We start from the raw sequence: 144,179 nt of genomic DNA on the forward strand, positions 1-144,179 counted from the left end.
TCGGTCTATTGAAATTGAATCAAACGGACTATTCTGTTAAACCACAAATGAAATGTAAAACGCAAAGCTGAAAAATTTACCAAATCACGAAAACTTCGGAGGATTCGTGAGTCTCCCCTACACGCGGGAAAAATTCTGGTTTTTCTATTCCGTAGGATCGCCAATTGTAACTAATGGCCGGCTAGCCCAGTAACAAGACCCTCTATAGCTTCACAGGGTCGGCCACCGCGTTAGGGAAAACTCACCTGAACACTAACCAGGATTTGGTTTCAACCTGAAAACAATTTCAAAGGCGCACGCAAGAAATGTGGCAAACAGAAAAGTCGAACAACCAATTTAATTTAAAAGAAACTACTATTTATTGAAACGAGGAATGAGAAAACTTTTATTAACTTACTGGTCACTGCGTTGATTCGTCGACGATGGCTGCTTCCACGTGTTGCTGCTGCTGATGCTGTCCGTGTGTTTCGCCGGCCGATGGCCACCGGTCTTCGTCGATGTCTTACCGCGTGGCTTGCTCGTCCAACGCTTTCGCCGGGAACTTCCCCCGGCCTTCCGTTGGCTTCACTCAGATAAACGTGGTCGTATGTTGACGGACGACCGTTCGACACTTCTGAGCCGCTGCCACTTTTCTTCGGAAGAATCTGGCCTGAATTTTGGCTGACGGGAGGTCCAGATTTTCCAGCACCGAGAGTCACTTTATTCACTCAAACTATGTGCAAATATTGTCACTTCGAACTTACGGCGGATAACTGTGCCGATTTATAAAATTCCGGGAATTGTAACGGCTTCCGGAACCAAATAGCTAAGATAATTATATATCTTTATAAAACTGTCGAATTTAATTCACTATGTGGCTTTCACGGACTCAGGAAATGAGAGAGCTTAACTATGTGGTACAGGAGTTTATATAGCCTGAGGGATTCACTCGGGCGGTTTCCCTTCGGGTGCTGGCGCAAAGGTATAGCCTTCATTCGGCTGCAAATGGTGGCTCGGCAGAACACGCGATCATCTTCCCGTCCGATCATCAGGCGTGATACGTAGTTTCGTTTGCGGGTTGTGAACTCGGCTACTTCGATACGCATACAACCAGCGAGTTGCCTAGCATCCCTATTCTTGCAAAGCTTCGAATTTCGAAGGGATTAATTCACCTAGCTAGCTCCTGATTGGCTGTCCGTATTAGTGAATGGCTCCACTTGACGACACATCAAATATTTTTGTCGCTCTGCTCGTTTATGAGAGTTTGGGTTTTTTTTTCTCAAATGGGCATGGTGGCGAAACACTAATATGGATGCCTTTTACTTGTGAATGCATGAGTGGTCTCACTTGACGGTACAGAAAGTAAGAATCTTCTAGAACCTAGCTGTAGTATGGGAAACGAAACGCAACAAACTGTTTCGTAACGCCTATCTACTCGATTCATTATGCTATACCTAACTGTCCTGTGCTACAGTGAAGTCTCACTACCTCGTATGAATCTAATTCAAAAGCTGGCGCAAACATACCACCCGCCTTGAAAGACGGATCTTTCAACAAATCCTGAGATGTACTATTCAGTTCTGTGCTATGTTATGCTAATAATGAATTCACTTCTTATTGCTAATATTATACTAAGTCTGCTGCTGTTGAGATGTTTGAAGATTAGTGGAGTACCTTGGGCGTCGAGGACGGGAGACTTGAGTTCGACTCCGTCAACTACTATGCAGCCACTTACGTTCCTGCTGCTACTTCGATGTGTGTATGGTGGACTCTATAAACTGGTAGACTCGATAGGATGAATGCACGATTCCGTTGGTTCAGCGACTGAGCTGCTGGATGGCTGATGTCGTCGTCGATAGTACAGCGGACCTGTGCCGCCGACTGGCTAAAATCGTCTTCGATACTGCAGCGAATCTGTGCCGCCGACTGGCTGATGTCATCGTCTTTTTAAAAGGAAAAATGATTCAAAAAAATGACGTCCCTGGAAACGAAGGCCAGATGGCCTCCGCGGTCGCCCTTGGCGACGATGACGTCGTCTGTTACGACAGATACGATGATGATGATGATCCTGAACTGATCCTGGTGATCCCTGAACTGTTATCCGTTCGAAGCTAGGAGCGGTAAGCCGTGGTGGTCCGGCCTTTCCGAAGTACTTGTTGAAGTGTGAAATTTCCAGATGCCGACATGTGAAGAGGTTTTGATTAGGGTGTTTTTTTACAATGGAGAAGACATTTACGTCCTAGTTTAGTACACGTGCTATCGGTAGGTGTCCAAGCTACCACACGGGGTGTACTGGGGGCGTGTCGGGTGTCTGTTACGACAGATACGATGATGATGATGATCCTGAGCTGATCCTGGTGATCCCTGAACTGTTATCCGTTCGAAGCTAGGAGCGGTAAGCCGTGGTGGTCCGGCCTTTCCGAAGTACTTGTTGAAGTGTGAAATTTCCAGATGCCGACATGTGAAGAGGTTTTGATTAGGGTGTTTTTTTACAATGGAGAAGACATTTACGTCCTAGTTTAGTACACGTGCTATCGGTAGGTGTCCAAGCTACCACACGGGGTGTACTGGGGGCGTGTCGGGCTCGAATGATGACGCTGGCATTAATACCGTCTAAACTCCATTGGGCTCCGCCATCGTTCCCCCCCAGGAACTACCTCTCGGTATTACTTCTGGGGGGATGGCTGTACTTAATGTACTCATTCACTCTCACTCACGCGTTCATACGTCCTATATGAGACTTACTTGGGTGCTCTCTCTATCGCACCTTGATTCACTCTCAAACACTCCACATGAGGCTGACTTTTGTGCTCACCTTTTTCGTTCCTTGCGAGGCTGACTTGTATGCTCACCTTACTCATTCCTTGCTAGGCTTACTTTTGTGCTCGCCTCACCCATACCATGTGAGGCTGACTTGGGTGCTCACCCTATCACCTGGTTCACTCTCGATCGTGCCACTCTATTATACCTCTGTCACTCCCCCTGGCATCCCATGTGGGACATTTTCTTAGGCCCCACTTTTAACATACCATGCGAGGCTGACTTGTGTGCTCACCTTTCTCATTCCTTGCTAGGCTTATATTTGTGCTAGCCTCTACCACACCATGTGAGGCTGACTATTGTGCTCACCCTTAACATACCTTGTGAGACTGACTTGGATGCTCACCCTTTCACTCCTCTGCCACGCCACGAGGCATCGATAGCTAAGTCCCAACATACTACGATACGACCCTCCCATCTTGGCATGAGGCAGTCCACTTATACGTCTATACACTCGCTCTTCTGGCTTGCTTCGGGGTGGCTGGGTTTATCCCTTACGCGGTTGCCAGTCGCTGCGCCAAACCTGCCTCAGCATGAACAGACCATTCACTCCCTTTTTTGCCCTCGGCCTTTTTCGCTTCAACTAACCAATCACTAGTTAGCCGTGCCCGTCGTCTGTTGCTCGGTTCGTCAGATTACCTGTAGCCTACAGGCAATCTGGGTGGTAGCAGCCGAGACTGTGTTCCTCTTCTCCACCGATTGACACATCCGCTGAATAAGGGTATCAGGGGTTGTGTCCCAGCCACAGACGTCAAGCATTGTTCTTCTTTAGACGTCGAACCGAGGACATACGAACAGTATGTGTTCGGCAGTTTCGTCTACACCTGGGCAGTCCGGGCAGGCTGGGACCTCTGGGTGCCCGAACCTGTGGAGGTACTGTCGGAGACAGCCATGGCCTGACAGGAATTGTGTCAGGTGGAAGTGAACTTCCCCATGGGGTCTTCCCACCCAGCTCGATATGCTAGGTATCAGCAGGTGGGTCCACCTACCTTTCGAGGAGTTATCCCACACACGCTGCCATCTGGCGACCGAGGTCACCCTGGTGCGCTCGCGGGCTCCTCTATTTCCACGTAGCTCGAAACACTCCTTATCTTCCCGAATGACCAGCCCGACTGGCATCATGCTCGCTATCACGCAGGATGCATCGTATGATACCGTGCGGTAGGCAGATATCACTCTGAGGCACATCACGCGGTAGGTGCTCTCCATGTTCTGTAGGTAACGTGTTACCATCAGTGCTCTTGACCATGACGGGCCGCCGTACCTGAGGATAGATACGGCAACGCCTGCCAGTAGCCTACGTCTACTGGCGCACACCTTTGAGCTGTTGGACATCATCCTCGATAGAGCCGCAACAGCAGTCGACGCTCTCGTGCATGTATAGTCGACATGGCTGCCGAAGGTCAGCTTGTAGTTTATAATGATCGCGACTTTTCCCACATGGATAACTGCATGTTGTGCCGACTTGCGGTTGTTGACGATAACTACTTCCGATGATCCGACTACTTATGATGAGCGAGCTCCAGGCCTCTCGCGCTCATCCATTCCTCCACCGTGTTGATCGCGTGTTCTGTGGTTAGTTCTACCTCAGGGATTGACTCCCCGTAGACCTCCAAGGTTACGTCGTCGGGAAAGCCGACGATCTTGACCCCAGGAGGGAACTTCAGTCTCAGAACCCCGTCATGCATGAGGTTCCATAGCACCGGGTCTAGGATCGAGCCCTGCGGGACTCCGGCGGTAATTGGAACCCTTTTCTGACCGGCATCGGTCTCGTATAGCAGTACGCGGTTCTGGAAGTAACTTTCCAGGATCCGGTACAGACCCACCGGTAGGCTAAGCCGGTGTAACGAGAGCGTGATGGCATCCCAGCTTGCGCTGTTGAATGCGTTCTTCACGTCAAGTGTCACTAACGCACAGTATCGAATGCCTCGCTTTTTTCGTTGGATCGCTATCTCGGCAGTCTTTATCACTGAGTTGAGAGCGTCCACTGTGGACTTACCCTTCCGAAAGCCAAACTGGTTACTTGATAGGCCGTCCGTACCTTCTGCGTACGGGGTTAGCCTGTTGAGGATAATCCTCTTAAGCATGTTACATGGACGACTGTCGAGGGGGAATCAAAAACCTCGAGCAGTCTCGGAAAGCTCAGAAAATGCGCTCTAAAAACTGAAAACACAACAAATCTTCATATTCAACATAAAACTTTATTGGCGCTGCTTCGCCCTTCTCCTCTAACTCAAATTCACCTTCATTTTCCTTCTTTTCTCTACTCTCCTCCTTTCTATTTCCTATTAAACTGCATCTCGCTCCTTTCTCTACTCTGTTTTTACGCGTTACGCACATATTGTATTTTACTCACTGCTTTCTTCCGGGGCGCTCCTCTACGCATAAACAATACCGCTCATTTCCTCAATTCTTCCTCTCCCGTCGCCTTCGCCTTCGCGGCCTGTTACACAGCGTCCCGGTTCAATTCTCCGTTGTTGGTTCACTCCGCCGCATGCGAACTCCGAAACTGTACCCCAGTTTCTCGGCTGGCTTCTCGACCGTAGGGGATGGCGAGACTTGTGGATTGAAACTCCGTTTTGTCAGATGGCTGAATGGAGAAAATCTGTAATTAAAACAAAAACCCTGCGACGCAAAGCGATCAGCTTCATTGCATGTGTTCAAGCCTAGCGGGAAACTTACTTCCGATGGAAGGCTTTTGTTCTGCTTTTATCCTTAGTCTGCTTTGGTCCGAAAAATGTATCTCGCGGTCTGTTGAATTGCGCGGGGTGGCGTTACTTTTTCGCGAATATCAAACTGTCCAGGTACGGCTAGTTGCCCAGTGAGCAGAATGAAATCTGTGACAAACATAATCGATTTCATTTATCAAGCTGTACATTCAGCAACGCGCTTGGTTCAGGCTCACCATTGTCTGTGCCGGGTGTTCTTTCCCGGCTTCTTTACAAGATGGCGGTGCTAGCGTCCACGCTCTGACTGGAATTTTTCCTAAGCCGTCAAAGTTTAATTTAGCACGGTATAAATACAGTTTGATACAGGCTTACCTTACGTTGCCTTGGGTGACTTTGCTGCGGAAAATTGTGCAAAAGCGGATGCTCTTCCCGCTGACGAGATAATTTTCTGCCGTACTTTTAACTGCCGTCCCTTCAAACCGGATGACACTGACCGGCGACGGTCTATTGCGTGCAGCGTTGTGTGCGAACTGGTTAAAACTGATCATGCTCTTGGTCGCAATCGTATGCTCACCCCTTAGATGAGATGTATAATGAGAATGAGCGAATGACGAAAGTAGGCTCTCCGCTCTAGCAACGGTACGATGGTCTGATTTTGCTTGCCTCCCATTTCATCGCCGTGAATGTTTATTCTCTGAGCGAAGGCTCTCCTATTTGCCAATGGGGGTGAGTGAGAATTTGCAGCATAGTTTGACTGAATGAGACAGCTACACGTTTGTTGGTCGATGGGTAAAATAAGAAATCTTCGCTCAGGGTTGTGCGCGATGCGGTTTGCGTAGGGATGCGTATGTTTCCACTTTTGGGTTTACAATTTATTCTTATGATACTAAACGTATTCTAATTATTGCAGCAAACTTAAACGTAAAACAACTCTACCGTAGCGGAAGAATTTTTCATAAATCGGTGATCGAACGATTTATGAAAAATTCACAAAATCTTAGCTCATCCTTTGGGATAATGGTCAGAGACAAATCGGTTAACTAAACTCTTGAGTAGACCTCAAGTTACTTCTGCATCCTGAACATAACATATACGCAAGCCTAACATACTTGCCAAATCAAATCTCCTAAACCCTTAATCTTAATATGATCATCATCTAATCGCGCCAGCTGTATCTGGCAAAATTGTTTAACCTCTCAAGTCGTCTCTGATCCAAAGTCCTTATATGCCTTTCACAAATCCGAGCCAACTATGGCAAAACATACAAATCGGATTCTAGTCTATTGTATTGGCTAAAATAGACTTAATCTCACACGAAACAATTAGGTGCTATATATACAAGGACAAAATCGGTTTATTTTGGTTTGTGCGGTTCACTGAGAAATGAAGCATTTCCGCGACTTAATCGTCATGAGCTCAATAATAGGGTTTTACCGCGCCCTGGTTCGAGTTGCTTTGGGTTGAAGATTTCATGACGATCCCCAGATCATTAACCCTTGGCCACGCATTCGATCTTACTGGAAACACTGAGGGGGTTTGTTTACATCAATCCAGCCGTGGATGTGTTTGTTGTGTCGATATCGTGTTTTGAATTGTTGGAAGCTGATGCAACTCATAGCTTTGTAATGTGCGTAGTCCTATCCCATTCTGTTCACTCTTAGTACCACACCCATGATATTCTGCTGTGCCTGATAGTGGCCGTAAGCATTGACTCCGCGTCGAACCGACTTGCCGTCGTCGATCTTCGGGTCTCCGCTCCTCCTATCCAGAAAATTATATGGTGTACTGCTGAGTTCCCTGCAACCCGCTCACAGTCTGTAGGGTACGATTTCTCCCGATTCGTGAACGGAACGCCTGCTAAGGCTTCTGCTTTCCCGAAATGCGTTTTCTCCCGTTTCGCTAACGGCGTGCCTGTGGCTGGCAGGTTTCTGTCCTTGTTGGTGGAAGTCCTGTCCCGTCCCTCACGTCTCGACAGCTCCTTGCTGCGACTGCGAGTTGTCGTGGGCCTTCCAAGACAGCTCCTCGAATCCAACTGACGCTGGCTAATGTGCCGTGGTGGGGAGGTAGTTTGAAAAATTTGTTGCTCGCCGCACCATGACAGGGCACGATTTATCCCGATCGGTTAACGGTGTTTTTGAGGCACAATGCTCGTGGTTAGCAGGGTTAACCTGCCGACATAGCTGGACTTTGTTCGTTTAGTCGGCTTTGATATCCTTCGCGTGATATCTGCCTTTCTTTCCACCGAGGATTTCCTTGATGATGGCCGGAACAAATTTCGGTTCTAGTGTACTGTTTATCTGTTCTGCTTTCGACGATAGTACAAATGAGCGTCTCCATACCAGATCTCCGACCTTGAATGCTACCGATCTCGTGCGAAGGTTGTACCGCTGTTTTGCTCGTTGGTGGCTGTTTTTGATTCGTTCAACCAGCATCTTCTGAATCCGGCGAATGGTCGACAGTCTCATTTCCTGCGCCACCTTAGGATCTTCTGGCGTGTTAAGTTCTTGTTGCGTGTAGAGGTCCGTATGCAACAATAGGTTCCGTCCGAAATTGGCTTCGTGTGGACTTACGCCCGTTGCTTCGTGCCTTGCTGCGTTTATTGCCGCCGTGATTGCCGGTAACTTTTCATCCCACTCTCGATGATCGCCATCCAGCAGCGCTCGGATGCAAGTAACTACGACTCGGTTGACGCGTTCGACGTTATTGACCTGCGGACAATAGAATGCTGTTTTCATATGGCCGATCTTGTGTCTCGCAAGCCAGGATTTGAAAACCATAGATTGAAACTACTTTCCATTGTCGGATAATATTAGCCATGGGCGTGAGAATTTAAGGCATACCTCTTCTTCTAAAAACATTTTCTGCGAATCTGTTTGCCGCATTGGCTTGACGATCACGTATTTGCTGATCCAGTCTACTACTACCAACAACACCGTGTTTCCTCGCTTGGAACGTGTGAGTGGGCCGACAAAGTCAACCGATATCATCTCCCATGGAATTTGCGCTGGCTTCAGATTCCCCATTTGCGGCATCATTCTCGTTGCCGGTGCTTTGCATTCCTTGCAGGTTGCACAAAGTAGCTGATCGGATGTTCTTCGCCTCTAAACTTCTGCGTTATCACTGCTCCGATCGCCATATCGCTGGCATCACATGCAATCGCAAACGGTTTTGTGTAGTCCGGCATGGCTAAAACCGGGGCCGAAACTAGAGCTGCTTTTAACTTGAGGAAAGCTTCTTCTTTGTCTTCCCCGATGTCAGGTTCGTGAGTGGAGCTGTTAGCTGTGAGAATCCCGCGATAAACCGTCGGTACCAGTTGCAAACACCTAGGAAACGCTGTACTTCTTTCCGTGTAGTCGGAGTTGGAAACTGTGTGATGGCCTGGATTTTTTCGTCATCTACTCGCCAACCTTGTTCATCGATTACGTAGCTGAGGTATTTCATGCTCTTCCTACAAAACATCGACTTCTCCGATGAAATCGTGAGCTTTGCCTGTTGCAGCCGGCGGGCCACTTCTTCGAGCAGGGCTATGTGCTCTTCGAAAGTTTCCGAGCAGATAATTATGTCGTCTAGGTAATGGAATACCAGTGGTTCCAGATCGGCGAAGAGGTGCGTCATGAGACGCGCCAAGGCCTGGGTGGCTGTGCGCAATCCGAAAGGCACGACCTTGAATTGAAAATGGCCTCTGGAAGGAACGGTGAAAGCCGTCAGCGGCCTCGATTCGAGCTGAAGTGGCAATTGCCAGAAGGCGCCTTTCAGATCAATCGATGAAATGTATTTGCTGCTTCGGAGATTGTTGGTGATCGCTGCAATCTGAGGGATTGGGTAGCCTTCGTTCATCATGATAGAATTGAGGTGACGGGCATCCAAGCAGACACGATACTGTCCTGTCTTCTTTCTGACGGCGACTAACGGGTTGTTCCATGGCGAAAACTGAGCCTCCTCGATGACATCTAGTGCGATCATTCGATCGATCTCCTTATTCACTTCCTTTAGAACATACGATGACATGGGATAATGCCGTTGCTTGCGGGGTGGTGCGTTTCCAACATCAATGCGATGCTCGTACAATTTCGTCCTACCCAGTTTTCCTTCTTGTCCTTTCGGAAATTTTTGAATAGTTTGCTCCAACCGCTTCTTCTGTTCCGATGTAAGCTGCTTCATCTCTTGATCGTCATTTATTTTCTGCTTCTCTTTACTCTCCGCCTCAATTGCGCAACACACTGCCTTTATGCCAAACTTGTCCCAGAAATTCATTCCCAAAATGATACAGTCCGGGATTGATGGTGCCAACAACAACAACACGGGTAGAACATCGTTGCGGTTGTTGTACACGATGGGAAGATACACAAAATTTGAGATTCTATGCTTCGTACCGTCTGCCGTTTTTATTCCGCCACTGACAGCTCCTTTTTGTAGACCGTATTTCTCTGCCAGTTCGACTCTCCTTCCTCCTAACAGAGAACAGTTTGCTCCGCTGTCGAGTAAAGCGATTAACTCTTTCCCTAACACTGATATGACGGCATGCGGACGGTTGTCGCTTCCGGGATTAATAATGATAGAATTGAGGTCTTTGAATTCAGGAATGTCGAAGGGTTGTCCAAAAGTGCGCGAAGAACTGCTCCCCTCTATAGCTGGTTCTCCGCTGGGTAGTTTGACGTATCTGTGCGACATGTGAAAAAACTTCGAAGCGAATACCCCTTTCGTCCGCAACGGTAACAGAAAAGAATTGCCTGTGGTTTGGGACAGTCCATAAACCGATGACCCTCTTCGTCACAGTTCCAGCACACGATTGCTGATCGTTGGTTGTTCAGTTGCCCCTCTTCATATTGGACTTCTTCCTACCTTTCTGGCGCTTGCTGCGACCGGTTACTTCGTTGGTTGTTGCCGCTCGATTCTTCCATCGCGGTTTGAGTCCACCGCCTTGGTTGCCAGCCTTGTACTCTCGATTGGACTATCTGCTGCTGCGATTGACGCGGTTGACTTTGCATTACCTACGACTGTTGATGCTGAGCGGGTGACTGTTGATGCTGAACGAACGATTGATCTGCTTCTCTGCTATGCTGCTGCTCCATGCAGAGTCGGTTGAACCTATTTGCGAACCTATGCTGCGGCTCCTTATGCATTGTGAAGTTTGGTCGCACTGTTTTACTCTCCAGGCTCTTTTCAACGCGTTAACCTGCTCGACGAGTTCGTCGATGCTGTGCTGCCATTTGTCCTCAACATCTTCTTCTCCTGCTTCACTCTCGGGAAAACCTTCAACCTCCACCGAATGAACTCTGTTGACCCGGTATGGTTGCTGTTGTTGTGATACCGGCATCGGTCTGTTTGTTGTTACAGGGGTAGCGAAGCTCGGTTCAAGTAACGCACTGTGGGGAATCGGAATCCTGCGTTGTCTGTTGTGAAGCATTCTCATCTCATTATATCCAGTACATACTTCGACCATTTCTTCTAATGTTCGTGGCCTTGCTGCCGTTACGATAGCAGCATAGTTTTCGTTCATATTCTTTTTTACTACGAAAAACTTTTCGTCGTCCGGGATTGGAGGTTCCACGAAGCGAAAGAGCGCTGCAATGTCCCGATAGTATTTCGCAAACGACTCATCTTTCCCTTGGTATCTGAAGCTGGCTTCCAGACGAAGGATCTGCGAATAACCACTTGGCAGCAACTCTCTTCGAATTTCACGCTTGAAGTCATTCCATGTATGCAGCAGGCGCTGTGAAGTTGCTCGTGCGTACCAATCGATGGCGTCTTCTTGAAGTAAATGCTTGATGGAGCTCAGAAGCATTGCATCGCTCATGCCTTCCGACTTAGCAAAGGTTTCTACGCGGTCCAGGAAAACGTTGTGTGAGGTCGTATCCTTGTCGCCTCGAAATTTAAATGGCCAATTGTGTACGGCTTTCTGCATCGTACGTTCCTCTCCCCGTTCTGGCGTTGGTCTTTCTCGACGGATTAGACGCTCCAACTCGTTTCGCATCATGCAGAGTTCTTCTCGATTCTGTTCCTCTCTGTCCTGTACCTCCCTTATCCTTGCCTCCAACAAGCGAGCTTCTGATACTGCTGCCTCCCTTGCGGGACGATATCCCCTTTCATCTCTACTTGGAATATAGGGTGGTGGTAGTGAATTATTCCACCCGTCTAAATCTGTGTGTTTTCTGTAATTCTCATCACGTGTCCCGCAGTTCACCCTTGCACTGAATTAATCTTAATCGATCGCGGTAATGGTTAAGACGTGTTATGATTTGGTTCAAAGCTGCACTATCGGCTGTGCGAATGGCCGATTCAGTGCTAAGGTGCAGTTGTTGAACCCGAGATTCACACAGTTCAATGTTGGACTGTGGACTCATTGCATGGTCTGAACAAGTGGGTTTAAAATCTCTCAAGGATTCTTCTTGAATAACAGCCTTGAGACGAATCACCTTCCCTCTATGTGTGGTGGGACCTAAGTTGACAACGTGACGTAGAGCCAACTCATAAGCACTTCTTCGTATGTTAATAATGTGTAATCCATTTCGAAAAAATATGCGTAAGGGTTAAAATAACATTATCCTAGGCCAGATAATAATATGCACAAAACCAAAATCTTAAACCAAAAAATATTTCGCTAAACGGTGGTATACTTTTGTGGATTTTCAGTTGGGCGCCAATGTTACATGGGCGACTGTCGAGGGGGAATCAAAAACCTCGAGCAGTCCCCGAAAGCTCAGAAAATGCGCTCACAAAACTGAAAACACAACAAATCTTCATAGCCAACATAAAACTTTATTGGCGCTGCTTCGCCCTTCTCCTCTAACTCAAATTCACCTTCATTTTCCTTCTTTTCTCTACTCTCCTCCTTTCTATTTCCTATTCAACTGCATCTCGCTCCTTTCTCTACTCTGTTCTTACACGTTACGCACATATTGTATTTTACTCACTGCTTTCTTCCGGGGCGCCCCTCTACGCATAAACAATACCGCTCATTTCTTCCATTCCTCCTCTCCTGACGCCTTCGCGACCTGTTACACAGCGTCCCGGTTCAATTCTCCGTTGTTGGCTTACTCCGCCGCATGCGAACTCCGAAACTGTACCCCAGCTTCTTTTCGTGACAATGAAAGTATGATGGTCGTCTCGGCTGGCTTCTGGACCGTAGGGGATGGCGAGACTTGTGGATTGAAACTTCGTTTTGTCAGATGGCTGCTTGCTGACGAAAATCTGTAATTAAAACAAAAATCCTGCGACGCAAAGCGATCAGCTTCATTGCAGGTGCTCAAGCCTAGCGGGAAACTTACTTCCGATGGAAGGCTTTTGTTCTGCTTTTAACCTTAGTCTGCCACGTGCTTTGATCCGAAAAATGTATCTCACGGTCTGTTGAATTGCGCGGGGTGGCCTTACTTTTTCGTGAATATCAAACTGTCCAGGTACGGCTAGTTGCCCAGTGAGCGAAATGAAATCTGTGACAAACGATTTCATTTATCAAGCTGTACATTCAGCAACGCGCTTGGTTCAGGCTCACCTTGGCTGGCTGGCTTGTCTGTGCCGGGTGTTCTTTCCCGGCTTCTTTACAAGATGGCGGTGCTAGCGTCCACGCTCTAACTGGATTTTTTCCTAAGCCGTCAAAGTTTAATTTAGCACGGCATAAATACAGTTTGATACAGGCTTACCTTACGTTGCCTTGGGTGACTTTGCTGCGGAAAATTGTGCAAAAGCGGATGCTCTTCCCGCTGACGAGATAATTTTCTGCCGTAACTTTAACTGCCGTCCCTTCAAACCGGATGACACTGACCGGCGACGGTCTATTGCGTGCAGCGTTGTGTGCGAACTGGTTAAAACTGATCATGCTCTTGGTCGCAATCGTATGCTCACCCCTTAGATGAGATGTATAATGAGAATGAGCGAATGACGAAAGTAGGCTCTCCGCTCTAGCAACGGTACGATGGTCTGATTTTGCTTGCCTCCCTTTTCATCGCCGTGAATGTTTATTCTCTGAGCGAAGGCTCTCTTATTTGCCAATGTGGGTGAGTGAGAATTTGCAGCATAACTTGACTGAATGAGACAGCTACATGTTTGTTGGTTGATGGGTAAAATAAGAAATCTTCGCGCAGGGTTGTGCGCGATGCGGTTTGCGTAGGGATGCGTATGTTTCCACTTTTGGGTTTACAATTTATTCTTATGATACTAAACATATTCTAATTATTGCAGCAAACAAACTAAAACGTAACAAGCAGTTTGCCAGTCGTGTCGATCAGACAGAAACGGCACTCGTCAAGGCACCTCTGCATAGCTAGCCTGAATCTGTTCGGGTTCGCTATGATCGCTGCCTTGAGAGCAGCGAAGCAGTTTTCGCACAGCTCTTGGTGTTACACGAACTCCAGTCTCTTCTTGGGTCCGGTATGTTGGAAATCCGGACAGTTGAACAAGAAATGTCGTGCCTTACAAAAGTGGCATCAAGGCAATTTTCCTCCACCTTTGAAACCACCGTGACCTTGTTACCGATATTCGCTGCTCTTCGTGATTTGAGCAGCATCATTAGAAAAGCTTCTTGCAACTCCTCATTACTGCCTCGCACGACAGCAGTATCGATCGAACCGCTTTGCCGCCACCACTTTGTCAATAATGATGAAGATGCCTTCATCCAGGTTGCCTCCTCCGTTTCGATGGGGCCGCAAGTACCCAATTGCTGCGATACAGCTACTAACTTTGTCGCCATTGCGTGGTGCAATGCGAATGCTGGACGTAAATTAGGACGGTTGTCCATTTCACTTGTAGACAATTGCGCAAAATAACCGAACAGACCGACAAGAAAAAAAGTTTTGTCTATCACCACTCCACGTTAATAATGATTTTCACTCGTTTGACTTTAGCTTTGTCTTACTGACGAGCGCATGTTGTGTTGATTAGGTACAGGTTGTCGCGTTTATGATTTCTAAGACACTTGCAATACGAAACCACTATTTTCAACTCAACCACGAATACAAACAGCAAACCAGGCGAACCTTTTTAAGACACCAGCGAAACGTCGAGCATCGCAGCGAAAAGAAACCGGCTTACCATCTTCTATGTCATTTGATGGAGTTGGAGACTTCGACACTAGGGAAATTGCCAGCTGTTCTCCGACAAATTTTCAGGCGTTTTCAGCCTTTCACCCTAACGGCAGATCACTTGTGACGCATTTTTAAATAGATCTTGATGTTACACAAAAGATCCATTGTTGCCTAGCCTTCAAAATCGTAAAACAAAATAACTTTCGGTTTGAGCACGAAACGCTCCACTCGGCCATCTATGGGAGCTGTCCATCAATGTCAGCTTCTTTCTCCGAATAGCCTAGATAACCCGTGTAGTGTCGGTAGTGGTTGTTTCAACCGGCTAAGAATTACACTACGGACTACCTGTTCCGGTGGTAACACCAAACAGGGAACCCCAATTCCATAGTGTCATGCGACCCGTGCTATGGGTAAAATTGTTGAGGGGGTTTAAAATATTCTCAATGGCGAACGGAGCCTGGGAAGAGCCGGGCGAACTCCCCAGTAACTGGTTGTGGTCCACTAGGAGGTTGATAACTCTATTATCTTTCTCCGGACAAAACCAGCCTAGAGGCCGCGTGGCATCCGGCGGGTTTGAAGTATGTCAGTTATGGAAATAACTGTCAAATTCATTCGCAAAGGTGGCCGCGCCACTTATGAGGAGGCAAAGAGCTTTAGACCGATCAGTCTGACCTCCTTCCTTCTCAAATCAGTAGAACGTTTAATCGACCACTACATTCGGGATGGTAGCTTGGGCGAGCACCCGCTGCATGCAATGCAACATGCATATCAGCGGGGGAAGTCTACTACCACCCTGTTACACAATGTTGTCTACAACATTGAAAAAGCTTTTTCACAAAAGCAATCAAGTTTAGGAGTTTTTCTCGATATTGAAGGTGCTTTTGACAACGTGTCTTTCGAATCCATTTTGGAAGCAGCACGAGATCATGGAGTACCTTCATATATCACGAACTGGATACACGCAATGCTTAGCAACCGACATCTGTGCTCATCGTTAAGACAAGTAGAGATGAGGAAACTGAGTGTCTGTGGATGTCCTCAAGGTGGTGTGCTGTCACCACTTCTATGGAACCTTATCGCCGATAGCTTGTTGAGAAAATTAAATGAGCTTGGGTTTCCGACGTATGGTTTCGGCGATGATTATCACATAATGATCACCGGTATTTGCATTAACACACTTTTTGATTTGATGCAACAAGCCTTATGTGTTGTTGAGCTATCAGTTAATCCAAATAAAACCTCAATGGTGCTTTTCACGCAACGAAGGATTACAACCGGAGCTCGTCCATTGTAGTTTTTTGACTCTGAAATTATTGTCGAAGATCAAGTTAAGTACGTTGGGGTAATTCTCGACTCAAAACTTAATTGGACAGCTCACATCGATTTCAGGATCAAGAAAGCTTGCATGGCCTTTGGCCAATGTAGACGGGCTTTCGGCAAATCTTGGGGACTCAAACCCAAGTACATTCAGTGGATCTACACAACAATTGTTAGACCAATACTGGCATACGGGTGCCTTGTTTGGTGGCAGAAGGGAAAAGTCATGACAATCCAATCAAAGTTAAACCATCTTCAGAGGATGGTCTTGATGGCGATGACTGGTGCGTTCTCGACAACACCTACTGCTGCTCTCGAGGCACTCTTGAACATAAAACCACTACATGTGTTTCTGAAACAAGAAGCACTTTCTTGTGCATACCGTCTTAAGGTTACTGGGCTCTGGAACAGTAACCCACTAGATCGTGCAACTAGCCACACAAGACTGTGGCCCCAAATGGTTACTTAGGATGAATATACACTTGCTCCCAGTGACCTTACACTCACATATAGTTTTCCTTCTAGAACTTTCAATGTGAGAATTCCTCTTCGTGAGGAATGGCTGTCTGGCTGGATGGAGCGACAACTTGAAGAATACGTAGTTTGTTATACGGACGGTTCTTTGTTGGCGGGCCGAGCCGGTGCTGGTGTCTATTGTCATGAGATGAGATTAAACCAATCTCATTCACTTGGTAGATACTGTACCGTATTCCAAGCAGAAATCTTTGCGATTCTGTGTGGCGTACAATCCGCACTTCAACAGGGAATTTGCGGTAAAAGAATCTATTTTTGCTCTGACAGTCAGGCTGCCCTGAAAGCACTTAGTTCGGCAGATTCGAGATCGAAATTGTAATCGCATGTCGAACTCAAATCGAAGAACTTAGCATTTCAAATGCTATCTACCTTCTATGGGTACCCGGTCATTCCGGTATTACTGGAAATGAATGGGCGGACGAATTGGCTAGAGCTGGCGCTGCGACTGATTTCGTTGGTCCAGAACCAGTTCTACCACTGTCAATAAGTTGGATAAAGCACAAGATTCGCTCTTGGGCTGCATTCGAACATGCCAACCATTGGCGTAGCTTGCAAACTTGCGTTCAAACAAAGGCTTTTCTGCCGGATGTGAGTCCGAAAATGTCAAGAAATTTGTTGCATTTTTCCAAGCACAACTGCAGTATTCTGGTCAGGGCACTGACTGGACATTGCAAACTCAATTATCACATGGCTACTATTCAGCGCGCTGAATATTATTCATGTGATCTTTGTGAATCCGATTACGGAACATCATATCATTTGATATGCAATTGCCCTGTATTAATGCAATTGCGCATCCGGTTTTTTGGTTCTCCATACATAGATGAACCTATGTACAGAGAGCTGAAATTTAAGGATATGCTTTTGTTCCTAACCCAGTGTGGTAAAGAGCTATAGTTTTTTAGCCGTATTTGAATGACAATATCTCTTCGGGGGTGTTGTCGTTCTGTTATCTCAATATCCCCTCGGGGGTGTTGATATATCCGCTCACTGTTTGAGTAGAGGTTCTAAATCCCTCCGGGGGTTGGAAGTTTTATTCCTGCTGCTGTAGCACCTGCAGATCGTTCAGCATCACTCCGGGGGTGCAGAATGCTCTGTTTTAATTGTTCTGTGTCGTTGTTTTCCTTACCCCTAACCTTACCACTTCCCCAATCCTTCCCATCAGGAAAATGATGAAAAGACGATTCTTGGCAAGGCACAAATCTCCGATCAACATGGGGAACGTGCCATTTGAGCCAGACGCTATTGATACACAAAAGATCCATTGTTGCCTAGCCTTCAAAATCTTAAAACAAAATAACTTTCGGTTTGAGCACGAAACGCTCCACTTAAGTCTTAATTTGGAGAACAAAATGATGTCTAAATTTGGCACTTTTGTTCCATCCTTCCAGTAGTTGTTTAGATCTGAACCGCATGTGGTGCTTTTGAAGTGTTATTCGAAGTTCTGATAGACTAGGTACTAAAGACTTACATTGAAAATCTGTAAAATCTGTATTTTAGCCAAAAATCTGTAATCCATATATACAGAATCTTGATCGTCAATTATCTAGAAAAATCTGTAAAATTCAGACTAAGTATATGTGGTAACCCTGCTTGTTACGGATAGAACAATTCCTTTGTGCAATTAGCAATAAAACGCAGATGCGTAAAAGCTAATCGATGTACCAACTATACCAATCTCAAGAGAACACAATCTTGTTTTAAATAGGTAGTCTCCATTTTATTAATTTTATTCGCACTTAGCTCTAAAAGACGCTAAATTTATTTTGTCCATGATCGTTCCAGCTGTTTAGCAATTGCTTCTAAAAAGTCTTGTGTGTTGAGATACATGCCTTCCTTGATATTTTTCATTCCATGAATGCAAATTGCAAGATCTTTTGTCATATTTCCAGCTTCAACACAGTCAATGCATGCGCGCTCCAGAGCAGTAGCAAAGCGACTTAGTTCGGGAGTATTATCCAACTTTGCACGGTGTTCTAAACCCCGGGTCCATGCAAAGATGGACGCAATCGGGTTTGTTGACGTTGGTCGACCCTTTTGGTGTTCTCTGTGGGTTCAATTTGGATAACATTTATAATGATACTTATACAAATAACAAGTTTTTACCTGTAATGACGCGTAACCGTTCCATGCGCTGCTTCCGATTCGATGGTTTTACCGTCTGGACATACCAAAACCGAAGTCATCAGCCCAAGAGACCCATATCCTTGGGCTATAATATCAGACTGAACGTCTCCGTCGTAGTTCTTACAGGACCATACAAATGCACCATCCGATTTTAGAGCCTGGGCCACCATATCATCGATTAAACGATGCTCGTACCAAATTTTGGCATTGTCGAATTGCTTTTTGTAGTTCCTGAAATATTATCAAGCTACATTTTAAAAGGAAAACTATGTTGTATGTTGTACTTCTCATAAACTTCTTGGAAAATATCCTTGAAACGACCATCATATCGTTTCAAGATGGTGTTTTTGGTGGACAAATATAATGGCCATTTTTTAGCCAGTGCGATTTGGAATGACGAGTGCGCAAAGGCCGTAATTGACTCGTCGGTGTTATACATTCCCATAGCAACGCCACCTCCTGTATATTTAAAAAGTTGATACTCTTCAGAACTACCATCGTTGCCATCGAAGACTAGCTTAACGGTGCCAGGTTTAGTTATAACAAAGTCCATTGCTTTGTATTGGTCACCATGAGCGTGACGACCGATTATGATAGGTCTAGTCCACCCGGGTACCAGACGCGGAATGTTTTTGCACAGAATCGGCTCACGAAACACGGTTCCACCCAGAATGTTACGAATGGTTCCGTTAGGACTAAGCCACATCTTCTTTAATTCAAACTCCTTCACCCGTTGCTCGTCTGGAGTGATTGTAGCGCACTTGATCCCTACATTGTGTTTCAAAACTGCATATGCAGCATCGATCGTCACCTGATCGTTAGTTTGATCTCTGTACGGTAGACCTAGATCGTAGTAGAGACATTCAACCTTTACGTAGGGGAAAATCAGCTTCTCTTTGATGAATTGCCAAATGATTCTTGTCATCTCATCACCGTCCATCTCGACGACGGGCTTGACGGCTTGAATTCTTGCATCTGAACCTGTAGGAAAAAAATCGAAATGTTAGGTAATTCAAATGTTGCTGTGCTAGTAGATTGAATACACGTTGGTTTCACTAAAAAAATCTTATTGTGCTAAAAGTACTATAGCCACCAAGGAGCGAGACCCATCCCTAAAAACTTATTCGTTTCCGAGCCTTGGATATTGCAACATATTGCGTTAGCAATTGATGGTCAGTCTTTGTGCGTTTTGTTTGGCCCTGCTCCGTCGACGCTGTGCATCGAATTCGCTGTTCTCGCCGGAGCTGGATGATCACCGTGTTGATAAATTGCATACTTTTTTCCTTCCACACTTCCCATTGAAAATACAATCCCGTTTGCACAACGTGCTATCCTCGTGCATAAATAACCGAAGGCGATATGCTCGTAACTCCTGATTTCAAAAAATAATCCGTAAACTCAGATAGACCATGGGTAGTGTATTTTTGAACCGGAGTAAAAATTTCTGAAGTGGTGAATTTTGCAAAACATGTTTTAATTTTATTGTTTAGGTACCCCCAAACATCTTCGTGAAATATTTTGTCGTTATTCGAAATATTTCTAATAGTTTTAGTTAATTGAAAATTTAGACACCTTTTACATTTCTTATAAAAGAAATGTATAGAATTCGCTCAAACTTTCAAGATTTTTTCCGAGGCCCGGAGGGCCGAGTCTTATATACCAATCGACTCAGCTCGACGATTTGGGACAATGTCTGTGTGTGTGTGTGTGTGTCTGTGTGTGTGTGTGTATGTAACGGACAAATTCTCATTCGTGTTTCTCAGCAATGGCTGAACCGATCTTATCCAAACCAATTTTAAATGAAAGAACTAAAAAACAGTATGAACGCTATTAATTTGTTTTTGATTCTGATGTTTAGTTTCCAAGATATGAATGTTTGAATGCGTAAAAATGGCGTTTTTTGCAGTTTTTTTGAATTATCTGCCGAAATTGACAATATAGAATAGCAAATCATATGTTTTTAGACAGCTTTAACGAATACCTTTCGAACAAGCTACAGATTGTTGAAATCAGACTATTATCAAAAGAGATATTTAACATTAAATGCGGACGAAAGATTTTTATCATTTCCCATTGCCAGAAATATTACCAAAAACATGTAATCTATTTTTAACGCCAAAACGGCTTATTTTAGGTCAATAGTATCTTCGGTGAATTTAATGGAGGCAATATGCCCTTTCTTTTGATATTGTGCTTTTGCTGATTAATCCCCCTATGAGTGAGATATTTTCCCAAATTTTCTTGGAAGTGATTATATCGAAATGATGCCTTCAGCAAATTTGTAGCTCTTACTTTTGTAAATAACTTTACTGAAGACTTCAAATATCTATTTTGAATACTTTAAAAGTTATGGCTTGTTGTTTGTGGATTACTTTTTGTCGCCTATTTATTGTTCAATATATTAATAATCCATTGAAATAAGCCAAACATTATTTCGATAAAACGAATTTTGTATTTCATTTTTCTATCTACAACCGCTAGAAATAATCACCGAACACTTCCAAGTTGTCTGGAAGGAACTTGATAACTTATCAGTGCAAAAATGTTCATTTGTGCGAATCTTCTGACTGCAATTTTTCTAATTCATGACCATCGGATCGATCTGAAACATATTGGAAAATGAAAAGCGAAATAACTAACTCCAAGCAACGGCGTAGCCAAGAGAAGGTTTTGGGGTTTAACACCATACAACGCCCCCCCCCCCCCCACCACACCCACAAAAAAATTGGATTGAAGTTGAAAATTTATTGATGCTGACTGATTTAATTTGATATTCTGTTGTTGCAAACATCATGAGGACTTTTGATAAATTGTCGGAATGGGGTCCTGATATGTAACTGATCTTTTGGTCTTGATTTCACAGTTGTCTAATTGCATCAATATCAAAATCCTGCCTGAAAACATTCCAATAGAAAATTCCAGAGTTCTGTTTTCAATCATGATCCTCAGATTTCTTTTCAAATTGAGCTCGTTTTTGTAGAGATGTACTGTAATAAGGGTCTTTATTTAATAGGAAGCGAAGTAAAAATTGATTTAATGTCTATGAAACATAGAACTGCGCACCAAAAAATGCATAACTTTCAATATTTGCTAAAAATGTTTTTGCCTTTCTCATTCACTCTAAAATTCGTCAATCTAATCCCGACCGGGAGGGCCGAGTGTCATATGCCAATCGACTCAGTTCATCGAGATCGGAAAATGTCTGTGTGTATGTATGTGTGTATGTGGAAAAATATGTCACCTCTGTTTCTCAGAGATGGCTGGATCGATTTGCACAAAGTTAGTCTCAAATGAAAGGTACAACCTTCCCATCGGCTGCAATTGATTTTTTATTGATTGGACTTCCGGTTCCGGAGTTACGAGTTGAAGAGTGCAATCACACAGCAAATTCCCATATAAACTGAAATGAAAAATTTTCAAAATCAAATTTGTATTTTTGATGCCAAATGACTTTATAATGCATGAAACATCGAGATTTGATGTAAACTCGAAAAAAATAATGTTTGACAAAAATTGATTTTTTTGGACTTTGGTACATTTTTGCCTTTCTTTTTTTTTTATTTCGATTATAGAGGTTTTAACCTTAAGGTCATTCGCCTCTTCGGGTTAGAAAAATCTCTTGTGAAAAATTTCGAACCCTATGTGCGGGGTCGGGACTCGAACCCAGGTGCGCTGCGTACAAGGCAATCGATTTACCAACTACGCCACGCCCACCCCCTTTTGCCTTTCTCATACAGAAAGGTTATGCAATCAATCTAAAAATCGTCAATCATACCGGCCCGGAGGGAGTATGCAGTGAGTGGTTGCTACTTTAAAAATAAAACTAGTTTAAAATTTCTTAACAAGTTGAATATTTTCGGCAGGACCCGGACCTCCCGGATCTTACTATGTGATACTGAAACATCGCTTGAAACCAGCGGCGGTCAAGCGATGTTTCAGTATCACATAGTATCTCAAGATCGTGGCTGTCGATCCATTGTATGTATGTGCAAATCGTACTGAACATGAAATATTCATTTCCACCATTTTATTGAACATAACCATCGTAGTCTGGACAAGTGAGACAAGCACAATTGCACCACTAGGTGGATTAAAACAGGTTTATATTTTGGGAATGCGTCGAGTTGAGACGCAAACGTAATATGATTAATAACGAGGATAACACTTTCCGAATGTAGAGAGAAATTTATGAAAAATGACGATTTCCATTCGATTCTAGCAGGTCCTGATCGATTTTGATGAGAATTTGATTTTTGTTGTATGACCAATTATATGTATAGGTTAAATGTTCAAAAACAGTAATTTAAGGTCAAGATAACATCATTTTTAAACCGCCAATTTCGGAGGTTTAGTATCTTCGATGAGTTTTACAAACGTTAAACAGCGCATCATTTGATAAAATAATTTTGGCGGTATATCGTCCAAGAAGTATTTATGGTGAATTTTCTCAGGTTAATATTCATGACTACAATAAAGTCTCAACAAATTCGCTAGACACGAACTCTGTTACTATTTTCTGAAAAATTAATTCTGCATAATTTTAAAACTTCAAAAATTACGGTTTCGGAATTATGCCGTTTAGACATTAAGATCGATTTTCACCAAACCCCCACCAATTGTAAAATTGGTATTGTAAAAAAACGTAAGGGCGATACTTCAATGCTGATAGGTGGGACCGAAAAAGTAAACTATTGCCAAAGGGACTATATACTATATATACAATCATTTTGTCAATTTCAATAGCAAACACAAATTTTAATTTAATAATTTCAAATACTTCATGAAGTTTTGGGTTTCGATCACTGAATCATGCAATCTAGGATGTAAAAAACACAATAGTTCTTAAATAGGAAATAAAACCAAGTCTGGAAATATTCACTGTTGATTTTCTTTGAATGGTGTCACTGCTAGTGTCGCTTTTTTCCAGAAAAAGCGTTGATTTTTAGGTCTCAGTCGCGTTGGAAATTTGAGTAAAGTATAAACTTCATTTCGATTAAAAAAAAAATCAATTTTTTGGCTCAGTACAATATACATAACCCCTTTAGGAAAATTCAGTTTTCCCACCACAATGCATTGATTGAGGAATTTAGATATTTTATTAACAGAGCATTAGCAATAATTCGTTTTGTATGTCTATTTTATGGGCCATTTTTTCGCTTTCCTATTGATTTGGTTTGAGATTTCTAGCACTGATGTTGTCCTATGCTGATTTGAGCGATTCTCTGTGTCCTGCCACAATCCCATGTAGTATGTGTTATCAAAAACATCGCGAAGCATCAAGTTTTAAATGTTCTCATACGATATAATATCAGAAGAGAGTGATAAGAGTTATAAGAAATGTCTCATCACACTGTTAGGTGGATTAAAAGCGTTTTTATTATATTTTTTACAGCCAAAGCTTAATTTCGAATTGCACCAAACTTCACGAGTGGTTTAACAAATGTTTAGTCTAGAAAATGTCGAAAAAAGTTTTAACAAATATTAACTATTTCTACTATTTTTTAAACAATTTTTCAGAAAAATGCGGGTTTTAATGGTTTCTTCACGCGATATTCATACCGTTTAAGTTGTAAAATGTTGCATATTTTATCAGCTTTCAATTTCAAGAAAAAAATTTTGAGCAAACATAAGGTTTTTAACATATTTGATTTTTTGTGTTACCCGGCAAGCGAAAAACAACGCGCTAGCGAAACAGTCGCTGGTCGCCACGGCACGCTTGGGCCAACATCGCATGAGCGAGTCGGTGGGAGCTCGCCAAGACTCTGATCACATCAAATGCAAAGCTAGAGAATGAGTTTCGTTGCGATAGTCTTATCGATAATACCCAGTGTAACACATCCTGTGTCATCTGAAAATTTACCATCTAATTTACCTTCATCAATTGTTATTGCATTTCCAGGACAAGTTTTTTTGCTGAGAAGCGTGAATGTCATAGTTCAAAATAGAGAATCAATATTTTTGAAATAACTATTAGTCCAATCAAATCATTGTAATTTTATTATAATTGTACAAACAGTATAATGTATAATCAGTACAAACTAGCTTTATACGCGATAATTTATTTATTGCTTCATTGAAGATCTGTTCTTGCTCACGGGAGAAAAACCATTTCTTTAGCATATGTAAATATCAATTCGATTGCATATTTGCAATCCAAATTTCATTTATTTTAATTTATGCGTATGAACGGAAAGATTTTCCCTCGAGCATTGGTTATGTTTTTTTTATTTTATGAAAATAATTACTGTACTCTTCCGGGTGACCTATCAACCACAGAACTCAACAAACGAAAACGATGAAGTAATAAACAGTATGTACAAACAATATAAACAGTATGTATGTATCAAGTATAATCGCATCAACTGGTCTCCTAAAACTGATTGACTGAGTCCGTCACACGCCATTTGTCAACCGAAACTCATTATTGCCAACTTTTATACTTCAAGCAAACTTATTGAAAAGGTCCTATGTGCAAATGAGAGCCTCTCTTTGTTTACTTTCTCTTCCGCTAATAACACGGTCGCATTTGCGTTTTCTGCTTAACTCTTTGCATAATATGCTAGTCGAAATCACACTTTACCAATATGTACAGGAACATTTTTGGAAAAATTAATGGTGAAGCCGTGATAATCGAATGAGAAAGTAAACAAAGAGAGGCTCTCTTTTGCACATAGGTCCATTTCAAAAAGTACGCGAGACTTGTCTAAACGCGTCGCGGAGCGTACGGCAGGTTCGCTAGTGCAATGTTGGTCCAAGCGTGCCGTGGCGACCAGCGACTGTTTCGCTCGCACGTTGTTTTTCGCATGCCGGGTAACACAAAAAATCAAATATTTTAAAACCTCATGTATGCTCAAATTTTTTTTCTTGGAATTGAAAGCTGATAATATATGCAATATTTTACAACTTAAACGGTATGAATATCGCGTGAAGAAACCATTTAAAACAGCATTTTTTTGAAAAATTCTTTAAAAAATAGTAGAAATAGTTAACATTTGTTTAAACTTTTTTCGACATTTTCTAGACTAAACATTTGTTAAACCACCAGTGAAATTTGGTGCAATTCGAAATTAAGCTTTGGCTGTAAAAAATATTATAATAAAGAGGGGTATAAATTTTCAATTAACTAAAACTATTAGAAATATTTCGAATAACGACAAAATATTTCACGAAGATGTTTGGGGGTACCTAAACAATAAAATTAAAACATATTTTGCAAAATTCACTACTTTGTGAAAAATGTGGGGGTGGGGGAATTTCACTTCAGAAATTTTTACTCACCGGATAGAAATCGGTAAATTTATTGAAAATTTCTCGAGACGAGACAGCTCAGGTGTAGCATTAGTATTTGATAGTAATCGTAATTACATTTGTGAAACAAAAATACAGCGTAGTAATTGCATTATCGGTAGTTACACGAAGAAATGAGAGCAGATTTCTTACAGTGCAGGAACTACCACGGTGCTATGCGCAAGCCTCTCGGTGGACAGGTGCATGGAAATCAAAAGCTACAGAGGAATTATCTTGAAAATCACTCGATAAACCTCGAGCAACTGGAATGACGACAGTGAGAGAACGATTTAAGGAAAATGCAGAAGAATAATACAATCGAGTTGGTTAGGCGTACCGTATGCGCTTCGAGCAAAACTGCTTCGGTACTGACATAAGTTCAAGTGAGCGAGAAACGGTAACCCGCCAAACCGAAGGCGTGTGTAGCAATTCTCGGGTTGAAATCAGCAGCGGCAAACTCATCTGACCATCATCGTTTTAGACGGGCAAAACCATCGGAATGACTTTCCACCATCGGTGTGTGATTGCTCGAACAAGGTAAAATATGCATAACTCGGAGCAGATAGAACTAACTCACATACGACAATTCTATTGAGACATCACCTCTGCATAGGTTCATCACTCGATCTGCGCGACGGGTACCCCAGACGATGGAGCGGGTCATCATTATCGTCCAGCAGGATCGAGTGCATCGGTTGGAAGTCGATATTGCCACGTGAGATACAACACCTTCGTTCTGTCACGAACTTGGCGCAGTTATGTCAACCTTCCGGCAGTCGCGCTAGTGCACTAAGTGCACGCTACTCTGAAAAACTAGCGAAATCGTCTTAGAGCATCAGCTGCTGCTCGTTCAGTGGCCCATATGCGCGACTTCCGGAGGGTTAAATAAGCTCTATTCTATTCGTAGATTCCACATTCATTTGGATCTTTGATCAAGGAAGGTTTCCACGTTATAAGAAGCCACGGAAAACCTGTTGCCGACGAATCGGGAACAATAAAGGGAAACAATGATATATTCCACAAAAGCAGGTCAAATAATCATATAGCGAATTTACTGTAGATTGTAAAAATTAAAATTGTGGCATAAGAATGTAATTTTGAAAACTTAAGTGAAATCCCTCGATAAGCTCATTAATCTGCTTTTCTAACCCTAATTACCACTAAGGTTACGAGGACGACATATATGGCTCACATCTCTACCGTATGAGCATCACCTATCACGATTGTGGTACCCCTGATCTCTGGTGACAGTTCCGGGAAAAGAAAGGAGAAGAAAAGAGCGAGGAGGAAGGGAATACGTGGAGACAGAAAAGCTTGGGAGAAAGTGTTGGATAGCGGTCACGAAAGGACGTCCGCCAAACCGGTCCCGAAAAAATGTAATCCGGTCGTAAGAAAAGGTCACGCGGAAGAAGCCGAAGAAACGAAGAGTGACAAATCAGGACGAGTGGCGGTTTAAGGTTTTTTGGTGACCCCGGTGAGAGATCCGGCGTAGACGGTTATCGAAACGACCTCTTGCCCGAGACAGGATGAAACTACGCGCGTCGAACGAAGTGATCCAAAATCCAAGGAGTTCCCCGTTTCACTTTACCACGAGGAAAGTCGGCGACCCCCGTGCTGGTGACCGACGAGAGCCCGTTATTGTCGAGCCACACACTACGGGAGGACGGTAGCCCCAGTATTGAAGGTGAGGGCTCTAGTAAGGTCCGGCGGGAGCTCCTCCGCTTGCTAGAGTTCAATATCCGATTCGCTGCCGCCCCGTCAGTGAGCACGTGGGACGTCGTATGCCAACAAAAGGAGTAATCGGATCGACTAGGAGAGTGAACACTAGAGTGGCTCGAAAATGACATTTTTCAGCACAGCACTTTTTGAGTTCCTTTTGTGATCCAAATGCCTGTGCAAAGTTTGGGAGCGGTCGGTTGCTTCCCGGGTTTGGGCATTGCGTTTAAAGTTTGTATGGGATTTTATGTGGGGAAATCAATTATTTTGCATTTACGTTAAACGATCGCTATTTTACTCAATATGAAAAACCACGCCTTTATAAAACGATAATTCAAACCTTGGTTAACAACTTTGTCGAAGACGGTAACTAGCTACGAGTTTTCAAAAAATAGTCATAACGATTTTAAAACTTATGGTAAAATCCAAATGCAGAAATTCATTATTTCTTCCAACACTGTCAGTACACCACGACACCGATACTTTAAACTTAAATAAATGAGAATATATTCTTCACAGAGACTTGGTACCTTTGAATGAAATGCTCAGAATGAATTTGTGAATAACATAGACGTAGTAAGAAATTGAAAACAAGAGGGGGTGTGGTTTGTGTACTCCCCAGTTCCCTGTTTAGATAGTTTAGTATAACATAAGGAGCACATCTTCTTGTTTGAGTGCTACTATTTAAGGGCTCTACTGTTATCTCATTTAAAATGGTACAGCGGTTTATAAGTTTTACATATTTTAAAACCCTCTTTCATAGTCGTTCAGAGTCAAAATTAAAAAAAATGATTAGATTATTTGAAGTCTTGGAACTGTTCCTATTGACGTTTTCGTTTGAGAATCTAGAAACGCAACCAGGATAGTTATTTCAAACAAGCGTTTTCAATGAAATTGAGTTAGGTTCACGCAAAATAGTGGTGATATTGGCGAACCAGAAATATACTTCAGGTTAGAACCCAACGCGATTTCCAGACCTGAGTTAGTTTTTGCCCCAAGCAATTAAATTCTAAATATTGTAAATTGTTATTTCCCTCAACAAAGATTGTAGTATGATTCATATTTGGGTCTATCAAAATATTAAGAAAGTTCAGCCGTTGACATTTTCAAGGACGTAATGATTCTTTGTCTTATACAAAACAATCTAAAAAGGGACTGGGGAGTACACATGCCCCCTTCTCTTCTTTTCATTTTCTGACTACGTCTATGATAGTCAGGAATTCAATCTGAACATTTCATTCAAAGGTACCAAGTCTCTGCGATGAATATATTCTCGTTCATTTAAGTTTTTAATGTCGATGTCGGTGGTGTACCGGCAGTGTTGGAAAAAGTAATCAATTTCTGCATTTGGATTTTACCATAAGTTTTAAAATCATTATAACCATTTTTTGAAAACTCGTAGCTAGTTACGGTCTTCGACAAAGTTGAACTATAGTTTTATAAAGCTGGGTTTTTATATTGAGTGAAATAGCGATCTTTATTAGCGTAAATGCAAAATAATTGATTTCCCCATAGGGATGATCCATAAATGACGTAGCATTTTTTGAGTGATTTTTAACACCCCCCTCCCCCATCGTAGCATTTCGTCACAAAATTCCATATAACCCCCCCCCCCCCGATAATTACGTAGCTTGACGGGAACCCTCACCCCCCTCGTTGTCCCCGTAAAAAATTTAAAAAGTATCGAAAACGATGTTAGTTAGATGAAACGGGTAAGATTGTCGTGACATCAGGTCAACCCCTATTCCCCTTTAAAAAAGCTACGTAGCATGACATGACCCCCTACCCCCCCTGTCGTCACACATCATCACAAAATACAAAACTCCCCCCTCCTCCATATAATGCTACGTCATTTATGGATGGTCCCATATAAAATCCCATGCAAACTTTGACCGCAATGCGCAAACTCGGGAAGCAACCAATCGCCACCAAATTTTGCACAGGCATTTGGGACTACAAAAGGAACTCAAAAAGTGGTGTGCCCACTAGTTTAAATCACTTTGAAGTTTTCCCATACAACCGCAAGCCACTCTAGTGAACACGTATCCAACACTCTTGCTAGGGATCAAATCCGGGAAGCCAGTAAGGCCACTTCAACGTCAAGCAGAGTAAGAAAGACAAAGAGCACGTGGTCGACTGGTGAATCCAGAATACGAAGCGTTCCGGCAATCAAAAGGATGTCCAGAAACGTCGCCGAAGCAGTCACCGGTCACCTCAGGCTGAATTGTCAGCGTGGCAAGTGATTCACCTGTCGTCCTTCTTCCCCTCTCCGGAAGCCACCGCTCCTTTTCGACCGTAACGAATCCTCTCCCTATCCCCATTTCCCCTTACAATGTGAAATCTCAATAAATTAAGAAGAATGTTTAACTAACTTTCATGTGTTTCGTGCCACATTTCTTTTATGATATTAGGTGGCCCTTTCGTGAGTCTACTTTCGCTTTACGCACGTTGATATATTCGGATGGTTAAGGTAAGTGAGTCCTCCTAAAGCAAGCCAGAACGTCGATCCTGAGTGGGTATAGCCGTGAGCTAGTCGGTATTAACAAACCGAGCAATGTTAATTCCAGTAGCGCACGTGAACGTACCCGCACACATAACCTTGCACAGTAACAAGGAATGCCCTCACTACAGGTACGTTGGATTGCCGAAAAGGACTAACTGAATTTATTACGGGTCAGTTTTGGAGTGGATTCTTCAGTTCGGAATAGTTCGTCTCAGTTTCGGTGCAGGTTTCGGAGCGGACTTCTCAAGTTCCCAGGCAGGTCAGCATAGGGGAGATTAGACCGTAAGCGATAGTGTGCACACAATATACACAACAGTAGATTTATTGTTTTGCTTTCATGTTTGGTTCGTTTGTCTTGATTATGAACTAGCTTTAAATATTACAGTGTACATTTTTTTATTTCGATTATAGAGGTTTTAAGGCCATTCACCTCGCGGGTTAGAAAAATCTTTTATGAAAAATTTCTAACCCTATGTGCAGGGTCGGGACTCGAACCCAGGTGCGCGGCGTACAAGGCAATCGATTTACCAACTACGCTAAGCCCACCCCCTACACAGTATACAGTCGTAACACAGATAATATGTATTCGAGCAAACAAGTTGCGGGTAATAGTGAATTATCTTAAACAAGCAAACAATATTTGATGCTGCGACCGTTTTACGCGGAACGCATTCACGTGCTGGTGCATACAGTGAAGTCTGAAGTGCGACCTGTTGAAGGGTGACGTTGTTTTAAGGACTCTCGATTTCAACAGGCGAAGATTTTGGATTCCAAGGAATTACATGCAGCAAAATCGCAGGCAATAAGATTCCTTCCTACCTGATCAGAAGGGAATTACACAATTATAGCTCAGAGTATCTGTAGGGGAGACCGGGGCTAGTTGGCGATGTTTTCAGTTTTCATATTTTACCACCTTGATTTGGGAAGATCTTGCAAAATAGAACACGTTGCATACAAGGTTAGACTGTTGGCAACATCTCTGAATTTTATCGAAGTGTTTGTTGCATTGTTTTTGTTTTTATAGACAACAATATGTGACGCGGAAAACCCGCCTATCTATAGATACGCCATAAAATAAGCAAGCAAATGGAAATTCAATTACTTCAGGGGTCCTTATGGAATGTGCTGAATGTCTTTTTAAGAAAACTGTACAATAACCGACATTTTCCATTTTATTTCAGTCTCCATACCCCGGCATTTTGATTTCGACGCGTACTCCATATTCGAAAGCCATTTTTTGAAATTCTACATGTAATTGTCCAAAGTAAATGTCCACTGGATTGACGAGATACACAAGAAAAAAGATTTTCTTACTTTGGAGTGAATTCTATAAATAAATTTTTTTGACGACTATTTTTGCACTGTAAACAGTACCGTTAACTTACCCTGCGTGCATCGTCGCCAACTTACCCCAACCGCATATTTTTTAAAAACTTAAAATTTTAAAAATTTACTTTGTATGCTTGAAAACACAATACCACCCACATCTTCTACAAAACAAAATATTTTGCAACAAAAATACATTGGATAATATATGTCTAATTGAAACGGAGAAAAAGGCATTTCGGCAACTTACCCCAACCGCCAACTAGCCCGGGCTCCCCTACTGCTATATATATATATATATATATATATATATATATATATATATATATATATATATATATATATATATATATATATATATATATATATATATATATATATATATATATATATATATATATATATATATATATATATATATATATATATATATATATATATATATATATATATATATATATATATATATATATATATATATATATATATATATATATATATATATATATATATATATATATATATATATATATATATATATATATATATATATATATATATATATATATATATATATATATATATATATATATATTTGAAACACAGTTCTAAACGTGTTGTAAATCAACCCCTTCATCCCCATGTTGTTTATCAACAAAGTTTTTAAACAGCTAAAAACTTTTCGTTTAGGCAAGATTGGCACACAAAAATAAGTGAGCGATTGAAAGTAAAAATCGCAAGGATCACAAAACCCGCTTCAAATATATAAAAATGTAAAAATCGAAAAAAAGGTTGAAACATAAAAATCGGATTGAGATCCTTCAGTAACAGAATGGCTTAAAAAACTCGGAAAGTGAACTTCCAGTATAAGAATCGGATAAAAATAAATAATTCGAACGCGGGACGTTACATTCAAGACAAGTCGGCTAACCATTCGTAACCGAGCGCCCTTTCAGTTTACACACGCGCGTTGTTTGTTGTAACATTACCTTGAGTTAGGCGATATCGGTGAAGGTGTTTATCCCAGCAAGGGCTGGAGTATAAACATTATAAACGTGAAATTGTGTCAAGTAGTGCAGTGTAGTGCGGTACTAAACAGTTTTCTTGCCTGAAAGACGGCTTTGTTTAGACGAGCTATACCAGCTCTCTACTGTGTGACGGTCACGCTGGTGACGGACAAAAGAAACGAAGGATCAATTCACCTACCAGCTCGTCAGGAACTTATCGATTTTTTTATTATTGTTTGGGACCATCCATAAATGAGGTAGCATTATATAGGGGAGGGGGGAGTTTTGCATTTTGTGATGATGTGTGACGACAGGGGGTAGGGGGTCATGTCATGCTACGTAGCCTTTTTGAAGGGGAATAGGGGTTGACCTGATGTCACGACAACCTTACCCGTTTCATCTAACTAACATCGTTTTTTATTTTTTTTTTAATTTTTGCGGGAAAAGGGGGGGGGAGTTACCGTCAAGCTACGTAATTACCAGGGGGTATTGAGAGTTTTGTGATGAAATGCTACGATGAGGGAGGGAGGTGTTAAAAATCACTCAATAAATGCTACGTCATTTATGGATGACCCCTTTTTGATTTTATTATTTTGATTTAAGTTAAATAGTACGGTCGAGCGTGTTGCTCTGACTCGGAGACAGATGATGTTATGGGCGATCCACTTCCCCCACTTTCCCCCAATGTCTCACAGCGACCCCGCCCCGCCCCCCTCGAGTTAAGGTTTACTAGGATGGATCCGCTGGTCCTTGGGTGGTATACTTTCGGCCCAAAAATAAACCGTTAAACAGCATAACTGTTGCACGGGAGCTAAAATAACGTTACTCGGCCGTAACCGAGATTAAAAAGGTTCAGTCAGATAAACTGCGCGTAGTCGTTACTGACTTGAAACAGGTCAATGGTATTGTTAGCAATAGCCTCTTTACGCTGGAGTATCGCGTCTACATTCCTTCTCGTGATGTGGAGATCGATGGTGTGGTAAGTGATGCGGGTCTAACTGTCGATGATCTGATGAATGATGGGGTTGGCCGCTTTAAGGACCCTAACCTTCAAGTAGTAAAGATTTTGGAGTGCAAGTAATTGCACTCAAAGTCCATCGAAGATGGGAATTACTATCCATCAGACTCGTTTCGCGTAGCCTTCGCCTGATCTGCACTTCCGAGCTACGTTTAAGTGGGAGGAGCTCGTCTACCTGTGCGTCTGTTTTTACTGCGGGTCATGAATTGTTCCAATTGCAAGCAGCTAGGTCACACGGCCACCTACTGTAGCAATAAGCAACGGTGCGGTAAATGTGGGGAACGCCATGCGGATGATACTTGCAGTAGGCTCGCTGAGAAGTGTGTTTACTGTGGGGAGAATCCGCATGACCTTTTGACATGCCCAACGTACAAACTTCGCGCGGATAAACTGAAGCGATCCGCCCAAGATCGCTCCAGACGCTCTTAAGCAGAAATGCTTAAAAGAGCTGTTCCACTTATCTCCGAAAACCTATTCGTTCTCTTGCCAACTGACGATAATGCCACTAACGACCCTTGCGAGGGGCATTCTTTGGCTCTGCTTGGAAACTCTAGAAAAAGACCTAATCAAAACTCACCTGAACTTATGCAATAAAATTGGACTAAACCGTTTTGCGCGTAAAGGGCACAAGACCTAATATAAATTAAGTTTTGCTTTTTTATGTTTCGAATTCATCTCGTCAGTAACTAGCACCATCTGGGTGTCTAGTTAGACGATGTATCTAAACTAGTACCCAAATTAGCACTTGGACGCAAAAAATTCTCAACAATTCACACGACATATGTGAACGCCTAAAGCCACATGTCCCTAGTGATGTCCCGGGAAGCAAATATAGCTTTGGTTTGCTGACGAGAAAGCGAAGACGAACTCTTGTCGCCTGGTATTTTAGACACCCAGATGGTGCTAGTTACTGACGAGATGAATTCGAAACACAAAAAAGCAAAACTTAATTCACTTGAACTTCTTCGTAAGGGTCGTAAGGGTTGTTGATCACCTTCCCTCGCTCCGCCTGCTTCTTGGAGACTTTAACTCTCACGGTACAGAGTGGGGATGTCTGTACGACGATAATCGATCCTCGACAATTCAAGACCTTTGTGACAACTTCAATATGACAATTCTCAACACAGGGGAAATGACACGGATTCTTGGACCACTAGCGCAAGCAAGTGCACTGGACATATCTCTAGGCTCGACATCACTACGCACTATGGGATAACTAGGCCAAAAAGCTAGACAAAATTGTTTTCTGCTGTTCTATATATTATTTTGCAATTATAATTCAAGCGAAGCTTAAATATTTGATGTTGAGCACATTTTACATTAAAAAAAAATCCACCTAACAGTGTGGAATTTGTTTTCTTCTAATATTTCTTCAAAAACTTCTAAATGAAACCATTGTGATTGGTGGATTTTCTAACGTATTTTATTATGTTTGTCTTGGTATTGGGGACAATACATAAACTAGCTTGTTTTGCTGATAATCATTCCAAACCTTGTTATGTTATTTTTCTCAAAGAAGAAGTAATATTTTTAAAGGAGACGATAGTTAACTAAATACTACAAAAACAACGGCTTTGTATGGATGCCGTCAGTGGCGGATCCAGGGGGAGGGTTCTGGGGGTCCGGACCCCCCCTCCGAAAATTTTTAACTTCTTGAGAAACTTTAAAATAGTTTCTATTTTAAATTGGTTCTAAATTCAAAATCAGATTCAACCACCGAAACTGATTTTCATTAAATGAGGGTATTACACATTACGTATCGTACAATGAACATTTCAACATCGAAATTTTGGACCCCCTCTGAAATTTTTTTCTGGATCCGCATGCAGTCAATATTACAGTCACAATAATACTGTTCGTCATTGTTTAAGTATGTTTTATTCAAAGATTGAGATGCGGATGTAAATTACTACATGACCCAACAAAAATATTTGTGTAGACGTTGTTGATAAACTACGATAGGAATCTAATTCTCTTGGTAAAAAGTACATTACAGAAAAATAAACACTCTTTCAGTTCATCAGCTTTGAATGAAAGCAATAAAACACTTTTTTTCGGAAGTGCTACTATATACTGAAGAAAAGTGTGTACGTTAACATTTTTCGATGACTCTTTGTTCCTCATCTACAAGTTCAACTGCTGGTTTGAAAAGGCGAGGAGAGAGGGAGGTGAGGGTTTGTGATCGAAAATATATGACTCCTATAAATGGTAAACAATTTACGAAACTGATAAGAAATCTTAGCAGGCGACACATCTAAATAAGACTTATAGTTGCTTATAATGTTCGATAAAAGGCACCAAAATTATGAAAAAAAGTACAATTTTCAAATTGCTCTCAAACCAACGGTCGGACGCGGTTGGATGATTTTATTTATTTATTTATTTATTTATTTATTGGGCTTTAACCACACAGGGTCATTCGCCGTCAGAAAGGAGATAGTTGTAATACATATCAATGATTTAGTTTTTCTTCTTTGAGATCAATTGGCTATTGAATTGATGAGGTGTTGAGCTCCGGAATGAAGGCAGCTTGCCAGGGCCGAGGGAGAGCCTCCCCAGCGCCCGGTTTTGGTATGTCAGTGGACCCACTGAACGATGGTGGTGGGTGACTTGTTTATTCGCGGTTAGACGAGAGACCTCCCCAGCATCCGGTTTGGATGTGGCGGGAGGTCCGTTGAGCGTTCCTGATTGATGAGTTGGCAGATTGTCGCTGTCGAAGGGCCGCGGGAGAACCTCCTCAGCACCCGGTCCGGGTGTGGCGAAGGGCCCCACTGGGCGGTGGTGGTAGTTGGGCTGACGGGTTGCCATTGTAGAAGGGCCGCGAGAGAACCTCCCCAGCACCCGGTCCAAGTGTGGCGGAGGGCCCGCAGGGCGGTGGTAGTAATAGTGCTGACGGATTGCAGTATCCACCTGCGATGGTCCGACAATAGCCGATAGTTTCGAATGCTTTCAACTTTTTATTTTAATTTGACTTAATTTGATAACTTTTTCAATTGCGAAATGGTACTAAAATCACAAAACAAACGATTACCTTTTTTGTCAAAACAAAATAGTTTGACTTTTTTATTTCGATATATCCAGCATTAGAGTAGTTAGATTAGGTCATTAGCAACGTTTCCTAGTATAATAATACTTCATTGATTGTATTGTTCAATTTCAGTAGAAACTGTTTCCTAAAAACGCTTTTAATCCACCTAACAGTGTGATGAGACATTATTTCTTATAACTCTTATGACTCTCTTCGGATATTATATCGTTTGAGAACATTTAGAACTTGATGCTTCGCGATGTTTTTGATAACACATACTACATGGGATAGTGGCAGGACTCAGAGAATCGCTCGAATCAGCATAGGACAACATCAGTGCTAGAAATCTCAAACCAAATCAATGGGAAAGCGAAAAAATGGCCCATAAAATAGACATACCAACGAATTATTGTTAATGCTCTGTTAATAAAATATCTAAATTGTGGTGGGAAAACTGAATTTTCCTAAAGGGGTTATATATTGTACTGAACCAAAAAAATCGATTTTTTTTTTGAATCGATTTGAAGTTTATACTTCACTCAAATTTCCAACGCGACTGAGAACTAAGAAATCAACGCTTTTTCTTGAAAAGTGCGATACTAGTAGTGATACCATTCAAAGAAAATCAACAGTGAATATTTCCAGACTTTATTTCCTATTTAAGAACTATTGTGTTTTTTACATCCTAGATTGCATGATTCAGTGATCAGTGATCGCCCTGTTTGTTTGCATGGAGCGTGGAGGGCGAAACTTTAAATAAACAAACAAAAATACAGTTTCGCCCGTTGTATTTTTTGCTGTAGTTTAAGAAAGCAATATCGTAGAATCCAAATTTTTATGTTAATTTGTTGCGTTTCAAAGCCCTCATTTGCATGTGTGAAAAAAGCGTTATGTTTACATTTGTAAGTATCGCCTTTTTCACAAAAAAAAAGCGTTGAATTGAAATCGCAGCTCCTGATATCACGCTATCTCTGAAGTGCATGCGTGCATAGTTCCAAATTTTACTTCGACATCGAGTTTTTCTAAAGGTGACTTCCCAGTAGTATCCTTGATTTGAATTATTATTGCTAATCCTAATGCCAAAGAACAAATAAAAACCTCTCGAAAACGAACCGTTTGGGAAAATCATCATCATTACTGGAATTTTCATTTTCACGAATCTTTTCGTTAACCTTCCGTCACTTGCGTTAATGCACTGGGTGCACAGTGCTCTGAAAATCTAGCGAAATCGTCTTAGGGCACCAGCGGATCTAATTCAGTTAAATCTGTAAAGAATACTAAAAATTAATTTCTATTCCATAATTTTCAGTTCAGTAATTCGAGAGATCGTGCTCATCGCAAGCCATGAAAAATAGACTACGTTGTGAAGCGATGGTCACTATTTATTAAAAAATCACGGTTAAATAAAAAATAAAACTATTAAAAAATTTCAAATAGTTTATAATTTTCACAAACTTATTAGGAAAAATTGTTTAATAAGCTTTCGTAATATTGTGTAGGAAAAAAGCTGAAAATTTCAGCATTTTCTTTATCTGCAACATATAAACCCTTAAGTATACAAATTAATTGGTATACGAATTGGAATAGGTTCGCCAAATTTTGGAAGAAGTCTGTAAAATAACCCCTTGAAAGCTACCTAAAAATTGTAGTTCGATGCAATAAAAAAATCCCCGAAAATGAAATGTATCTATAAATGTGAAACACAGTGAATAAGACATACAATAAAGACCCATTTTTATCAGTCTCATGGTGTATTTTAGGCTGACAAAATGAGGACATTGACTAAATCGGGCATTTTTTTTTTTATAATAAACTGAAGTTGTTAAAATATTCTTCCCGTCCCTTGATGTAGTCTGATAACTATTTCTGATTATGATGAACTTTTTATTTTTGCATATTTCCATTTTCATGATAAGGAGAACATGCTCAAGAAAGGATTTACTCGAATTCAGTCTTGTTCGTCTGCTAGAGCCCATCAAACATATGTTCATATTTGGATGATAAAATCGGGGTTTCAATGTATTATAATAGATATTCAGCATTCGAAGAAGTTTCTTGTGAACGAGTGTAGAACGACTATGTTTCTACTTACTTGAAGTCAGCGGCGTAGCCAGAAATTCGGTTTGGTGGGGGTTTGGTGAAAATCGATCATACTGTTCAAACGGCATAATTCCGAAACCGTAATTTTTGAAGTTTTAAAATTATGCAGAATTAATTTTTCAGAAAATAGTAACAGAATTCGTGCCTTTAGCGAATTTGTTGAGACTTTATTGTAGTCATGAATATTAACCTGAGAAAATTCACCATCAATACTTCTTGGACGATATACCGTCAAAATTATTTTATCAAATGATGCGCTGTTTAATGATACTAAACCTCCAAAATTATCGGTTTTAAAATGATGCTATCTTGACCTTAAATTACTGTTTTTAAACATTTGACCTATACATATAATTGGTCATACAACAGAAATCAAATGCTCATCAAAATCGATCAAAACCTGCTAGAGTCGAATGGAAATCGTCATTTTTCATAGATTTCTCTCTACATTCGGAAAGTGTTATCCTCGTTATTAATCATATTACGTTTTCGTCTCAACTCGACGCATTCCCAAAATAAAAACCTGTTTTAATCCACCTAGTGGTGCAATTGTGCTTGTCTCATTTGTCCAGACAACGATTCCATGGCTGGTTATGTGAAATACAATGGTGGAAATGAATATTACATGTTCAGTATGATTTGCACATACATACAATGGATCGACAGCCACGAACTTGAGATACTATGTGATACTGAATCATCGTTTGAAACCAGCGAAGGATCATGGAGAAAGATCCGGGAGGTCCAGGTCCTGCCGAAAATTTTCAACTTGTTAAGAAATTTTAAACTAGTTTTAATTTTAAAGTAGCAATCCCTCACTGCATACTCCCTCCGGGCCGGTATGATTGACGATTTTTAGAGTGATTGCATAACCTTTCTATATGAGAAAGGCAAAAATGTACCAAAGTCCAAAAAAGTCAATTTTTGTCAAACAGCTCAATGTTTCATGCATTTTAAAGTCATTTGGCATCAAAAATACAAATTTGATTTTGAAAATTTTTCATTTTAGTTTATATGGGAATTTGCTGTGTGATTGCACTCTTCAACTCGTTACTTCGGAACCGGAAGTTCCATCAATTAAAAAATCAGTAGCAGCCGATGGGAAGGTTGTACCTTTCATTTGAGACTAACTTTGTGCAAATCGGTCCAGCCATCTCTGAGAAACAAAGGTCACATTTTTTCCACATACACACATACATACAAACACAGACATTTTCCGAATTCGACGAATTCAGTCGATTGGCATACGACACTCGGCCCTCCGGGTCGGGAATAGATTCACGAATTTTAGAGTGAATGAGAAAGGCAAAAACATTTTTAGCAAATGTTGAAAGTTATGCATTTTTTTGATGAGCAGTTCTATGTTTCATAGACATTAAATCAATTTTAACTTCGCTTCCCTTATTACAGTGCATCTCTACAAAAGCGAGCTCAATTTGAAAAGAAATCTGAGCATTATGATTGAACTCCGGAATTTGCTATTGGAATGTTTTCAGGCAGGAATTTGATATTGATGCAATTAGACAACTGTGAAATCAAGACCAATAGATCAGTTACATATCAGGACCCCATTCCGACAATTTATCAAAAGTCCTCATGATGTTTACAACAACAGGTTATCAATCTACAAATCAGATAATTGTTATTGTAATATTGAATTAAATCAGTCTGCATCAATAAATTTTCAACTTCAATCCAATATTTTTTTTGGGTGTGGTGGGGGGGTTGTATGGTGTTAAACCCCAAAACCTTCTTTTGGCTACGCCGTTGTTTGAAGTTATTTATTTCGCTTTTCATTTTCAGATATGTTTCAGATCGATCAGATGGTTATAAGTTAGAAAAATTGTGGTCAGAAGGTTCGCACAAATGAACATTTTTGCACTGATAAGTGATCAAGTTCCTTCCAGACAACTTGGAAGTGTTCGGTGATTATTTCTAGCGGTTGTAGATAGAACAATGAAACACAAAATTCGTTTTATCGTAAAAATGTTTGGCTTATTTCAATGGATTATTACTATATTGAACAATAAATAGGCGACAAAAGGTAATCCACAAACAACAAGCCATAACTTTTAAAGTATTCAAAATACGTATTTGAAGTCTTCAGTAAAGTTATTCGCAACAGTAAGAGCTACAAATTTGCTGAAGACATCATTTCGATATAATCACTTTCAAGAAACTTTGTGAAAATATCTCAATCATAGGGGGATTAATCAGCAAAAGCACAATACCAAAAGAAAGGGCATATTGCGTCCATTATATTCTCCGAACATGCTATTGACCTAAAATAAGCCGTTTTGGCGTTAATAATAGATTACATGTTTTTGGTCATATTTCTGGCAATGGGAAATGATAAAACGTTTTTAATCCACCTAACAGTGTGATGAGACATTTCTTATAACTCTTATCACTCTTCGGATATTATATCGTTTGATAACATTTAGAACTTGATGCTTCGCGATGTTTTGATAACACATACTACATGGGATAGTGGCAGGACTCAGCATAGGTATAGGACAACATCAGTGCTAGAAATCTCAAACCAAATCAATGGGAAAGCGAGAAAATGGACCATAAAATAGACATACAAACGAATTATTGTTAATGCTCTGTTAATAAAATATCTATATTGTGGTGGGAAAACTGAATTTTCCTAAAGGGGTTATATATTGTACTGAGCCAAAAAAATCGAAATTTTTTTTGAATCGATTTGAAGTTTATACTTTACTCAAATTTCCAACGCGACTGAGAACTAAGAAATCAACGCTTTTTCTTGAAAAGGGCGATGCTAGCAGTGATACCATTCAAAGAAAATCAACAGTATTTCCAGACTTGGTTTTATTTCCTATTTAAGAACTAAGTGTTTTTTACATCCTAGATTGCATGATTCAGTGATCGAAACCCAAAACTTCATAAAGTATTTGAAATTATTAAATTAAAATTTGTTTTTGCTATTGAAATTGACAAAATGATAGTATCGCCCCTTCGGCGATTGTTTACTTTTTCGGTCCCACCTATCAGCATTGAAGTATCGCCCTTACGTTTTTTCACAATAACTACCATATACTATTTACAGCTGGTATTAGCTTGATAATCCTAAAAAAATACGAAAAAAACAGTTTCGCCTCTAAACTGCTAGCAAAAAAAGTATCGCCCTGTTTGTTTGCATGGAGCGTGGAGGGCGAAACTTTAAATAAACAAACAAAAATACAGTTTCGCCCGTTGTATTTTTTGCTGTAGTTTAAGAAAGAAATATCGCAGAATCAAAATTTTTAGGTTAATTTGTTGCGTTTCAAAGCCCTCATTCGCATGTATGAAAAAGCCTTATGTTTACATTTGTAAGTATCGCCCTTTTCACAAAAAAGCGTTGAAATGAAATCGCAGCTCCTGATATCACGCTATCTCTGAAGTGCATGCGTGCATAGTTTCAAATTTTACTTCGACATCGACTTTTTCTAAAGGTGACTTCCCAGTAGTATCCTTGATTTGAATTATTATCGCTAATCCTAATCGCATTGCCAAAGAACAAATAAAAACCTCTCGAAAACGAACCGTTTGGGAAAATCATCATCATTACTAGAATTTTCATTTTCACGAAACTTTTCGATAACCTTCCGTCACTTGCGTTAATGCACTAGGTGCACAGTGCTCTGAAAATCTAGCGAAATCGTCTTAGGGCACCAGCGGGTCTGTAAAGAATACTAAAAATTAATTTCTATTCCATAATTTTTAGTTCAGCAATTCGAGAGATCGTGCTCACCGCAAGCCATGAAAAATAGACTACGTTGTGAAAATCACGGTTAAATAAAAAATAAAACTATTAAAAAATTTCAAATTGTTTATAATTTTCACAAACTTATTAGGAAAAAAGCTGAAAATTTCAGTATTTTCTCTATCTGCAACATTTTAACCTTCAAGTATACCAATTAATTGGTATACGAATTGGAATAGGTTCGCCAAATTTTGGAAGAAGTCTATAAAATAACCCCTTGAAAACTACCTAAAAATTGTTGTAGTAGCAAATCTCCAAAAAAGAAATGTACCTATTAATGTGAAACACAGTGAATAATACATACAATAAAGACCCATTTTTATCAGTCTCATGGTGTATTTTAGGCTGACAAAATGGGGACATTGACTAAATCGGGCAATTTTTTTCTTTATAATAAACTGAAGCTGTTAAAATAGTCTTCTCGTCCCTTGATGTAGTCTGATAACTATTTCTGATTATGATGAACTTTTTATTTTCGCATATTTCGCATATCTTCATGATAAGGAAAACATGCTCAAGAAAGGATTTACTCGAATTCAGTCTTGTTCGTCTGCTAGAGCCCATCAAACATATGTTCATATTTATACCCAGGGATACCATAAGGGTTAGTGCATTGGGCCGGAAAAAATATGTTCATATTTGGCTGATAAAATCGGTGTTTCAATGTGTTATAATAGATATTCAGCATTCGAAGAAGTTTCTTTTGAACGAGTGTAGAACGACTTTGTTTCTACTTATTTGAAATCAGCGGCGTAGCCAGAAATTCGATTTGGTGAAAATCGATCATACTGTCCATAATTCCAAAACCGTAATTTTTGAAGTTTTAAAATTATGCAGAATTAATTTTTCAGAAAATAGTAACAGAGTTCGTGTCTTTAGCGAATTTGTTGAGACTTTATTGTAGTCATGAATATTAACCTGAGAAAATTCACCATAAATACTTCTTGGACGATATACCGTCAAAATTTTTTTATCAAATGATGCGCTGTTTAACGTTTGTAAAACTCATCGAAGATACTAAACCTCCGAAATTGGCGGTTTCAAAATGATGCTATCTTGACCTTAAATTACTGTTTTTAAACATTTGACCTATACATATAATTGGTCATATAACAAAAATTAAATGCTCATCAAAATCGATCAGGAACTGCTAGAGTCGAATGGAAATAGTCATTTTTCATAAATTTCTCTCTACATTCGGAAAGTGTTATCCTCGTTATTAATCATATTACGTTTTCGTCTCAACTCGACGCATTCCCAAAATAAAAACCTGTTTTAATCCACATAGTGGTGCAATTGTGCTTGTCTCATTTGTCCAGACTACGATTCCATGGCTGGTTATGTTCAATACAATGGTGGAAATGAATATTACATGTTCAGTACGATTTGCACATACATACAATGGATCGACAGCCACCATCTTGAGATATTATGTGATATTGAAACATCGCTTGAAATCAGCGGCGGATCATGGAGAAAGATCCAGGAGGTCCAGGTCCTGCCGAAAATTTTCAACTTGTTAAGAAATTTTAAACTAGTTTTAATTTTAAAGTAGCAATCCCTCACTGCATACTCCCTCCGGGCCGGTATGATTGACGATTTTTGGAGTGATTGCATAACCTTTCTATATGAGAAAGGCAAAAATGTACCAAAGTCTAAAAAAGTCAATTTTTGTCAAACATCTCAATGTTTCATGCATTTTAAAGTCATTTGGCATCAAAAATACAAATTTGATTTTGAAAATTTTTCATTTCAGTTTATATCGGAATTTGCTGTGTGATTGCACAGTGAACCGGAAGTCCAATCAATAAAAAATTCAATAGCAGCCGTTGGGAAGGTTGTACCTTTCATTTGAGACTAACTTTGTGCAAATCGGTTCAGCCATCTCTGAGAAACAGAGATCACATTTTTTCCACATACACACATACACACACATACATATACACACAGACATTTTCCGATCTCGACGAACTCAGTCGATTAGCATATGACACACGGCTCTCCGGGTCGGGATTAAATTGACGAACTTTAGAGTGAATGAGAAAGGCAAAAACATTTTTAGCAAATGTTGAAAGTTATGCATTTTTTGGTGAGCAGTTCTATGTTTCATAGACATTAAATCAATTTTAACTTCGCTTCCTATTAAATAAAGACCCTCATTACAATACATCTCTATAAAAACGAGCTCAATTTGAAAATAAATCTGAGGATTATGATTGATTACAGAGCTCTGGAATTTTCTATTGGAATGTTTTCAGGTAGGAATTTGATATTGATGCTATTAGACAACTGTGAAATCAAGACCAATAGATCAGTTACATATCAGGACCCCATTCCGACAATTTATCAAGTCCTCATGATGTTTACAACAAAAGGTTATCAATCTACGGATCAGATAATTATTATTGTAATATTGAATTAAATCAGTCTGCATCAATAAATTTTCAACTTCAATCCAATATTTTGTTTGGGTGTGGTGGGGTGGGGAGGGGGGGTGTTGTACTGTGTTAAACCCCAAAACCTTCTCTTGGCTACCCCGTTCCTTGGAGTTATGTATTTCGCTTTTCATTTTTCGATATGTTTCAGATCGATCCGATGGTCATAAGTTAGAAAAATAGCAGTCAGAAGGTTCGCACAAATGAACATTTTTGTACTGATAAGTTATCAAGTTCCTTCCAGACAACTTAGAAGTGTTCGGTGATTATTTCTACCGGTTGTAGATAGTAAAATGAAATACCAAATTCGTTTTATCGAAATAATGTTTAGCTTATTTCAATGGATTATTACTATATTGAACAATAAATAGGCGTCAAAGAGTAATCAACAAACAACAAGCCATAACTTTTAAAGTATTCAAAATAGATATTTAAAGTCTTCAGTAAAGTTATTCGCAAAAGTAATAGCTACAAATTTGCTGAAGACATCATTTCGATATAATCACTTCCAAGAAAATTTGTGAAAATATCTCACTCATAGGGGGATTAATCAGCAAAAGCACAATACCAAAAGAAAGGACATATTACCTTCATTAAATTCTTCGAAGATACTATTGACCTAAAATAAGCCGTTTTGGCGTTAATAATAGATTACATGTTTTTGGTCATATTTCTGGCAATGGGAAATGATAAAAATCTGTCGTCCGCATTTAATGTTAAATATCTCTTTTGATAATAGTCCGATTTCAACAATCTATAGCTTGTTCGAATGGTATTTGTTGAAGCTATCTAAAAACATATAAATTGTTACTCTATATTGTCAATTTCGGCAGATAATTCAAAAAAACTGCAAAAAACGCCATTTTTACGCATTCAAACATTCATATCTTGGAAACTAAACATCAGAATCAAAAACAAATTAATAGCGTTCATACTGTTTTTTAGTTCTTTTATTTAATATTGGATTTTAAATGAAAGAACTATGGTTTGGATAAGATCGGTTCAGCCATTGCTGAGAAACACGAATGAGAATATTTCCGTTACATACACACACAGACACACACAGACATTGTCCCAAATCGTCGAGCTGAGTCGATTGGTATATAAGACTCGGCCCTCCGGGCCTCGGAAAAAATCTTGAAAGTTTGAGCGAATTCTATACATTTCTTTTATAAGAAATGTAAAAATCTTTCGTCCGCATTTAATGGTAAATATCTCTTTTGATAATAGTCCGATTTCAACAATCTATAGCTTGTTCGAAAGGTATTCGTTATAGCTGTCTAAAAACATATAAATTGTTAACCTATATTGTCAATTTCGGCAGAAAATTCAAAAAAACTTCAGAAAACGCCATTTTTACACATTCAAACATTCATATCTTGGAAACTAAACATCAGAATCAAAAACAAATTAATAACGTTCATACTGTTTTTTAGTTCTTTCATTTAAAACTGGTTTGGATAAGATCGGTTCAGCCATTGCTGAGAAACACGAATGAGAATTTGTCCGTTACATACACACACAGACACACACAGATACACACACACAGACAGACATTGTCCCAAATCGTCGAGCTGAGTCGATTGGTATATAAAACTCGGCCCTCCGGGCCTCGGAAAAAATCTTGAATGTTTGAGCGAATTCTATACATTTCTTTTATAAGAAATGTAAAACGTGTTTATTTTTAATAATGTTTGACCGTGTGTCACAAATTTAGATCAATGTTTTTAGTTATTATTTCAATGGTACATGATGTAGAAAATATTGAAGAATGTTTAAAAAATATAGTTTGATTAAAAAGTTAGATTTTTTTTTCCCTATTTTGTCCAACTTTTTGTTCTTGCCACCCCATAGTGCTACGGTTAGATTGCAAGTGGAAGGTAATATCTGATCCCCACGGTAGTGACCACCTGCCGATTGTAATTGCAATCACCACTCGTTCAAGACCTTCGGAACCAATCAATGTTTCCTATGACAACACACGAAACATTGATTGGAATAGCTACGCTGCTGAGATATCCAAAACTATCGATTCAACACAGGTACTTCCCCCGGAGGAAGAGTATAAGTTTTTGTCCAACTCGATTCTCGATATCGCGATTCAAACTCAGACGAAACGAGTACCCGACGGGAACGCCCAAAAATGTTCTCCCAACCCGTGGTGGGACAAAGAGTGCTCAGACGTGTACGCGGAGAAGGCTGCCGCGTATAAAACCTTCCGAAACGACGGGTTTGTCGCTAGTTATCGTCTGTACGCGATATTAGAAAAGCGAATGAAAAATTTAATGAAAGCCAAGAAACGCAATTACTGGCGCCGGTTTGTCGACGGGTTAACAAGAGAAACATCGATGAGCACTCTTTGGGGCACGGCCCGACGTATGCGAAACCGAAACAGTACTAACGAGAGCGTGGAATATTCAAACCGTTGGATATTCGATTTCGCCAAGAAGGTTTGTCCGGATTCCGCCCCGGCACAGAAAATCTACCGCGCCGCGTCGCCTTACAATACCGCGAACGAACCACCGTTCTCCATGGTGGAGTTCTCATTTGCTCTCTTATCGTGTAACAATAAAGCTCCAGGGCCAGACAGAATCAAATTCAACTTGTTGAAGAATCTACCAGACTCTGCAAGAGGCGCTTGTTGAATTTATTTAATAAGTTGAGGGTAACATTGTCCCACATTATTGGTGACAAGTGAGTGTCATCGCCATCCAAAAACCAGGAAAAACAGCCTCCGACCACAACATGTCCGATTGCAATGCTATCCTGTATCCGGAAGTTATTCGAGAAAATGATCTTGTTTCGCCTCGACAATTGGGTCGAAGCAAATGGCTTACTGTCAGATACACAATTTGGCTTCCGCAAAGGCAAAGGGACGAACGATTGCCTTGCGTTGCTCTCAACAGAAATTCAAATGGCATATGCTAACAAAGAGCAGATGGCATCAGTATTCTTGGATATTACGGAGGCTTTCGATTCAGTTTCTATCAACATTCTTTATGAGAAGTTGCACCAGCATGATCTTTCATCAATTTTAGATAACTGCTAAATCTGTTGTCTGAAAAACAAATGCATTTCTCGCATGGTGATTTATCGACATCACGATTTAGCTGCATGGGCCTTCCCAAGGGCTCATGTCTAAGCCCTCTTCTCTACAATTTTTATGTGAATGACATTGACGAATGTCTTGTCAATTCCTGCACGCTAAGGCAACTTGCAGATGACGGTGTGGTCTCTATTACAGGTCCCAAGGCCGTCGGCTTGCAAGGACTACTGCAAAATACCTTGGACAATTTGTCTGCTTGAGCTCTCCAGCTGGGTATCTACGGAGAAAACTGAGCTATTCGTATTTTCAAGTAAGCGTGAACCAGCGAAACTACAGCTTCAGTTAATGGATAAAACTATTGCTCAGGTTTCAACATTCAAATATCTCGGGGTCTGGTTCGACTCTAAAGGTACCTGGGGATGTCACATTAGGTATCTGAAACAGAAGTGCCAACAAAGGATCAACTTTCTCCGTACAATAACCGGAACATGGTGGGGTGCCCACCCAGGAGACCTAATCAGGCTGTACCAAACAACTATATTATCAGTGATGGAGTACGGATGTTTCTACTTTCGCTTCGTTGCGAGCATACATTTCATCAAACTAGAGAGAATCCAGTATTGCTGTTTGCGTACTGCCCTGGGTTGCATGCACTCGACCCATACGATGAGTTTAGAAGTGCAGGCGGGCGTCCTTCCACTAAAAAATCGATTTTGGGACCTCTCGTATCGATTGCTCATTCGATGCGATATTTTGAACCCATCGGTGATTGCAAATTTCGAAAGGCTTGTCGAGCTTAATTCTCAGACCCGACTCATGTACTTGTGTTTCGATTACATGGCACAGAACATCTATTCATCTTCGTATAACGTTAACCGTGCATATCTCTTAGATACTTCTGCTCCAACTGTATTTTTCGACACATCCATGAAGGAAGAGATTTGTGGAATCCCGGATCACATTCGCCCACAAGTGGTCCCAAATATTTTCTATAACAAATACCATCAAGTCGACTGCGGCAAAATGTTCTACACTGACGGATCAAATCTCGACGGGTCCAAAGGCTTCGGTATCTTCAACGAAAATTTTGCTGCCTCATTCAAACTCAATGATCCTGCTTCAATTTACGTTACAGAATTAGCTGCCATTCAGTATACAGTTAACTCTCTCTATGTCGATATTCTCTATGTCGATATTTTTCTCTATCTCGATTATTTCGTGGGTCCCTTCAGATCGCACGTATAAAAACTCCTCTATGTCGATATTTTCTCTATCTCGATATCTCCCTATATCGATGTACCTAGCTTTACATTTGCCTGCATTATTCTCTATGTCGATGTGTTTTTGTTTTCTCTCAGGACATCACAAAGCATATACATAATGAAATGAAAATTGGTGATCAGGGCGCTAAGTCCAATATCAATATTCTGCATGTAGGGGCAGTAAAGACATGATTTGCGGAAAGTGGATATTCAATGTTTTCCTACGATACTTTGTAAAACGAATTCATCTTAATCTGCATATATCGAGGTTTTCTAGAAATTATGCATTTTTGGGTTCAAAGTTTTGACTTTGACGTGCTATAAAAATATTTAAAATGCAGCCATCTGTAGCACGGAAATCATACTTTCGTGGTCAAAAAAATTTCAATTAGGGGAACATGGGGAGATTTGACCAAGCGCAGAATTCGATTATTGGATATGACGTGTTCTATTAGGTTCTTAAATTTTTTTCAAAAATTTTTTTATGCTAGTTTCGGTCCGTTAAGGTAATTTTAAAAGTTTGGAATGAAAAATTCTTTTCTTATAGAAAAGATTCCGTATTTAATAAATTCGCGTTAAATTATGTAATTTATCAAACTTTGTATGGACATATCTACTCGCCTAATAATTACTTCTAAAATACTTATACATTATATATACTTTATGAACTAGTGAAATGATTTTACATACATCGGAATATTTAAATAGTTATTACTAAAATTTGCACGAGATTGAACGCAATAACTAATGATGGGGAGACTTGACTAAGATTTTATGGGAAGACGTGACCAAGTGGCAATAGGCCGATGAAAAATAAAATTTATCTGATATTTACTATGCTGTCGTACCTACTGTTAGTGTTAATCACCTCACAAAAAAAATCCCACATCAAACATCAGTCTATATCTTGTTGTACTAGTAAACAAAGTTAGTAGTAATGTGGCTGATTTCGTGACGTGTTAATATGCAATGTAAGCAGAACAGTTAATCCTTAAAAGGAAATGCATTAAACACAGTCGAAATTTATGAAATGCAACCCTTTTTATATTTTTTTACTGCTACCTAATGGCCTCGACAATATGGAAAAAAAGATTACAGTATTATTTGTCATTATTTTTTGTTCTGATTTTTCAAAATTCTCTTGGTCAAGTCTCCCCAGGCATTGGTCAGGTCTCCCCGCATTGGGGAGACTTGACAAAAAAAACGATCTCAAACTTTTATAACTTTTGAAAAAGTAAATTAAAAATTCCGCAAAAAATTATGAACACGAATAATACCTTTTTACATTATATCTCAATGACTTTGGAAGGATTGAAAACTTTTTTAGAGATTTATGTAGTAAACCTACATAAATCTCTAAAAAAACCTGGTCAAGTCTCCCCATGTTCCCCTACATGTGGGGCAGAATGATAAACTGCAAATAAGGGATACTTTCTCAAACGGCAAACTTGATGTTTTGCAGTGCGTGTGCACTTTACCCCGTCGGCTACTACCCTACTCCCCCAATACGAGCATCTATCTTCATTTCCCGGTATGCATTATGATGTCCTGAAGGAAAAGTTGTCTCAAAGAAAATCATTGTGTTCTATATGTCGATCTCTCCCTATGTCGATGGTCCCTTCAATATCGACATAGAGAGAGTTAACTGTACTCTCGGGATCATTGACACCCTGCCCGAAGACCATTGCTTCATCGTTTCGGACAGTCTCAGCTCCATTGAGGCCATCCGTGCGGCGAAGCTTGGAAATCACTCACCGTATTTCCTGGGGAAAATACGGGAATATCTGAGTGCTTTATCTGAAAAATCTTACCAGATTACCTTGGTTTGGGTCCCGTCACATTTTCCTATTGCGGGCAATGAGAAGGCGGACTCTTTAGCCAAGGTGGGCGCATTAGAAGGCGACACTTACGAAATACCAATTTGCTTCAATGAATTTTTAAGTATCTCTCGTCAGAGGACGCTCGAAAGTTGGCAAACTTCATGGAGCAATGGACATCTGGGACGGTGGCTACATTCTATTATCCCGAAGGTATCAACGAATGCTTGGTTTAAGGGCTTGGATGGGAACCGGGACTTTATTCGTACGATGTCAAGGCTCATGTCCAACCATTACTCGTTTGATGCGCATCTCCGTCGTATAGGGCTTGCTGACAGTAATCATTGTGTTTGTGAGAACGGCTATCACGACATCTAGCATGTTGTTTGGCTGTGCGCCGAGTACCGTGTTGCCAGGTCTCAACTAATAGATTCCCTTCGGGCCCGAGGTAGATCACCCTATGTGCCAGTCCGGGACGTCCTGGCAAGCCGTGACCACCCCTACATTTTTCTTATCTACACCTTTTTGAAAACTATTGATTTCCAAGTTTAATACATTTTCCCCTCTCATTCACAGTAGAACCTCGTCAACTTCTTCCTGTATCTACAATGTGGCATCGCTTCACGAGTCTACTATGCATTCCTTTCTTGATAACCAGTTCATCCAGAACATCATGACACATGTCACAAGAACATCATGACAGCATCGGAGTGCCAATAATCATCCGAAATATCGACCCTCACCTAGCCCCTGTGATTACAGGATGGAAACCATTACAATAAAGTGTGTATATCCACCACAATCATCAACCAGCCAACGAGAATGTAAATTTTACAAAATTTTACAATATGTATCCCACTTCCTACCTTTTTCCTTTACTAACATAAGAGGGGAACAAGCCGCCCCTAAATACGGCTTTCTCTTCCCCCACTAACACGTGCGATGTACCTTAAAAATGAGTTATCGGCCTCGTTAAGCTACCGTATTTGGGCCTAAATAAACTTAGTTATATAAAAAAGGCGGCTAACCAAAACTACTTTGTAAGCATTGGATGTATTTTTTGCGGTTGAAATCCTCCGTCCGATTTTTATGCTTGAAGTTGATTTGCGATTTTTACACTCTGATCTATTTGAAGCAGGTTTTACAAAGCTTGTTGTATCCGTGCGAATTTCATTTTCGGTCGCTCAAGTGAGGCTAATACATATTGACCTATTACCGTTCATTTGAGCACCCACAGTCATAAATATTAACAGTAAAACTGAAGTTATTGCAATTGATCTGATTGCATTTCGTTGGAGCAGTGCTGCCAGGTACAGTTTACATTAACTACGAAAAATGAAGTTTTGGTGTATCTTCGTTGTTTCGAAATATTAATAAAAACTAATAAACCCTAGACTGTCTTCGGCTACCTTTTTCGCGCAATTGAACTATTGTAAATATTTTGAGAGAATTGTATTGAACGTCCAATGACGTTCAAAATTAAAAAGCTGCTAGTACTGAGAGGAAAGCACCTATCTTTATGAAGAGGTTTTGCGTGTTTCTTGACCTCACCGATTTTAATAAACGTTAGCTTATAAACTCTATATACACTATATCTAGAAAAAAAAGTTGGGCATGAAAGAATAAGACAACAATTAGAACGGTGGTGGATACGGATTAAGAATTTTCAACAAAATTGGTAAAAGTATTAAAATAAAACGCTATACTGTGAATGGAATTATTTCAGTTCTAGTTTTGCATTGAAACACATATATAAAATTTATTGCTGCAGAACATGCATTAACTTCATTGTTTAAGTTTCAAACTGGATGCGGTTTAATTCTAAAATTGTCAAAATTTCAGATATGCACGGTGCACTACAAATTATTGAATAATTGTTGTTCGTTTAGCCATTAATCGATTAAGAAATAACATTGTTTGCCTAAGTTAATTAGGACGAACTGAATATTTTCACAGTCCACAATATGTGTTACTAGATGGATCAGCCCAATAATGTCATTTTTCCATTTGATCGATTAATAGCAAATAGATTATTTGTTACATAGTTGCTTATTTTAATCGATTAATTTTTAGAATTTTGTTACTCTTAAAGGACCATTTATAAATTATGTATTAAAGGGGAGTGTGTAACAAATTGTAATATATGGGAGCAGGAGAGTAACCTATAACGTGACGTAGCATACTTTTACTGAAGACTATATAGTCTCTAGCCCTGAGATGAGTCACTATTGTTGGTAGATCAAATTTCGTTCGTGAATTATATTGCATGCTCTTAAAAAATGCTACATTTTAATGTCACTGTGGTCGTCTTCTGCACACAACCCTTTATTTTTTTAAAGTGCAGTGCAGTCTGTAATAAAACATAACTTAACCCTCCAGTGCCCAAATTTTTTTTTGGCTTGAAAAAACTTTTGGAGGTGGGCCTCGTGATGAGAAAAACGAAAATAATGTTGAAAATTCTTGGAAGTAATGGATTTTTCATTGGGCCTCAAAATATGTAGGCCGCTTAGAGGCGGTGTTGGGCACCTGGGCGAATAAAAAACAAAAACTTTTTTTCTTCTAGTTACTTCAACATAAGCGAATACAGATGGTTTCTACATTTGGACTCCATCAGAACGCAAAATACCTAAACTGTAAGGAGTATTTCTAGTGCTTTGGTTGTTTAATTATTGACTTCTAATTTATAGTAGGGAAGTCCAGGGTCTGCTGGCGATGGTTTCACTTATCATGCTTTATGTTTTTAATTTAAGGAGTGTAAAAGTGAATGCGTTGCATAAAAGAGCGGACTGTTGTCTGCATTGTTGGGATTGTGAGAGAGATATTTTAAATATGAGGATAATAAGAGGATTTTAAATATGTGACGCGGAAATCTCGCCAATTTACGACTATATGCACAATGATGCCACCTGGTTACCTTTGATGATAAAATATGGATCGCGTGAGATATTTTTGAATAAAACTGCAAATCAATGATACTTGTTATTATTGTTCAGCCTCAATGCTCCTGCATTTTAATTGTATTCATGTATTCAAAAGCCAAATTTTCGAAATTTTTCAGGTGAAATTCCGAAGTAAACAAACAAAAAAAGCACTTGTGGTTACGTATATTACATATACGGCCAAGGAAAGTTCTTTTCGCGCGCTATCGAAAAATCTAGTCATTCGTGGAATAGCTTTGAACTCGCCCCCCTATGGCAATGAGCCTATTTTCATCATAACTATGTTAAACCGTTGGTTAGAGCGGCGTTAGCCATCTTTGTTCGACGTATTGGTTCAAATGGCGATTTTTGATATCATAATGGTTCATAAGAAGAAAGCAAATATATTGATGGCAATTCATATGCATTGCATCAATTGTATTCCGAGTAATTAATGAAATTGTGAGGCACCCTTCCTAACACGACTAAAGTAGGCTCTTCACTCTAATACGCTCGAAAACTCAATATCACTTACAACGTGTACGAAACAGAATTTAATGCAACATAAACACATAGGAGAATGGATTAAACAGTACTTGCAGTGCAGAACTAGAGACAGCGCCATATGTCTAATACAAAAGGAGAAAAAAAGATTCTGCCAACTAGCCCCAGACTCCCCTAAATATTATTAAATGATAAGAATATCCATATTCTAACTGCAACATTCACCCAAAGTTTTTGAAACATAAGTTTTTTCAGCTAAAATTGCACACAATACTAGTTTCGGTACGATAAGTAATCACTAGACTGAATTTTTTTTTCGCTCAGGTGCCCAACACCGCCTCTAGGCGGGCAAAGTATTTTACCAAAAAACCTAAACTTCCGAATTATTCCACTAAACCAATTCACATCGTCAGTGAAATGCTAGTAACAGGCTACTCAAATATATTTTTTTGGTTATTGAAATTTCCAAAAATAGTTAAACAATTTTTAAAGAAGATTACTACTAAACACAAAATAGTTTTTTTCCACGTTTTCCTCGAATTTTTAATCTTGAGCTTCTAATGCCTTTGACAGAAAGCTACGAATATTAAAATAATGTGTGTGTATGAAGGGTGTGAGCGTTAGGAAGAAATGCTAGTGCGGATGACAACATACAATCATGTTTTAGTAGTTTTATTTAGATTTTTATAGAGACCGCCTAGAGGCGGTGTTGGGAACTAGAGGGTTAAAAGTACGAGGGTGGTTTGAGAAGTCCATAATATAAAAAGGCACTTAGACCAATTTTAATTTATTTTCCAAAGTAATATTACCGGTTTTCAATACATTTTATCTAGTTTCTACGAGATTTTTTATTCCATCATTCCAATGTATTGACGAATTTTGGTGGAATTGCTCAACTGCGTTTGGCGTTCGTTCGGAATAGTAAGACCGATCCCAACCGCTGATTTCATACAAATCGCGGGTCTCATGTTCTACAAGATTAAAGCAGACAGACATAAGTCCAATATTGGCCCGACGTTGGTCTGACATCGGCCCGATGTCGGTCCAGCACTGCCCGAGATTGTTCCGACGCACAGTGGCTGGAGGCTGGCCAAAACCTCAAAAATTTATTTTTGGAATATTGATATTTTATATTTTTCCTAAATTTCTCATGTATTGAATGATGTATATTCAAAATTTTATGGACATTGGATAAGAACACGATTTTTAATATGAGTTTAAACGCAGCAAAGTCCGGACTTTTTAATGATTTTCATTGCCGAAACCACTATTGCTCTGTTCACTTCAAATGCATGCTGCTCTTTTCATTTTAGTCCGATTTTAGCACTACTAGTTTCATTGTATAGAGGAACAAAAGAACTTGGTTAGTTAATAAAATACATTTGGTAAATTTGCTTCGAACTATGACTTTTTAGTTTAAATAGGTTTGAGGTGGTCAGATCAAAAATACTTTTTTCACTAATGTATTCTGTACAAATTTCGGAATCATTTCGGAACGGTCACATAGTATACATTCTATGGTAAATAACCTCTACTTTTCGAATATCATGGTCTCGTTCTGCGCCTAGGTGCGCAAAAAGGTTTAAGGAGATTTTGAAGCTTGGTTGCTGATATGGAGGCGCATGGTGTTTTGTGTAAAATAGTTAGACAATCTACAGTAAACCAACACGTTATACAATGGATTTAAAGTAGTGTTCTTCATTTTTTATGATATTGCTGACATTGGTGAACAGTAACGGAAAATCTATCATGAAAACGGAATCATAATTATAAGAAAGGTTCAATGACACTGTATGGAAATATGCATTTAATATTTTACGACTTTTGACATCAAAAATGAGCTCAGCATCTCAAAATTAGCTTAAATTGTGATTTTCAGCCAAATTAAGTAATATTTGAGGTTTTGTCCGACTTTTGTTTAAAGACCCGCCACTGTGCGACGTTGGCCCAACCTTGGTTTAACATTCCATCTTATATCCACCATCATCGTTTTCCAATTTTCTTGCTTGCTCACTATCATTCAGTAAGTGAAATGATATTAGTGTTGAATTGATGTTCGTCCGAAAAGGTAGTAGCTCAAAACGGAAGGATATCAGCTATCAACTGATTTCACTGAAATTTTTCTGCTCTGGTCATCACGGCAAGGACGTGGTACAATAGTCTAACGAAAATGGAGTCTAATTAGTTCATTCCATTGTTTCCAGTTCCGTCCTATAGAGAAGTATTGAGCGATATTGAAGCGGAAACTTAAGATGAAAGTAGTAGTCACTAGCGGCTTGGTTTGTTGAAGAATTGGTGGAGTCAGCAAGCCGCACAGTGACTGGTGCGCGTGCGTCGGCTGATGAGCGGTTCAACAGAAAAGTGCGAGAATTTGATATAATGATGAATGTTTTTTTACAGATATTTATATAAAGTAATGAATCATGAAAATTTTATAAAACACCCATTACCTTTCGTTTATTCCTGGAAAGTATTTTGTTTGAAAGATAGTTACAGGAAATACAGGCATTTCAAAACAACCCATTTTGAAATGATCTTGGCTTTATATACAGCTTAATTTTGTGCTTCCAATTGTTCGAAAAGATCAGTATAATCTACCTCTACTACGTATTTGATCTTGCGCAACGTAAAAACCTTTTGTGTTTTCAATCTCATCATAATATATATTACATAAAACAAGCTACTCGACAAGTATGTGATTCAAAGTTCAACCGTCACTTGAAAAAATAAACCCTCTTATCAACCTCAATCTGATTATAACATTGCAAGACGTCCTGGTTATGGGTCGAACATTGGAATTATTATCTTGGAACACACCGTTGAAGCATTCAAGTCAGCTCAGTTCACGAACGGCTCAATTCAACTTAAAAATGAGTTAACTGGGGTTTTCTCATAGGTTTTAATGTGCTAAAAAATTTCATAAAGATTTGTAAACGAACATTGTAAATTCAGGAATTTCATTTCAAAAACTCGTTTTCTTGATTTTGAAAAAGTAAAGGGTTTAAATATACACATGCAATATGCTTACTGATTTTGGAATTTCCCCTCTAAAATACCGTTCGGTACAGCGTTTACTGTCAAAGAATCGTCATTTCCAACGTGGCTCATGTTTGCATAAACGTATTACAAATAAAATTGCCTAATTGGTGTGAGGAGCAGTCGAAGCAGACTCCATTTCATCCCAATAAAGTATCATTATTGTACACGGTTTGTACACTAATGTTCGATTTTTCATCAAGATAATGATGCTGGAGCCTACGTCAACATCACTCACAAGCAATTTGGCTGAGGACTAGTTGCTGTCAAATCTTGTCACTGAGAGTAATGCAACAACATCGTCGATCCCCTCGAACATGTACCAGGTAGCAGATCGATCACCCATCACATGTCAAATTCCTCGTGAGAAGAACAGTGATAAGACAAAAGCAGGCATATCGACGTTAGCAACACGTGAGGAGCTTCTTTAATTTGGAATTAAATTATTTGGATTCGTATTTGAAGTAAATAGATATTTAGAACTCTACCTAATCTGTACCCATCCCTATGTGCTGGATGCTTTGGGGGCATTTAAGAAAGTGAGGTTAGCTTTAATCTTTTAGATTGATGGGGCAAAGCGAATGAAAGTCCTTTAAGCAACATTTCACCGCAAAAATACAAGGTGTATTGCTTAAAGGACTTTCATTCGCTTTGCCCCAACAATCTAAAAGATGAAAGGATGCCATCCAAGCATGGTCGGAAGGCCCCGGCAACAAACTGCCCTGCATGCAACTCGGCGGACAATGATGAAATGGTCCAGTGCGATCGTTGTCAGATGTGGTGGCATTATGCGTGTGTGGGGGTCGGTGACAGTGTCAGCGAAAGGGATTTCGTTTGCCCTAAGTGTTCAACCCTTCCTTCGGCATTACCACCCGTTATAGAAGGTACCGAGAATACTAATGTAGATTCGCCAAACCCAAATGCCGCGGGAAGTGGCAAGAACACTCAAGCTGGCAGTTCTTCAAGATTATCTACCACTCACAGCGTTAAGGCAAAAGCTCGACTGCATCTTCAAAAACTCGAGGCACAGAAAGCGCTGTTGGATAAACAATTAGAGCTAGAATGTCGAGAACAGGATCGCAGTCATGAACAGCAAAAGTCGGAGAAGAAGGCAGAATTCGAAATGAAGCAACTGCAGCTTGACCAGGAATTTCACGATGAGACATTTCGTATAATGGAAGCGGAATTGGAAGAGGGCGATAATGATAGGCCAAGCATATGTTCTCATCAAAGTATGTTCAGCAAGGTGAACCAATGGTTAGTTGGACGATGCAAAAACCGGTAACTGCGAAACTCACGGGGTCAGTCACAGCGACAAATTGGCAAGATCAACCAAGAAATAAAGTGCCTAGCATCATGCTTGGTGGCGTTAACGTGGCGTCCCGCTATGAAGATTGACCGGCGTGCAACAATTAGTAACATTACTCCTTTTGCGCCAAGCATATCGCCAGTTCACCCAAAATCCCAACTTAATAATCAGTCAACGGGGATAATCAGGAAGCCAGCCAATCTGATGTCGACACTCGGTCCGGAATATGACTCTCGCGCGGGAGTATATGGGATGCTTCATGGACACCTTGATCGAACACCAGATGGTACAACTCCTATTCCACATCCACCTACAGTACCAATAGGACAACATATGCCTGAGTCGCCCTCACAGGAGTTAAGCTGTTTAATATCTACCCCGCCGGATGGATCGGGACCAAAACCACAACAACTGGCAGCTAGGCAGGTAATGCCACGAGAACTGCCGATCTTCACCGGGAACCCCGAGATTGACCCCTCTTTATAAGCTCGTACCATACAAGTAGTCAAGCCTGCGGGTATACAGATGCAGAAAATTTGATCAGGTTGCAACGTTGCTTAAAGGGTTCCGCTTTGAACTCGGTGCGTAGCCGGATTTTGCTGCCCGCATCCGTACCTCACGTTATCGCTACACTGCAGACGCTGTATGGACGACCGGAGCTATCAATACACACATTACTGCAAAAAGTGCGCGAGGTCTCAGCACCGAGGTCTGATAAACTCGAAACATTAATAGGATTCGGAATAACAGTGCAAACTCTTTGCGATCACCTGGAGGCTGGCGGACAGATGGCTCACCTGAATAACCCTACCTTGCTGTTTGAGTTAGTCGAAAAACTATCGGGAAATCTGAAACTTGACTGGGCACTACACAAACAGCGTTATGATGCGGTAAATCTGCAAACATTTGCTCAGTACATGACAACATTGGTTTCAGCAGCTTCTCAAGTAACACTTCACATTGACACAAAGCAACAGCGAGTGGGAAAACAGGAAAAAGGTAAAGAGAAAAGTTTTTGTGGCGCGCATGTCTCGGACGCGGTTTCGAACGCTGCTATTGATGAACGATACCTGGACACCGAGCAAAGCCGAGCTATACCCCCGGAATGCTTCGTCTGCAAGCAAGTCGATCACAGGGTAAAGAATTGTCCTCGTTTTGCCAAGATGGCCTTGGAGAGCCGCTGGAAAGCAATTAAGGAAAATAGCTTGTGTCGGATCTGCTTGAGGGCCCATGGTAGACGCCCGTGTAAAATAAAAAAGTTATGCGACATTGGTGGCTGCCAACTGAAACATCATTCTCTCCTACATACATATTTAAGTAAGCCTTATGCTAGCCAGAAAGCTGTGACGTCGGAAGCCGTCACCAATCATCACCATTCTAAAATCTCGACCTTATTCCGGATTGTGCCAGTCACCCTGTACGGAAATAATCGCTCGGTTGAAACTTTCGCCTTTCTGGATGACGGATTCTCGATGCAGTGCCTGCAGTGGACAGTAAACATGACGAGGTCGGAAAAATATTCGCAGCGTGTTTCATTGGAAATAACCGGCAGCAAGGTCGAGCAAAAATATCTGCTTTCCAATGTACGGACCGTGAACCTTTCGCGTCAGTCGATTAAATACAATCGGCTAGCAGAGCGATACCCGCACTTGAAGGGCTTACCCGTCGAGGACTATGTTGACGCTGTACCGCAGGTACTCATTGGGAATGACAACTCCCATCTGAGCGTGATGTTGAAAATCAGGGAAGGAAGTCAGACAGACCCTATTGCAGCCAAGACCCGTTTAGGATGGACGATATATGGTGCCGAGAATAATGAGCGAACCAGCTCAACATCTAGCTTCCATATTTGTCAGTGTAATGATGATCGCGCACTTCACAATCTGGTAAAAGAGTATTTTTCGATTGACAACGTGGGTGTTGCTCTAGCAGAATGTCCAGATTTTGACGACAATCGGCGAGCGGGCCGAATTCTTCGTGAAACTACTAAACGTATTGGTAACCGCTTCGAGACCGGCCTTTTGTGGAAATATGACACGTTCGAGTTTCCTGACAGCCCCCCAATGGCGATTCGACGCATGCAGTGCTTAGAAAGACGAATGGACAAAGATCTAACAATCGGCGCTAGTGTTAAAAGGCAGATGCGCGAGTATTCAGAAAAGGGATACATACGAAAAGCCACTGCTGAAGAATTCAAAGAGGCGGACCCCCGACGGACGTGGTATTTGCCTTTGGGAGTGGTATTAAATCCCAAAAAGCCAGAGAAAATAAGAATATTTTGCGACGCTGCGGCAAAAGTAGAAGGCGTTTCATTGAATGCGATGCTGCTAAAGGGACCTGATCTGATGAGTTCATTATCGACGGTGCTGTTTGGTTTTCGGGAACGAAGGGTGGCCATCTGCGCAGACATCAAAGAGATGTTCCAGCAGATATTAATTCGAAACGAGGATCGTCACGCCCAAAGACTGATTTGGCGGGATAGGTCTGATCAGACTCCTGAAGTGTATCTAATGAACGTAGCAACGTTCGGTTCTACTTGTTCGCCGTGTTCGGCTCACTATGTTAAGGACCGCAATGCAGCTGAGCATGCCGGAACGTATCCAGAAGCCGTAGTCGCCATTACTAAGAGACATTACGTCGACGACTATCTGGACAGTTTGGATGACGAGGACAAAGCAGTTCAGCTAGCACTGGATGTTAAATACGTACATTCCAGAGCTGGGTTCCACATAAGGAACTGGATCTCAAATTCTTCAAATTTTCTTCGGATTGGGAGGCCAAGGCAACTAATCCGAAAAGTCTTGATCTGGACGGAAACGGATCCACCGAACGAGTTCTGGGAATGCTGTGGAATCCTAAACCTGATGTTTTCACTTATTGTACGATAATGGCTACGGAGACAACGCACCCCACCAAGCGGCAAGTGCTACGAGCAGTTTCTGATCCACGGTAAAATTCTTATCCAGGAAATTTGGCGAGCGAAGACAGAGTAGGATGAACTGATTCCGAGACAGAAACATGACAGGTGGTTAAGATGGACCAGCAAATTTAGAGAACTGACTCAGGTACGGATAAATCGATGTTACTATCCTACTATTCCTGAGCGACAGATAACTTCTCTTCAACTGCATATCTTTGTGGATGCCAGCGAGCAAGCATATGCCTGTGTGGCGTACTTGCGAGCCGAAGTAAAGAGTGAAGTACACGTAGCATTGGTGGGGGCAAAGTCAAAAGTTGCTCCTCTAAAAACTCTTCCCGAAGCTAGAACTGCAGGCAATAGTACTTGGTGTTCGTCTTCAAAAGACGATTCAAGGATAATCGTCTGAGCTCTCGATCGAAGCAGATCGTTTTCTTGTGCTGTGCATAGAGTAATATATATATATATATATATATATATATATATATATATATATATATATATATATATATATATATATATATATATATATATATATATATATATATATATATATATATATATATATATATATATATATATATATATATATATATATATATATATATATATATATATATATATATATATATATATATATATATATATATATATATATATATATATATATATATATATATATATATATATATATATATATATATATATATATATATATATATATATATATATATATATATATATATATATATATATATATATATATATATATATATATATATATATATATATATATTTGTTCGCTTTGTTCGCCGGTGCCTAGGTTGGTGAAGTGAATAGTTGAATAATCGGACAAGCCGCTATATAAGCTAAGTATCTATTTTTTCATTTCCCTTTCCCCCGATCGGTCGCTAGATCCCTTTCCCCTGAATATAAGTTTCATCTCTCGTTTACACCACGTGCTATCCTCGTGCCTAAATGGCCGAGGGCGAAGTAACATTGGATGGGAATGATATTCCCATGGATTTACCGGATAAACCCGAAATTACTTTCTCCCCTGATTCCCCAGTCCTCCTCGTATTAAAACATACCTACTCAGTTCAAATGGACCCTGTGTGGTCTATTTCCGACCCATCACGAAATCGTTTAATATTTTAGAGATCCTACGAGAGCTGACTGCTAACTACCCGGCCGTAGCTCAGATAACACGTGTTAGAGCTAATAAGATACGCATATTAGTGAATGACCTCGACCAGGCAAACCAGATTGCTCGCAGCGAGCGTTTTACAAAGCAATTTAAGGCGTATATACCTTGTTTGGCAATGGAGATCGACGGGGTCGTCGCCGAACCGGGTTTGAAGTGCGAAGACGTGTTGAAGTACGGAGTCGGTTGCTTTAAGGACCCCTCACATCAACATGTGAAGATTCTGGAATGCAAGCAATTGTATTCAGCAAAAACTGAGAATAATAAGACAACTTATTCATTGTCAGACTCGCTTCGGGTGACTTTCTCCGGGTCTTCCCTCCCCAACTATGTTCTCCTGGATAAGGTTCGTCTACCTGTTCGCCTGTTTGTACCGCGGGTAATGAACTGCAGCAATTGCAAGCAGCTGGGCCACACAGCCACCTATTGTGGCAATAAGAAAAGGTGCGGCAAATGCGAGGGAGAAGATGGGGATGACGCTTGCGGTGGAGAAACTGAAAAGTGTATTTTTTGCGGGGGCCTTCCGCATGATCTTAAATCATGCCCCGCGTACAAACAGCGTGGGTATAAAATTAAGCGCTCCCTTAAGGAACGCTCGAAGCACTCTTATGCAAAAATTCTTAAGAATGCTTCGCCATCTGTCACTTCCGAAAACTCCTTTGCTCTTTTGGCTGGCGTTGAGCAAGAATCTGACGACCCACAAGAGGGAACATCTTTGGTTAACCCAGGGGAGTCCAGGAAGAGGAGAAATCAAGCCTCAACTAGATTGCCTCGTAAGGGTGCCAAGGTGTCGTGCACTCAGAGTGCGCCAACTACAATCATTAAATCCAACGGAAGTGATGCACTAAAGCCGAAGCAATTTGCTCCAGGATTTGGAAATTTTAATTCTAACAAGGAGTATCCACCACTTCCAGGGACACCAAAAACCCCAAGAGTTCCCTTTTTTCAAACAGATTCTCAGTCCAGTAGCGGACTAATGAAATTTTCTGACATAGTGGACTTAATTTTCACAGCTTTCAATGTTACTGATCCTCTTAAAAGCATTCTGATAAATTTTCTCCCTATGGTGCAAACATTCTTGAAACAGTTGACTGCTAAATGGCCCCTCCTTGCAGCGATCGTATCCTTCGGTGGCTAAGTCATCAAACGAGGTCACTGATTCGATCACTGTCCTACAGTGGAATTGCAGAAGTATCCTCCCGAAAATCGATTCCTTCAAATTTTTACTAAACAGTTTAAAATGTGATGCTTTCGCATTATGTGAAACTTGGTTAACTTCCGATATAAACTTCCACGACTTTAATATATTCCGTCTGGATCGAGAAAACCCTTATGGAGGAGTACTTTTGGGGATCAAAAAGTGCTATTCTTTCAACCGAATTAACGAACGAAATGTAGTGCTGTAATCGAATATGTTTTTTTTTTCATAAAACGTTTACTTGACACGGCATTTGCAAAAGCTTTTTTACGCCGGGGTTTTTTTACATATCATGTTACAAAAGTTCTTAAGACTAATAATAAAAATTCACTTTTTAATGCTAACACTGAGGGTAATCATCATTTTGAATATTTTTATTTATACTCTATTTTCTTGAATTTCATTGTAAACCTATTGATAGTTTTTCTGTAATATTTGTTTATTTTTTTTTTCTTTATTTGTATCGTTTTATCTAACTTAACTAACTGCGAGGAAATCTAAATTGTTTGTGGGTAGCAAGGGCAAAAAACTAGAAACGTTGTGGGGATAATTATATTTGAATATTTATTGTTTTCAGGAAATGATAAATATGGCCCATGTATGTAAGATCTCGTAAAGCGAGGATATCACAAACAGGAACATAGGGTGGTTTTCTTCTGGCTCGTAAGGAGTCTATTAATTGGGATCTGGCTTCACGATATTCAGTGCAAGACCAAACAACATGTTCAATATCTTCGTAACCCTCTCCGCAAGCACATTGAATATCTTCTGCGATCCCAATACGGCGGAAAATGGCATTCAACGTATAATGGTTGGACATGAGCCTAGACATCACACGAATGAAGTTTCGACTTACATCCAACCCTTTAAACCATGCCTTCGTTGATACTTTAGGGATAATTGAGTGCAACCACCGTCCCAGATCACCATTGTCCCATGATGTTTGCCAACTAGTAAGCGTCCTCTGACGAGAAGCGCTATAAAATTCATTGAAGGCAATAGGTGTTTCATAGAAGTCACCGTCCAGTGCCCCTATTTTGGCTAAATTATCCGCTCTCTCATTACCCGGTATGGAGCAATGAGCGGGAATCCACATTAAGGTAATTTGATAAGATTTATTTGTTAATTTAGTTAAGTATTCTCATATCTTCTTCAAAAAGGACGGAGCGTGATTATCAAGCTTTAAAGAGCGTAGTGCCTTAATTGTGCTGAGGCTATCTGTGAGAATGAAATAATGGCTCGGAAATAAAGTATCAATGGTTTCCAGACTATAGTGAACTGCTGCTAGTTCGGCTGTGTAAACAGAGGCAGGCTCTACAAGCTTGAAAGAGATCGAGGTGTTATTGTTGAAAATACCGAAGCCAGTAGCCTCATTGATTCGTGACCCATCAGTGTAGAACATTTTATGGCTGTCAATGTGTTGGTATTTACTTATGAATATTTTAGGGATCTCCAGAGAGCGCAGGTGGTCCGGGATTCCATGAATTTCCTCTTCCATGGACGTGTCGAAAAATAAGGTGGAATCTGGAGTATCTAGTATAATAACACATGTCATAACATAACTAGAAGGCGTTATTTCTTGTGACATGTGATTGAAATACACTGTCATGAATCTGGTTTGGGATAGAAGATCGACAAGTCTTTCAAAATTTTCAATTACTAGTGGATTCATAACCTCACATCGTATAAGTAAACGAGAGGAGAGATCCCAGAATCGATCTTTTAAGGGAAGATCTTCCGCTAGTACTTCAAGACTCATCGCATGTGTCGATTGCATGGAACCTAAGGCGATTCGTAAACAACGATACTGTATTCGTTCCAATTTAATAATGTGAGTGTTTGCAGCTGAACGGAAACAGAAGCACCCATATTCCATTACTGAAAGTATCGTTGTTTGATACAATCTTATCACGTCACTTGGATGAGCACCCCACCAAGATCCGGTTATTGTTCGGAGAAAATTTATCCTTTGTTGGCACTTCTTTATCAGATACCTAATGTGGCCTCCCCATGTACCTTTAGAATCGAACCAAATTCCGAGATATTTAAAGGTCATGACTTGGGCTATCGTTCTACTAACCAACTAAAGCTGAAGCTGAGCTGGATCACGCTTCCTTGAAAAAACAACCAACTCTGTTTTCTCCGTAGAGAAATCGATGCCTAGCTTCAATGCCCAACTTGATAAATTATCCAAACTATCTTGCAGTGGTTGTTGTAAATTTATGGCTTTTGGTCCTGTAACAGAAACCACGCCATCATCTGCAAGTTGCCTTAGAGTGCATGGGCTGACAATACAATTATCAATGTCATTCACGTAAAAATTGTAGAGAAGGGGGCTTAAACAAGAACCTTGTGGGAGGCCCATGTAACTTATTCTGAATGTTGCCAAATCGCCATATGAAAAATGCATGTGCTTTTCTGACAATAAGTTGTATAAATAATTATTTAATATTGGTGAAAGACCACATTGATGTAGTTTCTCTGAGAGAACATCAATGGAACCAGAGTCGAATGCTCATTTTATGTCTAAGAACACAGACGCCATTTGTTCTTTTTTTGCATAAGCTAGTTGGATTTCTGACGAAAGTAGCGCCAGACAATCATTCGTTCCCTTTCCCCTCCGAAAACCAAACTGGGTATCTGATAGCAAGCCGTTCGCCTCAACCCAATTGTCGAGACGTCGTAGGATAATATTTTCCAACAATTTCCTGATGCAGGATAGCATGGCAATCGGTCGATACGAGTTATGGTCGGAGGCTGGTTTTCCCGGTTTTGGAATGGCGATAACTCTCACTTGTCTCCAGTCGTGCGGAACAATGTTCTGCTCAAGAAGCTTATTGAATAAATTCAACAAGCGTCTTTTTGCTAGGTCAGGCAGATTCTTCACCAAGTTGAATTTAATTCTGTCTGGACCCGGAGCATTATTGTTGCATGAGAGGAGTGCAATTGAAAATTTCATCATTGTCAAAGGCGAATCTATGGAATCGTTACTTGTGGGAGCATCGCGAATGATTTTCTGCGCAGGAGCAGAATCTGGACAAACTTTTTTGGCAAAATTAAATATCCAGCGATTTGAAAAATCTTCGCTTTTATTAGTTACGTTTCGATTCCTCATTCTTCTGGCTGTGTTCCACAGAGTACTCATTGATGTTTCTCTTGACAAGCCATCAACGAAACGTCTCCAATAACTAGACTTTTTGGCACGACGTATACTGTCAAATTTGTTTTGCAAAATCGAATAATTTTCAAAGTTCGCACGTGTACACCCTTTCCTTTTCATAATTTCTTTGTAAGCAACTTGTTTAGCTTCATATGCATCCGAACATTCTTTGTCCCACCAGGGATTAGGAGGCCGGCTATTCATTGTCATGCCAGGATTGCATTTCGTATGGGTTTGTTCTGCTGCTTCAATAATCAAACCCGCTAGAAATTCATATTCTTCGGTAGGTGGTAGTTCTTCCGTCGAAACAAGAGAAGTGGAAATTAAAGATTGGTATTTTTTCCAATCAATATTTCGTGTCAAGTCATAAGGGACATTGATTGAATTCGTGAGGCCTAATTCACTGTTAATTGAAATAACGACTGGCAAATGATCGCTACCGTGAGGATCAGGTACAACCTTCCACGTGCAATCTAACCGAAGTGATGTCGAGCACAGAGATAGATCTAATGCACTTGGACGTGCAGGAGGTCTGGGGATGCGTGTTGTTTCGCCAGTATTTAAAACTGTCATATTAAATTCGTCACAAACATTGTATCTCAAAGAGGATCGATTATCATTGTAGAGGGAACCCCACAATACTCCGTGCGAGTTGAAGTCTCCCAGTATCAGACGCGGAGCAGCCATGGATTCCACTACCTCAAAAATTTGACGTTGTCCAATTTTAACTTTGGGAGGTATATATATATAATAATTTAATATTCGTTTGGACTGCTACAGCCTCAATGCCAGCAATCATGGAGATGGTAATTCTATAGAAAGAATAGCACTTTTTAATTCCTAGAAGCACTCCTCCATACGGGGTGTCTCGGTCTAGGCGAATAATGTTGAAATCATTCAAGTTGAAATTAATGTTTGAGGTAAGCCATGTTTCACATAGAGCAAAAGCGCGATGCGATGCGCGATTTTAAATTATGCAGTAAAATTTTTAAGGAATCAATTTTTGGTATGATACTTCTGCAATTCCACTGTAAAACAGTGATGGAGTCTTTCACCTTAGGAGTTGAATTAACCATTGAAAGATATAATTGCTGCAAGGATGGGCCATTGAGCAATCAGCTGCTCTAAAAATGTTCTAATTGTTGGGAGGAACGCTGAAAGTATACTTTTTAGTGGTTCAGAAATATTGAATGCTTTGAAAATCCAATCAACAATTTCAGAAAATTTCAATAAACCTATCCCCGGTTGAGGCTCGGAGGAAGTTGAAGTTTTATTATTTCCAGTAATGGTGTTCTGTTTGGATTGTACAATACCAAAACCGGGATTGACTGGCTTCGGTATTGCAGCGGAATTCTTTAGCTTTGGCCGCAATTTATTTGTTGGAGGACAAATTTTAAGGCCCTTGCTTGGGAAAAGAGGATTGTTTTCTTTTCCTGGATCCTCTAGGTAAAACAAATGATGTACCTTCGGACGCTTCGTCAGAGTCAGATTCTTTCGGCAATAGAATAGCGTATCTGTTTTCTGGGAGCGTGGGTTCAGGAGTAGCATTTTTCAGTATTTCTGCATAAGAGCGCTTAGACCTCTCCTTCAAGGATCGTTTAATTTTATCCTCCCGCAATTTATATATGGGACATGCAAGGAGCTCGTGTGAATTTTCTCCGCAATGTAAACATTTTTCTAAGTTTTTATCGCATGTATCCTCTTGGTGAGGCCCCCCACATTTGTCACACCGTACCTTATTGGAACAGTAAGTGGCTGTGTGGCCAAGCTGCTTACAATTGAGGCAATTCATCACACGAGGAATGAAAAGGCGAACAGGGGAGACGAATTTTATTAATAAGAACATGGCTAGGCAAAGCAGACCCAGCGAAAGTTATACGAAATGAATAGGATGGTCGGTAAACTTTTTTCTCTTCTTCAAGTAATACTGAGTACAATTGCTTACAATCGAGTATTTTAACTGTATTAAGCAGGGTGTTCTTGAAACAACCAACACCATGCTTAAGTATATCCTCGGCAGTGAGGCTGGGTTCGCGCGAAAGTATATAAACTTTATATTCACGCGTGAAGAGTTCACAGGCTACTATCTCGTTAGCTTGTCTAATGTTATCAATGCTAACTCGAAGTTTGTCTTTATTTACTTTCACGATCTCTGTTACAGCAGAAAATCGTGAAGTCAGATCCCGTGCAATTTGCACAAGGTTTAATGGCTATCCTTTCCGCCTGAAGAAAACTTGCCATGGTCCAGAAGATCCTTGAGGGTATAATTTTATTCTAGGGGGAGTTGAGGGAGAGGGATCAGAAGAATTTTGCTCTTGTGAAATGGAGGATTCCATCTCACTATCCTCCATCTCGCCTACCATACACAATAAGTTGATTAAATACTAACACTAGCTGAATTATACTAAAAATCTACCTGTCCTTCGAAGAGTTGTAGTTTCACGCTGTCTCCCTCTGTCACACGCTCGGGTTGAACACAGCGCAACCACCACTACCAAGATGGAGCCGCTGTTTACCTGTGGGTCCAGTGGTATTTCCTTACTACGCAGCGTGGCTAGGTACACAAATACACAAAAGCCCGTGTCTGCACTAGCACAGATAAATAAGTGATGATGAAGCAAGACGCTTCACCAACAAGATGCAGCTCTGTTTCACTTCGTCACAAGCGCCGACTGTGTGCAGCGCAACCACTACTACCACCAAGGTGGGGCCGCCGCTTACCTGTGGGTCCAGAGGTATTCCCCTACCACGCAGCGTGGCTAGGTACACAAATACTCAAAATCCCGTATCTGCACTAATACGGATGAATGAGTGATGATGAAGCGAGCCGCTTCACCAACCAGATGCAGCTCTGTCTCACTCCGTCGCAAGCGCCGGTTGTATGGAGTGCAACCACTACCAGCACCAAGGTGGGGCGCCGCTTACCTGAGACTTCGTTGCCTTCGCACCAACACTCGCTTATGGCGTGGTAGCTCCACCAAACGACCGCTCTCGCAGCCAACAATCCTGCCTGTCTTCGCACTAACACAGCATCAATTACTGACACGGTACACAAACTTCTAGCCTATTCACGGCTTGCACAGCTTTGGTTCACACAACCAATCAGCAACAGGGATGCCAGATTTGCAGACAAGTCTGCAAATTCGCAGACTTTTAATTTAAGCAGCAGATTTTTTCGATGACGCAGATATTTGCAGATTTTCTAGTTTGGTTGCAGATATTTGCAGATTTTTTAGTTTTGTTGCAGATATTTGCAGATTTTTGAATATAAAGGCTTTTGGTTACACTAGCTTTCCTGACATTTTTTGTTCTTCCCAGACTTTTAAAATTATTATTGCAGACATTTGAAAAAAGTACCTGGCATCTCTGATCAGCAAACACAACCTTTCAAGGCGAAGGCTAAAACTGTTGGTATGGTTAGAGTAGCACAAATTAATCTTCAGCATAAACGTACAGCAACTATGAATCTATCTCGCCTTGTGCAGGAAGGGAAAGCTTCCATAGCTTTGGCTCAAGAACCGTATTTCCATAAAGGAAACTTCTATGTTGGAAAGCTACTTAACCCCGTCTTCGCTTTCAACAAAAATGGCATGACAAATCTACGTGAAATGCCTCGTGCATGCATACTTGCGAATAGTGCAATTGACGCTTGTCTTATATCGCACCTCACAACTCGCGATATTTGTACTGTCATGGTAAATATGACTGTTGACAACAAAAACAAGAAATACGTCTATTGTTCAGCATATTTGCCGCATAATGAACCATCACCTTCTGATGATTTCAAAAGGGTTGTATCATACTGTGGTAGAAATGGGTTTCCTCTCATAATCGGCAGTGATGCAAATTCCCACCACATAATTTGGGACAGCTCTGATATCAATTTTGAGAGGCACCGAATTGATGGAATACTTAAGTAGTACAAATCTGCACATTCTTAATGCAGGAAACCGCCCAACTTTTGCACGAGCTGGCAGAGAAGAGGTGTTAGATGTAACTCTCTGCTCTGACAGTATTACGCATGAGTTGACAAACTGGCTCGTACCAAACGAGCTCGAACCGTCGTTATCTGATCATAAGTACATCGTCTTTGATCATTTAAACGTCTCGCTAGATATCGTCACCTATCGTAATCCCAAATCTACGAACTGGGACCTCTACGAAGAGGGCTTGGCGACTAGGTTTCATGGGTAGATACGATTGAATCTCCAAGTGATTTGGATGAGGTCGTGGATAAAACAAGCTCACTCATAGTAGCAGCATACCAAGAGGCTTGTCCGCTTCGAGTTATGCGTGTTTCTAGAGGAACACCTTGGTGGAATACCGAACTTGTTCGACTCAAAAAGTTATGTAGGAGAGCTTGGAATCGCAGACGCAGGGACGGGTCGGAGGCATTTAAGTTGGCTCGCAAAGCATACAGAAATGCCCTTCGATCCTCTGAGCGAAGTGGTTGGAAAAGCCTCTGCACAAATGTCTCAAGTCTCAACGAAACTAGTAGATTAAATAAGTTACTTTCGAAATCGAAAGACTTTCATGTCAGTTCCATTAGAACTGCTAATGGTGAATACTCGTCTGACGAAGATGTAGTACTCAACTGTCTTTTTGACACACACTTTCCAGGTTGTACGGAGCCATCACTGACGACTGCCTCTGAGTTCTTTTCAGGCAGTTCTGATTCTTGGGCATTTGTTCGTAGAATTGTGACAACCGAATCGATCAAATGGGCGATTGAAAGTTTTGCTCCGTATAAGTCTCCGGGAAAGGACGGAATTATTCCAGTTCTACTACAAAAAGGATATGAACACTTCAAGCATATTTTGAAAAAGGTTCTTACTTGCAGTCTTGCAACAGGATACATTCCATTAGCGTGGCGGGAAATAACTGTCAAATTCATTCCCAAAGGTGGCCGCGTCACTTATGAGGAGGCAAAGAGCTTTAGACCGATCAGTCTGACCTCCTTCCTTCTCAAATCAGTTTAATCGACCACTACTTTCGGGATGGTAGCTTGGGCGAGCACCCGCTGCATGCAATGCAACATGCATATCAGCGGAGGAAGTCTACTACCACCCTGTTACACAATGTTGTCTACAACATTGAAAAAGCTTTTTCACAAAAGAAATCAAGTTTAGGAGTTTTTCTCGATATTGAAGGTGCTTTTGACAACGTGTCTTTCGAATCCATTTTGGAAGCAGTACGAGATCATGGAGTACCTTCATATATCACGAACTGGATACACGCAATGCTTAGCAACCGACATCTGTGCTCAACGTTAAGACAAGTAGAGATGAGGAAACTGAATGTCTGCGGATGTCCTCAAGGTGGGGTGCTGTCACCACTTTTATGGAACCTTGTCGCCGATAGCTCGTTGAGAAAACTAAATGAGCTTGGGTTTCCAACGTATGGTTTCGCCGATGATTATCATATAATGATCACCGGTATTTGCATTAACACACTTTTTGATTTGATGCAACAAGCCTTATGTGTTGTTGAGCGGTGGTGTCTTCATGTTGGACTATCAGTTAATCCAAATAAAACCTCAATGGTGCTTTTCACACAACGAAGGATTACAACCGGAGCTTGTCCATTGCAGTTCTTTGACTCTGAAATTATTGTCGAAGATCAAGTTAAGTACGTTGGGGTAATTCTCGACTCAAAACTTAATTGGACAGCTCACATCGATTTCAGGATCAAGAAAGCTTGCATGGCCTTTGGCCAATGTAGACGGGCTTTCGGCAAATCTTGGGGACTCAAACCCAAGTACATTCAGTGGATCTACACAACAATTGTTAGACCAATACTGGCATACGGGTGCCTTGTTTGGTGGCAGAAGGGAGAAGTCATGACAATCCAATCAAATTTAAACCATCTTCAGAGGATGGTCTTGATGGCGATGACTGGTGCGTTCTCGACAACACCTACTGCTGCTCTCGAGGCACTCTTGAACATAAAACCACTACATATGTTTCTGAAACAAGAAGCACTTTCTTGTGCATACCGTCTTAAGGTTACTGGGCTCTGGAACAGTAACCCAATAGATCATGTAACTAGCCACACAAGACTGTGGCCCCAAATGGTTACTTGGGATGAATATACACTTGCTCCCAGTGACCTTACACTCACATATAGTTTTCCTTCTTAAACTTTCAATGTGAGAATTCCTCTTCGTGAGGAATGCCTGTCTGGCTGGATGGAGCGACAACTTGAAGAATACGTAGTTTGTTATACGGACGGTTCTTTGTTGGCGGGCCGAGCTGGTGCTGGTGTCTATTGTCATGAGATGAAAACCAATCTCATTCGCTTGGTAGATACTGTACCGTATTCCAAGCAGAAATCTTTGCGATTCTGTGTGGCGTACAATCCGCACTTCAACAGGGAATTTGCGGTAAAAGAATCTATTTTTGCTCTGACAGTCAGGCTGCCCTGAAAGCACTTAGTTCGGCAGATTCGAGATCGAAATTAGTAATCGCATGTCGAACTCAAATCGAAGAACTTAGCATTTCAAATGCTATCTACCTTCTATGGGTACCCGGTCATTCCGGTATTACTGGAAATGAATGGGCGGACGAATTGGCTAGAGCTGGCGCTGCGACTGATTTCGTTGGTCCAGAACCAGTTCTACCACTGTCAATAAGTTGGATAAAGCACAAGATTCGCTCTTGGGCTGCATTCGAACATGCCAACCATTGGCGTAGCTTGCAAACTTGCGTTCAAACAAAGGCTTTTCTGCCGGATGTGAGTCCGAAAATGTCAAGAAATTTGTTGCATTTTTCCAAGCACAACTGCAGTATTCTGGTCAGGGCATTGCAAACTCAATTATTACATGGATACTATTGTGATCTTTGTGAATCCGATTACGCAACATCATATCATTTGATATGCAATTGCCCTGTATTAATGCAATTGCGCATCCGGATTTTTGGTTCTCCATACATAGATGAACCTATGTACAGAGAGCTGAAATTTAAGGATATGCTTTTGTTCCTAACCCAGTGTGGTAAAGAGCTATATTTTTTTTTAGCCGTATTTGAATGACAATATCTCTTCGGGGGTGTTGTCGTTCTGGTATCTCATTATCCCCTCGGGGGTGTTGATATATCCGCTCACTGTTTGAGTAGAGGTTCTAAATCCCTCCGGGGGTTGGAAGTTTTATTCCTGCTGTTGTAGCACCTGCAGATCGTTCAGCATCACTCCGGGGGTGCAGAATGCTCTGTTTTAATTGTTCTGTGTCGTTGTTTTCCTTACCCCTAACCTTACCACTTCCCCAATCCTTCCCATCAGGAAAATGATGAAAAGATGATTCTTGGCAAGGCACAAATCTCCGATCAATATGGGGAACGTGCCATTTGAGCCAGACGCTACTGATTCCTGATAATTTTCACAGCTTTCAATGTTACTGATCCTCTTAAAAGCATTCTGATAAATTTTCTTCCTATGGTGCAAATATTCTTGAAACAGTTGACTGCTAAATGGCCCCTCCTTGCAGCGATCGTATCCTTTGATGGCTAAGTCATCAAACGAGGTCACTGATTCGATCACTGTCCTACAGTGGAATTGCAGAAGTATCCTCCGAAAATCGATTCCTTCAAATTTTTACTAAACAGTTTAAAATGTGATGCTTTCGCATTATGTGAAACTTGGTTAACTTCCGATATAAATCTCAACTTCCTTTAATATATTCCGTCTTGATCGAGAAAACCCTTATGGAGGAGTACTTTTGGGGACCAAAAAGTGCAATTCTTTCAACCTAATTAACCTCCCTTCGACACCAGGCATTGAAATTGTCGCTTGTCAAGTTCTAATCAAAGGTAAAGACCTTTGCATTGCTTCCATCTACATTCCACCTAGAGCCTCGGTAGGGCACCGAACGCTTTGTAATATTACGGAATCCTTACCGGCACCGCGGCTAGTTCTGGGAGACTTTAACTCGCACAGTACGGTATGGGGCTGTCTTCATGATGATAATAGATAGATAGAAATAGATCAACATTAATCCAAGATCTTTGCGACAATTTCAACATGACCATCCTAAACACGTGAGAAATGACGCGAATTCCTACACCACCAGTAGACTGCCCAGAAAAATAATGAATTTTTGAAAACACAATCGGCCCACCCCTGAGTCGATTCCTAGTCCCACCAGGAGTACTTGCTCCAAATTTGAAGCAAATCGAACAAGTCTAGCTACCGGACCAACGTGCTTGAAGTTTGTATGGGATTTTTCGACAATTTACATGGAGAAAACCCTCTTGCTCACATTTTCGCCGCTAGGTGGCACTGTATACATCAGATTATCACCAAAAGTGAAACTTAAGAAGATAATTCTATTGTCTACAACTTTGTTGAAAACTGCAAAGCGATCCGACTCAAATAGGAAAAGTTATTAAACTTTTAACGAAGTGATGTCTGAGTCAGTTTTGCATGGGGCCTAGCAGTGCATGATAGTGTATCAGTACTAGGTTCTAACAAACTAAACATTTTTGTGGATTAATGGTTAGATTTAGCTGAATAGTATGTTCGGAAGAATTGCAGTACATAATACGAGCTATGCTTTGGTTAGAAAATTTTAGTTCAATCTGTGACCGCATAGATGGCGCCATCACTAACTTTTCAACAGAGAGAGATAGAATATCGAAATGTTTGGAAGAATTACTGCAATATTCTTGTTCTACAACTTTGTAGAAGACACCTAATTTCTATCTCTCTTCGTTGAAAAGTTAGTGTTGGCGCCATCTATGCGGTCAGATGTGGAACTACAATTTTCTAACCAAAACATAACTCGTATTATGTACTACAATTCTTCCGAACATACTATTCAGCTAGATCTAACCATTATTCCATAAAAATGTTTAGTTTGTTAGAACCTAGTACTGATACACTACCATGCACTGCTAGGCCTCATGCAAAACTGACTCAAACATCACTTCGTTAAAAGTTTAATAACTTTTCCTATTGGAGTCGGATCGCTTTGCAGTCTTCAACAAAGTTGTAGATAATAAAATTATCTTCTTAAGTTTCACTTTTGGTGATAATCTGATGTATACAGTGCCACCTAGCGGCGAAAATGTGAGCAAGAGGGTTTTCTCCATGTAAATTGTCGAAAAATCCCATACAAACTTCAAGCACGTTGGTCCGGTAGCTAGACTTGTTCGATTTGGCTCAAATTTGGAGTAGACACTCCTGGTGGGACTAGGAATCGACTCAGGGGTGGGCCGATGGGGGTCAATTTTTTCTGTCACTCTAACCACCAGCCATCAGGTCTTCACATTTAAATATCTCGGGGTCTGGTTCGACTTTAAAGGTACCTAGGGATGTCACATTAGGTATCTGAAACAGAAATGCCAACAAAGGATCAATTTTCTCCGAACAATAATTGGAACATGGTGGGGTGCCCACCCAGGAGACCTGATCAGGTTATACCAAACAACGATATTGTCGGTGATGGAGTACGGGTGTTTCTGTTTCCGCTCCGCTGCGAACATACACTTCATCAAACTGGAGAGAATCCAGTATCGTTGCTTGCGCATTGCCTTGGGTTACATGCACTCGACCCATACGATGAGTCTCGAAGTGCTGGCGGGCCTTCTTCCGCAAAAAAATCGATTTTGGGAACTCTCATATCGATTGCTCATCCGATGCGACATTCTGAACCCGTTGTGATTGAAAACTTCGAGAGGCTCGTGGAGCTTAATTCTCAAACCCGATTTATGTCCTTGTACTTCGACTACATGGCACAGAGCATTAATCCTTCTTCATATACTCCCAACCGTGTTCGTTTCCTAGATACTTCTGATTCTACTGTATTCTTCGACACATACATGAAGGAAGATATTCGTGGAATCCCGAACCATATACGCCCGCAAGTGATCCCCAATATATTTCATAATAAATTCCGAGAAGTTGACTGTGACAAAATGTTCTACACTGACGGATCAAATCTCGATGGGTCCACTGGCTTCGGTATCTTCAACAATACTATCACCGCTTCATTCAAGCTCAATGATCCCGCTTCAGTTTACGTCGCAGAGTTAGCTGCAATTCAGTACACCCTTGGAATCATCGACACTCCGCCCGCAGATCACTACTTCATCATTTTGGACAGCCTCAGCTCTATCGAGGCTCTTCGTGCGATGAAGCCCAAAATGCAATTCCCATATTTCCTGGAGAAGATACGGGAGTCCTTGTGTTCGTTATCTGAAAAATCTTATCAGATTACCTTTGTTTGGGTCCCCTCTCATTGCTCTATCCCGAGCAATGAAAAGGCCGACTCATTAGCAAAGGTGGGCACATTAAATGGTGGCATATACGAAAGACAAATCTGCTTCAACGAATTTTTTAGTATTTGTCGTCAGAGGACACTCAACAGTTGGCAAACCTCGTGTAGCAATGGGGAGCTTGGACGATGGCTACATTCGATTATTCCAAAGGTATCAACGAAGCCTTGGTTCAGGGGGATGGATGTGGGTCGGGATTTTATTCGTGTAATGTCCCGACTTATGTCCAACCACTACACCTTAGATGCGCATTTGCGGCGTATTGGGCTTGCGGAAAGTAGTCTGTGCGCTTGTGACGAGGGCTATCACGACATCGAGCACGTTGTCTGGGTATGCGCCGGGTATTTGCACTCCAGGTCTCAGTTAAAGGATTCCCTTCGGATCCGAGGTAGACCACCCAATGTCCCAGTCCGAGATATGCTGGCAAATCGTGATATTCCCTATATGTCCCTTATTTATACTTTCTTAAAAACGATAAATATCCCAATTTAGCCCCTCTCTTTTTATTTCTCGTTTTTAGAAGTTTTCTCCTGCCTTGTGGAACCGATCAGCTCCAGACTGCCACTATGAAACCGCCATCGCCCTTACAACTACAGAAACTGAAGCGAGAGCGACTCGAGGTCCGATGACTTTTGAAGGATTCCCCGCGGGTCCGAAGAATACCATCCGCCAATCCGACCTACTAGACTGAGGCGCTAATTTGTTTCGCTGATCTCCTGTCTGCCCGAAAGTTGCAAGTTTTGCACTTCTCTCCCGGTCATCATCTACGCCTTCTCTACCCTGTCCTTGATACAACTGTTTCTACACCGATTTTGGAAATAAGCCTCCCTCTGAATATCTTGACCAAGCATAAGTCTCCGGTAAAAAAGTTTAAATTTGTATTCCGTATTCCTAGTTTTAAGATAGTTGTAATTTTACCTCTATGTTAAAATTATTGTCCCTCATCTTATAAATAGAATTGTATTCCTAGTTTTAAAACACCTGTGAAATTTGTCATAAATATTTGTTCCCCCTTTTGTGTACCAAACTATATTGTTAGTTTTAAGATAACTGTAAATATTTCCTAAAAAACTATTACTATTGAATTCCTTGTTTAAAAAAATTTTCATAATAAAAATGTTTTGCCCCCTCTCTTGTATATAGAATCTTATTTCTAGTCTTAAGATAGCTGTACAATTTTTCTCTTTAAAAAAAATATTTCAACATTGTAACCTCCTAGTTTTAAAATATCCAAAATGTAAAAGCAAAAGAATTTGGCACCGCCAAGCTAACGCATTTGTGCCTATCAAATTAACGAAATGAATAAAAAAAGACGATTCGAAGCACACACACACTCCCGCTAACAAAATGTGTTTTCTGGAGCGATTCTCAAACGGTGTTGGCATGGATCAATCCCGATCTCAAGAAATATCGACCGTTTGTTACTTGCAGAGTTGGCGAAATTTTGACTACGACCAATCCTGAAGATTGGCGTTGGATTCCGTCTAAGGGTAATGTGGCAGACGATGCAACCAAATGGGGAAAAGGTCGATGTTTTTCTTCCGACAGTCGTTCAGGGGGCCAAATTTTTTGTACCTTCCGGAAGATCAGTGGCCAACGAACCGAAAAGTAGTTTTGGAGACTAACGAAGAGCTTCGAGCGTGTTTCGTACATCGAGAAGATAAACGTCAGCAAATAGTTTCCTGGGAGCGCTTTTCAAAATGGAACCGACTATTGAGGACAGTGGCGTATCTGTACCGTTACACTCAAAATATTCAACGGAAGGCGAGAAAAACATCGTTAGTGCTAGGGCATCTGACTCAGAAAGAGTTGTCGACGGCCGAGTCAACTGTATGGAGATGGGTCCAAGAAGAAGAGTTTCCAGAGGATGTACCAGGTCTATCAACCGCGGTTCAACAACAAAAGACGAAGGCTGAAGGAAATAGTAAGCTGCGTGGGCTGTCTGCTTTCAAGGATACCGTAGGCGTTGTGCGAATGGACAGCCGTATTGCAGGTGCACTTTTTGTTCCATATGACACCAGGTTCCCTATCATCATGCCCAAGTAACATCGTGCTACAAGACTTCTCGCCGAATGGTACCACTGTCGATACCTACACGGAAATAGCGAGACGGTCGTCAACGAGATAAAACAACGTTTTTATATATCTCATCTTAGGTCGCTTGTTCAACAAATTGCAAAGTCCTGCGCCGTTTATCGAATTAAAAAAGCGCTCCCTGCCGTGCCTCGTATGGCACCGCTTCCTGCGGCAAGGATGATGGCGTTTGTCCGGCCATTCTCCTACGTGGGCCTGGACTATTTTGGACCGCTACCCATACGTGTAGGTAGATGTATAGTCAAGCGATGGGTGGCATTGTTCACATGCCTGACGATAGGGCAGTGCACTTCGAGGTGGTGCATTCCCTATCCACCGAATCCTGCAAAATGGCGATTAGACGTTTCGTTGCCAGACGAGGATCTCCTATCGAGATTTATAGTGACAATGGGACGAATTTTGTGGGCGCGAATAGCGACCTTCGTCGTGAGCTAAGCGTCATCAACCAGGATCTGACAGATGTATTCACTAATGCTAATACTCGATGGAACTTTAACCCACCTCAGCCCCACATATGGGTGGCTCGTGGGAACGACTCGTGAGGTCTGTGAAGACGGCTTTGGAATCAATGTATACGTGCCGAAACCCAGACGAGGAGACTTTCGCCAACTTATTACTGGAGGCGGAAAGTATAGTAAATTCTCGGCCATTGACGTTTATTCCAATTGAGTCGCCGCACCAAGAAGCCATAACTCCAAATCATTTTCTGCTCATGAACTCCAGCGGAGGCACGCAACCATCCAAGTCGTTGGAGGAGTCACAGGTATCTCCTCGCAAAAACTGGAATCTGGGTCGTGTCATGGTGGATCAGTTTTGGAGAAGGTCGGTTCGAGAGTACCTGCCCACCCTTACACGCTGTACCAAATGGTTCACAGACGTCGCGCCTGTTGCAGTAGGTGACCTTGTCATGATTGTGGAAGATTCCCGGTGCAACGAATGGATCAGAGGACGAGTTCTAGAAATGGTAATGGGATCAGACGGTAGATCGCGGAGAGTTGTCGTGAAAACCTCATCCGGTGTACTACGTCGACCAATTGCAAAGCTGGCCAAACTTGATCTGGCACAAGAACTTGGTAAAACTGGACCTGAGACCCTAGACCAGTGCTACGGCCCGGGGGATGTCACTGAGAGTAATGCAACGACATCGTCGATCCCCTCGAACATGTACCAGGTAGCAGATCGATCACCCATCACATGTCAAATTCCTCGTGAGAAGAACAGTGATAAGACAAAAGCAGGCATATCGACGTTAGCAACATGTGAGGAGCTTCTTTAATTTGAAATTAAATAATTTGGATTCGTATTTGAAGTAAATAGATATTTTGATCTCTACCTAATCTGTACCCATCCCTATATGCTGGATGCTTTGGGGGCATTTAAGAAAGTGAGGTTAGCTGCTTTAATCTTTTAGATTGTTGGGGCAAAGCGAATGAAAGTCCTGTAAGAAACATTTCACCGCAAAAATACAAGGTGTATTGCTTAAAGGACTTTCATTCGCTTTGCCCCAACAAATCTCGTTACATAAGTTTTGGAAGACTATTTAATTAAACAAGATAGGACAACAAGTCATACGGCCATTGTAACCATCGATTTATCGAAGACAATGTTTTATAAGTGAATCATACTGAAAAAGACTATTTAATTTATTGAATCAATGGTACATAGATTGGCTAGAACAAAAAAGTGAAAAAATCGCGGTTTTGACATTTTTCACAAAAATTACTATAATTTTGCAAATTTTTAACCGATTTGAAAAAAATCAAATGTTAAAAGTTTAACCCTCAAAAAGGCACGCGCGTCTTCCAGGCCCGACGGCTATCGATTTGTTAGTTACAAAGCGTTATGCATGCAATAAGAGCTTGAGCATGGAAATTCCATTAACTGAAGCTAAAATTTATTGAAAAAGTAAGATATTACGGAAATATCACGTATGGTGTGCTTCATAAAATCGAATAAACTTTTTACATGCACAAAAAGGCAAGGAGGGCTTTGCAGGCCCGCTAGGTATTCCGACATCAACTGTGCATACTGGTGATGCAAATAATATTGCTGGCACGTATGTTTGCATCCAAAAATCAATTTTGATGAATTGATTTCAATTTTTTCCAAATATTTCCTAACCTTTAACGAACTTATCTTTGATTAAGTTAAAATACATTTACCATTTATTTGTGTCCTGTAATTTTTCTCACGTAAACGCTTGCCAATGTACCCAGAACTGTGCACGCATACTAGACCGGCACCTTTTCTGAACTTTTTTCAGAAAACTGTTAAATCAAGTGTTGATTAGCTCTACAAACCATATGCCACTTATGAGCTTTTTCCTATAGCTCTAGATCACTCACAAGAGTTTTTAAGTTTCTATGGTGAAATATACCTAAGGAAAATCGGAAACAAGAAATCAAAATTCAATAAAAAATTCCCACAGTTACTCTGCATACCTCAAAACTTCAGGTGGTGTATCTTTTTAATAACGAACAACTTTGTTGAAAGTTGTATAATGATTAGAGGTTATTTAGCTTCGAAGATTAGAAGAATTTTTGAACATGTCCTATTATAAGCATGTGCGAGAAAGAGAGAAAGCATTTAACATTATAGTACAATATCATTTTACCACAAAGTTGGATCAATTTGCAGTCTTCTGCAATGTTAATCCTTTCATATTTAGTTATACATCTAAGTATTTTGGCTACATTTCTAGCCTGTGATAAAACAAGATATTGCTCGACATTTTCGAACAGTGGTAATTATGTAATTACATATTTTAACTTTTGGCTTCACCCAATGCTTACTCCAGCTAATCCCAAGGGTGAGTATTCATCAGGGATTCGTATTTTTATGAGAATTTGACTTTATTAGTATATAGCATAGCAAGTAATTACAAGCGTGAGCTTTAATTTTGAATCCTTTAAAATATTCTGAAACAATCTACTAGCCCTTCATTTTTCGCTTATATGTTGATTTTTACAGTTTATTCTACATTGTCCAAAAAATTTGAGGAGAGAAAAATCATTCAAGCGCTCGAAAAGTTCGTATTACTGAACAAAATTGATCAATATGCTTTGGATTTTTCATGCTTTTACTGTAAGAGGGTATAAAATTTTAACGGGCCTTAGAGACCCGGATTGCCTTTTAGCGTTAGTTAGCTTGCCTTCACAAGGGTCAATGAATGGTATAGAAACGGTAAAAAATAGAATTTCGACTTTTAAAAAAATGCAATCATTTGAAAGACTAAAAGTTGAAAAAATTGGGTTTGGAAAATACCACGAAATGGAATGGAAATTGAAATAAAAGAATTATTTCTGACTAGTAAATACATTGATAACACACAACGCTACTGTTACAGCAATCTGTGCACAAAATATTCTTTATTTTAATGTAGAATACATTTAAGCTTTCAATATAGGGGTCCCGTTTCAAAATATCGGCTGCGACGCCACGTCAGATTTGGAACGTTAATAACTTTTATCATACTTAACAGAATGATTTGATTTTTAGGCCAATTTGTTGAAAATATGTTCCTCTATGCTGTATTAAAATTTGAAGTATGTATAACATGCACTAATAACAAAAAAATGTGTTTTGAAAAATCTTTCGAAAATGACTCGGAAAAGTAAAAATTTTCAGCCCATCCCGCACAGAGCCGTCACTATAGTGGACCAACCGAACAATAAAATAATGAAAAGTTTATATATAGGTCCACTACATGTTTGTTCCTATGATTATTCGCATTGGGTTGCTTGACGAGAGCAGTTTGTGGGGGAAAGACGGCATATTCCTTTGGTTAGGCCATTAGAAGCCGGGCGGAAAGGAAAGGCTCATGCACGGCACGAGAACGAACGAGAAAGCGGTAGTAATGCGTATTAGCGCGATTATATAAATATCTGTCGGTCGGTTTTTCTCATCATTCGTATTCGTTCAAGCACTAGCAAGCAGCCAGTCCACCGAAGGAAAGCAGTTGGCGATGACGACGGTCGGAAAAAGTGCCCCAGCTACTGGTGACTCATCGCAACCTGATCAAGAACTGTCGCCATGCAAGAATTTCGCCCCAACTAAAGGGCAACAGAGCAACTAATCTGTAGGCTATCATTCCAGCGTCTGGTTCGTGAGATTGTACAGGACTGTAAAGTCGAGCTACGCGTACAAAGCTCAGTCGTAATAATGCCCCGAGAAGCCAACGATGCCTACTTGGTCGGTTTGTTCGAGAATGCAAAATAGTGCGCCAAGCGCATAACTTTCAGGCAAAATACATTAAACTGGTTCACCGTGTCCGCAGGGAGTGCGTCTGAATTATGCTCCCGCAATAAAACAATAAATCGTTCTTTACAGGACCAATTAATTGTGTTCTAATAAGAGTTAAACTGAAATTTACATTTTATGGTGTATAACAAATAATTTTCAGAAAGCTATATAAGAAATACGATGTGTGGAAAGAAAGAAAGAGAATTTAAATTATCCTCTCTCGCTCGTTTTCGTGCACTGCTTTTCCATTCCTTTCTGCTGCTAATACCATCATAATTAAAACGAATGTGGGTGTTCCCCCACCATCCCATGGCCAGTATCAGCGCTAACAAATAAGACAAAAGAATTTAAATTTGTGAAAATCTTTTCCTTCCTTCTTTTCAAATCTGCAATATTCTTTGAAAATATTGTTGGAATGTTGTTATCGAAAAACTGAACATGCAAGTTTGCTAGCACTGGCCACTAGATTGAAGGCGATGGAAAGACAGAATATTTGTTTTGGTTATGCTAGTATTGGTAGCCGAACGGAAAGGAAAGGCACAGGAATGGCACGAAAACGAGCGAGAGAACGATAGTAGTGCTTTCTCGAGTTTTCATATATGAATATTGGTCGGTCGGTTTTTCTCATCATTCGTATTCGTTCAAGCACTAGCAAGCACCCGAGCAAATACTCATGGGTTCAAACACCACATACCCCCTTGAAAAGACCTTGAATATGGTCCGTGACAAAATTCACAACCATAAATACACCATAAAATGGTCTCAATAACCCATAAATACACCAACATATGGTATTTTTTATGGGATCTATCGGACCATGGTGATGGTGTTTTCATGGTTTGAACCCATTTCAATCACCCATGCCAAACCCCATGACCATGGGGGTATTATGGGCTTCTCGTTTGCTCGGGCAGCCAGTCCACCGGAGGAAAGCTGTTGGCAATGATGGCGGTCCGCAAAAGTGCCCCAGCTACTGGTGGCCCATCGCAACCAACTACCGATCAGGAACTGTCGCCATGCCAGTATTTCGCCCCAACTAAAGGGCAACGGAGCAAGTAATCCGCTGGATAACATACCAGCGTCTGGTTCGTAAGGTTGTGTATTACTTCAAAGTCGAGCTACGCTTACAAAACTTAGCCGTAATGAAGCCAGTGATGCCTACTTGGTCGGTTTGTTTGAGGATACAAAATAGTGCGCCAAGTACGTAACTTTCTCGCAAAAGAAATCAAACTGGCGCACAGTGTCCGCTGGGAGGGGGCGTAAATTACAATAAAAGCAACGGTTCTTTTCAGGACCAATCAATTGTGTTCTAGTGAGAGTTAAACTGAAACTTTCATTTTAAGATGTGTAACAAATTTTCAACAAGCAACATAATACGTTGTGTGGAAAGAATTAGCTTGCACACGGAACAAAAATTTAAATTATCCTCTCACTCGTTTCGTGCACTGCTTTTCCATTCCTTTCTACTGCTATTATCAGTATTACCAAAACGAATGTGCGTGTTCCCTCACCATCCCTCTAGTGATCAGTGTTGCTTTAATTGCATGTGTTTAAGAGAAACGTTGAACTCGCATGCTTCTATTCGAGCTTTTTGTCAGCCTCCGTGAACTAACTGCATTAAATGATTTTGTGCAGCTCCGTGCTAGTAGCAAACAAAATGGCTCTACTAGTGTCTGATTCGTGAGATTGTGCAGGATTTCAAAGTCGGGCTAAGCTTATAAAGTTCAGCCGTAATGGTACCCGAAGAAGCCAGTCTTGTCGTTTTGTTCGAGGCTACAAAACAGTTCGCCAGGCACGTAACTATCATACCAAATATATCCCACGATCCAGCGCATCACCATCAATACCAACGCCGATACCAAAGGTTCTTTTCAGAACCATAGATAATTATTTGAAAATTTCCCATTCAAACGTGATTCTGTTGAATATTATTAGATTTAAATTAACGTCTCGAATTGAAATCACGACGCTCCGGTTATGTCACAGACATTACCCACCCATCTTTTTTTATTGTGACCACGACTAACAGTTTAATATAGACACCCCATTTCAATATTTCGTAAGGAACAGAAGGTCGAGATTGGAAAGTTTGTAACTTTCATTGTACTTAACCAAATTACACAATGTTCGCACTAATGATTCAGAAATATGACCAGGAATCTTCTATTTGATTTGTAAGTATGTATAATTTACACGAATAAATAAAAATTGATTTTCAGGAATCAATTATTATCTGTTCTGCCATTGGCCAGTACTATGCGACTTCCTCATGCTAACAATTCATTTCATCGTTAGCCATCTCCCTCACCAAGGCCAACAACGCCAACAAAAACGGTCCTTTTCAGGACCACCATCATTTTTGTAAAGAATAATTTGAAATATTCCTCGCCCAAATCACCTTTTGTCCGAAAATTCCAATAAGTATCAGCATATTTGAAGAACGTGTTCCTTATGTATTCTATATCTCTCCGGTTATGTCGCAGACATTACCCACCCATCTTTTTAAATTCGTTTATTTGACACGGCTCATAGCGGTAGCTTAACAGAGCCGTGAATCTTTTATATGTTTACAAATGTACAAATTATCTGGACGTCTGTTTGCTGCCGTGGTCCGTCACTTTCTGTCCATCTCGATGGCCGCCTTTTTCACTCCACCAAACAACCACTAAAAAACACACCGCCGCATAGCTGTCATTGCCATGGTACAGCATAGTTAGCAATCACTTTTACAGCGAGAGGAGAGCGGAGACCTACCTAAACCCTATGTTACTAATTCACAAACGTAAAACAAAAATTATCGTACAGATAATAAAACCGTTCACAAACGCGAAAATGAACAAAAATTTACAACTAAATGTGAACGGTACCGAACAGCGGTGAGCATAATTTTACGTAAATAATACACTCTACGGAGTGTATACGCAAAAAAGGGTATATTTCCACCCAGTGCAAAATTGTTACCCTGGCGGGTTACAACATCTTAAAATGAAAGTTTCAGTTTAACTCTCACTAGAACACAATTGATTGGTCCTGAAAAGAACCGTTGCTTTTATTGTAATTTACGTCCCCTCCCAGCGGACACTGTGAGCCAGTTTGATTTCTTTTGCGAGAAAGTTACGTACTTGGCGCACTATTTTGTATCCTCAAACAAAACGACCAAGTAGGCATCACTGGCTTCATTACGGCTAAGTTTTGTAAGCGTAGCTCGACTTTGAAGTAATACACAACCTTACGAACCAGACGCTGGTATGTTAGCCAGCGGATTACTTGCTCCGTTGCCCTTTAGTTGGGGCGAAATACTGGCATGGCGACAGTTCCTGATCGGTAGTTGGTTGCGATGGGCCACCAGTAGCTGGGGCACTTTTGCGGACCGTCATCATTGCCAACTGCTTTCCTCCGGTGGACTGGCTGCCCGAGCAAACGAGAAGCCCATAATACCCCCATGGTCATGGGGTTTTGCATGGGTGTTTGAAATGGGTTCAAACCATGAAAACACCATCACCATGGTCCGGTAGATCCCATAAAAAATACCATATGTTGGTGTATTTATGGGTTATTGAGACCATTTTATGGTGTATTTATGGTTGTGAATTTTGTCACGGACCATATTCAAGGTCTTTTCAAGGGGGTATGTGGTGTTTGAACCCATGAGTATTTGCTCGGGTGCTTGCTAGTGCTTGAACGAATACGAATGATGAGAAAAACCGACCGACCAATATTCATATATGAAAACTCGAGAAAGCACTACTATCGTTCTCTCGCTCGTTTTCGTGCCATTCCTGTGCCTTTCCTTTCCGTTCGGCTACCAATACTAGCATAACCAAAACGAATATTCTGTCTTTCTGCGGACACGGTGAACCAGTTTAATGTATTTTGCCTGAAAGTTATGCGCTTGGCGCACTATTTTGCATTCTCGAACAAAACGACCAAGTAGGCATCGTTGGCTTCTCGGGGCATCATTACGACTGAGCTTTGTACGCGTAGCTCGACTTTGCAGTCCTGTACAATCTCACGAACCAGACGCTGGAATGATAGCCTACAGATTAGTTGCTCTGTTGCCCTTTAGTTGGGGCGAAATTCTTGCAGGGCGACAGTTCCTGATCAGGTTGCGATGAGTCACCAGTAGCTGGGGCACTTTTTCCGACCGTCGTCATCGCCAACTGCTTTCCTTCGGTGGACTGGCTGCTTGCTAGTGCTTGAACGAATACGAATGATGAGAAAAACCGACCGACAGATATTTATATAATCGCGCTAATACGCACTACTATCGCATTCTCGCTCGTTCTCGTGCCGTGCATGAGCCTTTCCTTTCCGTCCGGCTTCTAATAGCCTAACCAAAGGAATATGCCGTTTTTCCCCCACCAACTGCTCTCGTCAAGCAACCCAATGCGAATAATCATAGGAACAAACATGTAGTGGACCTATATATAAACTTTTCATTATTTTATTGTTCGGTTGGTCCACTATAGTGACGGCTCTGTGTGGGATGGGCTGAAAATTTTCACTTTTCCGAGTCGTTTTCGAAAGATTTTTCAAAACACATTTTTTTGTTATTAGTGCATGTTATACATACTTCAAATTTTAATACAGCATAGAGGAACATATTTTCAACAAATTGGCCTAAAAATCAAATCATTCTGTTAAGTATGATAAAAGTTATTAACGTTCCAAATCTGACGCGGCGTCGCAGCCGATATTTTGAAACGGGACCCCTATATTGAAAGCTTAAATGTATTCTACATTAAAATAAAAATATTTACAAATGTAAAAATAAAAATATAAATAAATATTATTATAATATTGGATCTCGTGCGCGCAACTTTTTATTGCGAGCGGAGACCTTCTTTCGCGGGGTTTGCTGGCAATCTGCAAGAAGGGGGGGGGGGGGGGGGTTGGGGTCATTTAATTCTTTTTTGTTTTTCACGTCCAGGTCGAAGCCGGCTTGGTGTCCGCGATCAGATGTTTTTCTCTGTTTCTTGCACTTATTGTTGACCAGTGTAAATCTGTCTCTGTTATTGTTATCCTTGCCGATGTTGCTTACAGTTGATTTTGCGGTGCTGGATGCTTCTTTTATGGTTGTCATTATGGTCTGTGCAACTGCTGCCACAAATTTGGCCACCGTTTGTGGTTCAGGCATTGGTATTGAAAACTCTGTTTTGGGTTGGTTTGCCGTATATGAGTTGGCAATCGGTTGAGATGCGTCTTCCTCTCCCTCTTCTGCGCAAGGTTGTCTATGATATGCTGTTTGATTACAACACTTGCATGTAGGGTTTGCCCCTCATGGGTGCATAGCGTAGTTTGTTTAATTGTAGTTCCGTGAGTTTTGAGTTTTATTGTCAAGTAGGAGGGTATGGGCCTTTTGACCCGCATCCTCACTACAAAACGCCGTTAGGAGTACCCGGGAAGAAGTTTCTCCAAGTGTTAGGTGTTACGGATTCTACTTCTCCGTATTGCGACATGCATTTTGCAATTGGCTCATGAGGGATACGAGGTGATAGGTCTTTACATCTATATAATCATTTTCAATATAACCGGGAATCTTAATTCCAACGTTGTCACTTTCAACCACGTGTTTTAAGTTGTTCTGCAAAATGAAACGCTCAGCTTGTGCTAACGTGTTGAATGATATTAACACTGCACTGCGAAGATGATGATACTGAAGGTACAACACTTCCGTAAGTCTAAGTTGTATTTTTACCTTCGAAAGGTATTCCACTTCACAAAAACTCGGGCGCGTTGAACAAAATTTCAAGTCAACGACCGCGGCGTTGGGTCGAAGTAGAGCTTTTTCGTCAACTTTACTCATGGTAACAAGAATAATCCGATGCTTCCTTTGTTCTCGAGACAATGTACACTAGATCGAGAGGCCTGTTGTTCACTTGGCTCGATTGTAGGTCTGACAGCGGCAGAGGTAGAAAGTAGATTGATCAAATTATTCTTGCAAGCCATTATTTTGCAAAATTATAAAAATAGAAAGTAAAAATCTTTTTTTTCTACTTCAATTTTTAATGAAATTTATTGAATAAATTATTAAATTTGTTGAACAGATCACTGATTTCAAATTATTGCATACAAAAATTATCAAGCGAAAACGCTTTTATTTTTAAGCAAAACGTTAGAGTATTTTTCGAAGAACGATTTAAGCTAAAAATGTGGACAAATAAACAAAAAAATTCTATTCTGGCCATAGATTTGATATACTTACGCCACTATGCGACATGACAACCAGAACGATTTCGGTGAAAATTTTTGGCAACGCAACGCCGAAACAGTAGCTCCATCCGTATAATGAGTTACACATCATTACGTAACATGTCTCTCATAAAAGAACACTAATGTACTCTAGTAAAAGTCTAGACAAGATGAGTTTGACATATTCAAACGAGCAGAAGTTTTTTGTATTCAAATGAGCATGTTATATAAACGTTTCGAGTAGAAAGTACAGCGGTATTGGCTTACTTTGTGCTTAGGTTGACTTTATGAAAAGCAAATCGAAAAAACAACATTTTTCTAACAAATTGTTTGATAAACCATTCTATTTTCGTTGTTCGAGAATGAAACGAATTACGATCCGATTTCAAAGATTTTTCGTCGAAAATGCAGTCAATCTTTACAAAATATTAGATAAGGGACCATTCATTAATTAGGTAACGCAAAAATTGCCCAAAATTGACTCTTCCCTCCCCCCATGTAACAAATTGTCGCCCCCCTCCCCCTAAAAGCGTTACGCAATTTATGAATGGTCCCTAATTGTCAACTGTTCAACAAATTGAAGTTGCGTTGAAAAAATGATGAGCAGTGTTCGCCAAAAACATAGCACACCATTGGAAGTCTATTTTTCTCTCTGTCGAAAAATCGGAAACCGCAAAGATCACAAGGTGGTAGTAAATTTTGTGGTGCCCATAATTTTTTTTAGTTGTGAATCAATATCTTGAGGGTATATCCAATTACTGAAATGCAGTTTGCCTTGTATTTGACTAGACTTACTACCTATACTAGATTTCTTAAAAATATGTTTTAATTTATTGTAGCACCGCACTAATAATAGCACTAGTTGCCACTCACCCGACGATTCGGTTTGGCGCTGTTTTCGATAGTCTGAATATCCCACTGCTACTTCGATCCATTTTTTGCAACAGCAAAAACCGGTGCGTATACAGTTGACGATTTGCGTAGTGTTGCTATGTGGATGTGTCGAACTTGAAGAAAATACTCACATCTATTCCGGACCGATGTCACAGAAAGCGATGGCACAACAGTGTTGTTGAAGTTCACACTGATTAGTTTTCCAAATCTCGCCAAGGAACGAGCCATTTCCAGAAAATAACGAGTATTTTTGTGAAATAAATGCAACAATAACGAAAATTAGGGAAAATGTCGTACTTTTTATTTGAACTAAAATAATTATGAAAAGAAGTAAAAGCACAATTGATGAGTAGTGTCTGTTAACAAATATAGACGCAACAGAGTGCACGGATGAAAATTGACTGAACTAGTGGCCGCGGTAGCAATCGTGGCGAAGTGCCTTCCCCGTGCAAATCCGCGGTTACTATAGGCACTGAATAGCTGCTAGTAGTGGTGTACCAGGAGCCATGTATATCGACGTCGGCCGCTCTCTCTTTCGAGAGAGTAAAATTTATGCGTAGAACTTACACACATATGGTAGCGTGTGTTGTTTATGTGTACCGCTTTGTTTATTAAAAGACAAATGTAAGCAATGCGATCGAGAGGCCGAAATTTGCGCCAGGAATATTTAGAAGTGAAATTGTTACATGCTTACTATTAGATCGATTGCTGTCCATTAAACTTGAAAAAACAGTTTTCTTATAAGTCGAGAACTAAATTTTCACGGTCTTCATTTACGCGGATTATGAAATTTACGCGGTTTTCATGTTCGTGGATTTTGAAATTTACGCGGTATTCATTTACGCGTATTTTGAAATTTACGCGGTTTTCATTTACGCGGATTTTGAAATTTACGCGGTTTTCATTTACGCGGCCTGTATCCCCCGCGCCAAAAAAACCTGAGTGTATTTGTATGTAACCCGAAGCCAAAAAAGGCTTATTGTAAAAACAAATTGGCCGTTACTATTTATGCTGGAACGCAATAATAGGCTGCATATATCTCAATGGATCAGCCGTTATGAATGTATGTTGAATCAAAAAACTGATTTTTAATTTCCCCCACTTGCACTTTATGACTGCTCTGATAGTAGATACAGAATACTAGATTAGGATTGTCGCTAGCAGTGGTAGGAACATTATTGTTTTGATTCCGGGATACACCTGTCAAATGGGCCAAATAAAAATGCTAAAAGCTAATAATTTCTTTTAGCCAGCAAAACAATGGCCATTCTTGGCTGATGTATTTTCACTAATTAGAATGTACAAATTGTGTGAACCTGTATTGAATTTTAATGAATTTTAATTTCCTTGTAAGGTATATACATTTCATTTCATAACAATAACAGATAATAACAATAACAATAAGAGAAAATTTACACCGAGAAAATTCGTTATATTGAATACATTAATTTCACGATTGATTTTTTGAAATTTGTAGTAGCACATAAAATTATCTGTCACGCATAGATATCATGTGAAAACTAATGAAATTATAATAGTATGCCACATAAAAATTTGTTTCGTAGCAGATATCACATCATTTTTCTGTTTGCCTCTTGTTTATTCTGCTGTAAATTTTATGTATTGAACGTTTTCGGTCTTGAATGCATAAAAATCACAGCACAATGAACGAGACTAAAATGGAAAAAAAGGCAAACTCTGCATTTTACTAATTTGAAGTTTAACTAAACGGTTTGTGGATACAAGCAGGCCATATTTTTCTGTGTGTACCAGAAGTACGGACCAAAGACTTTTACTAGAGACTCGATACCTTGACAGATGTATACCAAAAGTAAAACAAATATGTTCCGAGGTAAAAACAATGGGAACACCAGCTACAATCCTAATCTAGTGTTCTGTATCTACTGTTCTGATTAATTGGTCAGTATCTTATGTAGTATAAAAGGTTTAATTCTGTGCCTGTAGTAAAGTGCACCCTCTTTAAAAAATATTTAGGTCTCGCAAGATGCATATAAATGGAGCGTTTCAATTCACTTGAATTCATATTGAAGAACATGTAAGAATATTAATCACAATGCACTAGTTTGTTCAGTCGAGCTTTACATCAAAAGAGACACAATTTTATTGTACGCGTCAAAATTCTATTATCAGGCAGAATGATAGGACAGAATGTTGTTTACGTGAGTGTAGCCTTTATGATTTATTTAAGCTAGACCAAGATGGAGAGAAAGGTGGGAACATTTGACACTTTTGATTGTATTAGTATTATACTTGCAAAATTAAGCATGGCGGCCGGGGGCCTTGAAGTAAATATAAACATCCGAACGAGCAGCCTGATTCTTTGGCGCACGATGAAAAGTGAGAAAAGGCCGAGCTTCACCTCGGATCTACCGATTAGAACACTTATGGACAATTTTACCTCGAAAAAAGCAGATTAAATTAACTATGACCGAACCGAAACTGAAAGGCCCACTACGTCTTTTGTTTGTGCTTTTCTTCTTTAGATTCTTTTGTTTTTTCGGCTCCAACAAAGAAAAATGCACACACCTGTATCCGTCTTGGAGCTAGACACTCCCGAATTTATCTAGGCTATTCTATTCATCCTATCCAGTTGAATACATTAGTCAGACCAGCGCACAGAGGAGCAACTGGTGTCGAATCTTGGCCAAAAATTTTTGCTGCTTGTGGTATTACATTGTAGATCCGATTTTATCATCCCCTGATTTTGTCTGCCCAGAATTTGTAAGCTGTAATTTTGATGAGCTCTAGTAGACGAACCAAGTCAAATCCCTTCTTAAGTTCGGTTTTCTTAAAGATCCAAAATGTGCATAAATAATTTTTTTTCACACCGTAAGGGATCAAGAGAAATTTATAAGTACTAAATAATCAAAAAGGATTATGAGGCTATGTCAAGGGGCTAAAGATAAATATTTAAACAGCTTAGATTCATTAAGAAAAAAGAAAAAATATGTCCTGATTTTAGTTTTTCGTACAATTTTGCATCTATCCACCTACCAGTGCAGAAGTCGATTTTCTGTATTTCTCTGAGGGTCCATTCATAAATTACGTAACCCTTTTAGGGAGGAGGGGAACGGTACTGAAGATAAACAAATTAAAAAAAATTGTTGCGCACTAGGTGAAGAGGGAGATAATGAAATTTATAACATGTGAGTGTGAGAAGAGGTTCTGCTATTATTTGACAATCTCAAATTTAACTGCAACCGTTGGATTTGACGAGACTTCCAATTTAGACGAGGTGTTGTCAAAATTTTTTCAAATGCTCCATCTAGCAGTAGCTGTGCCAATTTGGAAACCATGAGAGGACTTTGCTTCATTTTCAGTTGATTGAAGGACACATTTTACCATTAATTTGGATATAACAGTTGTTTTGACAATGTTTTATTTCGGGTAGACAAACAGTGTTCAATGTTTGTAATTCATTTTGTTTCAAATCGACTCATTCAGTTATTGTTGGATCTCATTGCATAGTATAGCACGAGCACCTGCACAAATCGTAGATGGAGTTACAGAATTAAGCATATCCATTGTCATATCTGATTTCGCCACGATTTACCTTGGCGTAGACCCGCTCAACTCCACACATCTTTCCACGTCATTGCAAGCGTCAGTTATCATATATGACGAAGATATCAAAAGGGGAAAAAATGTGAGCTGGCGATTATATAAACTCATATGTTACAAATACTTAAAATTCTCGTGCGAGGTTGTGTGTTATAGCATCTACTAAAATCTTGACGCTAGCTCCACAAAAACAAAACCACGTTGAATTTTTAACACAGAAATTGCTTCAAAATTGTTGCCTTGAATTATGCGACTATGACCTGCCTCTATTGACTTGGTGAGGCTGGATTTGGTAGTCTCAACGAGCCAGATGCGGCAGCTTGAGGCTAGTTAAGATACAATGAATCTGCATCATCGATTGGAATAGGATCCAATCATCTGGATGTTTTCTCATCCAAGAAGCTCACCCAAGGGTGACGGCGGCAACTGCCCAAGTTCACCAGCTTCATAACAGGCAGTTGCATCAGCGATACTGAGTAGCATGTTCGAAGCGTACAGTATGACTCTATTCTAAAGCATGATAAGAGTGTTGATCATGCTAATCCAATTTGGTAGCTGTTTGTTTCCGTAGAGAATTCAGATGTTGATGATAGTATGGTAAAAGCCAATGTCTACGTTCAACTACGCCCAGGGGTCGATTTCTGATAGTTCGGATGAGTGAATGCTTCATTTGCAATTTCTCATTTGTGGTTTTTGGTATCCCTGGAGGCGTTGGAAACTCCTTGTTTCATCCTAATTTCCAAGATCAGGAGCTATTTCATTCGGCTTTTCGTTAGAGTTTCTTCGATCTGTTAGGCTTGGTAGTCCCTCGAAGGAGACATGCTATCGTTGCCAACATTAATATGCAAAAAAAAAATGAAAACCTAAGGCAATCATTCCTGGGTTAACCGGATAAGGACAGCCAAAATAAACAGCAATGATATTCAACATAAATGTATAGAATATGTGGAACGGACTTACCGGTATCCAGCATGTACAGATGATCCAACACCCGACACTGTCAAAACGCATCCCGCATCGCTCTCGGGGGAATGACGTGGTGGAAGCGCCTTTCACTGCGCTTGTAGTCCGAGTGTTAAAGTCGAGTAATCAATCGAATAGTATGGCATCCTGGTTAATAAGATGAATAAGGGACCGTCTACCCTACATTGGTGTGCCGTAACGTAAAAGTGCAGGAAATTTATTAAAATTCAATTTCGTTATCCTAACTCAATAAAGCAGTGCTTATCTGGATGAAAACATCTGTCAAGAAAATTCTCTTATTTATAAACAACGCTGCTAACCGTATTTTATCCGGTTCATTGTTAGTAGTGTTGTGACGTCGTAGTATTCAAGACAGTTGTGCTCTTTGCGAGCTGAGTTCAAGTTCATTAACCTTACTAACAGAATGAAATTTGCCAACATGAAGGAGGTATTATAATTTTTCTCAACTGTTGCATGTACAGAAATGCTCACGCATACTGTCACGTTTGCAGAGAACACTGATATGAAAATATTGACATATTAGATATTCGTTTAAAATACAGACCAAATGTATTTTTCAATTTACGTATATGTATTACCAACGAAGTAGGAAATGTATTGTTTCGTTTTAACGTATGATGGTGTGCATGGAAGCATTGCCTGTCCGTATAAAGTGAACAAGTGTCACAAATGTATATTCTTTCGAAGAGTTTTTCGTTTTCACAACCTGATAATCCATCAGCTCACAAAATATTTTGCTCTTTCGCTTTTACTGACTATAAGTATGTCACTATTTAGCTTTTTGTATGGTTTTCGTATGATTCTGACTTGCTTGACTTGCTAATTGAGTGACATAAACATAACGTATATAAAAAGCAGTGGCAATAGGAAAACAGAATGGTAGAGAGGAATATTTTTTCACGGCTTTTCATTCCCGCTGTTCCAGTTGTTCATTTTTCGATCTGTTTTCCTGATATCACTACTTTTTATACTTACTCGCTGTAGACCCGGTGCGCTTCGCTGCACCCATCGGAACAATTTATAAGAAATAGGGTATTTCGGGAGAGATGCTGCATAGTTCTAAAAATCAATCCGGCATCAAGGCAAACCATTCAATATTTGATGAAAGCGTTATATTTTTACCAATTGCGACAAGTATCTAAAGTACACTGAAATGGTTTATGCCATGAAAAAAATGCAAATTTCCACGAACATTTAAAAAAAGGTCAGTTAGGGAGAGATGTCGTGTGTGGATGAGACCGCACCGTGGTCACAAACTGAAAAATGGTGAACAAAATTATTTTAGCTCTCGTTGATAATTTCGTGATTTTAGGTGTCTTCAGCTAAGTTTCATGAAGTTTAATTACGCCCATAAATCGGCTAGCACCTTCATTTAAGGACGTACTCCCAATTCCAGAAACATTTTGTTCTTGAACGATATAAAAATATTTTGCTTTAGCAACTTTGTGTAACGGTTAAGTTAGAGTAACTTTATTAAGGGTACTATGGGTACTATTTATCTCTATTGTTTGTACGAGTGATATATATATATATATATATATATATATATATATATATATATATATATATATATATATATATATATATATATATATATATATATATATATATATATATATATATATATATATATATATATATATATATATATATATATATATATATATATATATATATATATATATATATATATATATATATATATATATATATATATATATATATATATATATATATATATATATATATGTGTGTGTGTGTGTGTTGGTAGGATCTCTAAAAGCAGTTTTTGATTGTTTCTCCGTTCAATGAATTTATATCACTTAGGTTTATTCTTGAAAACTTCGTTTTGAAAAATGCATCAATTCGTTGAAATTTTCGTTTTTATCCCAAAATTGACATCAATACAAATTAATTCGTTCGCGAAAATTAGTACCTCAAATTTTAAAAATAAACCGAAGTGACGATACATGTCACCCGTTCAAATATATAGACAAATAGACTAATAATCCTTTATGTTAGGTCCGTTAGTTTATTACTATACCTTATTAATAACTAGAATAACACGAAAGTAGTGGGAAAATTATGAAAAATGGCGTTTTCCGTTCGACTCTAGTAGATCCTGATCGATTTTTGTTAGCATTTGATTTTTATTGTACTACCAATTAGGTAAAAAAAAGTTCGAGAACACTAATTTAAGAAAAAGATCATATGATTTTGAAATCACCAATTTTGTTGGATATTAGAGTAAACGCTATTGAGAGTATGAACTTCAAATTGATTCAAAAAAAAATTGGCTCAGCACAACAAATATAACCCCTTTAGGAAAATTCAGTTTTCCCTAAACAATGGAAAAATTTAGATATGTTATTAACAGAGCATTAGCAATAATTCGTTTGTATGTCTATTTTATGGGCTATTTTCCGCTTTTCCATTGATTTAGTTTGAGATTTCTAGTACTGATGTTGTCCTATGTTGAATCCTGCCACTATCCCATGTAGCATGTGTTATCGCGAAGCATCAAGTTCTAAATGTTCTCAATCGATATAATATCCGAAATGGATGATAAGAGTTATAAGAAATGTCTCATCACACTGTTAGGTGGATTAAAAGCGTTTTCAATTCTTTTTACATTTCTTACAAAAGAAATATATAGGATTCGCTCAAACTTTGAAAACTTTGTCCTAGGCCCGGAAGGCCGAGTCTCATATACCAATCGACTCAGCTCGACAAATTGGAACAGTGTCTGTATATATGTGTGTGTGTTCACTAATGCCATGTAATTATCTCGACATTCAAATGAAAGGCCTAACGTGACAGTTTGACACTATTATTTTATTTTCAGAGCTTCAATATGGAGTCATTGTTGCTATACGTCAGACAATTGTTGATGTTCATGACGGTCTCGGTCTGACTATTTAGTAGCCGTATCCGTGTCCGCCGGTTTCAGGAAGATTTTCTAAACATCTTCCGCTTCTAGTTGATCCAAAATCCGGAGCAGTACGGATTCAGTTCAGCAATCGCTCGATGGTTTTGCATGAATAATTTTGAGTTTTTTCTCTGCCGGAGCAATGTAAAAGAATGCTATTAAATACGAAAACTTCTCGTAGATGAACGAAATGAATTCGTGCGACCAACGAGATTGTTCGTAATATACATAGACGTTTATTAAAATAAACAAAACATGTCGTTTCATTCACAAAAATTAATGTCGTTTTCAACGACAACATTCGTGCAATGTACACTAAATAAGTAAAATTCACGAAAACTTTCGTTCATCAAGCGACCATTTCTTCATATCACAATAAAATCGGTTTTGCCAGATCTGTTTTTTACATTTCTTATAAAAGAAATGCATAGAATTCGCTCAAACTTTCAAGATTTTTTCCGAGGCCCGGAGGGCCGAGTATTATATACCAATCGACTCAGCTCGACGATTTGGGACAATGTCTGTGTGTGTGTGTGTGTGTGTGTGTATGTGTATGTAACGGACAAATTCTCATTCGTGTTTCTCAGCAATGGCTGAACCGATCTTATCCAAACCAATTTTAAATGAAAGAACTAAAAAACAGTATGAACGCTATTAATTTGTTTTTGATTCTGATGTGTAGTTTCCAAGATTTGAATGTTTGAATGTGTAAAAATGGCGTTTTTTGCAGTTTTTTTAAATTATCTGCCGAAATTGACAACATAAATTAATTATATTTATATGTTTTAGACAGCTTTAACGAATACCTTTCGAACAAGCTATAGATTGTTGAAATCGGACTATTATCAAAAGAGATATTTAACATTAGATGCGGACGAAAGATTTTTATCATTTTCCATTGCCAGAAATATGACCAAAAACATGTAATCTATTATTAACGCCAAAACGGCTTATTTTAGGTCAATAGTATTTTCGAAGAATTTAATGGAGGTAATATGCCCTTTCTTTTGGTATTGTGCTTTTGCTGATTAATCCCGCTATGAGTGAGATATTTTCACAAATTTTCTTGGAAGTGATTATATCGAAATGATGTCTTCAGCAAATTTGTAGCTCTTACTTTTGCGAATAACTTTACTGAAGACTTTAAATATCTATTTTGAACATTTAAAAGTTATGGCTTGTTGTTTGTGGATTACTCTTTGACGCCTATTTATTGTTCAATATAGTAATAATCCATTGAAATAAGCTAAACATTATTTCGATAAAACGAATTTTGTATTTCATTTTACTATCTACAACCGCTAGAAATAATCACCGAACACTTCCAAGTTGTCTGGAAGGAACTTGATAACTTATAAGTACAAAAATGTTCATTTGTGCGAACCTTCTGACTGCAATTTTTCTAACTTATAACCATCGGTTCGATCTGGAACATATCGGAAAATGAAAAGCGAAATAAATAACTCCAAGGAACGGCGTAGCCAAGAGAAGGTTTTGGGGTATAACACCATACAACCCCCCCCCCCCCCACCACATCCAAAAAAATATTGGATTGAAGTTGAAAATTTATTGATGCAGACTGATTTAATTCAATATTACAATAACAATTATCTGATCCGTAGATTGATAACCTGTTGTTGTAAACATCATGAGGACTTTTGATAAATAGTCGGAATGGCGTCCTGATATGTAACTGATCTATTGGTCTTGATTTCACAGTTGTCGAATTGCATCAATATTAAATTCCTGCCTGAAAACATTCCAATAGAAAATTCCAGAGTTCTGTAATCAATCATAATCCTCAGATTTCTTTTCAAATTGAGCTCGCTTTTGTAATACTGTAATAAGGGTCTTTATTTAATAGGAAGCGAAGTTAAAATTGATTTAATGTCTATGAAACATAGAACTACTCACCAAGAAAAATGCATAACTTTCAACATTTGCTAAAAATGTTTTTGCCTTTCTCATTCACTCTAAAATTCGTCAATCTAATCCCGACCCGGAGGGCCGAGTGTCATATGCCAATCGACTGAGTTCGTCAAGATCGAAAAATGTCTGTGTGTATGTATGTGTGTATGTGTGTATGTAGAAAAAGTGTGACCTCTGTTTCTCAGAGATGGCTGGACCGATTTGCACAAAGTTAGTCTCAAATGAAAGGTACAACCTTCCCATCGGCTGCTATTGATTTTTTTTTATTGGTTGGACTTCCGGTTCCGGAGTTACGAGTTGAAGAGTGCAATCACACAGCAAATTCCCAAATAAACTGAAATGAAAAATTTTCAAAATCAAATTTGTATTTTTGATGCCAAATGACTTTAAAATGCATGAAACATTAAGATGTTTGACAAAAATTGACTTCTTTGGACTTTGGTACATTTTTGCCTTTCTCATATAGAAAGGTTATGCAATCACTCCAAAAATCGGCAATCATACCGACCCGGAGGGAGTATGCAGTGAGGGGTTGCTACTTTAAAATTAAAACTAGTTTAAAAGGACCTGGACCTCCCGGATCTTTCTCTATGATCCGCCGCTGGTTTCAAGCGATGTTTCAGTATCACATAGCATCTCAAGATCGTGGCTGTCGATCCATTGTATGTATGTGCAAATCGTACTGAACATGTAATATTCATTTCCACCATTGTATTGAACATAACCAGCCATGGAATCGTAGTCTGGACAAATGAGACAAGCACAATTGCACCACTAGGTGGATTAAAACAGTATGATCGATTTTCACCAAACCGAATTTCTGGCTACGCCGCTGATTTCAAGTAAGTAGAAACAAAGTCGTTCTACACTCGTTCAAAAGAAACTTCTTCGAATGCTGAATATCTAATATAACACATTGAAACCCCGATTTTATCAGCCAAATATGAACATATGTTTGATGGGCTCTAGCAGACGAACAAGACTGAATTCGAGTAAATCCTTTCTTGAGCATGTTTTCCTTATCATGAAGATATGCGAAATATGCGAAAATAAAAAGTTCATCATAATCAGAAATAGTTATCAGACTACATCAAGGAACGAGAATAATATTTTAACAGCTTCAGTTTAATATAAAGAAAAAAATTGCCCGATTTAGTCAATGTCCCCATTTTGTCAGCCTAAAATACACCATGAGACTGATAAAAATGGGTCTTTATTGTATGTATTATTCGCTGTGTTTCACATTAATAGGTACATTTCTTTTTTGGAGATTTTTTATTGCATCGAACTACAACAATTTTTAGGTAGTTTTCAAGGGGTTATTTTATAGACTTCTTCCAAAATTTGGCGAACCTATTCCAATTCGTATACCAATTAATTGGTATACTTAAGGGTTTATATATTGCAGATAGAGAAAATACTGAAATTTTCAGCTTTTTTCCTACACAATATTACGAAAGCTTATTAAACAATTTTTCCTAATAAGTTTGTGAAAATTATAAACTATTTGAAATTTTTTAATAGTTTAATTTTTTATTTAACCGTGATTTTTTAATAAATAGTGACCATCGCTTTACAACGCAGTCTATTTTTCATGGCTTGCGGTGAACACGATCTCTCGAATTGCTGAACTGAACATTATGGAATAGAAATTAATTTTTAGTATTCTTTACAGACCCGCTGGTGCCCTAAGACGATTTCGCTAGATTTTCAGAGCACTGTCCACCCATTGCATTAACGCAAGTGACGGAAGGTTATCGAAAAGTTTCGTGAAAATGAAAATTCCAGTAATGATGATGATTTTCCCAAACGATTCGTTTTCGTGAGGTTTTTATTTGTTCTTTGGCATTAGGATTAGCGATAATAATTCAAATCAAGGATACTACTGGAAAGTCACTTTCAGAAAAAGTCGATTTTTTCGCTTTCCCATTGATTTGGTTTGAGATTTCTAGCACTGATGTTGTCCTATGCTGATTTGAGCGATTCTCTGAGTCTTGCCACTATCCCATGTAGTATGTGTTATCAAAAACATCGCGAAGCATCAAGTTCTAAATGTTCTTAAACGATATAATATCCGAAGAGAGTGATAAGAGTTATAAGAAATGTCTCATCACACTGTTAGGTGGATTAAAAACGTTTTAACTAAAAAATCGGTGTTGTCAAACATCGATCCCAAAAGATCGAATGAAAAAATAAGAAGATAATAAATAATAATAATAAACACGAAATTTTTTCTAAGATGAACGAAATAAATTCGTGCGACCAACGAAGTCGTTTGTAATATACATAAACATTTATTGAACTAAACGAATTATTTAATTTTATTCGCGAAAAATAATGTCGTTATCAACGATAACACTCGTGCCATGTACACTAGATAAGTAAAAGTTACTAAAACTTTTGTTCATCAAGCGTCCATTTCTTCACGCCACAATCTTTATAGTCCTTAATAATGATGAGCAGGTTAAAATAGAATCGAATTTGCCAGATCGATCTTTTTAATTAATAGGGTGAAGTGCCTATTTTCACCATACTAAGGAGGGCGCCTCACTGAATCATTAAATACTCGGCCTACAAACAATGGAATGCGTAAAAACTGGCATCAACAGCTTTGCTTCGTTGTTAAGTACCAAGATAATAACATACATGTGCTGAAAACAGTGAAATTCTTGTGTTTGAGCGCAACGAAAACACGAATCGAGTGCCTCCATTGTTGCGCTACCATTTGACTCAATGCGTTGAACAAAGATGGCAGACACTGCTCTAACCAACGGCTTCAAATGGGTAGCGTTATAATAGAAACATAGCGATAATGGACTCATCACCCTAAATAATCGGTGCTGTCAAACATTGATCCTAAAATCGAATGCGACAAACGAAATCGTTTGTAATATACATAAACGATTATTAAAATACACAAAACATTTCGTTTCGTTCACGAAAAATAATGTCGTTATCAACGATTACATTCGTGCAATGTAAACTAAATAAGTAAAATTCGCCAAAATTTTCGTTCATCAAGCGGCAATTTCTTCGTACCACAGTAAAATCGATTTGGCCACATCTATTTTTTTAAATAAAAAAATCGATGTAGTCAAACATCGATTCCAAATGATCGACTGAAAACAATAAGAGGTTAATAATACGAAAACTGTTCTAAGATGTACAAAATGAATTCGTGCGACCAACGAAATCGTTTGCAATTTACACAACCGTTTGTTAAGATAAACGAAACATTTCGTTTCATTCCCAAAAAATAATGCCGTTTTCAACAATAACATTCATGTAATGTACACTAAATATGTAATATTTACGAAAACTTTCGTTCATCAAGCGGCCATTACTTCACACCACAATCTTTTTAGTCATCAATAGAAGGGAGCAGGTTGAATTAAAATTGATTTTGCCAGATCGATCCTTTTAGTTAGTTGAAAAATCGTTGTTGTCAAACATCGATCCCAAAATATCGATTGAAAAAATAATATGCTAATAAATACGAAAACTTTCCTAAGATGAACGAAATGAAATCGTGCGACCAAGAAATCGTTCATCATATACATAAACATTTATTGAAATACACGAAACATTTCGTTTCGTTCACGAAAAATAATATCGTTATCATCGATTACATTCGAGCAATGTAAACTAATTAAGTAAAATTTACGAAAACTTTCGTTCATCAAGCGGCCATTTCTTCGTACCACAATAAAATCGATTTGGCCACATTGATTTTTTTAAATAAAAAAAATCTATGTTGTCAAACATCGATCCCAAAAGATCAATCAGAGGATAATAAATACGAACACTTTTCTAAGATAAACGAAATGAATTCGTGCAACCAACGAAATCGTTCGTAATATACACACACGTTTATTAAAATAAACAAAACATTTCGTTTCATTCACGAAAAATAATGTTGTTATCAACGATAACATTCGTGCAGTATACATTAAACGTGTAAAATATACGAAACATTTCGTTCACCAAGCGGCCATTCTTGTTCATGAAATGAACCTACTATTTAGAATGCACGAAAATACTTCGTTGCAGAAAACGTCGAATGAATTCGTGCATTTCATGATCGATTTCATTATATTTACGAATTTATATTATCAGCGTAGCAGGCTGGGGATCAAGTTACCACACGTTTTTACAAAAACCTCGCTTTTACATGATTTTCAAAATTGTTCATATTACTGACAGGGTATAGTATTCGGATTTACAAAAAAAAAACAAAAGTGGGATCAAGTGTAACCACTCTCCCCTATTGCTTTAGTGGTGTTTTAGGGACTAAACTAAACCGATTTTGAATATCGGGATATGGAAACACATCTACGTGATTCAAGAAATTCGAAAAAAAAAATTCTCAAAACATTTTGTGAATGACCTCAATAGTATATAAATTATTTCTCAAAAATTAATATGTAAGTTTTCTTCAAAGAAAAAATAATGTGTGAGTTGACCTCAAAGTGAATTTTTTATCCCTTGGATTGGGCGTTGCGTTCAACCGTGAGGTAGATGTTGGAGGGTATATCAATTTTTAGATCATCAAGTAATCCACCTAGTAATGAGATTAAAATAAAATTATCATATTATTATACTCATAACATCACCGAGAGCAACTGTATTTTTGAATCCCAAAATCCTAGCGAAAATTTGGTTTCTTTTGCAAAGTTTAAGCTATATAGGTCATGGCGCAAAAAATACTACTACTGTAAAACAGCTTCCTTCTCTCTCTATCCATCTTTCTATAAGAAAAGAGGCGAATGCACGTGCAGTGTACAACCTCTTTAATAAAACAAACCAACCAACCAAAAATGTTATTATTTACAATAAGGATGTAAATAAATAAATATATCGCATAATATACCTATAAACATAAGGTCACGACACTAAAGATCATTTGCCATTTCTCACACGCCCTCTCCCCCTTTCTCACTCTCACTTACTCTCTCTCTCTCTCTCTCTCTCTCTCTCTCTCTCTCTCTCTATATATATATATATATATATATATATATATATATATATATATATATATATATATATATATATATATATATATATATATATATATATATATATATATATATATATATATATATATATATATATATATATATATATATATATATATATATATATATATATATATATATATATATATATATATATTCTTCTTTCGTGTTCGTGGTAACTGTCACGATTCACACATTTCTTGCTGTTTATCCATTTTTAAGCTGTGTGATAAGATCTTCTGATAATCTGAAAGTTTTATTAATATCCAATCATGTGTGCGATGTAATTCTGGATGTTTGAGACGAAAATACTATTTTTGTCTGCCGTTACTCTGTAAATAGATTTTTGCATTTTAGTGTAGAAGAAAACAAGTTTATATATTACATCCTACTTGGTAAATAAATTATTTGTACACAGAAAAAAATATTTTGTAATTTTCAATTTTCATGCACATATTTAGAGCATGAATATAAATGTAAAATTAGTTTCCACCACAAATACACACCACTTTTCGTGGTTTCTTCAAGGAATTTTATTATAATTTTACACATTGATTGAAAATTACAGGTTGATTAAACGGGATACCAATGCCTTTTAATGTATTTTTACTCAAATATTGCTGTAAAATAAATGACTTGTAATATTACACGAACAAAAGTATAGAATCATACACATTTCGATGCTCCCATTGAGTGCATAGAATTCAACTTAATTTTCAATCAAATTTTTGATTCCAGCTTTGTATGTTTGCATTCGTATCGATTTACATGTCGTTTGAATTTCATTATTTTTTGGTGTGTAATCCTGAGAAAATTTGCAAAATGTTTGTATTATGAGAAAACTATAACTATTTTCAAATATTCACATAAGTCACATGTCCTAAAGATGAAAGGTGTATTCCTCCGAAACCTTGAACTATGGGTTGGCAGGCGACTAGATTTCGAAAGCTATATCAACTCTAATTTAATTCAGTTCATGTTCTACGCATAATTGTCCCATGTTACGTTGTGATCATTTTCATTTTTCATTTTCATTTTTTCATTAAACAGTCCTTTTTGATGTATATTTTCAGAAAACATCCAAATCATACAGTTTGTTCGAAGACTTCGTGAAAAAATACCAAGTCTGTTTGTTCCATTGTTGAAATTCTACGCATAATTGTCCCGCTAACAAAAAACCCAAAAAAACGCACAATAAAAAAATAATTACGTATCGTTTAGTTAAGAAGTACATTACGCTAGATTTCGGGCACTGAAAAAGTTGATGGAAAAGTACAGTTTCATTAAAAATGAGATTGCCTTGGTAATATTAAATACAGCAGTGAGAGCAAACCTGCAAAGCTCTCACTGCTGTATTTAATATTACCGTCAGCGTCACTATCGTCGCTTCCATAACATGGCGAACGCATCTAGGATAATGAGCCTATTTTCGCCATGTTTCTATTATCACGCTACCCATTTGAAGCTGTTGGGTATGGCAGCGTCTGCTATCTTTGTTCAACACATTTGGTCAAATAATAGGGTGACAATTGGGGCCCTCGATTCGAGCTTTCGTTGCGATCAAACACTAGTATTTCATCGTTTCAGGCCATTGTGTTATTAGATTGGTTCTTAAGAATGAAACAAAGTTGTTGATGTCAAATTATACGCACTCCATCGAATGTAGGCAGAGTAATTAAGCAATTTATGAGGTACCCTCCTAAATAGGATAAAAATAGGCTCTTTACCCTATTTGATAAAGCAAAAAATCAGGGTTGTTAATACGATACATTTTTCGCGATAATTTATCGGCGTTACTCGTTAACGATAATGTATCGTCATCGAAAACTCCGTTAACGATAATGTATCGTCGCCTTCATCGTCATCGTCGATAATTGTATCGTCGTATTCATCGTCATCGTCGGTTCATCGGTTATCGCGATACATTTTGCGTTACTTTCCCGTTTATTGGAGTTGAAGTTGATGCGGTTAACTTTCAGTTGTTTAGAAATAAATACCTATTGAAAAACATGTTGTTGGCAGTTGAAAATCAATAGTTTTGGACATTTTCTATGCACAGCGGAGTCCGACGATGCGTCAAAGAGATTTTTTTTCAACTTTTCGGGAAAGTGTATTATACTGAAGGGAAAGTTGTTGGCAGTTGAAAATCAATAATTTTGGACATTTTAAATACGCAGAAGAGTCCGACGATGTGTCAAAATGGATTTTTTTTTAATTTTTCGAGTAAGTTGGTGCACAGAAGAGGTCCCAGGTGCACAGCGCGACAAAAAGGTGATCAAAATAGTTTTGGACATTTTCTATGCACAGCGGAGTCCGACGATGCGTCAAAGAGATTTTTTTTCAACTTTTCGGGAAAGTGTATTATACTGAAGGGAAAGTTGTTGGCAGTTGAAAATCAATAATGTTGAACACTTTAAATACGCAGAAGAGTCCGACGATGTGTCAAAATGGATTTTTTTTTAATTTTTCGAGTAAGTTGGTGCACAGAAGAGGTCCCACAGAAGAGGTGCACAGCGCGACAAAAAGGTGATCAAAATTGTTTTGACCATGAAGAAAACAAATTTTGAGCTATTGTGTAATTAGTAATTTTTATCACGCAAAGACATATATTGAAAAAACTACTAAACCACTATTATTAGGCTATTCACAAATTATACTACACATTTAAGTGGTGTGGTGATTAATAGATTTTATTATAATTTTAATTTAAACTAGAAAATTTTGAATTTTATAAAAGAGAATATACATATATCCAATGCATGTTTTTTTCTAGTTGGGATGCTTTTAGCCCCCTCCTCCGTTTCTTCTCTCCACTATGTAACAAGATGCTTTATGCTTCCTTCTTTTACCCTCAAATATGTAGTATAATTTATGAATGACCTCATAGTAGAGTTTTAGTCGTTTTTGAATACAGTGAAGACCCGTTTTTATCAGCCCCTTGGTGAATTGACATTGACAAAATGTGCACATATTTTTTCTGGTTTTGAAGAGACGATGTCGAAACGCAAACACCAAGACGAATATATTTTTTTCCTTTCTTTTTAATAAACCGCAGTGGATAAATAATCTTCTTTAGTCCCTCGACAAAGCCTCATAACCCGTTCTTATTATTTAGTAAAAATTTCCCTTAGGAGTGCAGTACAGTAGTATTATTTTTGTATATTTTGCAGTATATATAGTGTTTGTTTTACAGATTCGTCTTGGTAAAGCTATACCTGCGGAAATTTGTGGCTTCCATACCAAAACATTGCTTTTTGGACACTAAATCATTCGATAACTTCTAAGTTGTAAGAGATACAAATAAACTAACATTACAAAAATTCTGTATTTTCTTATGTTGAACGAAATCTTGGAACATTTTGAAATTCTACAAAATTACCAGGAAAAGTATTTTGAAATAAGCAATTTTGTGGGGTATATCAAAGAAATCTTCACAAGGGTATAATTAAATCGACAGATAGACACATAGTCTCTTCAGCGAAATTAATACTAAAGATATTCTCAACAACTTTGCCAAAAAAAAGTTTTTTTTTATTTTCATTTAAATGACCAAATAAAAGCTTGCTTCTCAGCTTTAGAGGGATTAATCACCTAACTAATACTTTTTAAATGCAAAAAAATATAAATAAACTTTGCTGAAGACACTATAGCTAAAAAATGTTTTTCGTGGTTCAAAGAATTTCTTTCACTTTTTTGCCATTTTGGAAACACTGTGCACTGGTGGATTCTCCTGTGAATTGAAAATGTCCAAATCTATCCATTTTCAACTGCCAACAACCTACTTTTCAATATAAAAAGTTCGCGAAAAGTTGAAAAAAAAATTTATTTTGACGCACCGACGGTACATGTCCAAAACTATTGATTTTCACTTATTAATAACTTCTTCAATATAATAAACTTTCCCTAAAAATTGAAAAAATCCATTTTGACACATCGTCGAACCCCCTGTGTATTGAAAATGTCCAAAACTATTGATTGTCAACTGCTAATAACTTTCCCTTCAATATAAAACACTCCAGAAAAGTTGACAAAAAATTCCATTTTGACACATCGTCGAACCCCCCTGTGCATAGAAAATGTCCAATACTATTGATTTTCAACTGCCAACAACATGTCCTTTAATAGTTATTCATTTCTAAACAATTGAAAGTTAACCGTATCAACTTCAACTCCAATAAACGGGAAAGTAACGCAAAATGTATCGCGATAACCACCGATGAATTATCGACGATGACGATGAATCCGACGATACATTATCGTTAACGGAGTTTCCGATGACGTTGACGGGTGGTTAACGTTATCGACGATGACGATTAATTATCGATTAACAACCCTGCAAAAAATCTCCCGAGTAACAACATACCTCACGGCATACACTTTTGTAAACAAAAATGAGTAATGAACATCATTTGCGTAGATCGCTACACGCAGAAAATTTTAGCATATTTAAAATAAACATATTTGTTTTCAATTCAATCGATTTCTATTTATTACGTTAAACGAATAAAAAAATTGTGCCAAAAATATTTTTTTATTAAAACAAAAATAAATGATTCATTTTAATATAATTTATTATTGAGAAGGTAGCGAAAATAATTAGTGTGTATTTTGTTTTTTTGCGTGTACACCTTATACGAAAGACATTCTGTCGGCCATTTTAAAGTGGAAAAAATGTGTTCGAAGCAGGAAGCGGAGTTGTCGGACCTAACCGTCGAAGCGGAGGTTTTAGATACGGAAGAAGTGGCCGTGGTAGACCTTCTCACCTCATTTGGATTATCGTTAGATGTTATTGGTTTGTTCATAGGTGAGTAAAATACCTTTTCTGTGAATAATACATTCAGCACAAAAAAATCCACCATTTTCAGATAACCGCTACACTCTCGAGTCGTTGAAAATTGTGGAAAGGAAGGAGCTGGAGGAATTAATCCAATCTCCACATCTGGCTGAAAGATCCAAGTGCATTTTTGGGTTAAATTCTTGGCGAGAGAAACAGGTAAGAAGTAGGAGAAATTTAATTAACTATTTTGTGATTTTTGATGTCACCATATAAAACACTATCCGTATCCGTTTATTAATTAATCGATTTTATATAGGGAATTCATCCTGTCACATGCATAAAATGTCAGCATTCGTCAACGTCTGCTGCAGCTGACCTTCCACCGGAAATATCTCGTGAAAAGTGCACAGCCACTTATTTGTTGAACACGTCTTCAAAAGGTCGCGGGATTATTGAAAATTATAAACAAACTGGTTATCTGACCCGGACGAACAAGAAGGCTATCACTCACATCATCATTGACGAATTCAAGGATCGGTTTTCAAAATTAACACCAGTTGAACTCTTGGGCAGGTCATTGGAACTGAGCCAGATATTCCCGAGTGAACCACAGGTAATGAAAATTGTAATGTACTTGATACAATAACATTGAACTAGAAATACTGCCTCCATGAACATCGTTGTACCCTCTCTAGATAATATAATCTCATGGATTTACTTCCCAGTAAGTCCAGCCGGAAAATGAGCCGAAACTCTGGCTGGTATCAGTTAGTATTCCAGCTCCAGTGACACAACCGATTGTAATTAGAATCGGTTGAGTCATTGGAGTCGGAATACTACTTAGGACCAGCCAGGATTTCGACTCATTTTCCGGCTGAACTTTACTGGGTTAAAGAAACTAAAAATAACCAAGTGAAGACGTTTTATTCAGATTTCTAATTCAGCTGTTAAACTGAATTAGCTTCATGCGGAAGTGTCGATAAAACTATTTGAATATATTTTCATGATTCAGAATTTCGGTTGCTTTCTGTTCGAACTCCGGCTCAAATACAACAATCAATTTCGACCCGCCGGAAGCTGTTCTTTTCTTTAAACCGGAACTCTGGCAGATATCAACTGGCTGGAGTAACCCGGTCAAACCATTCGGAATTTGATTCGGAAACCTGTATGGAGTCAGTATGGATTCCAAATCAAATGCAACAACCGATTCTGAGTCGGAATCGGTTGTTGCATTTGATTTGGAATCCATAATGACTCCATTAAGAAATCCGAACCGGTTCCGGAATGAGTTTAACTGGGAATGAATGAATTTCACCTCAAATGCAACAACCGATTCCGATTGAGTCTAATTGCATTTAAGCTGGAATCAGGATTCCAACCCGATTCTGCAACGGATTTAACTGTGTTTGCCCCACATTACCACGGCAGATGGCTAGCTAATGGGAGGCGTGATGCCCCACTTACCAACACCACTTGCCGCAATACATGCAGGCCAGTAACAGGCGACCGAAATGCAAGCTCAGATGCAACAACCAGGCGGGTGGCTACATTCTTTCCCAGTTAAACTCATTCCGGAACCGGTTCGGATTTCTGAATGGAGTCATCATGGATTCCAAATCAAATGCAACAACCGATTCCGACTCAGAATCGCTTGTTGCATTTGATTTGGAATCCATGCTGACTCCATTCAGGATTCCGAATGGTTTGACCGGGTTGCTATGAATATTGGCCACGCCATTTGCATTCGTATGCCATCCGGTCAATAATCAATAAGTTTTTGATTGAAGAATTCAAAATCCAATGATTAAATCAAAACATTCTAGAAATCAAACATATAAAAATTCATTCATTTAATTTAAAAATTTAATGATTTTACAACTAAAAAAGTATAAAATTCAAAATTCAACTATTTAACAATTGGGTCATTAAGCCATATGCTGTTTTTATTTTTTCCGGTGCAGCTGATATTAAAGATACCTTGACGAACTTTTTTTTCCCATTTTTTATGCAAAATAACAAATAAATATTTTACAAAAGTGAATTTTTTCGACCACACCTTGCATTGAACTACCTTGATCCCTATCCTTTTGCTGGGATAACTATTGACCATCTATCACAACCACCCTTATTCGTAGTAAGCCCATTTGAATTAACTGTCGTAGACGGGAATACAAAGCACTTTCGAACGAATCTCTCATTCGTCGTAAAAATGAATAAAGCCAAACTAGAAAAGCGATGAAAAACAATCTTATAGAAAATTGACGATTGCAGCTGCATTGACGAAATCGGTTGCAATTCAACCGGCTTATTTGTTTCAACTAAATCGAGTGTCGCTGATAATTGTTTTTCCTCCGTATATCAATCGGCGAATTGAATTAGAGATGATCCCCAAAACAAACAACTCAATTCACTCGATTGTGCCGACTCGAATGGAAATCGGTTTTTTTTTTTTATTTTCAACGGAAAAATATACAAAATTTTAATTTGACGTTCAACGTTTTAGTTGAGAACAGAAATAAACGCCTACCGTAATGTGAAAATTGAAACTCATCGACAGCTTGTCAAAATTGACAAGACTGATTATTTGTCAAAATTGACATTGGACGGACGACTTGCCAAAGTGGGGTGCGGATTTGGGAACGCAGCCTCCAACAAAAAGCTGAATACAAAAATACAATAATATAAAAATAAAATAAAACAATATAAAGAATTCTAAAATTCAAAAAGCAAAAAATTCAGAAATTCAAAAACATAAAATTCAGGAATTGAAAAATTAACAAATACTCAAATTCTAAAATTTAAAAACTGGGAGATTCTAAGCTTCAAAAATTCAGAAATTTAAAAATTCAGGAAATCTGAAATTCCATACCTCAAAGATTCAAAAATACGAAATACAAAAACATAAAAATAAAACATAAAAATGCAAGAAGAACAAAAATATAAAAATACAAACAAAAAATATAAAAATACCAATTGAATAATATAAAAAATGCAGAAATACAAAAATACAAAACTATAAAAAGACAAAAATACAATAAAGCAAAAATGCTAAAAAACAAAAATATAAAAATCCAAAAATTTTAAAATACTAAAATACAAAAATGCTTAAATATAAAAATACAAGAAGTACAAAAATGCTAAAATACGAGAATATAAAAATAAAAATTCAAGAAATACAAAAAAAAACAAAAATACAGAAATACAAAAATAAAATAATGCTAAAATATAAAAATATAAAAACTACCAACTACCAACTACCCCGTAAACCCATTCCTGAACCGGTTCGGAATCCTGAATAGATTCAGCATAGATTCCAGCTTAGATGCAACAATTCCGACTCAATTGGTTATTATATTTGAGCTAGAATCCATTCAGAATTCCGAACCGGTTCCAAAATGATTTGGCTGGGTAGAGGTATAATTTTGTCGGCCTTTTAGAAATCTCTATGTGATTCGTTGTCAATTCAGCCGAACTCAGCCACTAACAGAAATGGCGACAGTAGCGCACCGGTGAAGATTTTCCAACTACCCTTAAAAACGTTTGCGAATTTTACATAACTTGAATGCTAGAGATGGACGTCTGCTCTCTGTGGTTGTATCTTATAACAGTATAAAAAAATTTGAATCCTATATCTTTCTGGTTGGTAGACACTAAAATAATGCATACGCCCAATTTGCCTTCCAGTCGTGATTTTACCCTTTTTCTTAAATTGTTATAGGATACTTGGTACCAGCCTGCATCAAAATATAGCAACGGTCAGACAATCAAAAAACGCAAGGTGGCTAGAGGTTGCTTGTACGATCGGAACGTGAACTATAAAGGGTGTTCCAAACACTTGGCTTCGTTGACTGAGAGTGAAGGTTCCTCATCACGGGTAACTAACGAATCCATCGAGATTTTTTCGGAAAATCAATGTAAGAACATTTTTAACTTGATAAAAAAGACACTAATATAAAGATTATAACAGGTGCGGAATACGAGAATGTTAAAAAATGGTTTTTGCATAACATCGATGAATGGGAGGAGTTAAAAAAAAGATGGAAGTCAACTAGTGCGATTCGATTGTGGGAACTACTCAAGCTATCAATCCGGACATGCGAAACCATTTTGGCAGAATATCCTACTCTCAATAACAGTTGTGGATATCAATTGGTTCAAATCGATTTCGAGCATAAGCATCCGAATAAAGTGACACTTCTTTTTGAGCGGTGGGCGAGTTTTCTAGAGGGGATTCGTCCAATATTTGATCTTGAAATCTCCGATGCAGATGGAAGAGCATTGTTGGATTCAATAGATAAGGGGGAGTTATCAGAAGGTTAGTGATATAGGTCCGATCTGTTACTGGAGTTTTGCAAAATAATATGCTGATATCTAATATCACATGCTAGAACATGACATTCGATTTTAATAATCCTAACTTTTGAAATTTCAGATGCAAGAGACGTCGCATTTGTTCAGTTGTTGGCACACCTGTTACCATGCATGCACATTTCTGGAAAAGCATTCGGCAAAAAAAGGTGGAAACCTTCTGTTCTAGAAGCGAAAGAGAGCATTGCAATCAATATTACTAATTTTGTACAGTTGGATGAAACACTGGCTCGGTTGTCGAATAGCTGATACGAGAAGAACTTGTCGCCAACTCCAATTATCATCGTACACGGAACAACATTACAGAGTCCAACTGAATTCACTGTGTGGCATAAGTCTGTATCGTACAAGTTTCCCAGCTTCGTTAAATCTTTGGACATATGTATAAAGCTTTTTAAAGTGTACGGAATACATTTTCCACCTCAATCGCACTTAGTTTGGGAATTCATTGCGTCATTCATGTTCGACTTCAAGCCAAGTGCTGATCACGCAAAAATAGTTACTCTGTGCTCTGCAATTCGTTCTAATCTAAAATGATCATTAAATGCATAGTAAGTGGATGTAAATGGTCGAGCCCGGAGCCAGTCCGGTTGTATGAACACATCAACAGATTTCACAAATCATTAGACGTATACGCTTGTAACATTGGTCGATGCATGAGAAGATTTAGCATACGATCATCATTTTTCAGACATTTGAAAAAGCATTTCACGCAAGATCATGCAGACATTCGAAACGAGTGTAGTAACGATAATTCAAATCCTTGTACGAGTAAGGTACATTCAGATCTAATTGAATATGCTCATGTATCCGACAATTCATATAAATCGACGGAAAACGAAATTGAACGTCATGATTCCAGTGACATTAGCTCTATTATTAATAAGTTTAATGAAGTCTCTCTAAGTGGCATCAATCTTTCACTCAAATGGTTAAATGCTAACACATTACCCAGAAAAACAGTGTTCTCTGTTCAACATGATATTCAAAAACACATATTTAACCCATTAAATGAAATGCTTTCAAGCCTAGAGAACACAGGAAGTATAAGCGAAGAGATAAAACTAATGCTCAGCAAATTATTCAATGTATTTGATGGATTACACTCCGAATATACTTTTATGCAAACATTAAAAACAGCCGATTTATATGAACAACCGCAAGAATATACGATACCGATTACGAAACATCTCACTGAATCTAATCTTCTAGACGAGAATAACCAAGTAATGAATACAATCAAAGGTACACTCTAATCAAATGATGTTATACAAAGATCTTAACATTCATTTCCTTCTGTAGGGGTTTTAATGCCGATCAAGTTTCACCTGAGGAAATATTTGGAATGCAACGATGTCCTAAAAACAATAATTGATCATCTGGCGCCATCTCGGGATGGCATTATACGTAGTATCGTAGACGGCACGATATGGCAACAGAGAATATTTGGCATGTCATCGAAAATCATCATCCCATTGAATTTGTTTTGTGACGATTTTAATACTGGAGATACCGTTTCACCACATTCTTCTGAAACGTCGATTTGTGGTATTTACTATTATATACCATGTTTACCAAGTTATGTTCTTGGTAAATTAGTAAATATTCTCGTGGCAGGCTATATTCTCACACAGGATAGAAAAACGTTAGAAAATGAAGATTTGTATAACAATTTGATAAATATTTTTATTGATCTTGAGGAAAACGGTCTTGAAGTTCATTACGAAGGCAAACTAATAACGGTATATTTCATGATAGGCTTCATAACAGGTGATAACTTGGGTCTATCCAGCATCTTGGATTTTGCAGAATCAGCTCGAGCAAATTATTACTGCCGAATTTGCAAACGAAATAGATTGGAGAGAGAAAAAGACACAATTGAATTTAAGGATAGTTATAGGACTACAGAAAACTATGCCGAAGATGTAGATTTACAGGATGTATCACGCACTGGCTTGAAAAGAGAAAGTGTTTTTAACAAAATTCCTTCTTTCCATGTTACTTATAATTTTTACTTCGACGTTATGCACGACCTATGGGAGGGCGTTTGTATATATGGACTCGTACATTGTTTAAATTATTTTGTTTTAAAAAAAAATATTTTACTCTAGGCGAGTTTAACACCAGAAAAAATTCGTTCATCTTCGGGAATTTAAATTCCGACAATATTCCAACTGATTTTAAAGACGTCAATCTGATTAAAAGCAAAATAAAAATGACAGCGAACGAAGTAAAAAATATAATATTATTTTTACCTCTTATAGTAGGAGATCGTATTCCACTATGTGACGAAGTTTGGGAATATTTCTGTACTTTGTTGAAGATATGTCACATACTCATGTTACGTGAGATTTCGCAGAAAGTAGTTGAAACGTTAAAGTGCCTAATTCATACACATCATTCAAGGTATCAATCTCTATTCGATGATTGCCTAAAACCAAAACATCATCATCTTGTACATTATGCATCATTCGTTGTATATTCAGGTACACCACGGCACCAGTGGGCCATGCGGTGTGAGGCCAAACATCGGGATGCTAAGCAATATTGTAGAACTAATAACAATAAAACAAATATATGTAAATCATTAGGAATTAAAACAGCATATAAGTTTGCATTTAATATTGCTAACAATGTTTTTGTTCAACCTATTGTAGACCTTGGCGACTCAATAGCTACAGTTAAACCGCTTACTCTAGAATTAGATTCTCTTAACGAAAAATTTCAAGATCATAACGCTATTCAATTCATAAGCAGTGTAATCATAAAAAATGTTTTATACACGGCTAATACAATTTTCTTTGTAGGTATTGAGTTGGTTAAAATATTCGAGTTGAATTCAATTGCCAGGGATAAAAATAATGATATAACACTAATTTGTAAGAAAATTCGATACATTACCTTCAATGCCCATCTGCAATCGTTTCAAGTTTCAAGAACAGATGAAATTATCGCTTTGAACAATATTGATAAGTTACAAATGCAAGTTATTAATCTGCATACATTCAATGGAAAGGAATATTTCAGATACTGTAATTTCATTCGCATAGATTAAAATTAATTACTATAATTACTATAGTGTAATAAAATTACAACAAATACAATAAAGTTGATTCTTATTCCGAAAATTTCCGAATATGTATCTAAATCTATTAATCTATCAATATATAAACCAATAATTTATTTTTGTTTATAAATAACTATATTATTGTTTTGATCAGCGCTTCATTATTATATCAATAAAAAGTATTATTGTTTTGCTCGACAGCTTCTTTTATTGCACAAAAAATACTATTATTTTGATAAGGACACCATTATTATATCAATAAAAATATTGTAAAATCAATAAAAATAATGATTTTAGAAACAATAATATTTTAAATAAAAACAATAAGTTTGTTTTATTAAATTCAATAAAAAATATTATTGGTCGGGAAACAATAATTTTTTTTATTGAATCCAATCCATAATTTTATTAAACCTATAATTCTTTTTTCTGCGTGTAAGAGAAGAGACGACAACAGGCTTCTTGCTTTTCTTAATTTTCTCGACTAGGCCCTGCCGTAAATCTAAAGACAACAAGCGTTCATCGTTGCCAGATTCCTTTCGTACACTTTTCGCAATTGCTGAAAAGAATTATACCTCAAAGATCGCACCTCAACTAAAAATTTACAATTCTAGCTGCTTTTGAAAATTAAATTTAATTTTCATTCATGTCTCTTAACAATACACGTAGCTATATCGCCATTCAGGACTTTTATTCAATTTGCCTGAAATGTTGATGTGTGTGAAAAGTAGCCAGAACAGATCCAGCAGCACTGTTTCCCATCCCGCTTGTAAATATGATGAACGCTCATGACTGGCAAAACGACCAATCAGAAGCTGGTTCAATATTGAGGTTAGGACTGGATCAAACTAGCTACGCGATTGTCTTCTCTTCTCTTAGGTAGATCGTGGTGGGACTGATATGCGTAGAATTTTCCGATTTCTATCGGATTTCTCGGTATAAAAGTTCCGCTTAACATTTTTCGTAAAACTAACGTTAATTGGATCTATATAACGAAAAACTGGACTGATTATTTTGGAAACGAGTGCTATGAATGTAATTCTAGACTATAAAGCTTTATTTGTTGCACCATTTCCCTCTTGATTGCTATTACAATTTTCATGTTCAATCGCGTTTTTCTCAGTTGGCAGTTTTGCAACATGGGGCAATTGGGCGTAGAACGGCAGATTACAGGTCGAGGTCTGACAATCATCAATACAGCCACCATCAATACGTTTCAATTTTTCAGAGTTTAAAGCGAGATGCTATGTAAAAGCTGCATTTTTTTCTTTTCATATTAGGGACCATTCATAAATTACGTAACGCTAAAATTGTCCAAAATTGACTCTCCATGCAACAAATTGTCACAAATTTATCTATCGACCCACCCCCCTCCCACTATTACGTAACAAATTCTTCGAAATTTTTTTTTGTTCAGTAAAAACATGTTACGTAACGATCTAACCTACTTCCCCTCCCCCATATGTCACAACATGTCACAACTTCTCGTATCCCCTCCCCCCTAAACGCGTTACGTAATTTATGAACGGTCCCTTAGCTCACATTTTGCATTACACGGTAAAAAAAACTTTACCCATTTTATGTATTCAAATATCCCATTTTCGGAAGTTATTCGAGCTGTCAAAAAATGGGTATTTTTTGTTTCTAACAATGAGTACTTTTTATCCATTTCACAACTACTTGATGAGGTAATTGGTATATTGATCTTGATAATGGGTGAAAAATCCTTAAGCATTATTTCAAGCGAGTTAACCTGCAAACTAAGGATCGTAGTGGAACCTGCAAATTATCACTCTGCATCGGAGTCCGTGGCGGAAACGGAACATTTCGGCAATGCTCCGAAAACAACGTCTGTTTAGACTACTGAGGATGTTGAAAATATGCGGCAGTTCGGCATTTTTAGAGCAGCCAAATGATCCAGCCATCAAAAATATATCCAGTTGGCGGTTTTATTTTGTTAAGTAGTTTTAGAATAGGATTTCTATCTAGATTCCTATACTTTTATAAGGAAACAATAATGTGAAATGAATGTTATTTTATGTTTTTTTTTAATTCAGGAATAATTCTATTGACAGTATTTTTCATTCTGGCGCGAATTTCATCAATGAGTATTTTTACGCATTTTGTTGTAACAGTTCTGCGAAAAATAATGGGTGAAACATACCCAGGTTGACGTACAAGGTCTGTACTCGTTTATGGGTACAAACGCTTTACCCATTTAATGGGTTATTCCACTTTTATTGAAAATGAGTAGTATTCTACGCATTAATGGGTACTTGATTTTATCAGTGTAGGTTCATTACTGACACAGTTAATTTCACTTTTTTGACAGTTCGTTTTGCATGGACTTCACTGATAAAATCAAGTACCCATTAATGCGTAGAAAACTACTCATTTTCAATAAAAGTGGAATAACCCATTAAATGGGTAAAGCGTTTGTACCCATAAATGAGTACAGACATTGTACGTCAACCTGGGTATGTTTCACCCATTATTTTTCGCAGAACTGTTACAACGAAATGCGTAAAAAATACCCATTCATGAAATTCGCGCCAGCATGAAAAATACTGTCAATAGAATTATTTCTGAATTAAAAAAAAAAACGCTTTTAATCCACCTAACAGTGTGATGAGACATTTCTTATAACTCTTATCACTCTCTTCGGATATTATATCGTTTGAGAACATTTAGAACTTGATGCTTTGCGATGTTTTTGATAACACATACTACATCGGATAGTGGCAGGACTCAGAGAATCGCTCAAATCAGCATAGGACAACATCAGTGCTAGAAATCTCAAACCAAATCAATGGGAAAGCGAAAAAATAGCCCATAAAATAGACATACCAACGAATTATTGTTAATGCTCTGTTAATAAAATATCTAAATTGTGGTGGGAAAACTGAATTTTCCTAAAGGGGTTATTGTACTGAGCCAAAAAATCGAAATTTTTTTTGAATCGATTTGAAATTTATACTTTACTCAAATTTCCAACGCGACATAGAACTAAAAAATCAACGCATTTTCTTCAAAGGGCGATACTAGCAGGGACACCATTCAAAGAAAATCAACAGTGAATATTTCCAGACTTGGTTTTATTTCCTATTTAAGAACTATTGTGTTTTTTACATCCTAGATTGCATGATTCAGTGATCGAAACCCAAAATTTCATAAAGTATTTGAAATTATTGAATTAAAATTTGTTTTTGCTATTCAAATTGACAAAATGATAGTATCGCCCCTTTGGCGATTGTTTACTTTTTCGGTCCCACCTATCAGCATTGAAGTATCGCCCTTACGTTTTTTTACAATAAATAACGTTTTACACCACCGATTTCGTCCGGGTTTTTTCAATAGCGATCATTGTTACTATTTACAGCTGGTATCAGCTTAATAATCCTAAAAAAAATACGAAAAAAAAACAGTTTCGCCTCTAAACTGCTAGCAAATAAAGTATCGCCCTGTTTGTTTGCATGGAGCGTGGAGGGCGAAACTTTAAATAAACAAACAAAAATACAGTTTCGCCCGTTGTATTTTTTGCTGTAGTTTAAGAAAGCAATATCGTATAATCCAAATTTTTAGGTTAATTTGTTGCGTGTCAAAGCCCTCATTCGCATATATGAAAAAAGCCTTATGTTCACTTTTTATGTATCGCCCTTTTCACAAAAAAAGCTTTGAAATGAAATCGCAGCTCCTGATATCACGCTATCTCTGAAGTGCTTAGTTTAAAATTTTACTTCGACATCGACTTTTTCTAAAGGTGACTTCCCAGTAGTATCCTTGATTTGAATTATTATCGCTAATCCTAATGCCAAAGAACAAATAAAAACCTCACGAAAACGAACCGTTTGAGAAAATCATCATCATTAATGGAATTTTCATTTTCACGAAACTTTTCGATAACCTTCCGTCACTTGCGTTAACGCACTGGGTGCACAGTGCTCTGAAAATCTAGCGAAATCGCTATCTGCGCGGCAAGTTAACTCTGTAAATAATACTAAAAATTTCTATTCCGTAATTTTCAGTTCAGCAATTCGAGAGTGCTCACCGCAAGCCATGAAAAATAGACTACGTTGTGAAGCGATAGTTTATAATTTTCACAAACTTATTAGGAAAAATTGTTTAATAAGCTTTCGTAATATTGTGTAGGAAAAAAGCTGAAAATTTCAGTGTTTTCTCTATCTGCAACATATAAACCCTTAAGTATACCAATTAATTGGAATAGGTTCGCCAAATTTTGGAAGAAGTCTATAAAATAACCCCTTGAAAGCTACCTAAAAATTGTTGTAGTTCGATGCAATAAAAAATCCCCAAAAATGTAATGTACCTATAAATGTGAAACACAGTGAATAAGACATACAATAAAGACCCATTTTTATCAGTCTCATGGTGTATTTTAGGCTGACAAAATGGGGACATTGACTAAATCGGGCAATTTTTTTTCTTCATAATAAACTGAAGCTGTTAAAATATTCTTCCCGTCCCTTGATGTAGTCTGATAACTATTTCTGATTATGATGAACTTTTTATTTTTGCATATTTCCATCTTCATGATAAGGAAAACATGCTCAAGAAAGGATTTACTCGAATTCAGTCTTGTTCGTCTGCTAGAGCTATGTTCATATTTGGCTGATAAAATCGGGGTTTCAATGTATTATAATAGATATTCAGCATTCGAAGAAGTTTATTGTGAACGAGTGTAGAACGACTTTGTTTCTACTTACTTGAAGTAGGCGGCGTAGCCAGAAATTCGGTTTGGTGGGGGTTTGGTGAAAATCGATCATACTGTCCAAACGGCATAATTCCGAAACCGTAATTTTTGAAGTTTTAAAATTATGCAGAATTAATTTTTCAGAAAATAGTAACAGAGTTCGTGTCTTTAGCGAATTTGTTGAGACTTTATTGTAGTCATGAATATTAACCTGAGAAAATTCACCATAAATACTTCTTGGACGATATACCGTCAAAATTATTTGATCAAATGATGCGCTGTTTAACGTTTGTAAAACTCATTGAAGATACTAAACCTCCGAAATCGGCGGTTTCAAAATGATGCTATCTTGACCTTAAATTACTGTTTTTAAACATTTGACCTATACATATAATTGGTCATACAACAAAAATCAAATGCTCATCAAAATCGATCAGGACCTGCTAGAGTCGAATGGAAATCGTAATTTTTCATAAATTTCTCTCTACATTCGGAAAGTGTTATCCTCGTTATTAATCATATTACGTTTTCTTCTCAACTCGACGCTTTCCCAAAATAAAAACCTGTTTTAATCCACCTAGTGGTGCGATTAAGCTCGTCTCATTTGTCCAGACTACGATTCCTGGTTATGTTCAATACAATGGTGGAAATGAATATTACATGTTCAGTACGATTTGCACATAAATACAATGGATCGACAGCCACGATCTTGAGATACTATGTGATACTGAAACATCGCTTGAAACCAGCGGCGGATCATGGAGAAAGATCCGGGAGGTCCAGGTCCTGCCGAAAATTTTCAACTTGTTAAGAAATTTTAAACTAGTTTTAATTTTAAAGTAGCAACCCCTCACTGCATACTCCCTCCGTGCCGGTATGATTGACGATTTTTGGAGTGATTGCATAACCTTTCTATATGAGAAAGGCAAAAATGTACCAAAGTCCAAAGAAGTCAATTTTTGTCAAACATCTCAATGTTTCATGCATTTTAAAATCATTTGGCATCAAAAATACAAATTTGATTTTGAAAATTTTTCATTTCAGTTTGATTGCACTCTTCAACTCGTAACTCCGGAACCGGAAGTCCAATCAATAAAAAAAATTCAATTGCAGCCGATGGGAAGGTTGTACCTTTCATTTGAGACTAACTTTGTGCAAATCGGTCCAGCCATCTCTGAGAAACAGAGGTCACATTTTTTCTACATACACACATACACACACATACATACACACACAGACATTTTTCGATCTCGACGAACTCAGTCGATTGGCATATGACACTCGGCCCTCCGGGTCGGGATTAGATTGCCGAATTTTAGAGTGAATGAGAAAGGCAAAAACATTTTTAGCAAATGTTGAAAGTTATGCATTTTTTTGGTGAGCTGTTCTATGTTTCATAGACATTAAATCTATTTTAACTTCGCTTTCTAATAAATAAAGACCCTTATTACAGTACATCTCTATAAAAACGAGATCAATTTGAAAATAAATCTGAGGATTATGATTGATTTTAGAACTCTGGAATTTTCTATTGTAATGTTTTCAGGCAGGAATTTGATATTGATGCTATTAGACAACTGTGAAATCAAGACCAATAGATCAGTTACATATCAGGACCCCATTCCGACAATTTATCAAAAGTCCTTATGATGTTTACAACAACAGGTTATCAATCTACGGATCAGATAATTGATATTGCAATATTGAATTAAATCAGTCTGCATCAATAAATTCTCAACTTCAATCCAATATGTTTTTGGGTGTGGTGGGGGGGGGGGGGGGGGTTGTATGGTGTTATACCCCAAAACCTTCTCTTGGCTACGCCGTTGCTTGGAGTTATTTATTTCGCTTTTTCCGATATGTTTCAGATCGATCCGATGGTTATAAGTTAGAAAAATTGCAGTCAGAAGGCTCGCACAAATGAACAATTTCTGTACTGATTAGTTATCAAGTTCCTTCCAGACAACTTGGAAGTGTTCGGTGATTATTTCTAGCGGTTGTAGATAGTAAAATGAAATACAAAATTCGTTTTATCGAAATAATGTTTAGCTTATTTCAATGGATTATTATTATATTGAACAATAAATAGGCGACAAAGAGTAATCAACAAACAACAAGCCATAACTTTTAAAGTATTCAAAATAGATATTTAAAGTCTTTAGTAAAGTTATTCGCAAAAGTAAGAGCTACAAATTTGCTGAAGACATCATTTCGATATAATCACTTCCAAGAAAATTTGTGAAAATATCTCACTCATAGGGGGATTAATCAGCAAAAGCACAATACCAAAAGACAGGGCATATTACCTCCATTAAATTCTCCGAAGATACTATTGACCTAAAATAAGCCGTGTTGGCGTTAATAATAGATTTCATTTTTAGTCATATTTCTGGCAACGGGAAATGATAAAAATCTTTCGTCCGCATCTAATGTTAAATATCTCTTTTGATAATAGTCCGATTTCAACAATCTATAGCTTGTTCGAAAGGTATTCGGCTGTCTAAAAACATATGAATTGTTAATCTATGTTGTCAATTTCGGCAGATAATTAAAAAAAAACTGCAAAAACGCAATTTTTACACATTCAAACATTCATATCTTGGGAACTAAACATCAGAATCATAAACAAATTAATAGCGATCATACTGTTTTTTAGTTCTTTCATTTAAAATTGGTTTGGATAAGATCGGTTCAGCCATTGCTGAGAAACACGAATGAGAATTTGTCCGTTACATACACACACAGACACACACACACACACACACACACACACACACAGACATTGTCCTAAATCGTCGAGCTGAGTCGATTGGTATATAAAACTCGGCCCTCCGGGCCTCGGAAAAAATCTTCAATGTTTGAGCGAATTCTATACATTTCTTTTATAAGAAACCGCCAACTGGATATATTTTTGATAGCTGGATTTTTTGGCTGCTCTAAAAATACCGAACTGGCGCATATTTTCAACATCCTCAGTAGTCTAAACAGACGTTGTTTTCTGAGCATTGCCGAAATGTTCCGTTTCCGTCACGGACTCCGATGCAGGGCGATAATTTGCAGGTTCCACTACGATCCTTAGTTTGCAGGTTAACTCGCTTGAAATAATGCTTAAGGATTTTTCACCCATTATCAAGATCAATATACCCATTGACATTACCTCATCGAGTAGTTGTGAAATGTATAAAAAGTACTCATTGTTAGAAACAAAAAATACCCATTTTTTGACAGCTCGAACAACTTCCGAAAATGGGCAATTTGAATACATATGGGTAAAGTTTTTTTACCGTGTTGAAAGTTATCTGATAGGCATGTTCATTCTACTGTGAGTCTACCCTATCAACTGGAGGTGCCTTAAATTGGTGGTAGATTCCCACTACATAAAGTATTAAATAATACATAATACAAATTTTGTATTAGATCAGAGAGTTTGGGGAGATAGACGAATCGTGAAAATCAGCCAAAACGGCAACACTTTTTTGATTGTCATTTCAACACTGCTATTTTGGTAACCGCTTCCACAGGAAGCACTTTGAATAACTCCAGTTATATTTGAAAATGTATCGCATTGTGATCGTTGGATTTGTTTTGCAAATGATGCGCACTTCGAATTAAAAAAATGACTCAATTTTGAAACATTTTCATTAATAAATATATCTTAGAATGCACATTACAATCTCGAATTGACTAAATTCTACTGAAAATTGTACAATACTTATCTCCTTCTAATGAGGAATGAATAATGTTTATTTATTTGTTCGATTGTTATGCCATTTTTGGCTTTACACTATTCGTCTCACTCTGTATACTCTCATGATGCTAGCGTTGCGTGCGTTCTATCCACAAACCTTTTTTGAGCTAAGGAGCATGATTGTCTATTGTTTCCATTCTTGTCACAAAGAATTTTGATGAAAGGAAGTACACACCAAAAAAATCGATTTACCAATTACGTTATACCCCTATTTATAAAAGTCCTATTGCACATATTTTATATATTATATTACATCTTTGTTCATACAAGAGTATGCAGCTGTGTAATATTATGAGCAATTTATGCACCGTGTTCATTGAATGCTTTTTTTTTTTTTTCCATTCGTTTATTTGATAAGGCAGGTTTGCGTTAGCTTAACGGTGCCAATTTTGTTTTGTTTCACATTTTAAATTACTTAAAACTAGGGGCTTACATATTGATTTTTGAAATTAAACTAAGGCTAATTTATAGCTATTCATATACACAAGGGGGTAGTATAATTTTCGTAAGATTAGAGGGGTCATTTAGTTTTTATGGCAATATGGTTTGACATTTTTAGCAATGAGATTATTGGAGCAAATAATGTTTAACTAAGGGGGAAAATTTTTACGACTATCTTAAAAGTAGAAATAATTAGAGGGCGTGATTAAGTTTTGTAAAGATTCGGAGACATTATTTTATGTGGTAGTAGAGTTGGGTATTTTCAACGAGATCATATAATATAATAGTTAAAACTAGAAAAGGCAAGAAGAGCTAATGCTTCATGAAGATATTTGGGGGGGAGGGGGGGAGGAAGGGGTGTTACTTCTGTGTATAAGAGTCAGGGGAAGTAGGGTGGATAAACATGGCAGGGGGAGAACATTATTTCAGTTTCAGACTTCGGGAGATCAACGGATGGATTACAGAATCAGGGTGGTCTTCATCAGGAAGAATCATGTACTGGGACGCCGGGTGGTCGTTCTCGAGATGGCAGGGGTTTCTCCAGACGATTTCGTAGTGCGGCTCAGATGTTGATCGGCTACATTTCGAGTTGTGCGTGTGATGTTCGTGCTTTAGGTCCCGTGTTTGTTGGCTCATTCGACAGGGATGTTTTGTGTCGCCTTGGAGTCGCATCAAACCATCGTGGGTGTATGGTACAGGTGGAAGAGAGCGCTTCTGAGAATGATAAGGAAAAGGGGCAGTTAAAGTTGGATATTGATGGTTTTTATGAAGGTGTATATAAGGGACATATAGAGGACATCGCGGCTTGCCAACACATCTCGAACCGGGACGTTGGGTGGTCTTCCTCGGGCCCGGAGGGTATCCATAAGCCGAGACCTGGCGGAACTGTACTCGGTGCACGCCCAGACTATGTGCTCTATATCGTGATAACCGTCGCCACAAGCGCAGATACCACTCTCCACGAGCCCAATACGTCGGAGATGTGCATCCAGCGTGTAATGGTTCGCCATGAGTCGGGACATCACACGAATGAAGTCACGACCCACATCCATCCCCTTGAACCAAGGTTTCGTCGATACCTTAGGGACTATCGAATGTAGCCACCTTCCTAGCTCCCCATTGCTCCACGAGGTTTGCCAACTTTCGAGGGTTCTCTGATGAGTAATACTGAAAAATTCGTTGAAGCAAATTGGTCTTTCAAAAACGTCACCTTCAATAGCACCCACCTTAGCTAAGGAGTCCGCTTTCTCATTGCCCGAAATGGAGCAATGAGAAGGGACCCACACCAAGGTAATCTGGAAAGATTTGTCAGATAAAGCACTCAGTAGCTCCCGTATTTTCCCCAAAAAATACGAGGAATGCTTTCCATGTTTCATCGAGCGAATAGCGTCAATAGAACTCAGACTATCCGAGACGATGAAGTAATGGTCTGCGGGTAATGTGTCAATGACTCCAAGGGTATACTGAATAGCAGCTAGTTCTGCGGCGTAAACTGAAGCAGGGTCACTGAGTTTGTAGGAGGCGGTGAACTTTTGATTGAAAATACCGAAGCCAGTGGATCCTTCGAGGTTTGATCCGTCAGTATAAAACATCTTAGAACAGTCGACTTCTCGGAATTTATTATAAAAAATATTTGGAACCACTTGTGGGCGTATATGGTCCGGAATTCCAATAATCTCATCTTTCATGGATGTGTCGAAGAAAACAGTAGATTCAGAAGTATTTATGAAATGCACACGGTTGGGATTGTAAGAAGAAGGATTAATATTTTGCGCCATGTAGTCAAAGTACAGGGACATAAAACGGGTCTGAGAATTGAGCTCAACAAGCCTTTCGAAATTTTCAATCACCAACGGGTTCAAGATATCGCATCGAATGAGCAATCGATATGAGAGTTCCCAAAATCGATTTTTCAGCGGGAGAACGCCCGACAGGACTTCGAGACTCATCGTATGGGTCGACTGCATGCACCCTAAGGCGATACGCAAACAACGATACTGAATTCTTTCGAGTTTGATGAAATGTATGTTCGCGGCGGATCGAAAGCAGAAGCATCCGTATTCCAGTACCGACAGTATCGTTGTTTGATACAACCTAATTAGGTCTCCTGGGTGGGCACCCCACCACGTTCCGGTTATTGTACGAAGAAAGTTGATCCTTTGCTGGCATTTCTGTTTCAGATACCGAATATGGCATCCCCAAGTACCTTTCGAGTCGAACCAGACCCCTAGATATTTTACAGTGAAGACCTGAGCTATAGTTTGACCCATTAATAGAAGCTGTAGTTGTGCTGGTTCACGCTTCCTAGAAAATACAACTAGCTCAGTTTTCTCCGTAGAGAATTCGATACCCAGCTTAATAGCCCATGCAGACAAATTGTCCAAGGTATTCTGTAATGGTCCTTGTAGATCGACAGCTTTGGGTCCTGTAACAGACACCACGCCATCGTCTGCAAGTTGTCTTAACGTGCAGGAATTGTCAAGACATTCATCAATGTCGTTGACGTAGAAATTGTATAACAGGGGGCTTAGACATGAGCCCTGGGGAAGGCCCATGTAGCTAAATCGTGATGTCGATAAATCACCATGCGAAAAATACATGTGCTTTTCCGACAACAAGTTTAGTAAAAAGTTGTTTAAAGTCGCTGAAAGACCATGCTGGTGCAGCTTCTCTGAAAGAATGTTGATAGAAACTGAATCAAAAGCCCCCTTTATATCTAGGAACACTGATGCCATCTGCTCTTTACTAGCATAGGCCATTTGAATTTCGGTTGAGAGCAACGCAAGACAATCGTTCGTCCCTTTGCCTTTGCGAAAGCCAAATTGTGTATCTGACAGTAAGCCATTTGCTTCGACCCAATTGTCGAGGCGGGATAGGATCATTTTCTCGAACAACTTCCGGATACAAGATAGCATTGCGATCGGTCGATACGAATTGTGGTCGGAGGCTGGTTTTCCTGGTTTTTGGATGGCGATGACCTTCACTTGCCTCCAATCGTGTGGGACAATGTTAGCCTCAAGAAACTTATTAAATAAGTTCAACAAGCGTCTCTTGGCAGAGTCTGGCAGATTCTTCAACAAGTTGAATTTGATTCTGTCTGGCCCTGGAGCTTTATTGTTACACGACAAGAGAGCAAGTGAGAACTCTACCATCGAAAAAGGTGTTTCGTTCGCGTTATCGTGACGGGACGCGGCGCGGTAGATCTTCTGTGCCGGGGCGGAATCCGGACAAACCTTCTTGGCGAAATCGAATATCCAACGGTTTGAATATTTCACGCTCTCATTAGTACTGTTTCGATTTCGCATACGTCGGGCTGTTCCCCAAAGAGTGCTCATCGATGTTTCTCTCGTTAATCCGTCGACGAACCGGCGCCAATACCCGCGTTTTTTGGCTTTCATCAAACTCTTCATTCGCTTGTCTAACGTCGTGTACTGTCGAAAACTAGCGGGTAACCCGTCGTTCCGGAAGGTCTTAAACGCGGCGGCCTTCTCTGCGTACACGTCTGAGCACTCTTTATCCCACCAGGGATTGGGAGAACGTTTTTGTACGTTCGCGCCGGGTACTGGCTTAGTCTGAGCTTGATTCGCGCTGTCGAGAATCAAGCCAGCCAAAAAGCTGTACTCTTCCTCCGGAGGAAGTTCTTGAGTAGATTCGATGTTGTCGGATATCGCGGCAGCATAGCTCTTCCAATCGATATTTCGTGTGAGGTCATACGAAATATTGATTGTTTCCAATGGCCTTGAGCCGTTATTGATTGAGACTACGATCGGCAGATGGTCGCTACCGTGGGGATCAGGAATTACCTTCCACGCGCATTCTAACTTTAGCGAGGTCGAGCAAAGGGATAAATCTAATGCGCTTGGGCGCGCTGGTGGGGGAGGAATCCGTGTCATTTCACCCGTGTTTAGAATTGTCATGTTGAAGTTGTCGCAAATATTGTGAATTAAAGAGGAACGATTATCATCATAAAGGCAACCCCATTCCGTACCGTGAGAGTTAAAGTCGCCTAAAACTAGTCGCGGTGCAGGCAGGGATTCTATGATGTCATGTAGCCGGCGATGCCCAATCGCGGTGTTGGGGGGAATATATATGGAAGCTATGCAAAGATCTTTGCCTTTGGTTGTTACTTGACAAGCGACAACTTCAATACCTGTTATCGAGGGAAGGTTAATTCTGTAGAAGGAATAGCGCTTTTTGATCCCCAAAAGCACTCCTCCATAGGGGGTGTCTCGATCCAGGCGAATAATATTAAAGTCGTGGAAGTTGAGATCTATGTCGGAAGTTAACCAAGTTTCACATAATGCAAATGCATCGCAACTCAAATTATTTATTAAAATTTTGAAGGAATCGATTTTCGGGATGATACTTCTGCAATTCCACTGTAGAACAGTGATCAAATCCGTGACCTCGTTCGATGAGTTAGCCATCGAAGGATACAATCGCTGAAAGGAGGGGCCATTTAGCAGTCAACTGCTTCAAAAATGTTCTTACTGTAGGGAGAAAAGCTAACATAAGACTTTTAATAGGATCAGTTATATTGAAAGTTTTTATTATCCAGTCCACAATGTCCGAGAGTTTGATAATTCCAGTGCCGCGATTATTCTCGAACTGAAACAGAGGAACACTTGGGATTTTTGATGTTCCGGGAAGTGCTGGGAACTCCTTCTCTGAGTTTAATCCTCCGAGACCAGGAGCTAATTGCTTCGGTTTGGATGCAACACTTCCAATAGATGTGACTTTCTGAGTCCCGTCAAGGGATACCTTCTGGCCTTTACAACGAACTTTAGGAGAGGAAATGTTCCTCCTCTTCCTATAACTTCTAGGCGCCCTAGTAGATGTTCCCTCTTGTGGGTCATCAGCCTCGCCCTCGTTAGGAGGCAAGTGAGCATAGATGTTTGTTGAGGTTGGTGGTGTAGCTTTCTTTAGCATTTCTGCGAAAGAACGTTCGGATCGTCCAGCAAGGGAACGTTTTAGTTTATCCCCGCGTAGTTTGTACGCGGGACATGCCGAGATATCATGCAGATTCTCTGCACAGTAAGGACACTTCTCAGCATTCTTACTGCACGAATCATCTAGATGATTCTCCCCGCATTTTCCACAGCGGGCCTTATTGCTACAATGGGTGGCTGTGTGACCCAATTGTTTACACTTTGTGCAATTCATGACCCGCGGCACAAACAGACGCACAGGCAGACGAACCTTGTGCAAGAGGACGTAATTTGGCAAAGCGGTACCAGCGAAGGTCAACCGATAAGAGTTTGATTGGGGGTACGTTTTTGAACCATCCCCCGCAACTACTACTGAGTGCAAACGCTTGCACTCGAGTATTTTCACTGGCTGAAGTAAGCGGTCTCTGTAACGGCCAACCCCGTACTGCAGCAGATCCTCGCATGTCAAACTGTCATCGGTGACAACGCCTTCAGACTGTACTTTCACAGCTGGAATATACACGTGATAGTCCTTCGTAAAGTGCTCGCAGCAAGCAATATCGTTTGCCTGCTTTGAGTTAGTCAGCACGACCCTCAGCCTGTCTGAGCGGACCTTTTTTATTTCGATCACAGCCGAGAACCGTTCCGTCAGGTCTTTTGAAATCTGTAATAGATTCAGCGATTTTGTTTTGGGCCGAAAGAAGACCACAAAGGGACCGGTCGAGAGCTCTGGATATTGTTTGGGTCGGGGGAGAGCCTTAGGAGTCGACTCGATCTCCATTTGGCCATCCGGGGAGGAAGCCATCGACACCGTCAACGCACGGGGTCAGCACCCGCGCAGACGGGAAAAAGCCGTAAATGTATCAAAAAGGTAGATTTCACTTATCTGTATACTCGTTTCCCACGACGCACCAGTCCAGCTTAAATAGCTGGTTATTGTTCAATCCTCGCTTTACGAACAAAAGGTTGAGGAATGTGGCCTAACGGTTAACACACGCACAAAAGAAAATAAAAGTCCAAACCTCGAAGAGGCAGAGAATGGCAAAATAACCTTGAACGCGGATTACTGCACTGTTCTTTTTCCAACAGACCGAAAACAAAACACTTCTATCTCGATCGAGCGATGCGTAGAGACTGATTGAATGCTTTATCTTCGTTACATTAATTAATAATATATATTAAAGGTACGTTTTTAATTCATTCATGGTACCATTAGTACATTCGTGATTGCATAATTTTGTGTATGGAATCTGATTATTACAGACTTTTCATGTATCATGTTGGTTATTATTATTATATTATATGATAGGGTAACATTTCCCTAATTCATCTTGGCACCTCTATGCATTCCACCTATTTGAAAACATTAGTTAGAGCAGTGTCATACCGGCTTGAACCTTCGTTCGAACCGGTCACAAATCTTGATAGCTCCTGGTTTACCTAGAGTTTTTCAACTGCAACAGTCTTTCCCAAGGCTACCTATATTTTTTTCGACAATTAGTCTTTTTCTACTCAATCAGTCTTTTTCAAGACTAAAACATTTTTCAAGAACAATTCAGCCTAAAGAAATATTTAATTCTTCCAACATGTCTGGGTCCTCCCAGAAAGGCCGTGTGCCAAACATTAAAGCTAAACGGAAAAGGGTATCTTCTCCACCCGAAAATTCAATTGACTGCAGCAACTCATTCGATGTTTTATCCGAATGTGAAGCTGATGAAATTTCTAAATTTCCTCGCATTGCGCATAATGCCAATGAGAAGAAAACGCAATCACCTCTGCCGATAACAGTGATGATCTCCGACTTCAATGCCTTTCGAACTGAGCTTTCGACGTTCCTTTCGGACGTAAAAGTCTCTTTTCAGATTGGCCGAAGAGGAGAATGTCGAGTTACAGCGGAAGAATTGATTGGTCACAAACGACTACTCCAGTATCTTACGGAGAAGTTATTCAAATTTTATTCATATGATTTCAAGACAGCTAGACCATACAAGGCTGGCTTGAAAGGGCTACCTCAAGGTCAAAGTTTGGATGAAATATCCAACGAATTGAAAAATTTACTTGGCTTTTCTCCTTCACAAGTTATTCTTATGAAGAGAAAGGTTAGCGGCGAGAACACGCCAGTACGCTCTGGAATTATCCAGGAGCTTTATATAATTCATTTTAGCCATAATGACGTTAATAATTTGAAAGTATTTGAAAAAGCACGTTTTATGTTCCACATGCGAGTAAAATGGGAACATTATAGACGACATGGGGGCAGAATTCAAAATCTGACCCAGTGTCGTAGATGCCAAGGATTCCAAATGTATGATCTATGGTGATAAATCGCACACGTCCGGTGAAAAAAACCACAAAAAGTTTAATTGTAGTGAAAATCATAAATCGAATTTCTGGGGTTGTCCTGCTCGAGAAAAAAATTATAAATTCTCATTCTAGACAACAAAAAAAACAAATAAAAAATGTACCTACTTCTTCAGGTACACTTCAAGAAAACACGTCCAAAAGTGTTAATCCGATTCAAAATAGATTAACAACTTCTACCTCCGTCACACCATTTTACAATGGTGTGTCATCGTCAGTGACAGGTAACAAGGCTAAAATAACGGCTACCGTTACCACGCCTACAAACTCGTTTACACGCAACGCTTCCTTTAGTCCAATGGATCTAGGTAGCGTAACGGAAGAAAAATTAAAATACCTGCAGGACTCTATGTTACCTATGATGATTGCCATGTTAAATTCTACCTCCATGTTTGAAGCTTTTCAAGCGGGTTGGGAATTTGCTATCAAAATTGTAATGAAATTAAAGTTTAAGAATGACTTTAAATAATCATTTAAATTTATTAAATTGGAATGCTCGTTCATTAAAAACGTGCGAAGATGAATTTTTCAAGTTCTTGAGGATACATAATGTGCATATAGCAGTTGTGACCGAAACTTTTTTAAAACCAAATATTAAATTGAAGAGTAATTCTAATTTTGTTATTCATCGATTTGATCGAATTGTTGGATTCGGCGGAGCAATCGCAATAGCGGTTAATCGCAGGATTAAACATTCCGTTACGCCGTCTTGACACCAAGGTGATCGAGAGTTTGGGTATCGAAGTTGAAACTGATCTTGGTATCATTTTTTTTGCTGCAGCCTATTTGCCTTTTCAGTGCACTAGCGAGCAAACTAATTTCTTTAAGGAAGACTTACAAAAACTTACAAAAAATCGGTCGAAATTCTTCATAATCATTTTAACGCAAAACACCGAGCCTGAAATAATGCTCAAAGCTACTACTTAAACTACTTTTTAATGATTGCTCTGCTGCTTATTATTCAATTTTGTTCCCGAATGGTCCTACGTGCTATTCGTCTGTAAGGAATCCATCAACAATTGATTTGGTTTTGACAGATCAAAGTCACCTTTGTAGCGAATTGATTATACATGCTGACTTTGATTCTGATCATTTTTCAGTAACATTTTCACTTTCTCAAGAAGCTATTTCCAAACCCATTCGCTCAGTGTTCAATTACCACAAAGCGAATTGAGAAAGGTACAAAACTTATTTTGAGAATAATTTTAATCATGACCTTGATTTACAAAATAAAGCTGACATTGACACTGCATTACAAAATTTAAGTAATTCTATAGTTGATGCTAGAAATTTATCAGTACCAACAATACAGAAACAATTTAATACTCCTATTATTGACGACGATCTGCAACTTCTGATTCGCTTGAAGAATGGTCGAAGACGTCAATATCAACGTTCTCGTGATCCTGCTATGAAATGTATCTATGGGGATCTACAAAAAGAAATTAAGCATAGATTCACACTCTTAAGAAATGAAAATTGAAAAAAGAGTTTGAACAAATCAAGCCAAATTCTAAACCTTTCTGGAAACTTTCCAAGGTTCTTGAGAAGCTTCAGAAACCAATTCCAACTTTGAAGGAAGGTGACCACATACTTCTTACAAACGAAGAAAAGGCTCAAAAACTTGCTCAGCAGTTTGAAAGCGTCCATAATTTTAATCTCAACGTTGTGAGTCCTATTGAAACCGAAGTCTTACAAAAATATGAAAACGTTTCAAATCAAGTATTGTCTCTAGACAATATTGTTGAAACAATGAAAGCTCCAGGTTATGATGGAATTTTCAACATTCTTCTTAAAAACCTTTCCGAAATCACCATAAGATACTTGGTCAAAATATTCAACAAATGTTTTGAATTAGCATACTTCCCTGAAAGATGGAAAAATGCAAAGGTTATTCCTATTTTGAAGCCAGACAAAAACTCAGCAGAAGCATCTAGCTATCGACCAATTAGTTTACTCTCTTCTATTAGCAAATTATTTGAAATAAATCATCCTAACTAGAATGATGTCACATATCAATGAGAATTCTATTTTTCTTCCTGAGCAGTTTGGATTTCGTATTGGACATTCAACTACTCATCAACTTGTGAGAGAAACTAAAATGATAAAGGCAAATATCTCAGAGGGCCATTCCACTGGAGTTGCTCTTCTAGACATCGAAAAAGCTTTCGACAGTGTTTGGCACAAAGGATTTATTGCCAAAATGTGGGATTTCAATTTTCCAATTTACATAATAAAGATAATTAAAAATTATCTTCATAACATATTTGTTGTTTATTGAATCTGAATGTCGATTTCGGTAAATACAATCAGAAATAGGTATTTTATTTTGAACATTCGCAGTACTGCTCTCCAACAGTTGAAAATAATTTGAGGCGCACTTCTTCAGACAAATTATTCCGTGGAAAGCTTGGCAATTACTGCGAATTTCGTTATTCAATCGGTTGGATCATATTGTGGGAAGTGATTCTTTGATTCCCATGATACCGAATAGGTATGGTTGTCTGCAGGTTCGCCACCCCCTTTTTGGCCCTTCATACAGCGGTACGTTGAATGCAGAATGGTAACAGGATTTTAGCTTACTGTCAAGTAAAGCTGCAAGCAGAGCAAGACTCAAACTGGCTGCCTATATCCATATGCAGTTTGTTATATGTACTATCAACAGGGCTTGTTATATGTACTATCAACAAGGCTCCCACCCCAGACAACAGAAATACACGAGATGATTGATTAATTGGACGTAACCCTCAGTAAAGAAGCCACTCAAATTCTGCAATGATAGCATCTTGCATCAAATTGACAACCATCGTTGTTTATTTATAACATACATTCAGGGCGAGCTCTTAGCCATTCGAGCAAATCAATATTGAGTTCAGTATCATTGTTTTACTGTATTAGTTAATCTTTCATATAGATGATTTATTCATGCATCTGGGACATTCTCACAAACGATATACGATTGCATATATCGTGGGTGGCTGTACAATGATTAGCTAATATTTAACAAGATATCAACCATACCGTGTCGCAAGAAAAAACACCATTTGGGAATAACGCTTTTTCTTCGTAGTGGAACAAGCATCACAGTGTACATCTGACCACATCCTTACAATCGCCGAAGAAGGGAAGGGATGTTAGTTCAATATATACTAGCGAAAGTGCAGGGAATCCTTACTACTTTCATAGATGTTTCAGGAATAGGAGTTTGTGTTAATAGGGTAGATTAATTATGAGGAGCTTATTCAACAACATTTTGTAGGAAAATGTGCAAAATATATGTAACTTACCTTTTCTTCTATTAATATATGGGAAACTGAAAATCACCGCATAAAACCGTTGTGAAAATGAAAACATCTAATGAACAAAACTTCGTACGCTCAAACAAAAATAACAAACTTAACGCTGTTTCTCATAGTTCTGCGGATCCTCTGATAGACAAAACTTCTCCTACACCTGTGTTAACGTTTTTCAATACCTAAACTCCTATAATGAAAGTTATATGGTGAATATAGGAAGGAATATAGTATGACTGTGATGGATGTAAAAAATACCGTCATCATAATTATAAGTATAATATAAAATTTCTAATAAAATGAAAAAAAATTTATAGTAATATGAACCGAACAAAATTGTAAGCTAAAACATTATAAACTCTCAAGATTAAAACGAAGAAAGAAAAATTTAATAAATACTTCAAGCTACATAATCTGGAAACGGATATATGATGTAAATATAAAATAAAGCCGTTAACCGGGTTCAATAAACACTGAAAAATTACTCTGTGTTCTAAATGCGTACCGTTATCTTCAGATTCAGAACGTTGTTATATATATATATATATATATATATATATATATATATATATATATATATATATATATATATATATATATATATATATATATATATATATATATATATATATATATATATATATATATATATATATATATATATATATATATATATATATATATATATATAAATATATATATATATATATATATATATATATATATATATATATATATATATATATATATATATATATATATATATATATATATATATATATATATATATATATATATATATATATATATATATATATATATATATATATATATATATATATATGGGGCATTCCACGCAAAATTTGCCACAAATTTTTTTTTGCCCGAATCAATTTTTTCCTCTGTTTAGTAGTCAAAATATTCGACACGTATTTTTTATTTCAACATAGTAGGCGAGACTTTCGAGATTTTTTGTGTTGAATTTCATCATTTGAAAAAAAAACCTACTTTTTTCAATCGCTCGTACTGTCAAAAGTAAAGAAGGTATCAAAAAGTGCCCAAAACATGAAATGTGCGCTTTTTTCGCAGCTTTCGGATGAAGTATATTAATACTTACTCGACTAATCGGTTTGTTGGAAAATATTGAAAAGTTTAAAAGAGATCGATTTTTTTCAAACTTGGACATGATTTTTTTTATTGTATAAAATAGGAAAATCATTTTTCTTGATGCCATAAAAATTTGGGAGTGGGCAATTAAATACTTACGGAGATATAAATTTTTCAAACGCGCCTTGCGCGCGAAAAACTTACCGCCACGCACTTCGTTCGTACTCAGGTTTGACTGTATGAGATTTTACACACTACCGTGTTGTGTAAAACACACTTGCAATTGACTTCATTATTTATTAGAAATAAATAAAAGTAAATAATAATAATTATTCAACGGATTGACTTGATTTTTTTTTTATGAGAATGCATAATATGTGTAGTCAGTCGATGAACCACGGAAAACTGAATAAAAAAAATTTTCTCTCATTATTTAAAAGAAAACGAGTAAATTTTACATAAAAATTTCAGATTTTTCGGATTTTATAAGGCTATTCCATATTCTAACTTAACTTATAGTCCAAATTTTAAAAATTTAATTGAATTTCCTGTTTCAGTCAATTTTATCAAGAGTTATCATATACGCCATGGCGCTCCTCGACGTGGAAATGGTTGGAGTCTACTATTGGAACGCTCGTGTGGTTCTGTGTGACTGCAATTTTTTCTCGTACATAATGAATGTATAAATAAACCTTAACATTACATAAGAGGTCCATTGTTGCCTTACCTTCAAAATCGTAAACCAAAATTACTTTCGGTTTTAGCACTTTACACCAGACGTTCCCTAAAGGAAAACATACACATCTAATGCGTTATGTTTGTTTCAGATTATTATTGTCAATTTTCAATTTTGTAGTTGATTTTATAATAAAAAACGCTTTTAATCCACCTAACAGTGTGATGAGACATTTCTTATAACTCTTATCACGCTCTTCGGATATTATATCGTTTGATAACATTTAGAACTTGATGCTTCGCGATGTTTTTGATAACACATACTACATGGGATAGTGGCAGGACTCAGAGAATCGCTCAAATCAGCATAGGACAACATCAGTGCTAGAAATCTCAAACCAAATCAATGGGAAAGCGAAAAAATGGCCCATAAAATAGACATACCAACGAATTATTGTTAATGCTCTGTTAATAAAATATCTAAATTGTGGTGGGAAAACTGAATTTTCCTAAAGGGGTTATATATTATACTGAGCCAAAAAAATCGAAATTTTTTTTTGAATCGTTTTGAAGTTTATACTTTACTCAAATTTCCAACGCGACTGAGAACTAAGAAATCAACGCTTTTTCTTGAAAAGGGCGATACTAGCAGTGATACCATTCAAATAAAATCAACAGTGAATATTTCCAGACTTGGTTTTATTTCCTATTTAAGAACTATTGTGTTTTTACATCCTAGATTACATGATTCAGTAATCGAAACCCAAAACTTCATAAAGTATTTGAAATTATTAAATTAAAATTTGTTTTTGCTATTGAAATCGACAAAATGATAGTATCGCCCCTTTGGCGATTGTTTACTTTTTCGGTCCCACCTATCAGCATTGAAGTATCGCCCTTACGGTTTTTTACAATAACTACTGTTCTACACCACCGATTTCGTCCGCATTTTTTCAATAGCGATCATTGTTAATATTTACAGCTGGTATCAGTTTGATAATCCTAAAAAAAAATACGAAAATAACAGTTTCGCCTCTAAACTGCTAGCAAAAAAAGTATCGCCCTGTTTGTTTGCATGGAGCGTGGAGGGCGAAACTTTAAATAAACAAACAAAAATACAGTTTCGCCCGTTGTATTATTTGCTTTAGTTTAAGAAAGCAATATCGTAGAATCAAAATTTTTAGGTTAATTTGTTGCGTTTCAAAGCCCTCATTCGCATGTATGAAAAAATCCATATGTTTACATTTGTAAGAATCGCCCTTTTCACAAAAAAGCGTTGAAATGAAATCGCAGCTTCTGATATCACGCTATCTCTGAAGTGCATGCGTGCATAGTTCCAAATTTTACTTTGACATCGACTTTTTCTAAAGGTGACTTCCCAGTAATATCCTTGATTTGAATTATTATCGCTAATCCTAATGTCAAAGAACAAATAAAAACCTCTCGAAAACGAACCACTTGGGAAAATCATCATCATTATTGGAATTTTCATTTTCACGAAACTTTTCGATAACCTTCCGTCACTTGCGTTAATGCACTGGGTGCACAGTGCTCTGAAAATCTAGCGAAATCGTTTTAGGGCACCAGCGGGTCTAATTCAGAGCTACCTGCGCGGCGAGTTTAATCTGTAAAGAATACTAAAAATTAATTTCTATTCCATAATTTTCAGTTCAGCAATTCGAGAGATCGTGCTTACCGCAAGCCATGAAAAATAGACTACGTTGTGAAGCGATGGTCACTATTTATTAAAAAATCACGGTTAAATAAAAAATAAAACTATTAAAAAATTTCAAATAGTTTATAATTTTCACAAACTTATTAGGAAAAATGGTTTAATAAGCTTTCGTTATATTGTGTAGGAAAAAAGCTGAAAATTTCAGTATTTTCTCTATCTGCAACATATAAACCCTTAAGTATACCAATTAATTGGAATAGGTTCGCCAAATTTTGGAAGAAGTCTATAAAATAACCCCTTGAAAGCTACCTAAAAATTGTTGTAGTTCGATGCAATAAAAAAATCTCCAAAAAAGAAATGTACCTATTAATGTGAAACACAGTGAATAATACATACAATAAAGACCCATTTTTATCAATCTCATGGTGTATTATAGGCTGACAAAATGGGGACATTGACTAAATCGGGTAATTTTTTTTTCTTTATAATAAACTGAAGTTGTTGAAATAATCTTCCCGTCCCTTGATGTAGTCTGATAACTATTTCTGATTATGATGAACTTTTTATTTTTGCATGTTTCCATCTTCATGATAAGGAAAACATGCTCAAGAAAGGATTTACTCGAATTCAGTCTTGTTCGTCTGCTAGAGCTATGTTCATATTTGGCTGATAAAATCGGGGTTTCAATGTATTATAATAGATATTCAGCATTCGAAGAAGTTTATTGTGAACGACTGTAGAACGACTTTGTTTCTACTTACTTGAAGTCAGCGGCGTAGCCAGAAATTCGGTTTGGTGAAAATCGATCATACTGTCCAAACGGCATAATTCCGTAATTTTTGAAGTTTTAAAATTATGCAGAATTATTTTTTCAGAAAATAGTGACAGAGCTCGTGTCTTTAGCGAAATTTTTGAGACTTTATTGTAGTCATGAATATTAACCTGAGAAAATTCACCATAAATGCTTCTTGGACGATATACCGTCAAAATTATTTCATCATATGATGCGCTGTTTAACGTTTGTAAAACTCATCGAAGATACTAAACCTCCGAAATTGGCGGTTTCATAATGATGCTATCTTGACCTTAAATTACTGTTTTTAAACATTTGACCTATACACATAATTGGTCATACAACAAAAATCAAATGCTCATCAAAATCGATCAGGAACTGCTAGAGCCGAATGGAAATCGTCATTTTTCATAAATTTCTCTCTACATTCGGAAAGTGTTATCCTCGCTATTAATCATATTACGTTTTCGTCTCAACTCGACGCATTCCCAAAATAAAAACCTGTTTTAATCCACCTAGTGGTGCAATTGTGCTTGTCTCATTTGTCCAGACTACGATTCCATGGCTGGTTATGTTCAATACAATGGTGGAAATGAATATTACATATTCAGTACGATTTGCACATACGTACAATGGATCAACAGCCACGATCTTGAGATACTATGTGATACTGAAACATCGCTTGAAACCAGCGGCAGATCATGGAGAAGGATGCGGGAGGTCCAGGTCCTGCTGAAATTTTTCAACTTGTTAAGAAATTTTAAATCAGTTTTAATTTTAAAGTAGCAACCCCTCACTGCATACCCCCCTCGGGCCGGTATAATTGAAGATTTTTAGAGTGATTGCATAACCTTTCTATATGCGAAAGGCAAAAATGTACCAAAGTCTAAAAAAGTCAATTTTTGTCAAACATCTCAATGTTTCATGCATTTTAAAGTCATTTGGCATCAAAAATACAAATTTGATTTTGAAAATTTTTCATTTCAGTTTATATGGGAATTTGCTGCGTGATTGCATTCTTCAACTCGTAATCCCGGAACCGGAAGTCCAATCAATAAAAAATTCAATAGCAGCCGATGGGAAGGTTGTACTTTTCATTTGAGACTAACTTTGTGCAAATCGGTCCAGCCATCTCTGAGAAACAGAGGTCACATTTTTTTCCACATACACACATACACACATACACACATACACATACAAACATTTTCCGATCTCGACGAACTCAGTCGATTGGCATATGGCACGGCCCTCCGGGTCGGGATTAGATTGACGAATTTTAGAGTGAATGAGATAGACAAAAACATTTTTAGCAATTGTTGAAAGTTATGCATTTTTTTTGGTGAGCAGTTCTATGTTTCATAGACATTAAATCAATTTTAACTTCGTTTCCTATTAAATAAAGACCCTTATTACAGTACATCTCTACAAAAACAAGATCAATTTGAAAATAAATCTGAGGATTATGATTGATTACAGAACTCTGGAATTTTCTATTGGAATGTTTTCAGGCAGGAATTTGATATTGATGCTATTAGACAACTGTGAAATCAAGACCAATAGATCAGTTTCATATCAGGAGGACCCCATTCCGACAATTTATCAAAAGTCCTCATGATGTTTAAAACAACAGGTTATCAAACTACGGATCAGATAATTGTTATTGTAATATTGAATTAAATCAGTCTGCATCAATAAATTTTCAACTTCAATTCAATTTTTTTTTGGTGTGGTGGATGGGCCGGTGGTTGTATGGTGGTCAACCCTAAAAACCTTCTCTTGGCTACGCCGTTGCTTGGAGTTATTTATTTCGCTTCTCATTTTCCGATATGTTTCAGATCGATCCGATGTTTATAAGTTAGAAAAATTGCAGTCAGAAGGTTCACACAAATGAACATTTTTGTACTGATAAGTTATCAAGATCCTTCCAGACAACTTGGAAGTGTTCGGTGATTATTTCTAGCGGTTGTAGATAGAACAATGAAACACAAAATTCGTTTTATCGTAAAAATGTTTGGCTTATTTCAATGGATTATTACTATATTGAACATTAAATAGGCGACAAAGAGTAATCCACAAACAACAAGCCATAAATTTTAAAGTATTCAAAATAGATATTTGAAGTCTTCAGTAAAGTTATTCGCAAAAGTAAGAGCTACAAATTTGCTGAAGACATCATTTCGATATAATCACTTCCAAGAAAATTTGTGAAAATATCTCACTCATAGGGTGATTAATCAGCAAAAGCACAATACCAAAAGAAAGGGCATATTGCCTCCACTATATTCTCCGAAGATACTATTGACCTAAAATAAGCCGTTGTGGAGTTGATAATAGATTACATGTTTTTGGTCATATTACTGGCAATGGGAAATGATAAAAATCTTTCGTCCGTATCAGTTTGATAATCCTAAAAAAAAATACGAAAATAACAGTTTCGCCTCTAAACTGCTAGCAAAAAAAGTATCGCCCTGTTTGTTTGCATGGAGCGTGGAGGGCGAAACTTTAAATAAACAAACAAAAATACAGTTTCGCCCGTTGTATTATTTGCTTTAGTTTAAGAAAGCAATATCGTAGAATCAAAATTTTTAGGTTAATTTGTTGCGTTTCAAAGCCCTCATTCGCATGTATGAAAAAATCCATATGTTTACATTTGTAAGAATCGCCCTTTTCACAAAAAAGCGTTGAAATGAAATCGCAGCTTCTGATATCACGCTATCTCTGAAGTGCATGCGTGCATAGTTCCAAATTTTACTTTGACATCGACTTTTTCTAAAGGTGACTTCCCAGTAATATCCTTGATTTGAATTATTATCGCTAATCCTAATGTCAAAGAACAAATAAAAACCTCTCGAAAACGAACCACTTGGGAAAATCATCATCATTATTGGAATTTTCATTTTCACGAAACTTTTCGATAACCTTCCGTCACTTGCGTTAATGCACTGGGTGCACAGTGCTCTGAAAATCTAGCGAAATCGTTTTAGGGCACCAGCGGGTCTAATTCAGAGCTACCTGCGCGGCGAGTTTAATCTGTAAAGAATACTAAAAATTAATTTCTATTCCATAATTTTCAG

The 144,179-nt window shown here is 38.6% G+C and overlaps 3 protein-coding genes across 3 annotated transcripts; 1 reads left to right on the plus strand and 2 right to left on the minus strand.

Annotated features, from left to right (window-relative positions):
• Positions 1–7,663: 7,663 nt before the first annotated feature.
• Positions 7,664–8,503, minus strand: LOC131696258 (uncharacterized). The gene is made up of 2 exons (XM_058984809.1): positions 8,309–8,503; positions 7,664–8,176 (listed from the first exon to the last, which is right to left on the minus strand). Exons 1-2 carry the CDS (start codon positions 8,501–8,503, stop codon positions 7,664–7,666), a joined length of 708 nt encoding a protein of 235 aa, XP_058840792.1.
• A 9,531-nt stretch (positions 8,504–18,034) lies between these two features.
• LOC131677929 (isocitrate dehydrogenase [NADP], mitochondrial-like) lies at positions 18,035–91,154 on the minus strand. Its single transcript, XM_058958028.1, has 4 exons — positions 90,854–91,154; positions 18,751–19,447; positions 18,446–18,697; positions 18,035–18,386 (listed from the first exon to the last, which is right to left on the minus strand). The coding sequence occupies exons 1-4, from the start codon at positions 90,948–90,950 to the stop codon at positions 18,101–18,103; spliced, it is 1,332 nt and encodes a 443-aa protein (XP_058814011.1). The 5' UTR covers positions 90,951–91,154; the 3' UTR covers positions 18,035–18,100.
• Positions 91,155–109,830: 18,676 nt separating this feature from the next.
• On the plus strand, positions 109,831–116,981 carry LOC131696259 (uncharacterized). Its single transcript, XM_058984810.1, has 8 exons — positions 109,831–109,965; positions 110,027–110,154; positions 110,255–110,551; positions 113,657–113,852; positions 113,906–114,253; positions 114,934–115,551; positions 115,609–116,369; positions 116,964–116,981. The coding sequence occupies exons 1-8, from the start codon at positions 109,833–109,835 to the stop codon at positions 116,979–116,981; spliced, it is 2,499 nt and encodes an 832-aa protein (XP_058840793.1). The 5' UTR covers positions 109,831–109,832.
• The last annotated feature ends 27,198 nt before the right edge of the window (positions 116,982–144,179 follow it).

This window comes from Topomyia yanbarensis, chromosome 1 (genome assembly GCF_030247195.1).
Source record: "Topomyia yanbarensis strain Yona2022 chromosome 1, ASM3024719v1, whole genome shotgun sequence".
Taxonomy (NCBI): domain Eukaryota; kingdom Metazoa; phylum Arthropoda; class Insecta; order Diptera; family Culicidae; genus Topomyia; species Topomyia yanbarensis.

What these genes read in the sequence shown, in the direction of transcription:
- LOC131696258 (XM_058984809.1), bottom strand. Translation starts at nt 8,503, where the DNA reads ATGATGCCGCAAATGGGGAATCTGAAGCCAGCGCAAATTCCATGGGAG. An exon ending in AAATGTTTTTAGAAGAAGAG is followed by an intron (nt 8,177 to 8,308) that starts GTATGCCTTAAA and finishes TATTGTCCGCAG; the next exon opens with GTCAATAACGTCGAACGCGT.
- LOC131677929 (XM_058958028.1), bottom strand. Translation starts at nt 90,950, where the DNA reads ATGGCTCGTTCCTTGGCGAGATTTGGAAAACTAATCAGTGTGAACTTC. An exon ending in GACATCGGTCCGGAATAGAT is followed by an intron (nt 19,448 to 90,853) that starts GTGAGTATTTTC and finishes TTTTTCCTACAG; the next exon opens with GTTCAGATGCAAGAATTCAA. An exon ending in TTCCAAGAAGTTTATGAGAA is followed by an intron (nt 18,698 to 18,750) that starts GTACAACATACA and finishes ATAATATTTCAG; the next exon opens with GAACTACAAAAAGCAATTCG.
- LOC131696259 (XM_058984810.1), top strand. Translation starts at nt 109,833, where the DNA reads ATGTGTTCGAAGCAGGAAGCGGAGTTGTCGGACCTAACCGTCGAAGCG. An exon ending in TAAGGGGGAGTTATCAGAAG is followed by an intron (nt 114,254 to 114,933) that starts GTTAGTGATATA and finishes ACAAATCATTAG; the next exon opens with ACGTATACGCTTGTAACATT. An exon ending in AGTAATGAATACAATCAAAG is followed by an intron (nt 115,552 to 115,608) that starts GTACACTCTAAT and finishes TTCCTTCTGTAG; the next exon opens with GGGTTTTAATGCCGATCAAG.